Genomic DNA, 121,896 nt, shown 5'->3' with positions numbered 1-121,896 from the left:
ATTTATTATTCCAATTGGACTCTTAATATTTCACCCGGCACAGCCAGAAGAGGACTGGTCACCCCTCTGAGCCTGGGTCCTAAAATTCGACCTTCTTAGGGGGTTTTTCCTAGCCACTGAAATTCAACACTACTGTTGTTTGCTCCTTGGGATTTAAGGCCGGGTGTCTCTGTAAAGCACTTTGTGACAACTGCTGTTGTAAAAAGGGCTTTATAAATAAATTTGATACATTTGATTGAAGATACTCAAAAAGCAATTTAGGTGGCGGGAATGGGCTTCCATAAAAACACTTCCGAAAGAAGTGACGTGACACAATAATTTGACACCCCTTTAGGTTGAGCACGCGCAGGCGTAAAAAGTTACTGTTGCTACTTGCTCCAGGAAGAGAAGAGGCATTTAAAAAAAAAAAAACTGTCTGCGAAAGATAAAAGAGGTTTGATATTGCCTTTTGCGTTAAAATAAGGTTTTTAAATCCGAACAATACCATATTACGTGGTCGCAAGCGCGTGGAAGTGTGTATATGTTAGCCAGTTAGCTAACGTTAGCTGTCTCGCGCAACAACGACTGGAAGTGTGCGACTTAGCAAACCAGATAATGTGAGCTCGCTAGCAAGTTTCTTGTTTGGTTACGAATCTAGTTAGCAGGTTGCATTTTATATAGGACTATTGATGAGGTATTGTGATTGGCATTACGTTAGGTTGTATTTATTTAGTTTAGACTTCTAGATAGTCTCACGCGACTATGCGCTTTGGAATGTTGGATCGTCTCAAACAAAAATAAAGCAGTAGAAGCTAACTCTTCTGTGCTTGCTAGCTAGTTGTGACCAGCGTGTTTTCCTGTACATTTATTTTGAGTTTATATAATGGATGCTGCTATCAAGAGAAGAACCTTGACCTAGTTATTTTTGAACAGCGGACCTAGCTATTTGGATGTACAGTGTGTATTTGTTTTGGAACTAGCAAACGTTAGCGGTTGGCTAATGATGGGGGCCCCAACATAGTTAGCCAACTGATAATAATCATGGGAGGATGTGTTGGGAGAGAACGCGAGGAAACACAGGGCCACGGTTCATCAAGGAACGGTGGAAGGGCACACCGAAAACGTGGAGGTAAGTACAGTATTCATGTTCTTTTACGTGGCTTGGTTGTCTTGAGTTAATTTAATATTAATGTATGGTACGTGTATCGCTTTAACGCACTAAGCATACCAGTCTCTCACATTACTGAAAAACTTAAATCGATAGGAATTGCTTTGCCTTGATTATGGCACCACAGCATTGCACTCGTTGCCCCATTTGGTCATTCGTAAAAGTTAACTACTCAAGTTGTCTTGTCACGATAGTATTTACTGGACATGTGAGTTCTGAGTAAGGAAGCAATACTATTACATTGTGCCTGGGAATTCTGTGAAGAATGTCGTTAAAGGGGGTGAGTATAACTGGTGCGAAATGGCTAGGCAGTTTGCAGTGTGTACCGGTTTCAATCGGTGACGTTTACTCAACAAAATGGGCGAATTTCTAGTTCAGTCGTGGGTGTTGTTGGCCTGGAATGCGTTCTCCTAGTGCGTATGTCCCGGAAAATGTTTGAGTAAACTCTACATATGGGATAATTTTGTGTTGTCGCCTGCTTGTTTAAAAAGTTAATCTGCCAACACAACTACTACACAATTTAACCAGGGAAAGCTGACGTGACACCTAATACTCTATGTCGTTACAGGTTTTGCTGCTGGAATGTAGCTTCTTGCTAAATGTAAATTTAGAATGTAAATACATGTAAATGTAGAATGTACATTTGTAGATGGGACAGAGACTGCAGGGTTCAAATGGACTCCAGGTATTCATGGATTTCATGTTTTGGAACTTCCTTTTTGGGCTGTATTCTAATCCCAATACGTCCACAGTGGGAGCTGATGAACATTTGGTCTAAAGTGCATTACTAATGCTTGGAAACGTGAAACAAACTTCAAAGAAGGCTACTAATTAATAGCTAAATCTTTTATCACATTTGTCATAACATTGATTACTGAAAATGCATGTACAATATATTTTATTGTGTTCATGAATTGTGTTTTTAATTGAGCATTTATTTTATTAATAAATGAACAAACAATACAATACCAGCAACATATGGAAACATGGGAAAATACAGGAAATCACCATGTTACAGAATGATTATGAGGAAACAATACAGGAAATGTTTATCATTGTAATTAAGATATAGGCCTCTTAGCTCAATTCAGGTCTTATGAAAACGGTGTCAGTGAGTTTATAGGGTTACGTTTTTCTTGTTGCATTTAAGTCTTAAAGAATTCAGTAACATTTAAAATCAGCTAAGAATACATGCCTTCTGTTTATGGGTATAAAATATGACAGCAAGGGTGATTAGAATTTAGTCAATTAATTTGTTTTAACTGGAGTAATAGCAGATTACATAATTTAAAACAAAGGTATGGAGCTTGTTAATTGTTTTTAAAATGATGTCACCAAGTTTCCCCGACTTGAGTATGCAGTCAAAAAATTGATTAATGCGATTTACATTGTTGTTACTATAGAACGTACAAATATTATATAGATATATATAGATGGATAGAGATCAGAATAAGCAGATGAATACTCTGTGTGTTACAAGAGTATATTTTATGTAATATATAGTGTACTTTATTTTGGGAGACAACTTCTAAGGTCTCATCCTGGCTTCAACGCAGTTAATATCAGATATGACAATGTTCTAGTAGAATTTCCTTCTTGGAGGGAACTTATTTGTTGAGTGGAGAACCAGTTCTATAATAATCAAAAGTTATTGCGCTTTATAGAATGTTCGTTACCATGTCCGTGACGGGGGCGCAGTGTGTGAATAATGAAAGACAATGGGGGACTTCCAAAGAACACCGGTCCTGTGGCACCTTCCTGCTTCCTGTCAGCACCTCTAACCTGTTGAACATTCAGATATGCCCAGGACCATGGGAACAACACAGTGGGCAGTTGCACACTGGTCATGTAGTGCACTAGATCTGAGGACCTAGTTTATAATGCTCATTGAGGAATTACGAGTCACCAATGACTTGAGGGAGTTCAAAGGTTTATTTGTCAAATTCTGAAGAGAAGGGAAGGAAGACATGTCTGAAAATGTATGCACTCACTACTGACTTTGTTTAAAAGAAAAAGACAAAGTGATGTCCTCAACAGTCATATGATCTCAGGGCCAGCATGTAGTGTTTCCTGTGAAAACAAGGAGAAGTCACATGTTCCCAGGGTGTTAAGTTGTAGACAATCTGCTGACTTTGTGGATGGAAGTATTGTTTAGTTTCCTGGTGTAGGGTTAATGTTAATTTGGGTGAAAGTACTTATTTAATTATAGCACAGGCCTAGTTTTGTTGTCCATTGTCTTGCAGTGGGGTTAGGCCTATTTTTGGAATGTTATGTCTGTTGATATGAAACCATGAATCAACTGAACTTTTTCCCATCAAAGTAGTGTAGCCACCAAGACAGGGGTTAACTGATATCTTTTTTCAAGAATATCTTTTTAGGTCTTTCACATAGGTTTGGCAGGGTTGGAGTTTTATCTGTGAGTTCCTCCATGCTTTATCTATAGCACCAGAATGTAGAAAAGTGTCAGGTCAGGCACAACTGTTGTCAGTTACAGGGGTGACTTGTTTCACAGTAGATTACTGTTGTAGATTTGAATTCCATAGAAATGATTCCTACATTACTACTTTAGGGATATTCTGTTTACGCAGGGGCTAGATTAGAAAAATTATTACCGGACATTTTCTACATGGCATAACATAATTATAATCGTATAAAGCGCTTATCAAATGAAGTGCTGCTAAAGGTCCTTTAAGGCCTTTCATAGCTAATGGGCTGAAATGTTTTGCATGTTTTATTTCTCCATATTTAAAGAAATGTATTTTATCATAGGACACAACTGCATGGCATAGGTTTTTTTACTGTACTTTATTCAGTTAACTTGATTAAGAACCCATTCTTATTGACCTGGGTGGAATGTTAGCAATTAGAGTTAATTGTCTATCCATCACCTTGGCTATGGGAAATTTGAACCAGGGACCTTCCAGACACTAGTCCGATGCACTATCCATTCTCCCGGCACATTCAGTTGTTTTACACATGGGGGGATGTTTAATGCGTGGGATCTCTCAGTTGACTGTCTTTTGCCGAAGGGAAGTTTCCCCCCTTTGCCTCATAGAAGAGAATGAGTTTGTTGGGTACCCAATCAAACTCAATGTTTCAAAAATATGTTCAGTTCATCACTACTCAGAAATTACTGAAGTGATATTTGTGGATGGTGACTGAATATTATTTACTCCAAGTAAAACTCTATGTCTGAATATACCTAGCTAATAAATGTGATTCTGACATTGTAAACAAACTATCTAGTTTATTGTGAATTGCAGTCTTTTTTTATTTTATAAAGTTATTGTGTATTCCCCATGCATTGCCAAATTAAGTCAGTTCAAGCGATTGAAGATGACACTCCAAACACATCTCATGAATTCCTTATAAAGCTTTTTGCTAGATATGTTTTGGGTTCACTGTGTTCATTGCAGATAAAGAGAAACAGCCAGGCCCACCAGTCTGTCCTACACAGATTGGCTCTTAATTGCATTGTCATGGCTTAGCCACTGAAGATCACGTAAAATGTCTTCCAGAGGACACCTTCCTCAAGAAACAAGACGTTACAAACTAGATTTAGATGGGAATTTAAAATATTATTTTACTTTTTAGATCAAACGCTATTCTAAACAGATGAATAAACCGAATTGGTCAGCAGTGAACTGGCTCTGTTGTAAGTTTTCAAAAAGATAAAGGCCTACTTAGCTTTGTGGAAAAAAATACTATACAGCTCAATTGTTGGTTCAACACAAATAGCTGTATGTTGAGATTGCTTCTTCATGTCCCGTAACATTATGAAACGTGTGAAGCAGTCATGTCTGTTAAGTGGATTCTGGCAACACCCTGTCATGGCTTAATCGTCCCCTTGAAAACCTCAAGACATTTAACAAGCCCTGCATGAGACGCACGCCCTGCTAATGGTCATGTCACTTTTGTTTCTCCACTGCATTGCCAGCATTCATTGGCCACGAACGTAGAGATGCTTGCTGGCCTCTGTGCTATATCTGTATACCTACAAATAGGCCTGCTTAGTTCCAAACAGTTTTGCTAGATTCTGTTGTGAAATCTAATTATAAAAAAAAACAAAAAAACATTGTAATCATGTTCTGCTTAAGTCTAGTTTGTCTTGATGCCTAGTCTTGGCAATGTGATTACTGGAAGGTCTACCAATGTTTTTTCCCCCTAATATTTACCAGGGTCATTCACCCAAATCACACATTCCCAGGGTATAAGTATTGTGTATGTTTTATTTTTTCCCCCCTTGTGACATTGAGATTCTGTATAATAGAAATTATAGACAATTATAATATTTTTGTTATTATAGAACATTCTTACAGGAGGCTGGGCAGAAGTGAACTGCATTCCACAATATTGGCCTTGTCCTGGGGTCAGAAACCTTGTTCATGGGAACCTGCTGGGCATGCTGACTTGATTTAACCGACCTCGAAAACAAGGTTTCTTAAATTTAGTCAATCACTGAACTGGTCACTTAGCTCAGTCGTAGTGATGTGCAGTTGCCTCAAGATTTGAGTAACTCATTACTTTCTGTTTTATACACACACACAACTCATCCAGTTCAGCAGCTCTGGAGACAAGCTGGAACCAAAATCTGTGTGAGATAGAAACATATTGCTGCAGGCAACATAGAAAAGAAAAACACATTCTAAACAAATAATTAATTTCATGCTACAAAGATTAATGGAATGAATTGGTTATTGTTAGACATGTTAGTAGAACGAAATGCAGGATGTCTTCCTCCACTCAACATGCTTCAACTCATGCTTCAACTCATGCTTCAACCACTGCAGTTTTGTGATTCAAAATGATAGTGCTTTTTCCCAGTGGGGGTCAAGTAACTACATTCCGTAAAAGAGCTTCTTGGCCTATAGATCTTATCTGTATGCCCAATGAACTTGCATTGTTTGGCGCACACATTTTATAAGTCTCTGTCACAAATTACAAGCTTCAGTAAGCTCTGTGTACTGAACAATGGTTATTAATCTTTTAATAATTTAATCGTTTGCAGATTGTAATATTCAGAGCCTACTATCAGAATAACTGGTTGTAACTGTGTGACACATCGTTTGACAGAACATGTTGAAATGGGTCCTGCCGGTTCCCTGCAGCTAACCAGGAACGGGGTGCTTGACCCCTTGCCTAGACAATGTCCTGACCTAATCCCCTTTTGAGACTGATGATCAACAATTACAGGAAGTGTTTGGTTGCAGTCTTTGCCCCAACAACATGTTACTGATTCTAAGCTGAGGCTGATTACTTTTCTTCTTAATAAATAAAATGTGTTCGCTCATGTTCCCTTTACCTAATATTAGGTAGTGCTTTAAGACCTGTTAATGTTTCCTGTCAACAATGTTGAGCCACAAGTGAGGGAAATACTTGAATCCAGTTCCTGAGGGTTGATAGAAGACCCAATGTTAAGACTGTACTCCCTGCCAATCCTACACTTTGTCCTGATTAGGAAGCTCCTCATAAGCTGCCTGTACTATAAATAATTTATTTGGATGAAAGGTGACCTTTTAGATACTTGGCAACTGTCTTTGTTGCCCCTCCTCGCTGCTGTGGGTTAGTCTGGTTGTCAATGGAGAGCCAGAGAAACTTCTACCTCAGCAGTCTTTCTAATTCCTCGACCCTTCAAATGCCCCCATTTCTTGGTGGATAACTGGAATCAGGCCTGTTTAGTACCTCGGACAGGAAGTCTCATTCCAGTACTGACCGTAAACCTCAGCTTCTCAGCCGGATGTCATGTCCTGGGTGGCAAGGACCCTTCTATCCGTGGTGTTTTTAGAGCTGCTTGTCCGCTGTCTGCCTGCATCTAATCCAGCCCGCGTGTTCATGTCATGCAGTGGAAACTGAACTAGAATTTGTAGCCCTGTGTGGCGGTCTGCCTGACTGGTTTAACAAATGCTAAATGGTGGTTTCTGGACAATGTTGTCAGTGCTAAGCATGGATAATATTTCAGATATACACGTGCAATACTAGATGCTCTAATTATAAATCCTGACAGGGGATCTTGGAGCGTGCGTCATGTTTGTGTGCTTGTTTCTTCACTGGCAATTTAAAGCACTCCTCCAGACTGGCCGACCTGAACAATTTGTTAATATCTTGTTGACTGGAGTAAAGGAATTAGCATTGTATGTGACGCACTGTGATTGCCCCACTTCCACCCTGTCTGGAATGTGAATGGCTCAGGGGATATTCTGACCGGCTGTTACTTTTCAAACCACACACTGTATGACTGGAATGCCTGGTTTATGTAATGCAGATGAGCTGAGTCAAGACTGGTCTTGCTGTGTTTTGTTTTACCATGCTGCCCTGTGTCTGACGGAGGGGGGGACTTTATTACCCTCTAAGGACTGTGGCGCCTTGCAAGCGCTCTGGTTACGACACAGCTGTACATCTGTAAGGGCACACTAACGCTTTTCAAATGCTGACGTGAAACCTCAGGAGATGGTTTTGAACCGCTACTCTCCCATCATTTCCATAGTTTCATAATTTTAGCAGCAGGATATTATGCTGGCAGCACTCTGATTTTCTTTATCACAATAAAAGCCTTAATTAAAATGTATAAGGCAATATAGTTAATCTAGTCTGTAAAAAGCTAACTATATTGCCTTATACAGTGGGGAGAACAAATATTTAATACACTGCTGATTTTGCAGGTTTTCCCCACTTACAAAGCATGTAGAAGTATGTAATCATAGGTACTCTTCAACTGTGAGTGACAGAATCTAAAACAAAAATCCAGAAAATCACATGATTTTTTTAAGTAATTTGCGTTTTATTGCATGACATAAGTATTTGAAACATCAGAAAAGCAGAACTTAATATTTGGTACAGAAACCTTTGTTTGCAATTAGAGATAATGTTTCCTGTAGTTCTTGACCAGGTTTGCACACACTGCAGCAGGGATTTTGGCCCACTCCTCCATACAGACCTTCTCTAGATCCTTCAGGTTTCGGGGCTGTCGCTGGGCAGTACAGACTTTCAGCTCCCTCCAAAGATGTTCTATTGGGTTCAGGTCTGGAGACTGGCTAGGCCATTCCAGGACCTTGAGATGCTTCTTACGGAGCCACTCCTTAGTTGCCCTGGCTGTGTGTTTTGGGTCGTTGTCATGCTGGGAGACCTAGCCACGACCCATCTTCAATGTTCTTACTGAGGGAAGGAGGTTGTTGGCCAGGATCTCGCGATACATGGCCCCATCCATCCTCCCCTCAATACGGTGCAGTCTTCCTGTCCCCTTTGCAGAAAAGCATCCCCAAAGAATGATGTTTCCACCTCCATGCTTCACGGTTGGTATGGTGTTCTTGGGGTTGTACTCATCCTCCTTTTTCCTCCAAACACAGCGAGTGGAGTTTAGACCAAAAAGCTCTATTCTTGTCTCATCAGACCACACGACCATCTCCCATTCCTCCTCTGGATCATCCAGATGGTCTTTGGCAAACTTCAGAAGGGCCTGGACATGCGCTGGCTTGAGCAGGGGGACCTTGCGTGCGCTGCAGGTTTTTAATCCATGACGGCTTAGTGGTTACTAATGGTTTTCTTTGAGACTGAATTCTTACTGGTTGGTAGGTGATCAAATACTTATGTCATGCAATAAAATGGAAATTAATTATTTAAAAATGATACAATGTGATTTTCTGGATTTTTGTTTTAGATTCCGTGTCTCACAGTTGAAGTGTACCTATGATAAAAAATTACAGACCTCCTACATGCTTTGTAAGTAGGAAACACTGCTGATTTTGCAGGTTATCAAATACTTGTTCTCCCCACTGTATATTTCAATGATGGCTTTTGATTAGAAAAATTAATTCTGCTGGCATAATATCCTGCTGCTAGACGAACAGTAATGAAGCCTGGTATGGCCATCAGTATGTCTTGATCGTTTACCCATTAATGGCCAATCGGTTTTGATGCCGAAGGCGGGATGGCGGTGCACCTGTCGTAATTACCGAATGCACTTGTTTTGCGTCTGGTTATGAGTAGGCATACTTTTTATATTCTAAATCACTTTAGAAATCTAGAATTGAGCCATCTTTGCTGTAAAAATACCTGAAAATATATTTAAAGGGAAATGTGTACGATTTGTACTGTACTACTCGCAGACATTCAAGAAGAAATGACGAGTACACGTCTGCAATTAATGTTATGTTAAACCACCTTGGGGAAGTGCATTGGAGTATAACGAGTTTACATTGAAATCAACTACTCCCTTCTCTTCAATTTCACTTTTTTGTGACACGAGCTCGTGGTTCTCTGCTTAGTACCACGTGAACGCCTAAAAGTTTGAGCTAATACAAAAGATACCTCTCTATATAGCTCAAGGTAGTGGGGGGGGCGTGAACTCGCGGCCTTCCGCATCACAACAAACGTGAGCGCCCTTAGCACTGCTCCAACCCGTTGAGCTATACAGAAGGCACAGTTATTCATGAAATCGGCGTAAACTTAAAGCTAACATTCCATTCACAAAGAGCGTTCCATATACAGTATGGATTCCACGTGACGTCACACCGTGGTGGGGGCTTGGTCCACTATGTCCGTTGCTTAACACTGGCTGAAACTACATTTTCAACGATAAATCTGTAAATAATAGAATTTTAACATTCTCAGATACGACAAAGCTTATTTTCACATCTAGTTATTAAGGAGTTTATTTATTTATTTTATTTATTTTTTTGCGCCAGTGGTGTGTTTTCACTCAGTTTAACTTTAACAAAAGCTGGCATGATTTGCTAAGCTTGCTAACGTTACATTAATTTAGCCAGCAACTCTTAAAGCGATTGAGCTAGCAATGCAGCACATACACAGTTAAGTATATTACGCCGGTTAGATCTGCTACTAGCTACTGATAAGTTTGGTTGGTAGCTGCTAGCTAACTATTATAAGTTCTCATTTTGCCACCTGACCGATGCTGCAATGTGTGTCATGTCAGACTGCCATGCAGTCTCCTCGTGGATTGGTATCATTTTAATACGCCCCCGTACGTAATCTGCCAGGGATTTTACAGCTGGGCATGCTAGTCCTGAGGGAATAATGCTACAACAGAAACACAACGTTTATGAGCTACCTGGGTAGATTTGTAGGGTTGTTCTTAATTAAGAGCTACATTCTTTTCTGTGTCTGGTACACCCAGCCTGTATAATGTAATTAAATTCTAATTACGTTTTGGTGTTACTTTGTATTGGTTTTATAGTGCTTGCGCCTGACCGTTAATTGTTAGAATTCTCAGTGCAAGGTTTCTGGTTTGGAGCGTCACTATAATGTCTTTAAGGCCAATGTCTTTAAAGACAATTACAGTTGTCTGTTGGGCCAGACTATTGCAGAAGGCGCATCGTGTGCAAGATTATATGGCTAGCAACATGCAAAGTACACCATTCCTCCATTACTGGATAGTAACCTAGTGTTGACATGTATATCATATGTCCACACCCATGGGGTTGAAAACAATTGTGATACTTGCTTGGCGTCAACTTGGATGGATTCCGTTCTTACAGAGGCCTGTGTGGGCTGCCTATATTACCAATAGACTGTACTGAAGCATATACGCCAGTTTTAGCACTGCAATGAAGCTTGTATTATTTTACAACACAGCCTTATAGGTGACTCATGGAGAAATGGATGTGCATTCCAGTAGAGTGTCAACCTCTTAACTCTATGTCCCGCCCTGCAGCCCGCAATGAGCCCCTGAAGAAGGACAAGCCCAAGTGGAAAAGTGACTATCCCATGACGGAGGGCCAACTCCGCAGTAAGAGGGACGAGTTCTGGGACACAGCCCCGGCATTCGAGGGCCGCAAAGAGATCTGGGATGCCCTGAAGGCAGCCGCTGTGGCCCTGGAGTGCAATGACCATGAGCTGGCCCAGGCCATAGTGGACGGAGCCAGCATCACACTGCCACATGGTAACATATTGAGAAGTCATTGTGGTTTCAGATCACCATCACAAAACAATCTATAATTTTTTTTTTTAAACAGTGATTACCCTTGACAATCTGTTTTGATGTTTTTCACTTTGTGCCTGAGCCAATATGACTTTCCATGCACGTTGAACCAACCAAACCTTGTCTTTTCCAGGATCCCTGACAGAGTGTTATGATGAGCTGGGGAACCGCTACCAGCTACCTGTTTACTGCCTGGCCCCACCAGTCAACCTGATCTCAGAGCGCAGTGACGAGGACCCCAGCGACAGCCCAGAGCCCACTGCCGCTCCGAAGAAGGAGTTCCAGCTGAAGGTGCGACTCTCCACAGGCAAGGACCTGCGCCTCAGTGCCAGCATGGCTGACCCCATCGGGCTGCTGAAGAAGCAGCTGCAGGCTCAGGAGGACATCGACACGGCCCACCAGCGCTGGTTCTTCTCGGGCAAGCTGCTCACGGACAAGACCCGCCTGCAGGACACCAAGATCCAGAAGGACTTTGTCATCCAGGTCATCGTCAACCCTCAGGCCCCCATTAACTAGGTCTTGTGTGAGAGGAGGAGGAGCAATGGAGAGACCCGACTACATAGGAGGGACTTGGGATAATGGCTTTACCGCTGCTCTTTAAGACATTAGATGAAATTATTATTTTTTTAAATACAATAAGGGAGAGACTCTGAAGTGCTGCTTTTCAGTGTTTTCATTGTCCACTATTAAAGAGTGTGATTCCTGTTCAGTGTGTGCGACTTCTCTGTAAGAGGGTTGGTCGGTCAGTTGGTAGGTGGGTCCAGCGGGTCCCGGCCACTCGCTCTGACGGGTCTTCTCTGTGTCCCTCCCGGCACCGACTTTCAGAGTCACACTGTCCGGTGAGCCCTCCACCCTCCCAGTGCGAATCATGGTAGATCTGTCCCTTAGATGAGACACTGCAGGTGTTCACCGCATGATGCGGGCACATGATCTGTCGGTGACCGTCGGCCTGGATTCAAATGCACCTGTATTTTCGTTGTTTTATACTTTTGTATTTGAGTATTTTCAAATACACAGCCCTAAACCAATTTATTTTTGGAGTATTACTATTTAAGTATTTGAATAGTGTCCATGTTATTTTTCAATTTTAAATGCATGATTGCATTTGAGTCAGTGCATTGGATTATTTTCAAATACTTTCCCAATGTAATTCCAAACACTTAAACGTATTTTCTGTAACTCAATAAATCTAAATACTTTCAGATGTACATGACAGTAATGGTTGAAATAGTATTTGAATCCAGGTCTGCTAGCATTAACCAAGTGCCAATAGAAAACGCAGTCATTTGGATTGGTTGTAAAGCACATCTTTTTCCCTACCTGGACTCTGCTCTGCAAAGCCTTTAGACCATAAGGACCAGGGGAAGGGACTGAGAGGAAAAAACCCTAATAATCGGTCATGGATGCCTACCCACCATCACCTTCACTCAAATACAAACTATTTTTCTTTCTTTTTTTAAGAAGTTAATCTCAAACAGAGCTTTTTTGCACACTTAATTATACTTGCGTGTTAGTTTGTGTGCCTTTAAGGAAGAAAATGGAACAGAATCCTGGAGAAAAACACTAGTTTTACTGCTAAAGCCTTCTGTCTCTAGATTCAGGTCTGATCTTTTCATAGAGCTATAAAAATCCTATATATACTGCTGCCTTTTTCAATCATCTGTCTTTATCTGTTATTGAATTTAAGATTTAATGCTGGCGTTCGAATGGATGTTGGCAACATGTTGTTCCTACAGTGGTTGTTTGCCCCTCCCCCCGTTTTTATGTACTTTAAAGTTGCTGTAATTGAAGAGCCACGCCATTGTAAGTTGTGCTACATCACAATCCTGAGCTAAACACACTAACAGTTTAATGGTCAATATGGTAGACCAATGTAGTCATAGAGGAGGAACAGTGCTTTCGTCTATCTGTCTCTGAGGGCCCTTAACTGTGTCTGAAGGACTCTTTTATCCTTCTTGTCTTTGCTTTGGCAATTTTCTTTCCTTCTACAAATCTTTCGCCCTCAGGCTTAACTAGCAGGGTGGTCAGATGCATTTCAATCCCTCTGTATCTGCCTGGCGAAAAGCCTGTGCCCGTAGCCAACCAGCCCAGTGTGAAGTTGGCTCACCAGGGTTTTGTCCATTCAGCACACAGCGTAATCATCACCTTGCTTCACCCAAAGGACAGGTCAAGCTGAGTATCTCTGCCCCTGTGTGCCTATGAGGCCGTGCTGCCATGGAGATGGCAAGAGGTAGGCGTTGTTTCCCGTAACCACGTACATAGGGTCAGGTCTGTTCCTAATCTAGACTGTTCAGGGGAGGGCTTGCGTCGGACCCTTTCAGTGGTGAGGGGGATGATAGAGGACTGAGACTGTCTTTGCTGTGGTCATCCCAACTAATTGCTGCTTCTCATTTACTGACCGCAGACTGGGTAGGGAAGAATCAAACGAAGAAGCACTCCGACTGCAATCAAATTATATTCCCCTCTAGCCTTAATGTGGAACATCAGAAACCCCATAATACACCTTGGCAGATGGTAAAGCTGGAGATGGGGAAGACCTGTACCTGTAACCCTGTGTTCTCTTCATGGTTATGTTGGACTTTCAGGATTTAGTTTTATTTGTTTTTGTCCAAATAGGCGTCATTTGAACTTCATCAGTGTAGCTTAAACAGTTTATAACTGTGCTGGGAATATATTAAACATTTATGCAAACTTGAATATGTTTTTCCTTCATCTTACATTGTATGTGCAATAAGGAATAGACCTCCTACCCCTTGATTCTCCATATATTATGTCTATACGGTTGCATTAGCTATGACTATTGTAAAGGTTTTTAGAGACATAGAACTTTACGTAGAAGCCTGCTCTGTTCGTATTGCTTTGTCTTTGGACAATCATGTTTTTTGATCTAGTCCCATGTTTCTTATTGCATTTGCCTCAGTTTTAAATGTTCTCAGTCAATAAAGCATTCTAATGTCCTCTTAATGGAATGTCCCAGCTGTACAAATGTACCTTTTGTGATCTCTGTGTTGCCCTTCGAACTCTGAATGTTTACAGATCAGTTGGGCTTAAACGATTTACCTTTGGCATAGACCCCCTTAAAATTGTCCTCCTGCTGCCTAAAGCGGCAAGTGTTCTGTTAGCTGGATCTCGCTTCATTTTGTCTCCTCATTGCTCTTTGAATATGGCTCGTGTTAGCTTAAATGATGGTGGTTTGTCATATGAGATACGTCAGCCTTTTGTCGAGGTACTATCCCTACATGAAACGGCACAAATGTGGAAACCTCACTGCAGTCAGTATGTGGGGTCTGCACTAAACTGCCTGTAACCACAAATCTGATTCACAAGGCAATGGCCTCTTGCTGGGGTTTGTACCAGGCCATGGGAGCAGGAGGGGACTCTGATGATTATCCTCCTGTCAGTAACGTCGTAGGAATGATCACTGACGCGTACAATTCATGAAACACTTTTTCCCCCTGTTTTGGTAAGAATGTGGGTTTACGCACATGTGGGGTCATTTTGTGGGTGAGGTCAGGGGTTCATTTTGTAACTTTCGGCAGTGTCCTCCGCGATGTGAGGCCTGGTACTCAAGTGGACTCAATCCCACTGTGGATTATAGCTGGTACAAAGCCATATGGCTATGGATATTTATTTTAGTTATTGTGGATTAAAAAAGGACAATGTAGACTGCTTTACTTTTCTCTTGAACCTCCGATACCAAGAAGCCATTGCATTATAATGAAGCGTTTTCCTTGGGGTGTCTGGAGGCCCTGACCCTTTGCTCTGTTGCTTAAATCAAGAACATGCCTATTGTGTTTTTGATTAAGTCCATGAGGATATAAATGTATAAAGATCTGTATAGACATTTAGGACAATATACATTATAATAGAGATTTCTGAAAATGTTGTCTTCAACTTATTTTACAAGTAAGTGTACATGTGTACATTTATAAGCTAATCTCATTTTCAACCTTGTTTTTATCTGTCAAATAAAAGAAATTACTGGAAAAGGAAAGCTGTCTTTATTCATACAATCCTGTATCTGATTCTGTGGTCTTGTGGACTAGACTGTCCTAACCAGCCAAAGTAAATTTGCCTATGTATTTTGTTCTTTTGCTTTGGTGTTCATTTTACTGTTCAGAACATTGAGTGAAAGACATTGCACCTACCCCACACATTACAAGTTCAAGTCATAGGTTTGAGTGCCATCTTGTGGATATAAATTCTACATGCTTTTATTCACAATTCAATGACACTCTTTTTGTGTAGTGTTAAATTAATTTATTCTAAAGAAGATGAGTGGACCAAAATCAAGGGGGCGTGATACCAAACAAAGGGGCGTGACACCAAAACAGGATGAGAAGATAGGCTTAACCTGGAATCAAATGGAGAAGGATGCTCGAATTCCAGTTCGATAGAGAGGTTGGAGTATTTCTAGTCATTGTGCTCAGAGGCACCTATCAGCTGTATGAACACTGGAAGACCATGCTGTTACCCTAAAGATGAGGCTCAGTGAGTCTTTCATTCTTATTTTTCGGACATCCAAATTCGCTTAAACTTTGGTTCTGTATGAACGTTTGAACAAAAGATAATCTGATGTTGAAAATAATTATGTTCTGACAGCTAAAACATACTTCTTTGACAATGTGAATACATATTGTACATTGAAAACTGTAATAACTGACAGACCTTCAAAATTGTCATTGTACGGTCATTGATTTTCTGGGCCAAATATATTTTCGCAAAGCTTAAAAAAACCACAAAATGGAAATCTTCAGTATTATTTTCTTAGAATTTGCCTCTGACATGTTGTTTGTCTTAGGCGAATACACTAAAATTCAGTGATGACAAAAGTCTTTTGAATAGCAAAAATATAAATGTGGTGAGTAATTGCAAAGCATTGCTAGGTGTTGTTCTGATGAGCTCTGTTAACGAGTACATATTTGGTTAGTCTGAAACTGACTAAATCAGAACAGAGTGGAGTATATTACAGAAGAATGTAATTCAGTAAAATAGAGTACAGGCCAGATTGGTCTGCACACATAAAACTCCCCAAAAAAACACTGGTCGGGCAGGACCAAAAAATGGCGGCATCAAAAAGGAGCTTATTAGGTATTAGGTATGAAAGCAACTTATACTGTACTTCATCTTTTTCTGATTTCGTAAACTTTTCAAACCAGTTTAAAGAATTTCATTAAAAAGTGATGTTTTCTAACATTTTGTCAGGCATTTGTTTATTTTGGAATTCAAGTTCGTCCCCTGAACCAGATTTGTTATCATATCTTCAAAAAGTGGACCAAAAAGACTAAAGGTGTTGGTGAACTAGCTGGACTGTCTGGATCTAACAAGATATGTTGGCCCTGATGTCTGCCGTTAAATCAGTCCTCACTTGAACCAGGGAGATGCAATGAGCCTTGACCATAGAGATGGAAATGGGTCTCATGTGTTTTACAGCTATTATCAGTGCCAGCATGGGCCGTGCCATTGATGCATCTCCGTCTGTGTTGAAGTCAGTTTCAGTGAAAATGATTGGCTGATGCCTCCTGAGGACTGTTGGAGTCTCTCATCTAATCTTCAGGAGAAATGTGCCAGTGGCTGCCAATTAAGCCATTTTAATGCAGCACTGGTAGTTTATGATTACATTAAAATGTCTGATAATTTTGACGCTGGTTGCCTTTAATGCTCGCGGTGTCCATGTCGGAACACGTTTTCTCCGGGGTAGGTCCTCTAACCATCTCTATGGCCTTGACCACCAAGGGGATGAGACTGCTGAGCAGGCACCGGGATGGTCTGGTTTAATCTGCCTGACTGGGCTTGCAGGAAGGAACTTCCACCCACATTAGTTTACCTTTTCCCTGATCTTCCACTACGCTCCCAGACTGAGGTGTCTAAGCCTGGCTTATGGTAGTCTGATCCACATCCCTGGGTGCCGTGTTCCAAGATCTGATGCATGAGTTAGTTTGAAGCACACACACACACTGCTACACACCTACACATCACGACCTGATGCACATACTGTCACTGGTTTGTCATCACCGCTAGATGGTGCTAAGCTCCAGCTTCATACGGACACCCTACGTAAGTCTGCTGGCCTCTTTTAGCTGAGGATGTTTGCTTTTGAAACATTCACGGGAGATGAAGCATGTGTGGAATCTGTTACGTGGACCTATTGTCATCTATTTGTTACAATGTTTGGATTTTTCATGACCATTTTCACAATTCTGTAACGTGATCATGGCTGATGGAAAAATGAATGAACTTATTGCCAGTAGTACTGTGAGGAGAATGGTGGAGCTATCATCAGTGGTCTGCAGAGTTCAGAACGTTAGACCCCTTCACCTAGTTAATCCATTTGCTAGTGGCTCGATTTTAGAGAACTGTACTGAGGGCGAGCCCAGAAGTGGTTAACCAGTGATGTCTGTGCTATCTGCAGGCCCCAGATCTGCCTCTTGATTCCATCCACTCATCCTACTGTCACAAATAACATCATGATGTTTCGACAATACCCCTCAGTTCTCCAACGAACAGAATTTGAGAGAAAGGTAATTATGAGATCTTTGAGACGCACTTAAGTAGTACTGGGCCCACTTTATAGTCAACAGTAATTTTCCTCACAAATCATCAAGTTCTTTGAGGTTTTCTTTGACCTTTTTCCCCAGTGTACGACGCCCATGCGCATGTACCCGCAAAGACTAAGGATGGCTGGTGTCAACTGCAAGGCCACTCCCTCCAGCAACTTCAGACCTCTCTGGAGCCTAAGGATGTGTGTACTGCTCTGGAGATTGACAAACCGTTCAGTGCTGCATACACACACACACACACACACACACACAGTGTATTATACACAGTCCACTATACTAACCTTTTCTCACTCCCTCTACATCTGAAAGTAAATACAGTTTGCAGGGCAGCTGAAAATCCCTGGAAAAAGCCCCTATTGATGGAATTTCATAAGACGAGTTTGTGGTTGTCTGCCCTGCCAGAGCCCGAGTGGTGTTAGCCCATTCAGCTCTGTGTGCCATTGCAGACCTAGTATGACTCTATTAGCTTGGCACAAATGGGCTCAACGCAGTTTTTGATACATTGAGGTGCTCAGCTGAGCAATCTGGAGCCTACATGGGCTTAACACCAGATTATTATGACTGCAATTTCCCCTTATTATCCCATAATGAATGACGTATTTATCAGAACAAACTGTGAGCAGTATCAACATACGTTGCTAAGGGAGGGGGATACACATCTAGCTAGTTTACAAGAAATATCTCCTTCTGCCTGTAACCAGTGCGTCTGAACCCAGCGACACTAAACCCAGTGACTCAGAACCCAGCGACACTGAACCCAGTGACTCAGAACCCAATGACTCAGAATCCAGTGACACTGAACCTGCCGACTCAGAACCCAGTGACACTGAATCCAGTGACTCAGAACCCAGACACTCAGAACCCAGTGACACTGAACCCAGTGACTCAGAACCCAGCGACACTGAACCCAGTGACTCAGAACCCAGTGACACTGAACCCAGTGACTCAGAACCCAGCGACACTGAACCCAGTGACTCAGAACCCAGCGACACTGAACCCAGTGACTCAGAACCCAGCGACACTGAACCCAGTATGAACCTAGTAAGTTTTAACCCAGCAACTCTGAACCCAGTGACATTAAACCCAGTGACTCAGAACCCAGCGACACTGAACCCAGCAAAACTGAACCCAGTGACTCAGAACCCAGTGACTCAGAATACGGTGACACTGAACCCAGTGACTCAGAACCCAGCGACAGTGAACCCTGTGACTCAGAACCCAGTGACACTGAACCCGGTGACTCAGAACCCAGTGACACTGAACCCAGTGACTCAGAACCTGGTGACACTGAATCCAGTGACTCAGAACCCAGACACTCAGAACCCAGTGACACTGAACCCAGTGACTCAGAACCCAGTGACACTGAACCCAGTGACTCAGAGCCCAGTGACTCAGAACCCAGTGACACTGAACCCAGTGACTCAGAACCCAGCGACACTGAACCCAGTGACTCAGAACCCAGCGACACTGAACCCAGTGACTCAGAACCCAGCGACACTGAACCCAGTATGAACCTAGTAAGTTTTAACCCAGCAACTCTGAACCCAGTGACATTGAACCCAGTGACTCAGAACCCAGCGACACTGAACCCAGCAAAACTGAACCCAGTGACTCAGAACCCAGTGACTCAGAATACGGTGACACTGAACCCAGTGACTCAGAACCCAGCGACAGTGAACCCTGTGACTCAGAACCCAGTGACACTGAACCCAGTGACTCAGAACCTGGTGACACTGAATCCAGTGACTCAGAACCCAGCGACAGTGAACCCTGTGACTCAGAACCCAGTGACACTGAACCCGGTGACTCAGAACCCAGTGACACTGAACCCGGTGACTCAGAACCCAGTGACACTAAACCCGGTGACTCAGAACCCAGTGACACTGAACCCAGTGAGATTGATCCCAGTGAATCAGGACCCAGTAAGGGTAAACCCAATGATATTAAACACATCGGGATTGCTAAAAGTTGTGTCGAACAACATTCAAAGTGACAACGGATTATCACAGACAGGTTCGGTTCAGTTAGCCTACAACCAATTTTAGTTTCACTCCTTGTGTAATTGTCTTCTACTCCTCGGGCAAGTCTATGTCCTATGCCATTCGTAAGCATCTTCAATGGGGAATATGATTTTAAGGTCAGGACTGTTAGTGGTGGCGGGCAGTGGGGCAGGGTGGGAATGAGGGCTCTAAAGAAACAGGATCTTAAGCAAACTGGGCAGCTTTGTGAGGAATAACATAAATCCCTGACCAGAATAGAAGAAGAAATCCTCTCAGGGCAGCAGAGCTTGCAGAACACAATCATTGTGTGGGTGTTAGTCAGAGTGTGTGTGGGCTTGAAGGGTTGGAGGGCAGGTGAGTTAGGGGGACAAACGCTAATCTGCTGCCGTCTACCCGTGGCTATCCGCCTGAAGAGCTCACCTAACTCTCACCTAATACTTCCCGAGTACTACTCACCTAATAATGCTGTTCGCCTAAACACAACATTCATGAACCGGATCAACCCGCAGCCTGGGCTGAAGGGACGTCATGTGGCCTCATTGTCACAAGGGGCTGACTGCAAGGGTTAGACACCTCTCCAGGAGCCTTACACAATGATGCAACACTGGTCCGAAACAGGTTTAAACTCCTCTAATCTCCCTACACGGGTCTGGATGAATTAACAGGAGTTCAAGGGAGTTAAGGGAGTTAACATATTGGCGTTTAAGCAAGACTATCGACACTTACTGTGCAACAAAGACAGTATCATACTATGAAAAGTGTGATCGACCAGTCCCTAGCCAGTTACAAGAACTAACACTTAGACAGACACCACATCCTGTCCCTTTGTTGGGACCGAACAACAGGGATTGGAGCCAGAATAGGGTGTCCACCTCACTACTCATTACTGTAGCAAGCTGTGAGCTAGTTCAATCTGAGAATCAGACATATTTTCCTCCTCAGGTCATAATACGTAACACGAAGCATCTCACTCTCCTGCCCTACAATACGGACCAATGAAGCAGTTCTGGTGACCAACGCAACAAACCCAAACACCTGAGCTATTGACAGCCAGAGGCGTCATTTAATCAACAACTGCAAGAAAATCTTATGACATGGTTGTTTTTAACAGGAACCCAGTGTATTCCTCTGTAAAACCTAGTCGGTTCTGGGGCCCAAAATCGCAGCTTGTTACCTATATACGGCACTACTTTTAACCAAAGATTGGTCAAATGTTTTACAGCGTGTCAGGAGACTGGGGCTATTTGGGGTGCGTCTGGGTTCTTCTCCACTGCTGTGTTTGGAGATGTGCTGCTGTTTCCAGGATACTGGGGGACTGTTGGGTAAGATGGGCCCGTAGAGGCTTGCATTCTTGAGGGAAAAACAACATAATTACAACTGGCCTAAATATTTTCCCTCAGACCGCATCACGGGGTATAGTGGAAACTGTAGGTATTGTATCATCAATGGATCAAATTATTTTCGAGCCAATTCTGTGTTTTCACGCTGCAATGCTTATAGAGATTTCTTTTGTAACCTTTTTCAAAATGTTAGTTCATACAATCTTTTACATTCATTTCTACAGGACGAGAGGTAGAGGCCCTCTTCACTTGCTACGGGCAGTAGGTTATCCACATTCGTGAACAGGATGTGATTCACTGTGTGTTAGTGTGTTTGCATTAGCTTGTATGTGTTTTAGTGTAGGTTTTAAAAGTGTGTTTATTCAGTGCAGTCATACCGCGCCTAAATTCTTACTGCAGTCTGTGGTTGTTTTTCTCAGAGAAAAAAAAAAAGTCCCAGTCTCACTGAGCATAACCCTGTCGTCCGTGTCCGTTTGACAAAACGTTGGATGACAGTTTGAGTCAACACCCTCAGAGTTCCAAGGGCTCCAAGGAAGGATGCTGTTCTTACTTCCAATTAGTCTTCCCATCGGGTGTCCCTACACTGTCCATATCTATTTTCCGTCTTTGCTGGCCCTTCACAAACCAAGGGAGAAGGAGGGGGGAACAGAGGGTGTGTTTTTGTCTGTCTGTTTGTTTTCACAGATTTCCACCAGCAGGAGTCAGCGCTCTATCTCTCTCAGTTTCTGTGACGTGAGGGGAATAAACCCCTCTGCCACACAAGTTGCCCTTGGGGCCTGAGTGAGCAGTGTGTTCTGGTTTTGGCAGAGAGGAGGAGGAAGTGAGGGGTGGAGAGGGTAGAGGGGACGGAGCTGGGGCAGAGGAGGGGGCTGGGGGTAAAGGAGGGGCTGGGGGCAGAGGAGGGGCTGGGGGTAGAGGAGGGGCTGGGGGCAGAGGAGGGTCTGGGGGTAGAGGACGGGACTGGGGGTAGAGGAGGGGGCTGGAGGTAGAGGAGGGGCTGGGGCAGAGGAGTGGGCTGGGGGCAGAGGAGTGGCAGGGAAAGGGGAGGGGGCTGGGGGCAGAGGATGGTGCCACGTTTGCATCACAGTACTATAATTCTATTCACAGCCGAGCTGGCATTTTTGCTGCTCAACCTTTAAGCTAAAAAATCCTGCTGGTTTCTAAATACTTCAAATCTCACTAACCTGAAATACTCTTATTATAAACACACCACGTGTTTGATTTTGATTAAACAAACCATAAAAATGATATTCTGAGAAAAGGTGCCAGTAATGAATTCTGAGAATTCTGTGAGTATTCCAAACCCAAAGATTCTGCTCATTACTGTATTAAAATGAAATTCACCTTCTATTCACAATCTATTTTCTTTTCATTACAGCATCATATCTGCACTAAAAAGACAGACACAAACAAAAACAGTTGTAATTCCACATATATTGAACTCTTTTAAGTTGAATTGCTTTGGAATTAAATCAGATAAATTCAATAAGTATTTGAGAACCTTTCCATCTTATCTGAACGATGATGTATTGAGTTCAAAGCCAAACTGGTTTAGATCCGACATGTTAAAGTCCATCAATATCATATTGATATTAGAATATAATTTCCATATAAGCCCTTGGCCCAGATAAAATCAGCAATCATATATTACTGTCACTTGGAATTATCCGGTGTGTTCTGTGAGCTGTTCAATCACCCACTAAGGGAGCACACTGTTCCATCACTGCCCAGTGCCCAACAAGAGCCACACTGATTGTGTTGCATGAATGCTTTTTTCTTCCTCTGCATTAAAGTGACACTAGATCATTCAGACCATTTTCAACTTCCAAGCAACGGAGAGGGATGAAGGATGCTCTCGTACTACACAGGGCTTGTTTGCAGATGTGATGAAATGCTAAATGCTTGCATAATCAATTCCGTAGCCTTCAAATTTACACCGGCATGTTCGAGACGCGCCACACAGGATTGTGGCCATCGACTGTGGGAAATTCGACTAGCGTGCATGTTAGCGTGCATGTTAGTGTGCATGTTAGCATGCATGCTTGGAAATCTGCAAAATGTTGACAAGCCCTTAGTCCCAATTTGAGAAGACTCTAGGGGTTAAGTTCAACAGTATTTACACCACAAAGAAGATAATCTCATCTGGACCCTCACAGGGGTCAGTTCTGTCCCGTTACACTGTTATACAGATGAGTGGAAGAAGACCTGTCTCGAGATAACATACTTTCTTTTAGAAGTTGTTGTAAGTGCACACATTTATTAACTTTTTTGTCTTGGCCCTCTAAAGGATACAAATCCACAACTACATTCAACAAAATTATGAACGCAACACTTTGGTTTTTGCCCCCATTTATTATGAGCTGAGCTCAAAGAGCTAAGACTTTCTCTATGTACACAAAAGGCCTATTTCTCTCAAATATTCTTCACAAATCTGTCTAAATCTGTGTTAGTGAGCACTTCTCCTTTGCCAAGATAATCCATCCACCTCACAGGTGTAGCATATCAAGATGCTGATTAGACAGCATGAATTTTGCACAGGTGTGCTTTAGGCTGGCCACAATAAAAGGCCACTCTAAAATGTGCAGTTTTACTGTATTGGGGGGTCCAGGGGGGTCCAAAAAACAGTCAGTATCTGGTGTGACCACCATTTGCCTCACACAGTGCAACACATCTCCTTCGCATAGAGTTGGTCAGGTTGTTGATTGTGGCCTGTGGAATGTTGGTCCACTCCTCTTCAATGGCTGTGTGAAGTTGCTAGATATTGGCAGGACCTGAAACATGCTTTCATATACGCCTATCCAGAGCATCCCAAACATGCTCAGTGGGTGACATGTCCGGTGAGTATGCTGGCCATGCAAGAACTGGGATATTTTTAGCTTCCAGGAATTGTGTACAGATCTTTGCAACATGGGGCTGTGCATTATCATGCTGCAACATGAGGTGATGGTCATGGATGAATGGCACAACAATGGGCCTCAGGATTTCGTCACGGTATCTCTGTGTATTCAAAATGCCATCAATAAAATGCACCGGTGTTCGTTGTCCATAACGCAAGCCTGCCCATACCATAACCCCACCGCCACCATGGGCCAATCGATCCACAACGTTGACATCAGCAAACCGATCACCCACATGACGCCATATACGCTGCCATCTGCCCTGTACAATGAAAACCGGGATTCATCCGTGAAGAGAACACGTCTCCAAAGTGCCAGACGCCATCGAATATGAGCATTTGCCCACTCAAGTCGGTTACGAGGACGAACTGCAGTCAGGTCAAGACCCTGATGAGGACGACGAGCATGCAAATAAACTTCCCTGAGTCTCTCCAAAACATTCACTACCCTTGGACTTTTCCAGAATTTTTTGTTTTACAACATGATATCAAATTGGATTTAATTAGAAGGTTTTGCCACTAATCAACACAAAAACTCTATAATTTCAAAATTCCCACAATTGGTATTCTTATCGTGAAGCTTGGTGGTGGTAGCATCATGCTATAGGGATGCTTCTCTACATCAGGGCCTGTGATCTGTGAATGCAAAATGGATGCGGCAAAGTGCTGCAAAAGAAAACCTGCTGACGTCTGCAAGAGACGTGGGACATGGGAGAAGATCTTAGCAGGACAACGATCTCAAACATGCAGCCAAACCACACTGGAATTGTTTATATGCAAAAAGGTTAATGCCCTTGAGTGGCCCAGTTTTTGACCGGACCTCAATCCTATTAAGAATATGTGGAAAGAGTTGAAAATGTATGTTCACCAAAAGGTCCCCATCCAACTTGATGCGGCTTGAGCAATTCTGCAAAGAATGGACAACACTTGTTGTATCCAGATATGCACTGCTGGTAGAGACTTGAAATCATGGCTGTAATTGCTGCCAAGAGTAACCCAAACATTGACTAAAGGGGGTGAAAACTTATGCATCAATTATAATTAATTTAGAACAATTTGTAGATTTTACTTTTCATTCTAACATTAAGGATTGTTTTTGTGTTGATCAGTGCATCAGTCCTCATTAAATGATTTTTTATTTCATGTTGTAACACTATATAATCTGTAGAAGTCCAGTCCCTTTGTGCCTTATTGCTTATGTCTTTCTATAAATAGGTTTTTATGACTTCTATGATCTTGTATACATGTGTATCTTGTAAGCATTTTTATCTGTCATATGTTGCTGTTTACATGTCTAGAATGTTTGTATCTCGCCACATCTGAAGTTCTTTCTGGCAAAATAAAGTAGTTCCATTTTCATGGCTCAGGTCACTGCAATCTGTATCTGGTAGAAGTAACACATTCAGTGGTCAACATGACATGTCTCACAGCTTTATTCATTTTCAGTGAGGCTACAACATTTTGGAGAAAATGTTTTGAAGGAAGATTAATTTGTTCATTTGTTGAGAATAACAACTTCACACCTTCTGTCCTACCATCTTCATAATGGTAAACATGGAAATTGCAAAGCACACAGTCCTCTACAGACCGCTCTCTGTTGTCTGTTTGCACTCTGTAGTTGCCCTGGATACAAGGGCATCCAAATAAAAGGAAAATGACAATACTAGCAGAAGGAAAGAGGGAAGGAGAAGACAGAGTAAGGATTGGGTCAGGGAGGTTGAGTCTTCAGTCTGGGCTGTAATGTGACTCCGAAGGAAAAGAAGAACCATCAGCACATTCCTCTATCTCCGCCTGGGTTTTAGACTGAAAAGAATACCACTGACTGTTCATGTACGTGGTTTCTCAGCCTGGTCTCGATGCATTAACAAAAAGCCAGGGAATTTACTGGTCCAACTGTTCTGCAACCACAGAGTGGTTTGGGTCGGAGGAGGTTGCAATCTCCAACCCCCAGTGTAATTTCCCACAATTTCATCACTATGTCAGGTCATTCCAGTATAATGCCATGTAATAATATAAAAATGGTCATTGTTTTTTGGATGCAGTTTTTATCCTATGACAAATGTCAATTTCATTGTTGAAAGGTTTTTTTAAATGCCAAAAAGTACGACTGAGCCCTCATGGACTAGTAGGATATGAAACCATAGTTTGAGCATTCAATCACATCGTCCTCTGATGTTTTGAAACATTCCATGGTTTGTGAGAAATCACCACTTAACCAGGACCTGGGGTCACTGCAGGATAATGTAGATAACAATATATTGATGTTTGGAGTTCTGTTTTGTGCAGCGTCCGATGAATCATTGGTTCATGCATCTGCTCATTGGGTTAGTTTACCAACTTTGGTGTATTTGTTAAAGCACAGTGATCAATCCACTACACTACATTAATTATACCTAATCAGAATCAACTTTAGAGTACATTTATACAAACTTATGTGTGTCAGTTTTTCATGATTGATAATGGTAGACAACATATATGGACAGAACACAAAAAAAAAAAAACACCAAGTTGACATGCAATTATGCACAATTGAGCATAATATAATGGCATTTTGAAATAAATTAATTTACAGTTGAAATTGATTGATTTACTGTGCCAGTGTATGTTGTGCTATCGACACAACAGTACTGGATGTGCAGGGAGATGAGCAGAGTTTTGAGTGCCGGATTGGTGCCGCTGTTTAGTTAAGATGACTTGATGTGGTGAGCATTCCCCTGTTAGTCTCTGTGAGACAGATGTCTGGTTTTTGAGGGCAACAGCACAGGGACAGAAATTGTTTAAATAATCCTGCCTGTGTGTTTCCTTGCCTTGGAGACTTCAATGGAGGGGAGGTGTCAGTCAGCAAATTACCCTTTCTGTAGGTAGTGGTTTACTTCAGCAGAGGGCACACAAAGTCTGAAACCGAACTTTGATGGACTTTGGTGCAGAAAGCCAAATCGACTGTGAGATGTATATGTTTTTTTTTCACCTGCAGCAAAATGTCTGTCTACTAGGGTGACTTTTCTGTAACCTCTAGGATTTTGTACACCCACCTGAGACTGTGGGACATGATGATCCATAGGAACTGAAAGATTCAGCTGACGGCTGAAGCCTTAACCACAAAGGGGAGAGTCAACCACCACCTCCATGGTTTTATTTGTCTCTAGTTATTTTGTGCCAGAGTCTGGTGTGGTAGTCTGAGCCAACTGTCTGAGCCCTTCCTCTCCATCTACTTTGACTTGCCTGTCTCACTGTCAGTGATGAGACCGACCAGAGTGGTATTAAACTTGAATAGCTTGACAGATGCACGGTTGAAGGTAGCGTAGTTGGTTTTGAGTTGAGGAGGGTTCAGAGCATGCGTCCTTTCAAAGCTCTAATGCTGAGGGATAACGTCAGAAAAGTGCATACCCATCTTTATGTGCTGCGCAGCCCCCATCATGTGCACACCACACACATTCTAGTTTTTGACAATGACGAGCCCAAGATTGATATGTGTCACCTCATATTTATTTCCCTGTGAAACGGGCTGGCTGACCACATAAGAGTTCCTAATGATTAATTTTGATTTAAAAATACATACCTCTGTATCAATTGGAAGATGTTTTCTAAAATAATTTACATTTTTGGCATATTTTTCTGTTTTGAACAGCAAGTGTATCATGCACATTAAAGAGAGTCTTGTTGACAGGTGCCCAAATAGAACCTGGTTCTATGAAGGACGCTGGACAAGCTGCAGGTCCCAACAGTAACTCAAAGTTTGGGAATGTTTTATATGTTTTGGCCATGAATTAATATAGTTGACTCACCTTTCATTTTGCTGATGGTCTTGCATGTCACATCCCTTCTCATGGAGATGGACACAATTGATTTGTATTCACATTGTAACAAATGTTGCACATGTAAGACTCACTGCTGACCATTGTTCACAACACAAACCTGGGCGGGGAAGAGAAGCGTTATTCTCTGACCCGACTAATAGTCCATAGCCACCACCTATTCAGCACAGTTTTTAATAAACATGTATATATAAACAGGTTTTTTAATACCATTCTTTTTGTTATGAATTCTATACTTTTAATTTGTTCTCATCTCTTTTCCTTTTGCATGAAAATATTCTGACATTTCAGCTATATTTTTCAATTTTACCATACATTTTTATTATTTTGATTTAAAACAGATGGCATGAATTTGACCCCGTAGTTTTGAGTCTTTCCGGTTATACAGTATTTGACAGAAACCTCTCTGGAAAATGAAGCAGCTATTTGAAGATATTTTACCAAGAGAAAACATGTGATAGTTAAACAGGATATTTTTATTTAATACACATCCTAACTGTCTGTATAAATCATATCTCTCTCACAGTGCAGGCTGCCCACTCCTGTAATGTGTTGACTTGGGTTGTGAGGACAGCTTCACCACAGTCCGTGGGGCTAGGCTGTGATTTATGCTGATAAAGGCCTGGGAGTTGTTGATGGTATCTGGAGATGTGCTGCTGGCCAAAACCTCTGCTCTTATCGACCATGTGTTCTCTCTCCCCCAGGAGAGGCCCTGGCCTGCACTCTCTCCCACATCCCCTCCAGTTCTGCAAGCACAGGGGAAAAATTGAGAATTGGCAATTATACAGCTGCAACTGCTCATGCCACAGTATTAAAGTAATTTCAACAACATTATACTTCTGATGTGCTAGATGCCTCACTTAATAAGCAAAAGCATACTGATGTAAAAACAAATCTTCTGTGGTAGATTTACTTGACCCTTTCTTGCAGCAGTTCTCTGCTAAGCTGGTAGAATCCTTAACACGTACATTTAAAAATGATTTCGGGTATCACCAGGGTCAAGGAAGGGAGTCTTCTCCCTTCAACCTTCAAAACTCTTGCTTTGCTAACATTTCAGAATCCTGTGTACATACATAGGTTTTTCAAACTACAAAATGTATTTTGAATTATTAACATCGATCGTGTTTGAGACCTGGTTATAGTCCAATCTCTGCTGCTTCTATAGACATAACTTGGGGTTTTGGTTCAGCTCACTTTTTCACTATTTATTTAGTGCTGTCAATTCAAAATTCTGCTAACTTTGATCATTTCTTGAATCAAGATCAAATAAGAGTATTAAATTCTATTAATTACCAAAATATGTAGTTGCGAAGAGTTGCAGATACTGTCTCTAAGGTCAGGTATTGAGGCACACAATATCTTACTTCTCTGTTGACATACAGAACCTCAAGCTACCAGATTAAGTCTAAGAGATAGCTCTGGAGTTTCCTGAAATCTCCAACAAGTTAATTAAATCAAATATAGGTTGTTTATTATGCTAACAGCACTAATGAAAGTTTCCACAGCTATAGCCAAGCATAAACGATATGGCTTATGGTCAGAGAGGTCTTCTGATCTCGTGATGAATAATTGTGTAATTAGCTGGAAGTACATAAAGTTAGAAAGTAATTTCACATAATTATGACACATGTAGACAATTTTACATAATACATTCCTGCCTTATGTTGGATGGAATTTATAATTATTTTTGGTCGTAAACAGGATTCCATCATCTTAATGACCAAGTGGATCATAGAGAAGCTATTGAAAGAGTACATCTGTGTGTGAAAAACATATTTTTTAAATTTTAAATGAACATTGTAGACTCAGAGAATGCATTTAAACGTTGTGTGTTTCTGCATGTCTTTGTGTTTGTAGCGGAAATAGGGGGTGGGTCATTCTCTGGGGAGGCAGGCCTCTTCTTGTAGTTGTTTCCTATCCAGGCACCCTGGGTGGAGCAGCAGAGACTGAAACACATGCGAAAAAGGGGTCAGTCACTGGCCCTTCTACAACCCGTCTTGCTGCATTGAATTCTTTTGTACTTAAAGTCCGACAATCACCAAGGTGTGTCATTGTTTTGAGTAAGGCTCATTGCTTGCGACCGTGAAATAAAAACCATGTACCAACACTCACCTCAGAAGATGACTGTGTTAAATCTGTGTTAATGGCATGTTAGTAACACAGTTATAACTCTGTGTTAATGGTATGTTAGTAACACAGTTATAACTGTGTGTTAATGGGATGTTAGTAACAGTTATAACTCTGTGTTAATTGTATGTTAGTAACACAGTTATAACTGCGTGTTAGTGGTATATTAGTAACACAGCTAACTGTGTCTTCCCTTCATAGTGGTGCTCTCCCTGCTGGCCTGTCTGAGCTCCCCGGTCCGTGAGGTGAGGAGGGCAGCCACATCCACCCTACAGACCCTGGTCCAGGTGGACAGCTCTCCCTTCCACCCGATCATTCACAGACTACTGAATAGAGCACCAATCGAAAACGTACACATATCATGGTCATTGTTCCAGGCAACAGCCCGTATCGTTCATAATGGTATATTTCTTATAGGACCCTACCTTAGAAAATGCTAGGGTAATTATGTTCATTTGAAAATTAAGTGAAGTTTGAAATGTAATAATTGAGCAAATATCAATGGACAGAGGGTAACATTGATAGCTACAACATTGCTATAACTTTGAAAGGAGTATTTGTGAGGGTAATATTGAAGAAAAAAAACAACTTTGGTGCAGATTATTGTAATAAAATGATGCCTGGAATGATGCCCGGTTTTGCCCAGAGCAAGCAGGCCATAGTGGAGGCAGAATCAGGCCTTTCTCTCTCACACGCACTTGCAGAAAAAACACCCATCAGTCTCATATAAAAGCTTGGAAGTCAACCTTTATTAATACTGTTAAAAACAAGTAAAAAAGTGAAATCTTTGTCTTTCCATATTTATTTCAGCACTCCCATTAATACATGAAATACTATGGCTAACATGTAAAACCCCTTTCAGTGTCTCAGAGCATCTTCTCAGGAAAACACATCACCAACAGAGTCCTGTGGGTCATAGAGAAGCATTGAGATAGAAACACTACATAATGACCTCTGTAATATCGTTGTTGATCGCTCCTCTAACCAGGACATTGCTTGGGTGGGGTGATGTTCTAATTACAATCCATATATCCAGTCATACAAATGGAGAACGTTCATCGTTTTCAAAAAGCAGAACATGTATATTACATTTGGGTGCGATTGCGCTTTATTTATGTTGTTGTACCGATAAAAAGGAACTAAATGCATGCACCTCTCTTAATCTTTATCCGGAACAGCTATCAGCAGTGCTACAAAAAAACAAAAGAATATAGGAACACAATTCCTTATTAAGGAATATAGTAACACAATGGTATTATAGGACATAATGGAACGAAGTATACTATAAAACAGAGTACAAAAATCTTAGTAGAAAATTCCAGAAAGGTACCGTGAGTATATAATAGTGTTCCTCAACCTTTGTGTGTACTCCTTAGAGGGTTTGATTCAATCAGTGTTGGATCTTGGGGAAAAAATCACTGAAATGATGCTGCTATATAATGCTATACAGCCTTTTGACCATTGCGGTTAAGAAGGCAATATATCAAAACTGAATGCCATGGGGTTGAGAAACACTGTCATATCAAATTATGTGACTAGATGTTTGTTTACATGCACAGTGTCCGTCTTTGACAGCAGACACCTTTGTCATATTCAAGTACCCTCCTCTAGGTCTGGGGTTTAATAAATTAGAGATGCGGTGAACTGCCCTGCAGTTTCAATGAGATTGTGGTTTAATTGTAAAAATAAAACAAAAAGATACAAAAACAATAGATCAATACAGTACAGTTTTGGAAAGTAAAAACTTGACGAGAGGCCGACTTGAGTTGTTCTATTTTGAGAGGTTCATGGTTTATAAAACAAAAATAAAAGAATAATGCTTTAGCTGAACTGCATTCCATGTACACAAATACCGATATCAACTTCATTAAACCTGGGCTCAACCTTGGGGATATTGATCAACAAAGTGTTTAAAAATTCCAGGGACCTGCTTGTTCCGGGGATATCAAAATATATCACGGTGTTTGTATGCCTCATTTTCAACACAGCATGTGCTCCTATCCTGAGAGAGTATACTTATTAAACAGAAATGTTACGTGTTCAGTTCATTTTAAAAGTGTCTCAGTGTCAACTTATACATGCTTATGGCTTCGGGCAAAACTATAAAATGCACGTAATGAAAATGCTTTTCTCAATGGCTAATATATGGACTAACCACATGTGCTTGAACTTAAACTAATTTAGACAAGAAAAAATTACTACAATCAAAATCTATGCCATGTTCTGTTTACCCTCTATAAAATATGCCCTTATAAAGTCTTCCAATTTACAAAAGAGATGTTAAAAGCTATTTGTAAAAATTTACAAAAGAGAGATGCAAAAAGCTATTCTAGACAGGTTTAACAGCAGGTTTGTCATCCTAGCCTTGGAGAAAATCCAATCCTTTTGGTTGAAAGTAAATCCACTTAGAGATTACTAAATCCACACAACTCCACACTGTCTACTCTACTGTCACCTTGACACTTACCATCATGGAATACTCAGTAGTTGAAAACATATTTCATCCATTGCAGTATTTTTCCTGTTATTACTACATATTTTGCTGTCCAGCAACAAACCATAGCATCTCCTTGCTAATTTCACCCAACTCCAATAAATAGCATGTTTCTTTTTTGGTTAAGGGAGCATCTGGCAGCGTGGATTATTGCTTTATTGGAGTGGGGCAACTTTACTGGTTTCATGGTCGGTTGTTGGGGCAGGGTGGGGGGCGTGAGGGTGGGGGGCAGGGGGGTCCTGGGGGAGTGCGAGAGGGGGGTGGCCCCGGGGGTAACTGGTTGATGGGAGGCGCCCGCAGCGGGGGGCTGGTCTGTGGCGGCGGCGGTGTAGTGGGACGGATCAGGGGGTGGTAGTCCGGAGCCGGGGGAGGAGGGCTGGAGGCCCGGGCCGGGGCCTTGGCTGCTGCCGCCGCCGCCGCCTCGTCTTTCACACGGGTGAAGTTGATGCACCGACCCTGGGAGGGATAGACATCTCCATTAGACTGCACTGTGATCGATGGCCTAAATGTTAGGATGTACAGATAAATACACAACTCAGGATTCCATTTCATCCTCCTCCCCGGTGGATCCAGCCCGCCACCAAGGTGTCTACCCCCAGTCTGGGGTAACGCCTCTTTCCCACGCCGACCACTTGGTGAGGGGATGGCCATTACCCATGACTGTCTGTTCCAACCAAGGCCAGCATGGTAGACAGATTACCCATGAGCCCCTGCTGTGACCCTACTCCGCCCCCCTCCACGGGGCCCAATGTTCAGTTCCAAAGAACCATAACCAGTGCGACTGTGGCTGCTTTTCAAAACCTCTGTGTTGTTTATAGCACCATAAAGCGAGACAGAGATGCATGTAGAGACAAAAGAGAAAAAGAGAAACCCGAGGGGAGTCTTGGAGTTACTCTGAGTTCCTGAAGAATATTTGGGGCATACATTTTTGCTCCCTTTTCTGGTCCAGCAAAGCTACCTCTCCACCTTTGCAGTGGCCTCTTACTGGACACTGGAGACTTGAGGGCCTACCTCAGACTTCTGTCCTTAAGTGACAGAAAACCCAGAGAGCCGTTGTCCACCCCCACGCAGACAGGCAGACGTGGTCATACTGGAGCCATTAAGCAAATTTGAAGAAACACTCTGCAGCAGTACTGGCAAGAAATCAGTGAAGAGAATCCAAGGATGCATTCCATAAAAAAAAACCAAAAAAAACAGAGCAAATATCTGGTAGCCGAACTTGAGTTCCTCAAATCCACTCGGTGTCTCAGACGTCAATGACAGGACGATAAATACATTTTCATGCTCTGTGTACATTCTCTGCAGACACTAAGAGAAATTCATTTCCGTAACCTTTCCGTGAGTGCATATCATTGAACCAGTGTGGTTTGAGATTTGATACAACTCAAAGGACAAAGACAAAGGCTTCAGACCTCACTCTCCTCCAATGCCTACTATTAAAACTCGGGGGTCATAAAACGACTAGCCCGTGCTGCTTCAGTATGGTTCTTATGTGGCCCTGCTGGTTGAGACGACTCTCGCGGTTGTCTCCGCGGGTTATTACCTCATGTCCTTCGCAGTGCAAACCCTCTGTCAGGGGGGAGACATGAAATAAAAGCCTCTAATTTAACCTCAGCAGTCGATCTCCTCGAGCACATGATCTTTTATGTAGGAGCTGGATGAGTCTGAGAGTTGTTGGAGACACATAGCTGAGGTCCTGCGTAGCGGTGTGAGCCGTGGCTTTAGGACTGGGGAGATGAATAAAGCAGACTGAGCACAGATCATCAGACCCTGTAGAGCTGCGTCCACCATAATGCACTACACCTCACTCAACCTAAAATTAGGCAAACAGGAACAGGGTCTGTGGATCCAAAACCAGCACAAAGAATGCAGACACATGGGTGGAAGAGAAAACAAGCCAGAAAAAAAGCTACAGATTAAAACCTCCAGGGTTTCGGCAGTCACACAGCCACATGAAATGTATTCAGGGAGTATGCATTGACTGTGCTACGCAACAGCTCCATTGTGGACTGATTACATCAAACGGAACTAAGCTTGATAGATCAGCCCTTTTACTGTGCATAATAGGACCATTCAGTCATGTTTTATGGCAGAGGCATCTCTCAATGGTGTTGTCATAGCAATCTGCATGGTGACAAAATGCAACACACCAACAAACTGAAAAAAGGCTGTCAGAAATCCAAATCTGACTTTGGCCAAATGTGCCTAATAAAACACAAGGCCAATTTGGCTGTGTGTGTCTATTTGTGTGTGTGTGTGTGTGTGTGTGAATGATAAAGGCCATGTTTGCAGCTAGCAAGGCCCAGGGGACAGACAGACATGGTGAAAAGCCAGAGTCAGGTTATTATGGGTCTCCTCAGGTAACACTACACAGCAAAGGAAAGAACTCCCCTGCCTTGTATGTTGTTTTTTTCCCAATTACCCCTGAAGAAAGGACTACACCAGTACCACCAGTAAGCCTGCCTGGGAATTTTTCTGGTCCTTCGTAGCAGACCGCAAATTACTTGAATAGGCGACACCATTACAAGAGGAGAAGGAAACGATTTCTGGAACAAGCCTTGCGTCATGTAACCTTTTGCATGTGCTGATTGTTTAAAGCTTTCTTGGGACAAACCCTTTGAGAGTATCGACATCTATTTGACTGGGAAAAATCTCCAATTAGAAGAACGCCAGTATTAAGCAACAGCATAACTGTTCCTCTGTGGCTGAAGGTTGATTTTCTGTGTGGTTGTTGAGAGTTCTCCTAGCAGTGCTTCACTTTGAATAATTTAATTCATTTACACAAAGAGAACCCTCTTTAAATATGGATGTCACGGTAAGGTGAGACCTAGCACCATTGTGCCGTGCAATTCCGGTTCCTGTCCTTCACGAACACATCCCGGACTTGTTAATTGTGTCTTGTCATTACATACTCGCACCTGATTCCCCATGTCTCATTATGTGTCTCTGCTAGTCCTGTGTTGTCGCTCTATGTAGTGCATGTACGTGGTGTGTTTTCACTTATACTGCAGCCCTTTGTTTTACTCCAGTTTATCTGTGTATTCGGTGTGGTTTTTGATTAAATACCAACTATCAGAAACGCAAGTCAGGCTGCGCCTGGTTCCTCCTCTACTCTCCTCTTCGTTACAATGGAGTTCCGGTTAAAAGGGGTGATTTAAGATTTTCTGCTAAGAAGGTGTGGTTTTATCTAGCAGTTGGTGGTGTGCCAACCCAGCAGGTTCGATGCAGCTCTAGAAGGAAAGAAATGAGAGGGCTATAGCGCACAGCCTCTCAGCTAGGCCATCACTTAGATCCATGTAAGGAGCAAAAACCACCTTCAATGACTCCAGGAGAAACTTAAACATTCGTCGTGATACGACAAAGTCCAAATAGGCACAATCAGAAAGCAGTTTTTAAAACATCAAGAGGATCTGCCTGGAGTGCATCCACAGTCCTTGTTCATATCTCTGTAATGACAGTGACTGATCTGAACCAGGTGCTGGGCGCTGCCTTGTGAATCCTGGCACTGGTGAGGTGTCGGTCCCTTACAGGATTGCCTGGCTATCCAAACTCTTTGCTCCGGCCAAACGCTTTGCCACGGATGTTAGCGAATGATGGAACGGCGGAAGTATTCCGTCTGAGTCATCAGGAAAGTTTACTGGGGAACGAAAGAGCTGTTTGAGGAGGGGGGGTGTGGGGGGCTATGTCTGGGCTCCCGGGGTGTTTTAAGGCTTTACTCACATGATCTCCCGGCTGAGGCCGCATGAGAGAAACCTGGTCGTAACCGCGACGAAATAGGGCCCAAATGGCGTCCAGCTTGCCCTGCAGATGAGAGAGGGAGAGAGACATACAGAGAATACTGTCATAAATAAATGCTAGCAAGCCTGTTTGTATGGTCAATAGGTATCCATGGGCAGTATGTTCTTTCATACTACACAACAGCCTCTTTTAAATGTTTTGGTGTACAGGAAAAGTGTACATAATAATACAAATAAAAGAGAAGACAAAAATTTTATTTTCACCTGTATGGGTGTGTACCACTTCCTGTCCGCTGCTGGCTTCCTGTTGTGGGCCTTTTTGGGTTTGGGCTCAAAAGGCTCAAACTCCTGCTCGGGCATTTTCACCACTGCATTCTTGGGCTTCTCCAGTTTAGCCCCCTCCTCAGTTGAACCTTTCCCTCCCCAGCGCACCTGTTGAGGTGAAACAGAAGGGTTATGATGCCATTTATGTACTGTCAAGGACATCATTCCTTCCAGCTTGTGGGTGCAAGGAAATATAGGATAAAGATTGAAATTTGAATTGGGTGTGTAGCTCATAGAAATGGCTAGAGGACTCAACTAGTAGAAAATACACTTTTTTGTAGTTGGGAGATAAAACTTACAAGTATGTGTAGATAGTTGGGCATTATAAGTTTTGAACATAGTAATATTGAAAGGTTTTTCACAATATATATATCTTTTTATTTCTATTTTAACAAATTGCACTGAAATTATGATTTTACTCCTTGGTAAACAGGCCAGACCAGACTATTCATGTTGAAAAAAACTAAACACTCCCTATTTCAGTGTTCTTTTAGTTGTTCTGTTTACTGGTTTTGTGAACCCCTGCTTTGGAAAAAGCTAATATGGATCCTAAAAACCTAAAAACATTTCTCTGTAATTCCTCTTAAACTCTAAACAATTCACAAAATGTCTGTTTATGTGACAAAACAAGCACTGAATAGAGTAGGGCAGGGGTATTCAACTATGGACCTCGAAGCCAGTTCTTAAAAAAAATGTCATTGCAACCCTCTAATCAGGGACTCATTTAGACCTGGTTGGACACCAGCTGGGTACAATTAATGATGAGATAGAACAGAGAACCAGGAAGCTTCAGGCCTCATAGAGTAAGAGTTGAATACCCCCGGTGCAGGGAATCATTGACCATCTAATCATCTATATATACACATCTTCTGAAGCTGGTGGACAAAATGAAGGACTAGTGGGAGGAATAAGTGGTGAGAGTTGTTGAATGTGAACTGATATCGCTGTAATCCATTGAGCGTTCACAAAAGAAATACATTGATGAGTGGTCATGTGATCACACCTCCAAACGGGTCCACGCTGGCACAGATGCCATTTTGCCCCGGAAACCCAGATGAAACCTCTTTCCATCTCTGTGGCATAACTAACATTAGGTGCGAATTAGATCCACCTCACCTCCATTCTTTTGATTCCTCCGACACCTCTTCCTCCGTAATAAGAGGCATCCACGGTAGGCCACTTCTTCTTGGGCATGCCATCTTCGTCATCTGATTCCTGACAGAGAGAAAAGCGTGAGCTTGATAGTCTTACACAAAACAAAAAGTTAATGTGTAATAAAATATGTATCTTCCCCCATCTCCAAAATGCAATACATTCTTATTATCTCTGAAATATTTTTCAATTCACAGTTTGTGGCTTCACAGAAAGAAAATATATACAGTTGTGCTCATAGGTTTGCATACCCTGGCAGAAATTGGGACATTTTGGCATTGATTTAGGAAATACATTTTTTTCCTTTATTCAAGTAGTTTACATAGTTGTTTGGCTCCTTTTTAAATCATAATGATGACAGAAACCACCCAAATGGCCCTGAGTTTACATACACTTTAATGTTTGGCCTTGTTACAGACACACAAGGTGACACACACAGGTGAATGTCCCGCATCTGTGGCTTTTTAAATTGCAAGTAGTGTCTGTGTATAAATAGTAAATGAGTTTGTTAGCTCTCACTTGGATGCACTGAGCAGGCTAGATACTGAGCTATGGGGAGCAAAAAAGAACTGTCAAAAGACCTGCGAAACAAGGTAATGGAACTTTATAAAGATGGAAAAGGATATAAAAAGGTGTCCAAAGCCTTACAAGAAGTGGAACATTTGGTGGATCTCTTGGCACCAAGCCAAAATCAGGTAGACCAAGAAAGATTTCAGCCAAATCTGCCAGAAGAATTGTTCGGGATACAAAGAAAAACCCACAGGTAACCTCAGGAGAACTACAGGCTGCTCTGGAAAAAGACGGTGTGTTTGTTTCAAGGAGCACAATACGACAATACTTAGCTGCATGGTCGAGTTGCCTGAAAGAAGCCTTTACTGCACCAATGCTACAAAAAACCCTGGTTACAATATGCCCAACAACAACTTGACACACCTCACAACTTCTGGCACACTGTAATTTGGAGTGATGAGACCAAAATAGAGCTTTACGGTCACAACCATAAGTACTATGTTTGGAGAGGGGTCAACAAGGCCTATAGTGAACAGAACACCATCCCCACTGTGAAGCATGGTGGTGGCTCACTGATGTTTTGGTTGTGTGTAAGCTCTAAAGACTTGTGAAAATTGATGGCAAGATGAATGCAGCATGTTATGAGAAAATACTGGCAGACAATTTACATTCTTCTGCACAAAAGCTGCACATGGGATGCTCTTGGACTTTCCAGCACGACAATGACCCTAAGCACAAGGCCAAGTTGACCCTCCAGTGGTTACAGGAGAAAAAGGTGAAGGTGCTGGAGTGGCCATCACAGTCTCCTGACCTTAATATCACCGAGCCACTCTGGGGAGTTCTCAAACGTGCAGTTCATGCAAGATGAACAAAGACTTTGCATGACCTAGAGGCATTTTGCCAAGACGAATGGGCAGCTATACCACCTGCAAGAATTAGACAACTATTACAAAAGACTGCACGCTGTCAGTGATGCTAAAGGGGGTTATACACAGTATTAAGAACCTAGTGTATGCAGACTTTTGAACAGGGGTCAGTTCCTTTTTTCTTTATTGCCATGTTTTGTTTTATGATTGTGCCATTCTGTTATGACCTACATTTGAATGTGAATCCCATAAGAAATAAAAGACATGTTTTGCCTGCTCACTTATGTATTCTTTACAGATGGCACATATATTACCAATTCTCCAAGGATATTCAAACTTTTGAGCAGAACTGTAATTGCTCCAAAATTACTCCACTACTTAACGAAATGAATACAAAGACACGGTGGGTAAATTTGAAAACAAAACAGAATCCCCTAGAAACACAACACTACTACTAACCATGGATCTGCAGCCATCACTTTCAAAACATGCTGAATGGGCATAATGACATGGAACATAAACGAACATGCAGAGAAGTACGTTTAGCTTACCATGTATCAGAAATCCATAGAATACCTCTCAAACCAGCTGTATCACATCATGGAAAATGTGACAAAACACATTTTTGGGGATCGGCTTGAGGCATCACGCCTTCTCTATGCTCTGAAAGGTGCTTTACGCAGGCAGACGCTGCCCAGCACTGATCTTTGATCCACGAATTGGTCCAATCGTAACACAATTTTTCACTTTGTTTTGTGTTTCAGAGCTAATCTGATTGGCAAACAAACTATTTAAAGAAACGTTCTGAATCGGTGGGCCTGTGTAAACACAGTCTAAGAGCTCTTTGTGATGATTGATTTCCTGTGTGTGTCTCGGGGTGTAGTCTGTGGTGCATGTGTGTGCTGTCACAGGAGATTTAAAGGCTGACTTACTGGCTCTGGAGGGGGTGGAGGAGGAGGCTCTTTGATCACCTAGAGAGCAAGTTCAGGGGGATAAGTCACGTTAATATCCCTTGTCTACAGTGGCTAGTGGAAACATCACGTGTTCAAGTTCAGGGGGATAAGTCATGTTAATATCCCTTGTCTACAGAGGATAGTGGAAACATCACATGTTCAAGTTCAGGGGGATAAGTCATGTTAATATCCCTTGTCTACAGTGGCTAGTGGAAACATCACATGTTCAAGTTCAGGGGGATAAGTCATGTTAATATCCCTTGTCTACAGTGGCTAGTGGAAACATCACATGTTCAAGTTCAGGGGGATAAGTCATGTTAATATTCCTTGTCTACAGTGGCTAGTGGAAACATCACATGTTCAAGTTCAGGGGGATAAGTCATGTTAATATCCCTTGTCTATAGTGGCTAGTGGAAACATCACATTCTTATCTCCCAGTGAACTGATCATTTATCATCTGATTAAACATCAACATTGTAAAACGAACTCAACTATTAATGTAATATAAAGCTCTGGAAAAAATTAAGAGACCACTTTCTTTCCTTTCCAAAAAAATGTAAGAGGAAGGTTTTGAGTGAGGAACAGAAGCCTTCAATTTGCAGTGGTCTATTAATTTTAACCCTTCTGTTCCTCACCCAAAACCTTCCTTTTTGACTTTTTTGGAAAGGGTAGAAAAAGGTGCAGTGGTCTCTTAATTATTTCCCGGAACTGTATATCGTATTCTGGTAACAACCCACACATAACCTTAACATAACCCGGTTGCTTATAAGGGGACATTGCATAAGTCACTCCAACTGTAGTAACTGTTAAATGTCTAACATTTGGGACATAATTTCCATCACATGAAACCAACTTTTAATTTAGGGTACACTTACAACAGTGCAACAAAGGGGCCAGAACCACCACATGAACAGCATGGCCATCAGCAGGAAGAGAACCAGAAGAGTGATGAGGAGGATGGTGCCATCGAACTGCCAGGGAAGATGAAGACAGAGTTAACTGGGTCAAGACCCTTAGATGTACAGACCAGTTTGACTGAAGACCGAGTTAACACTGTTAGATAGAAAGACTGAAGACAGAGTTAACACTGTTAAATAGGAAGACTGAAGACAGGGCTTAAACTGTTAGATAGAAAGACTGAAGACTGAGTTAACTGTTAGATAGAAAGACTGAAGACAGAATTTACACTGTTAGACCAGGAAGACTAAAGACAGATCAAAGGGGTTGATGAGGGGTTTTTAAGATATTAAAATGGGTACAAGCTGGTTCCTATTAGAGCCTATTGATTGTAGATAAGATCTGCCGGTGTTTCCTTCTCTGTGGTTGAGTGGAGTGTTGGTTATAATCTGCCTCTGACGTGGATGTGTTCAGGGGGGAGGTCTTTGCTGAAGCCTCAGTGGTTTGGCTTCAGATTAAAAAAGAACAAAAGGAGGAAACTACCTAGTGAGTCCTGAGAAGTAGCTGTAATGGGATTGGAAGAGAGTACTTACACATTCTGTGGTGGTGATGTGCACAGAACTGGTGATGAACGACAGGCCTTCATTCATGCTCACTTGTAGATAAACTACCCTGAAACACAAAAACACACAGCCTCTCATTGCAGCAAATACCAAATGGATGCAAATCAGGTAAGACTTGCTCAGGCAACATTGGCAAATGGCCAAATGGCATAGCTGGCCACTGCCAAAACGCCACACCAAGAAGGCTCTGGGCCTGTCCAACAGAGCAATTATTCCTGACATGTTATTGAGTAGGTAGGGCATCATATCCTCACTTCCAAAATGACAGCAAATCCTATTTCTGTTTTCTGGGTGCAAAACAATTCTACGCATGTGACCTCAGATAAGCAGCGAAAACCTTGACGACAAAGACACATTTCAAATTCCCACATTTTCTTCTAGGGTCTCATGCATGTAGACCGGTCACGAATGGATGTGAAGTAAATGATTGTGACTGATAAAGCTTAGCATTTTTTTAGTGAGACAGTCTGCAGTGAGACAGTCTGGTATGAGGTTGAAGTTAATGTGGACGCATAACTCAGCGCCAGTGAACAGCTGTGTAGACTACTGTACAGCCCAGTCCCCGGAGGAATATGGGCTTGGACTCCGGCCACTGTTCGCATTTTCTGGAGATGTTAGTGTTTGTGTGTGAAGGACGGAAGGAGGTCGACAGATTTAAGCGTGGGGCGCTAAAGGCTCCATGACTCTATGGAGGAAAGGAGTGACAGACAAGGAGGGAGCATAGCAGCATTAGAGAGGGTTTGGGGAGAGGAGGGTTATCTAAGGAAACGGTCTCCTGTTAACTTGAGGATGTTCAGGGAAAAATGTCAGACAATGAGAAGAGGAAACCCCAAGTCAGGGCTGTGTGTCAGACATCTGTTAAGCAGCCAGATGAAAGGGTAATCACAAGGCAGACGTTCTGCTGCTTTGATCAGAGCTGCTTTCGAGGGTGAGGGTGAGAGAGCGGCGCCTGGTGGGACTGGAGCCAGAGTGGGGGAGCATGAAGAGTGTGCTATGAACCAGGAAGAGAAACTGGAAGGACTGGGTAGGGGAGAGGTGGGGGGAAAGTAGGGGTGGAAGAGATTAGGGGAATAAGGGCTGGAGAAAAGAGGGGAAAGTGGTGGAGGAACATGGGAAAGAAGAGTAGTGAAGACTTTGGAGTGTGGGGAAAAGGTGAGGAAAAAAACCACGATGAGGAAACCAATAAGAGTGTGTGGGAAGCCGAGGTAAGTACACGGAGTACTTTCGTTTAATGTCTCTGTATCGATTCCAGGTTTGAAATTTCAGCCAATTACTGACACACTGTGACCCAGGTCAAAAAGAACCCAGTGTCTAATTTCTTAACTCTGCCATATAATTCTTCCATTTATTACTTGATGATCTACATAAACACTCTAAAAGAGGTTTGTTGACATTGGAGCTCCAAATTTTGAAACGGTGCTGGCTGATCTGTTCCTAGGACTATTATCTGTTCTAACGTAACACTGTCTTTATTATGAACAGATCCGCCAGCCTTGTTGCAAAATCAGAGTCCAGGGTTCCAACTGAGTGATCTCATTGCCCTGTTGAGCATATAGAGGAGGAGTGAAATGTGGCCAGACATGGATCATAAAGACACCATAATGCATAGCAGCCTTGTTTTAGTTCTCTCTCTCTCTGTTGCTCTGTGCGTGTGTGTGTGTGTGTGTGTGTGTGTCTGCGAGGTATGAGGGGATGATCTTCAAAACAACACACCTACTACGACAGACGCTGACAGAGTGGAGAATATTAAAACTGATTGACAGAATGGTACTCACTGCCCAACTTCTTCTATCACTGGGGCCGTGCACAGCAGGAACGTGTCTTCTATAGCGACTGGCTTCTCATCTAGGGACATAAATAGGTTTAGTTTATTCAATCAGTCGCCGCCATCCTGCAACCCACCCTTCGACCTTTGGCTTACGCGCTCGCAGTTTCTGGTACGTGTTTGTCTGTTCCTTGGAGCACTGACATTGCTGAATCCTACGTCCCTGAGTTAAGGTGTACATACTATTACTGGGTTGAGTGGTTGTCCCACCCACTGTACCTTAGGATGAACACACTAATGGTAGGTTGAATAAACATTCGCAGTTGTAAATACACGCTGTACTCACGGTAAACACATGGAAAGTCTACAGTGAACTAAATGTACATTTTAGGAAGGTACTCACTAATGGTGACGGAGTCATTGACTTTAAAGCTGCACAACACCTGGTCTATGTTCCTGGCATGGAGGAAACCGTTCCCTCTCACCACCACCTGGAAACTCACTGGAAATAAGACACAGGTCCTTCAGGACGGAGTACATCCATGCAGTGATGTAAGCATAGTCTACAATCAAACAATGCATGGACATTTTTGTTAGCTAGATTGGATTTGTAACACTGGTAAAATGAAACCCAGATCAGATCACATTCAAACAACAGTTGGTTTCGTGGAACCTGATTGGGAAATAAGTAATTCATCAAATGGAATTCCATTTGGCAGGCCAGCGTAAGTTAAACATGGAGATTCCATTTAGAGACACTAACAACACTCATTCCCTATGGGATTCCTGTCTGTTGTGGCCATTAGAGGGATTGGGTTGTATTCATCAGGCACCAAATGGAAAACAACTGACTGAAACAGCAAGGGACTACTTACATGAGTCTAAAAACAACCGGTCATTTTAGCTCTCCCTACCAACACGTTTTGCTACAGTGTGCTCTAATGAATATGAGCCAGCTGAGCCCCAGGCCCAGTCATTGGCCCCAGCTTGGCATCTTAATGGAATAAACACAGCACTTAAGCAATAACAGGGAACTAGCATTGGCTGGAATTGATCTGCTTTGTTCCTAAAATGACCCCACCTCCTGCACAAACACTGGAGGGCTCTGCAGCTAGGATCTCAATACAGGACTTCTTAATGATCTGAAGGAGGAGAAGGAGAACATTAATTGAGTTAACTACATTAATATTGGCTAAACGTGACTCACAGTTTCTTATTCTGTGTTGAAATAAGAGGCAGGTTACTACAGTTTGAGATCTACAGTAGCCGTTGGCTACACTGCTGACAACAGCTGTGTCTATTTAGTATTTTCATCTTTTCTCTTTCTTCAAAGGTAGGTTTCCCGTGCTGAGTTTATTTACCGAGTCGATCACTCCACGCAGGGCCACGAACCCGCCCATCACAGGAAACACATGCTCGATGGTGTCGGCTATGGTGGCCAGCTACAGGGGGAGGAGAGGACAGCACGTGTTATTTACACAGACCGGTGCTCCCTCCTGGCTCCCATCTCAGGGATCAGAGACAAACACACACAAATACCAATCTCCTACCACGAAAAGGATATAGCATCTCTACGCCTCCATCCCTCCGTGGGTGACCAGTTTTGGGGGAAACAGTACATGGGTAGACACACTTAGATCCACCAGGTACAGTAAAACACGACACAACTTGGAATTATCCTTCCCTTAATACGGTAATTGTTTGCCGGGTCCAGAATGCCCAATTCTTCTACCCCTACAGCTCAGCCTGGCAGATGAGTATCCTCCTCAGACGTACAGGTTCAGGATGTGTGTCAGCGGCCTGGCACCCTGTACACCACTGTCATCTTGCCCCTGAAGCCGAGCAGGGGTTGGTCCCGGTCAGGGTTCTGTCTCTAAATGGAAGACCAGATCCTGCCGAGAGTGCTGTTGGAGGGCCGGCAGCGGGACAACCTTCTGTCTGGTCTAAAGATTAAATCTGAATGCCCCAGGGCAATGAGGGGGGAGATTGCCCTGCATTACTCTACAGTCACAAGTAAGTCCTTGGGTCCTTGGGAGTCCCAAAACTGTGCCTGTAGATGCTCTACATATTGTCTACTGACCATCTGTAACATTTTAACGAATGACCTACTAACCCTAACCCTTGTCTATATCCTAAACCAAACCTTTATTCTATACCTAAGCTTAGCCCTTGCCCTAAACCAAATTCTAAAACTGACCCTAACCTTAACCTTAGCAAACAGTTTGTTTAAAGTTTGTTTAAAGTTTGTGGATAGTATTATTATCCATAAAATATCTACAGAAGAAACAGAAAATTGGGACTCTCAAAACAATGTGTAACCAGTCCATGGCTCTTACTGAATGAGTAACTCTAATTTCCTTTCTAAATTCCTAACCTGGCCACATTTCCATCATGGCAGCCTAACTGCCCCATCTAAGTTCTAATTTGCATACAACATTCCTCAACGCTCTAACAGCTGATGCTATTAGATTTCTGGCAGAAATTGGTTCAGTTTAATCGCTATTATTTTGAATTAGGTAGATAAAATTATATGATATATTGTCTACAAACAGTTTACCAAATAGTCATATCATATATTGTAGTAATTGGAGAGAAATAAGATTTAGTAGTATACTGCATGCAATTGTAATTTTCTACTTTGAACCTACGTGGGAGCCAAACATGACTCTGTTTCAGTGCTAAACCCTGACCTGTGTCTCGTTGAAGTCCTTCACTCCAACACAGTACACCATGGCTCCCAAGGACCGGCTTCTCTCTGCCTGTTTGGGACAAAGCAGGAATCAGAGAATGCTTCCTTACTTCAGCTAACGGGGGTAACGGGTGAATGTGGTGGTCCTTTACGCGTACCTCCTGTTGTGCCGTGACAAGCTGGTATTCATTCAGCTCTCCATCCGTCAGGGCAATGATAACACTAGCTTGCCCTGAAACAGAGAACCCAATAAATGTTGTGATTCAACCTTGCAATTTCCAAGAACATTTTAGCGATTTTTTTTTTTAATAGGTGTATATCTAATGAAGCATGTCAGAGGATGTTTACCAAAGTTTCCCTGGTGTATCTGCTCATTTGCCTGAAAAGAGATGATCATTGTGATGTTGTGGTTCAATATAGTAAACTGGCGTATAATGGCTGATAAAGTAAGAACCACATAAGGAAGAGATACATACCCTTTCCAAGCCCAGGTGCATGAAGGTGTCTCCCCCAGGTATCTCCCTTCTCAACACATTCAATCCTTTTCTAATCTCCACCCTGACAAACATAACATTACATCAGGGAACATGTCCTTGTAGCCTGCCAGAAGGTCATCACAAACTGAAACAGATAAAAGCTTAGAGGGCTTCATCTCTTCTAATTCACTCCATTTACATCTGTTCCCTACATTTACAATACATTTTCACAGTCCCCTATATGGAGATCACGTACTTTATGTCATTTGGCATGCAACCAATATTAACGCTAACCTGTTTTCCGTCAGTTTCATGAGAGTGGTTCCTCTCGATGAGAACACAATGAAGGACATTCTCAACATGGGGCTGTAAAACAACACACAAACACAATGGTTAGAAATGTTGAGACATTATACATTCCATTTGACAAATTTGTAAGTGGCCATACTATGTTTGAACTCAACCATTAAACATACAAACACAAATCATTAATTTCAGTAAGTTATCGTGTTTTGGCATCAAAATGTACCTAGCACAGGTATTTTAACATAACAGAGGTACATAAACATGAATCTGGGGTTCGGGTGTTGTTTTTGAGACTGATGAGATGGGGAAAACCAAACCACATACTGAGGTAGCTTATTGGCAATTGACATGATGGGTATAGCTAACTAGATGACAAATAATGGTTAAATCTCTCGACCTGCTGTTATGTTCACGATACATGCCATTTCCACTATATAAGTGATGGGGCAAAGTGATGTATTTTTATTAGGCCAAGGAGCAATAAAGATGTTTGTTTTTGTTGCTATTTTGCTATTACCAAATACCGCAGCATGATATAAAATAATTTTTCTTTTCTGTTTTCTTACCTGGTAAACTTTTCAGCTAGATGCTCCACAAAGGAGTAAATTTCCACCCAGTGGTGTTTCACACTGCCAGATCTAAGAAAAATAAAACAGAGGAATACTTACACACTAACTACAAATTCCTACTATGGTATTTGAAACCTCACATGAAACATTTAATAATTGCATTTCCAAAACTCCGAAAGCATGTACTATTTCAAAAAATACAAACACACAAAATCATAACCGAGATTATTTAATAAGTTGATTGGCCAAACAATGTGTCATGGAAGAAATACAATGACTCTACAAGCCATTTGAACATATTCACTAGAATCTTCACTGACACTTAATCAACTACATTCATTAGAGGCAAAGAGGAAAGTGGGTTGGGACACATCTGAGGACCAAGTCTGTCACTAAGCAACCTGCTCAGCTAGCTCCCTGGGGGCTGAGGAAACGATTCTCCCTGAGGAACAGTTCTCCCTGAGGAACCATAGCAATATTATACCGCATGTTCTCCACAGAGAATAATTTAATTTCCTCTCTACACCGTGGGTGAACAGCCGGAAGTAACCTCACCGGGGCAGAATGGGGGCGGTTGTAACTGAGGTATGAAACATTGGAAATTAGCTCATTTAAAACATGGAACTAAACCAGTCCTGTTAGCCAATGAATAAATCAGTAGCCTAAAATAGGATGCTGTAGCTGACAGAGCTTTACATAGATGATCATAGTCAAAGTTATAATCTAGGGCCAGGCATAACAGTAACATGTTTTCCCAGTTTAGATTCAGTACTGATTTCCTTGTGTATATTTATGTTGTTGTTGTAAAGGATATACAGAAATGATTTATTGATTATGTTGAGTATATTCTTATATTCTTTTTTATTCTTATAAGCTATTTCCCTCAGATTGCAATGTTTATTAATCAAACTAACTTGAGATCCTAGCACTTTAAGGCATTTCAAACTAAACAAAGTTTGTGGCAGAGACCAGTGAGACTCATATAGATGTTGGACAAATGTGCTGAATAACAGTAATCAACTAACCAAACGTTTGGAGTGTCCTGAACTGAAGGAAGAACCAATCTGTAAGGCATGCAGTTTCTGTCATTACAAGCTCAAAATGTCTTATTCTATGTGCTGTACAGGAATACATGGATAGTGTTTCTGTATTTTTCTAAGACCGGGGTTAAGCTAAGGACTCATGCCTTGGAGATTTTTTGCATCACAATGGATATTATTTGTGTTGGACAAGACTGTTTTCTGAGGTAACAGGCAGTCGCGGGATTGTGGGGCCAGCTTGCAGTTTCCTCACCTGTATAAACACCATTAGGAAAGGAAGTGGCTATTTTCTTGTGAGATCCTTGATGAAATTTCTTGAGTTTTTTTTCCTTTGATCTAATTTTAATCGACTGAGTCAAACCATAACAGTTCAAAGGTTTGGGTTCTGTCCAGATAAAAGGTTTTGGAAGTTGTTAACACGAGCCTGAACAGCTTTGTTGACCAAATTAACTGAGCCCTTCGTGACAGAATTTTAAGGTTACGTCATACGAAAAGATAACTCTGTTTCCTTTTTCCTAGTGTTATAGAATTGATAGATGCTCTGACTGTACGTACATGATATGCACGTTTGTTCATTACAAAACTTATTTTGGAAGTCATGGAAACTTAGAGATGGATAGAGTTTGGTGGGATGAACTGTTCTATGTAGAAAGAGAGTGTGAGAGAGAAAGAGTGTGGAAGTCATGAGCATGCAGGGTATGACTGGGATAATTAAAACAACGTGTTGGCTTTTTAGTGCCTCATCTGCTGGGTGAAGCTGAAAAGACCTACCGATGATCACCAACCACAAGTCCAGTTTCTTGTCCGTCAGCCCACACAGATGACAAAGAAACTAAAATAGTTCAGCAACACAGAACTTGAGGGACCTGTGAGGTCAGTTCCTTAGAAATCTGTCCTGGGGAATAACAGACTGGAGACATAACAGGAAGACTATAGGCTATGGTCTCAAGACTATGAGCAATGGCCAGGCTATGTGTCTGGTTCACCAAAGCATTGAATTTGATTACTGTTTCCAAACATCTTAGGACACTCAGGCAGCTAACATGCACCATTACCGCCTAGCACGTAAAGCAGACGTTGCCAAGACTTTGCTGGATGTCAGAGTGACGGCTGGAGTGTAAAGAAGTTTAAAAAAATAATAATTTATTAAGCCTCTCTTTCTGCTGACTGTGCTAAACTGCACAGCTAAAATCAGAAAAATGAAGTGAGTCAGTGGGAGAGGAAGAGTGAGGAAAATAGAGTGAGAGGGGAGCCCAGTCGTTCTGGCCCAGGGTTCTGGTCTGTGACATGTGGGAAAAAGCTCTGTCAGACCAAGCACTCAGTAAAAGATGATGGGCTCTGCTCTCACGCTTCTATAAGTGTTGAGAGGAAAATCCAACACCATGAAGTTACAATGTCCCATTCCAGCTGCATGGTGAGAACCACCCCAGTCTGCAACCAATGATCTTACTCCTATTTAACTGACTATGCACAGGGATTTGTACGGTGAAACCACTAACCTACTTTTGCTTCAGGCCTACTTGCTGTATCAAGGCCCAATCTTCACATCATTCTCTCCTTCCCTTGCATATTTCTTTGCTCTCTTGCTCTTTTTCACATAATTCTCTAGTTGTCTTTAGGTGCAATCTTTTTTCTCTCAAAATAACTAGCTGCATTTTAACCTTCGAAATGACTGTCTGGCTCTGGCCTCCAACACACCAGGGATTCTAGGCAGTATGATCACTTTTAACAAGGCATTCATTCCTGCAAAGAACATCTGCCAAAGGCGACTTGATTCGCTATGGAGGCCAACACAACACTATGGTCCTGAAGAGAGAAAAAACACATTCCACAGTGAGAAGGCTTTGACATGTTTAAATTATTTATAGAATCCAGCTGTAGTCCGCTTGGCTTGAATTTACAACGATCATGACTTGATGCCGAAATTCAATGTTGGCTTTTGAGAAAAAAAATAACATTACGCAAATTCTTCTTGAGAAGAATGATGAAGATTTAAAAAGGAACAACAAGTGACAAATGTCTGCAGCTCCTACCGAGAAAACGCACGTGCCAAACATTACTGCTTCCATTGGTTCTTAGAAAACAATGTTTTTAAGTAGGTTAATTGATACCATACAGCTGAAGAGATCTCCGGGAGCATCAGGCCTTCTGGCATCATGAGCTTGTGTCATATAAACAGTGAATGTCTCGTGGGCCAGAGATGCACTTCCGCTGCAAGTGGTCCATGCGGATGCGGAAGCGATAGGTTGGGCAAGGAAGTGATATCAGCAGACCAAAAGTAGAACTAAAATGTCCATCTGAAGAGCATCAGCTACAGTCTTAGGGAGGGAACGTGTTTTTAAGGATCTTTATTGTGCGGAACATTAGGCATCAGAACTGGTTGGAGGTGATTGAAACCTGACTAAAACAACCCCTCTGTGTTGAGTTCCCAATAAAACAGCAGGTTAGGGCTTACCAGTCTGATTAGGTACAACATCATAACTCAGTAGACCAACGCACAGGGACGTTCTCTTTGATCCAGCATCTTTTTGGAGCCTAGCAGTAATAATTAAGGATCCCCATTTGGTCTATTTTCCTTTATTCATTGACCACTTGGCTGTGGAAGATATTTACCATAAGCTAGTTGTGGAGCCCACAGGAGTCATATTCACATAACATGAGACAAAGTTGTTGTAGCCTAATTAAGCATGAGAGGGGCCAGGAGTTTTCCCCTACCTGACCCAAAGGAAAAAAACAATGGGATCTAACAGTTTTACCTGGTCATGGACCTGTAGAAAAGGTATGTGCTCTAAACTTAAACCAGGAAATGGTCTGGGCATCTCATAAACAGCTTAGGCCTGAGGGATGAGGGGATGTCACTAATGAGCATCCGGTTGTTTGAAGTCAGGAACCTCAGTTAGTGGCACAGACATCATCCACATCCATCGCCACAAGTTTGCATAAGTAATGTGGAATTCTATAGCATTTTAAGCCTAAAACGTCCTTGAGATGTGTATGAACACATGAGAGCTTATCTAAAACATAATAAAATCGTATCTATTACGTAAAGGGTAGGCTATAGCAGGATATAAAGCTGTAAATTGTCTACATTTCTCATCTTTGATCGTGAGATGCCTGCTATAGGTCTTCAAGATGTTGTAACAACAAAGAATTCTTCAACAAAGAATGTAAAGGACTTACATTCACATAGGAAGAATCCAGTGTTTTACCTTAAGTCTTAAAGTTAAAAAAGATGTGGACATGGCAAAGCACAGGCAGGCATGAACATACATGCTTCCTCTTTTATTCCAAATTTTTTAAAAAATCCCCAGAGAATTAGATGATCATTCATACTGCCTATTCAGCAAACTTTACCTAGAGTCAGCTTCCTACTGCGTCACCACACAAACATATACCCAGGCACCCACGCCCGGACACACAAACACACACAGACAAACACACTATTTCCTTTTTTAGCAACAATGTGAAAATAAGTTAATCAAGTTTTTGGGAAGTGCACAATAGATTTCTATGCATGGAAACATACGGGACAGAATATTGGCTACATACACATCTGGAACAGCTGGAATAACAGATTTGAATGATATAAGTTCAAATGCACTAACTTTGTTCTTACAACTTTTCCTTTATTTAACCAGATTGGCTTATACATCTCAGTACAAAGGTACCTCGGATGGTTTTATTTATGTAGTAGCCTATCATAAATGGCATGCAGTACTTACTTGTCAAGCACAAAATACAAGTCGAAAGCGCCTTGACATGTACTTTCCTCTTCTTCTTCTACTTCTTGTTCCAGTTCATCATTTGCAGATGCTAAAGTGAACATCAAATATCCAAGAACAAGTAGGGCAATATACATTTTCCCCCGAAACCTCGCCATCTTTCCCCTCAAGAAAGTAAATTCCTCCAAATGTTCAATGAGAAGAAATAAATGCCGTCCCCAAAGAAAGGACTTCTCTTAGCAAAGATGCCAAAAACCGACAAAACAACAGACGGTCAAAGCCGCCTCGTTTTGTTGCGCTCAGTTTCCAAACATTCCCGACCGTCTATCCAGGGAAATATTTGATGGGTGATCTGTTGCAAAAATACAACACAATTAAGATTTCGGCACTTTGTTCTCCAGGAAAAAGTATTACTTGGTGCTCCGAAATTCGTTTATATTGCTATCATAAAAATATCGCCGTTTTAGAAACACTTCCAAATGTTTCAATGGGTAGCCTATAGATAATTCATTAAAAAATATTTGCTGTCAAATTCTCGAAACAACATTTTATTTAAAAAAAAGGAAATGGAGTAGAGAGATGTTAATAAGAACGACGAGCTTGGGACAAACTTGGCTGAAATGAACCAGGTTTCATATTTCTGCCTAGAGAAAAAAAAAAGTCAGGATTCCATCTTGCGCCTCCCTCTCCAGCTAACTTTGGGAAAACAGGCCGATGCATAGACAAAGAAGTGATGAGCTCAATTCTACTGATGTGGTAACATCAAGATCCATTCTGTCCATAATATTATTGTATCCTAACTCAACTCGATTGGAAATATAAGTCATCAAATATTTGCTACTATAATTACTTATAGCCTACTTTGTATTTGTTCGATGAACCAGTTAACTCATTGTTAGGCCTGTCAATTTCGCGCAAAAACCACAAAGCCATGAAAACACTCGAAACAACACCATAGTCGTGGATACAACGTAACGCTGACAAGGTTGTTGGCGGACCACGCACAGGTGTATGCGCTAAGTTGACACACCTGTACGTTGCCACGGCCTAGACAAGCAAAACGACAGCTGTTGCAAAAAATGATAAAAACACTACTACTAAGCAAAAAACATGATCAAGCGACGCAATTACTTGTTGTCTCACTCCTCAACCTGAGTCATATCATACAAACCACCTAAGTCGTTTTAGCTGTGGAGAAAGTTTAAACGCTGTAACCACTTTGTTAATTGTATTACAGCATGTGTCTACATTGCAAGGTCATAGGCAAAATGGCTCAGTTACCTTATGCAATCCAAATGCATGTGTCTAGGTAGAATAAAAACCTTACTCCCTTGGTTAGTCTAATTATGCTGTAGACCAAAACAAGCATTAGTAAGTCTTAACTCTTGTTTACTGGTTCAACCAGCTATTTGCCATCCTGTGGTGAGGTGCCTGCAGTATGCAATTAACATGTAATTACACATTTATAACGCTATTCAATTACTGGGATTGACACACGCTGTCATATTTTCATCTCTCAATTGCCTACTGAGGGTTCTTACTGTAAACAGAGAAGAGCCAAGCATGTAAAAGGTGCATGTCCACAGTATTTAGAGCCTAAGCCATAGCCAGCCAGCTGTTGCTAGTACCACACGAGTCAGCTCTAAAGCAAAGTTACGCCTCCAGAGATGGGCAAAGCAAGCATTACACAATTAAAGGGATGACTGCTGGAATAGTGGACCCACGGCTCAACATGTTTTTTGCTATTGATTACTTTCCCCATTTCTGTAATCTGATAATTGTAAGACGGGTATACTTTTTCCTAGCGTGTGTTCTATAAAAAAGAATGCATGCAGTACATATACACACGCCCACACATGCACACACACACTGGTATGGATGCACACACATGCACAGGCATACACACAGGACCAGCCTCTCGTACCGTTGATGTAGCTCCATTGTGACACAGTGAATACGTTGTTTTGCATAGTGACACTATTTGGCATGACTGGCCCTGGGCGAAGAGTTTGTATTTCATTAAAACCTAATAGTGAATGAGGGCCTGGTATGATCCATATAGATGCTTTGCCATCTAGATGCTAGGAGTTGAGCAGTGTATGAGTGCAGCATAGTGTCGGTGCTGTGTTTAGTTGACAGTTTGGAGGTAACTTGGTGAAGAGTCTCGATAGTCTCTCCGCATCCAGATTGATGTCTGAATGCGGACAGCCATAGCAATGGGAAACGAACTGGTCATGTGACTGTACTGCCTGCCTGCCCTCTGCCTACAGCAGGAGAACGTTATGGGGGAAGTGGGTGACTGGATCATGCCTGCACGACTTCCTAAACCTGGATTAATGTAGGACTTGAAAGGACGGCGGGTGGCAGGTGATGGTCCGTCCCACGGATGGTACTGTGTGTTGCGGTTTATCTCAGCGAAGGGACGACGCTGGGATAAACCAGATGAAAATGGAGGAGGTGAGGATGGGCGTAATGGTTGATGTGTGGAAGTGGATCAGGACATACAGAGACGTTTGTTGTGTTTTCAACAGCCTCAAGTGGTGCATCCGTTTATGACCCCTGTTTGGCAGTCCTCCCAACTGGGTTTGTGGGAATAATTGTCCCTAGGAATTTGTATGATTCAGTTGAACAAACACCTGTGCTCTCAGACTCAAGAGGGAGGTGATGTCCAGAGTGGGTTTATCTGCAAACGTAAGTAGTTTGACTGATGCATTGTTGGAGGTACATTTGTTTTTGTCCTTAGTAACAAGATTTAACCTGGAGAGCGGGGGAGAAGATAGTTGTGGGAACATACAAACAACCACTAGCTGGCAATTAAAAAAAAATTATGGGCTTGAGATAATCAATGGTGAGATATGTGTCTTTCAAAGCATATCCAGTGAAGTTTTGTTTTTTATGCTGATAGCTCAAGCAGGAAGTCTATACCAGAAACCTTACCCGCTGGAACAAAATTTGATTAAGATTACAGGTGCCCAAACCCCCAGAAGTGGTTACTAGAACTCAAAAAGGAAAAGCAACCAGATTTGATTCCCCAAACTCTGACCATGGGTACCACCCTCTGAGGTACCCCTGGGCTAATCCACATGCAGAATCTAAACCCTGGCCTTGTGATGACACAGCTACAGGGCCTTTGACAAGTATTAATTCCCCTTTCTCCACAATTTGTTTTGTTATAGACTTCAAAAATAATTTATCAAATACACTTTTTGGGACATCTATCTACAATGGCTCTCGAAAGTATTCACTTTTACACATTTTATTTTGTTATAGCATGGATTTTATTTAGGTTTTTCTTTGCCACTGATCGACACAAACATTTGCATAATGTAAAAATGAAAAATAAAATATAATCTTTTATATTTACATAACATAACAGAAAATAATTAATTGCATACGTTTTCACCCCATTTAGTCACTATTAAGTAGAGACACCTTTGGCAGCAATAACGGCTATGACTATATTTGAATAAGTCTCTACCAGCTTTGCGCATCTGGACACAACAATTGTTGCCCGTTTTTCTTTGCAAAATTGCTTAAGCGCCATCAGGTTGGATTTCCACATATTTTCAATATTCAGTTGAGATCCTGTCTTTGATCCCATATGACCACACATCACTTTTTGTTGGTGTTATATAGATGTCCAGTGATGTCTAATTTGGAATTATTGTAGATAAACCTTAACTTTCTCCACAGATGAAATTAACCATTTAATTATCGATAATAAGCTACATGAACGTTGTTCAATACCCTTTGCTAGCTATCAGGACAAGCATTAAATGGCAATGATGGCAAGCTACTTCATCTGCATCTTCATCTAGCTCGTGTACATGACCAATAATATTGACGATTGCATTACATTAGCTAGTAGATGGTATCAGACATGTCTAAACTATAATAAATGGCTGCTGCTAATGCAAGATTATAAGATGACATTTTGTATCGTATATTTCATAAACATGTGTGGCAGTACCTTCTTTCATTACTGCTAGGCTAGTCTTGTGCGATCCTGACTGCTCAGTTGCATAGAACACCATGAACCGACGCCCGGGGTGTTTTCACTGGAAGGGAGGTGGAGCAGCAAGGTGACAGGAGCAGGCAGACTCTGGGACTCAAACATTTTACGGGGGAGGGGGGACTCAAATTTATTTGAACGGGTTAAAATAGAGATTAACGACAAAAGTTGAAAAAATTGACTCAATAAAATTAAATAGGAATATATTATAGCAGACTCTCTTGACAACTGGGGTGGCGAGTGGCGTGGAAAGACATTTGTGTCCTGGTGGTTTCGCCACCTTTTGGTTTTTAAGCCATTTCATAGGGCTTTGGATGTATGTTTGTGGTCAGTGTCCTGCTAGAAAAGAAATCTCCCAATTCCCAGGTCTTTTGCAGACTTCAGGAGGTTCACTACCAGGATTTCTCTGTATTTTGCTGTATCCATTTTGCCCTCAATCTTCACAAGCTATCCAGGCACTGATGTAGAGAAGCATCCCCATAGCATGATGCTGAAATCATGTTAAACACTTTGATTGCACACAGGTGGACACTATTCAACTAGTTACGTGACTTCTAAAGACATTTGGTTGCATCAAAGCTCATTCAGGCATATCATATTGAGTGTCGTCGGACTGGGGGAAAAAGAGGAACTAAATATATAGGGCCCTAACATGTAGAGGGGCCCTCGAAAATGTTTTCATCTTGAATCAGAGACTGCCTATGTACAGGACCCAGAATTTTGTGCTACACCACAAGGAGGAGACCCCGGGGAAGACCTAGGACACGCTGGAGGGACTATGTCTCCCGGCTGGCCTGGGAACGCCTCGGTGTCCCCCCGGAAGAGCTGGAGGAAGTGTCTGGGGAGAGGGAAGTCTGGGCATCTCTGCTTAGATGGCTGCCCCCGCGACCTGGCCCCGGATGAAGCGGAAGAAGATGTGACGATGTGATGTGACCACTGATCATATCCAAGTGAACACTTAAGCAATTAAATATTTCCTGTTTCAAATGTGTAAATTAATTTACAACTATTTGCAGATGTTATTTTTCACATGGATGTTATGTACTGTTTTGTATCTCCTAATTAAATCTATTTTGATTTCATGTTGTAAAACAGTCAAATGTGGAAAAATCCAGAGCTTACTGTACAAACAGAACCCAATATTGACATAGCAAAAACATGTTTTTTGAAATGTGTGCATTTTTTTTAACTAACACAACGTGGTCCTCACAAGTAATTTGTCTTCACACACGTACACGTACACGTACACACACACACACATACAAGTTTGTACAATAGAAATTGCATGCTCCCTTGCCCTAAACTTAACCCTAAACCTAAACCTAACCCTAACCTTTACCCTAACCATAACCTTAACCTAACCCTAATCTAACCCTAAACCTAACCCTAACCTTAACCTCAATAAAGTAACATTAATGCCTAAACTTTACCAAGATGTAATGCCTAACCTTAACCCTAAACTTAACCAACAACGCCTGGACCTTAAAGAAACCCCAATTCTAACTATAAAATAAATTGTAAGTTTGACCCTAAACCTAAACCCTGAGCCGGAAATTGACTTTTGCCTCACGGGGACCGGCAAAAGGTCCCAATGAGGTCAATTTTTTCTGGTTTTACTATACTCATTGGGACATTTGGTCCCCATTCGTTCAGTAAGACCTAACCCCCCCCCCCCCCCACACACACACACACACACACATACACACTATAAACTTAAGCTAGTGAATACAGTATGTGATCGGACTGTTTATCATTTCCTCATGAGATACTATCAAACAAGTACTGTAGCAATTTATAACCTTGCAAGGTTGTATGTAGAATATTAGTTCTAAATTTCAGCATGCAATCTTATTTATTCTGTTACACCTCAGCTATACTGCCATCTTCTGGATGTAACAGATATGCATCTCACTGGTTGAATAAAACTATTGTAGATTGGAAAGAGACAAAGGATTCATTGTACCACTACCAACAGAATGACAATAAAATCTGTTTATTACAGGCCAAATTAAAGGAAGCAGCCAGAATGGATAGATGTTCCTTAAACTGACAGATTTAATACATTGATAATTGCTCTGGGAATGTATAAACTGATCGCAGTGAATAGTTCCAGTGAAATAAAGAGAAATCCAATTCCATCGACTACACTCCTTGTTGGGATGGATTATAACCAGACGATGTAACTCAAAGTTAAGTAACAACGTCTGGGATTGATTGCATATTTTTTTTTGTTGTTAGTGTGTTTGCCATTTTCTGAACAAATGCACTATTCTTTGTAGTTGTTCCATTTTGAGACAAAAATGTGTTTGGTGTTACATCATTTTAAAACAATGCTTGGTTTTCATGCTCCCGTCCTAACCTCTGTTATGAAAACACACACATGTTCCAATTGCCTTTATCGTATCCCACCCATTGGAATTGATAGAACCAAAATGATCAAATCCTCACATGGAAACTCAATATATATGGACACAAAACCTTCTCCCATAAACAACAAAAAGACACTGCATGATATTTAAGAGCGCTCCCCATCAGACAGAACAATTTTTTTGTAAAGATCCACCCGCCACTTGACATTATATTACAATATTTAAAGAAATGCAGATATGTCATTAATACATTTTTAGCATTTGATTCAATGCACCTTTTTGAAATTTAATGTTCCTACGCAATTCACAATTCACATTGATTTTGATAGGCAAACAACTAAGTTGTTTTGACATTGGTCATAGCCACAAGGCCACGAGTCACATTTCAATATACCGTCTCAATTACTTGCACTTTCTTAAATCCTTCTACAATCACGGTAGTTTCCAGAAGTAAAGCCTATAAGTAAAAAAACAACCACAATCCTGTTCAGAATCTCTCACATTTTCTAGCGAAACACTACCAACAGGCTACATAAACCAGGCTTAGGTGAAAGGGCTGGGTCAGACTGGGTCAGCGAAGTGCGTTTAACGGTGCCCTACGTACTTTACTCGACTGGGAACGCAAGATCCCCCAGCCCCTTTCGCCCGTCAACGCCCCCCGGTCAGCCGGTTCACTTCTTTGCGCCGGCGAAGTGCTTGCTGAGGATGCCCTTGGCAGTGTCCAGAGCTGCCGCGGCTGGCACGGGGATGTGAGGTGTGACCCCGGCCCCCTCCCAGACTGGACCCTGGGCTGTGTCAGAATGGGTGGTGGGGATGCTCAGGAACGCATCACTCTCCCCCACGCGGAAGGTCTCGGCGGGGTGGCAGGCGCCGTTGCTGGTCTCGCCGATGATCATGGCGCGGCCATTCTTCTTCATGATGTAGACAAACTCCTCGGCGGCGCCGGCCGTGGCCCCACTGATCAGGATGATGAGGCTCTTCTTGGTGCCGTATCTCACACCTGAGAGAGAAGGCACAAGTCATTCACAGTGACTCGCAGTGTTATTTTCTACTGAGAGCCCACAATTGTATTCTGCCAAATCGATGGACTTCACCAGTGAGCTCAGGCAGAGTCCATAGCTCCTTAATGGTGCCAGAAGGTCTGTCATACAGTTTGTCCAGCAGGACCTGCTTGTCTGCATCAAAGAAGTAGGAGCAGAACCCAGCTATGGCAGTAGTGGGACCACCCACGTTGTTCCTGAAAAAACAATCATAAAAACATATTTGATATAAGTGGTGAATGCGTAGAAATAAAAGTGTTGCTACGGCCCAACATTTTCATTTACCCAAATAAATGGTAAGACATTCTCTCTGCTATGTTCATAGTTTGAGCTGCCTCTCTAGGCTTGTGAAAGTCCTACCTGAGGTCGACAATCAGAGCGTCTGTGTTAACAACTTTGTTCCACACATGCTCCACTATGATCTGGGCAATGGCCTGGACCTCCTCGAAGTCACCAAACATGTCAAATCGCAAGTAGCCGATGTTGTTCTCAAACACATCCGTGTGGAAGGAGACCTTAATTAGCTCGATTAACATCTCAGGTGTTGGGTTCTGAAATCAACATAAAGTTGAAAAAAAAAAGAAATGGTGCAAATGTTATGTGTCTAAAACTTACACTGAAATGCATGAGAGTGTTATTTCAGGGCAGGCAAATACATGCTGTCAGTAGCAAAATGCAAATGTTAATCTGAAATGTGACAACCATCCTTTACCATTGGTGGCAGGGCTGGGATGTTGTGGGTGGTCTTCAGGCATTTGTCTCCGGACAGTCTTAAGAGGTCAGCAGAGAGTTTAGTCTCCAGTTCCTCCTTGGAAGAGATGAAGGCGTAGTCATCGCTTGCTGCTGCCAGCTTCTCTGCCACATCCGCGCCGACATTCTCAAAGGCATAGTTGTTGGCCACCAGAGCACCAGTTGCCGCAAGAAAGGCAGGGATCTCAGCGCGGAGGTTCACGATCTTAACAGCAGCCGCCAAAGCATCTTCAGCATCAACCTCAACATTGGGTGTCACGCCAGTGACCTCCCAGGACTTCTTTGTGATGGGGTTGATGGACTTGGCTGAGGGCACTGTGACATAAAAGTCTGTATCCCCAATCTTGATCTTGTCAATTTTAACGGACCCGCCTGCGGTTTTCTCACCAACGATGGTGGCCCTCTTGAGGTTCTTCAGACAGTAGGCGACATCCTCTGCTATACCCTTGGTGTTTCCACTGGTCAGGATGAGGAGGGGCTTCTTGGTTCCATACCTCTGGCCAAGCAGTGTGGGCATGGACCACAGCTCGGTGGTGGTGTTAGAGGGACGGTCATACACACTGTCGATGTGAATCAGAGGCTCGGCGTCAGTAAAATATGACACAATGTACGGGATGCCCGACAGGTCCCCACTGCCTGTGTAGCGGAGGTCAAAGATCAGCGCGGACGTGGGCAGGATTTTGTTCCAGACTAGCTCCAGGAGGAGGTTGCCAATCTTGACAGCCAACTCGTCGCCGATGATGTGATCGATTCTCAGGTAGCCGATGTTACCTTCCAGGACCTCCAGCTTAATGGAGCTCTGAAGCACTTCGACGAGCTGGTTTGGGGGCAGGGGTGGCAGGGAAGGTGGCGCCGCAGGGACGTATTTTGGATCATAGGAGACAGTTAGGCGGGGGTCGTTGATGGTGCTCTGCACCCCACCGGTTAGGACTGAGGCTAAAGTTTCCGGGTCAGGAATGCTGAGAATCTCCGTGTTGCTGCTCGCTGCATCGATAGCCTCTTGCATGCCGGCCAGCTTCTCCGGGGAGCAGTAGTTGTCCAGGAGAATTTTAGCCATGGCTACAATCAGGTCCGGAGCAAAAGCACTGTCGACGACAACATTCCCAAGGACCAGCAATGATACAAACAAGATGAGAGCCCTTGCCATCTTGGCGGGTTTCTGGTTCGCAGTAAAACCACAGTAGTTGCTGTTTTATGGTTGGATGTCTGTCCGCAAAGAGGTCCTTGGTCAAATTAGACTGTTTCTCCTGAAAGGTTTCTGTTAACACATACATAAGAGGATTTTCCTCACAATAAACCTTTAATCGTATTACCTTGAGTGCTTTGGCAAGGGAATAACAAGCTAATAATGTAGTTGCAACATGTTGCCTAAGATATAGATTTTATTTTGCTGTTTTATGTTTTGTTTCATTTTATGTTTGCTTCAATGCCTGTGATGTAATGTTTCACTAGACAAAAAAGTCAGCTGAGATTGTTTACATATATATATATATATATATATATATATATATATGTATATATGTATGTATTTGTTATACATTTGCGAATAAGACTTAAGATCAGTGGTACTATATATATATTATTTGCAAAAGGCTATCATTATTTATTTTCAAACTTAAATTTTGGCCTTCTGTTGGTTAGTTAAATTAAAAATGTCCTGTAAGTGTATGCACTTTGACATTAGATACATACGATACCAAAGCTGATAACTAAAACCTTACAAATAATCTGAAAATTTCTGAACAAATGATACACATTGTGCTCTGTCAGCTCATCTCACCAAGCATTATGCTTATGTGTCTTCATGTCCAGTTGGCTGACCCTAAACATGTAACTCTGTAAACATCGCATAGAGCTCTCAATTGGTAATAAGGACTCACTGGTTTAGTCAACAGTTTTATTCAAGAAGTGTTTATTAGAATTTATAATATTCAGCAAGCCACTGCATTTTCCCTATAATCATACTACCAGCGTACATTTGTAAATGGGAGTTTCTTCATATAAAACTGTATGGTGTCTGTTTGGTCACTGTTCACAATAAGTGATGCTTTTACCCAGTAGGGAAAAATAACGTAGGTCAGAAAAGGTTTGTAAGGAAAATGCTCCCTCTACTGACCGCCTGAAGGCTTCTACATGAGGACAAGATTATGTCTCGTTTACAACACGACGAAGTACAAAGGATGATGATATCAGGCTCCAATCAAAGGAAATACGAGCTCTCTCTCCTCACAGTAAACATATATAGGCCAACACAATGGTGTCTTGATGAGTTACATCGAAAACAATAATAAATACGTATTGATATTCATGGAATATTAACAAGAGCATTTATTTTTTAAATCAAATACCTAATAAACAATCACACACAAATGTGTAGATTAAATTTATCAAAGGCAACTCATTACGTCCCAGTCTGGGATCTGTGTATGTGAGTGTTTCATGCATGTGCAAAATAAAGCTTTAATATAGGCTCAAAGAATTAATGTGCTATTTACTTTTAAAATACTTCCTAAGATTGCTAAAAGTGTTGTCTTGTTCTCTGAATACCTTATTCTTTTTGTTTTAACAAGCTTTTAAGTAGTTATATTTCACCACAGATATATTCTTTTTTTTAATCGATTCTTTGTTAGACATTTTACAGAAATAAATCATAATTCACAAATACAGGACACACAGATATAACACCAAGGAGATACAACAGTGCAATTGCTATTTTTCTTGATCCCTCTTTAAAAGCCTGGCTGAAATGATTCTCTGGGAAACCCCCAGAGCCTCATTGGCCTGAACAGCAACGTGTGGCTCAACCCCTGAGACACTCCACACCTTGCCAGTAACAGCACTCAGGACCACTTGGTTGGGTATAGAGGCATACAGGATACTTTTCCCCATCTGGTAGGTGCCACTGGAGAGTGACCCTCCAATGGTTGGCTCTCCGATCACCGTGGCCCTGTTCAGATCCTTCATGGTCCGTGTGAACGCCTCGGCAGCTGACCCTGTCATGTGACTAGTGAGGATATAGACATCCTTGGTGGTGCCATACCTCTCGCCCTGTATCTCGGGTAAGGTCATGACCTCAGTCATGGTGCTGGTGGAGCGGTCGAAGACGGTGTAGAGGTGCCTCAGGGGCTTGGCGTCGAAGAAGTAGGTGCAGAAAAGTGGTATAGCAGTGGAATAACCACCTGTGTTGTATCTCATGTCGATAATCATTGTGTCCGTGTTCACCAGCTTGCTCCACACCAGTTTGATCAGCTGAGGGCTGATGGCTCTCATCACTTCTATGTCAGCCATCATGTCGAACCTCAGGTAGCCCACATTGCCGGGCATCACCTCGAGCTTGAACAGAGCGTCAATGATGTAATCCACTTCCTCGTTTGTTGGAATTTTGGGCATCTCATGTAGAGACTCAGGCTCAACGTCACAGTAAAATATGTGCAACCGATGGTCACCGGACGTTTCCTGGAGGTCAGCCGTCAGTTGGGATGCTAAAGACTCATAGTCGACCACCGATCGATACAGTCCCTCGGCCCATTTGGCAAGCAACACTCTGCTGACTTTGTTGGCCACCTCAGGGATTGCGTAGTGTACTTCCAGGAGCTCCCCCGTCTCCTTTACAAGTGAGTGAACCTCTCTATGAAACTCTATAATCTCATGGGCATGATCCACAGCCTCCTCAGCAAGCACTATGGCATCTGGGACCACGCCTCCACCTAGCCAACACTCCCCATTATTGTCTATGAAGTTTATGAAAGGGACAGTGACGACAATGTCTGTGTCTTCCACCTGGATGGACTTGGAGTGCATCAGGGTCCCAGATGTGATTTCTCCAATGAGGGTGCCACGGTGTAGTGTCTGCATGAGATAAGCAAATTCCTCCCCAGAACTTGCAGTGAAGTAACTAGTCAGGATGTACACCCCCCGTTTAGACCCATAGGGTGGGCCTGGGAGCCCGGAAAGACTATTGAACTCAGTGGTGGTGTTTTGGATCCTGTCGTATATGGTGAAAAAGTGGAGCTGTTGTGAAGGGTCCTGGAGGAAAGAGAGCAGAATGGCCAGGGAAGCTGAGGAACCGCCTGTGTTGTATCGCAGATCGATGATAAGGTTTTCTGTGTTTTTGAGGGGCTCCCAGATTTTTTGGGCAATCAGCTCTTCTAATTTGGTCATTACAGACACATCTCCAAACTTGTCAAAGCGAAGATAACCTGTGTTTTCAGCTAGAATGCGTACTTTGAAGACTGTATCCACCAGGTTGCTAAGAAATATTGTATCATCTGGTATACTCTCAGGTGCAAAGTCTTCCTCAATAATAACTGGGTGATCTTGGGACAGTTTGATCATCAGACGAGGGTCTTCTGCCACAGACTGCAGTTCATTGTTGAGTTTATTTGCCAGGTCCTCCTCTGAAATAACAGAGAAGAAATCAGTGGATTCCAGATGTTGAAGGAGAGCGGGTACTCGGTCTGTGAATGAGTAATACTGCCTGATAATTTCAGAGACACTCTGGACAGCCTTTGGAATTGAACTCCTGATAGCCAGTAGATTTTTGGCACTGGCAACAGCCTCTTTAGCATTGATAATTACAGAGGGAGATACCCCACTCACTTCCCAGCTTTGGCCTGTTATTGGGTTCACTGACCTGGCCACTGGAACTGTGATGTAGAAACCAGAATCCTCTATTCTAATCTTCTGCACTTTCACTGAGCCCCCAGCGGACCTCTCCCCAACAATGATAGCCCTCTTCAAATTTTTTAGAGTATAGGCTACTGCCTCAGCTGCTCCCAAAGTACGCTTACTGGTTAATATGATGAGGTCTTTTTGTTTCCCGTACCTCTCTCCGATGATAGATGACACCGTCCATAGCTCCTTAGTGGTGTTAGAGGGTCGATCAAACACAGTGTCAATGTGAATGAGAGGTTCTGGGTCGGAGAAGTATGAGATGATGAAAGGGACTCCGGACAGTTCCCCAGCTGTGTTGTAGCGCAGATCAAAGATTAATGAGGAGGTCTGGGCGACCTTGTTCCAGACGTTGTCCCGGAGCAGCGGGCCGAGCTTGTTAGCAGTCTCCTCCCCTATGATCCGGTCGATCCTCAGGTAGCCCACGTTGTTCTCAAGGACTTCCAGCTTCACAGAGTTCCTGACCAGACGGATGAGCTGTTCCATGGGGAGGGATGGGAGGGTGGGCGGCATTATTGGAACAAAATTTGGCTCAAAGGACACAATCAGCCGAGGGTCATTGAGTGCACTCTGCACGCCAACTGTCAGCACAGAAGCCAGGGTCTTGCGGTCAGATATTTTCAGGATTTCTCCACTGTTGATGGCTTGCTGAATGGCCTCTTGCATACCGACCAGATTCTCAGGGAAGCAGTAGTTGTCAAGTAGAATTTTCGCCATATCCAGTACCAGAGCTGGTTGGAAGGAAGAGCCAATGGAAAGAACATGGCAAAAAAGCACTAGGAGCACTGGTGAGGTCCGACCACTTGCCATTATTGCAGAAATTGTAAATTGTTATTTGCGTTATCCTGCTTTTTGGTCCATTCATTCGGAGGGACAGTCCTTTGTTAGGAGGCTGTTTTCACTGTCGACAACAACGATGACATAAGAAGCTTTTGTTCCCAATAAACCCTTAATCCCATTATTATCTAAAGTGCATCCGCCACACAATAATACAATACCAAAAATTGGGAATTGGAGATGTTACTTGGAAAGATGTTACATGATAGGGTCTTACATAGGCGGTATTATAATGCACTACATACATCTTTTTATTTGTTATTAAGCTGATATGAAATACCACATTATACTTATGTACTTATAAATGTGCTTGTTTTATAAAAAATCACAAAATCACATTACAGAGGGAAAAGAGTTGAATAATATACAATCCCATGTGAAATGTATAATCACTTCTGAAGGGATTTTGGTACGGCCAGATATAAACAAGGTTCAGGGACTTTGTGAGGTCACGTCTGGGGCGAACAGATGAAAGGATTACACCGTTTGTGTACCGGTGGTAACCTGCCTTTAGCACGATTCGGCAGCATTGATTATGATTTTAAGGTGAACTGTTCAATATAAGTATATGCTTACCATTTACATTGCATGTTGACACACTGTACAGATTTTCAGTTGCTTTCGTGGCATGTCCACTGTGTTCATGTATCTATGTCGAACGCAATTAAGTGTTGAGTGAGTTAAAAACTGAAGTTTCATGGTAACTATTTCAAACCTTTTTCTAAAATTCTTTCAACACTGGTTATTTTTACATCCCAGAATTATGCAAGTACATACCGTCTAATGCTTTAGCATGGTGTGTACCGTTAATCTCGCCTTAACTTCTAATACATTCTTACATAAGCCCGTCTGGCGATTCCTCATGACCAATCACGGCCTGGAGTCTTATTTTAAGACTCCACTTCCAGTGTTCAAACGCATCATTTGGGAAGGCATGCTTGGCGCTAATATGGACACAGGTAATCAGTGGGAGGAACTCATTCAGGCAATCGCTGTCTCTCTTAATTAGGACAATATCTGATGTCACTTCCTAATTTAATGCAAAGATGATATATTGAAACTGGATTATATTTGTTTTTGCTGTAAAGCCGTGATGTTTCAACGTCTGTGCTTTTAATCACCTGACAAATATTTTCTTCAATCAGCAGGGAACTGTCAACTATGACTAGAGTACATGGATGTGTATTGATTAAAGTATGGTACTACACAGCTGAAGTAAGGTTTGTGGTGGTATTTGTTATACATCACATGGTTTTAATATGTTGTGATCAACCTGAGCTTAATATTAATGTTCGTGCACTGCCGCATCTGAACTGAAACTTTACAAAGATAGCCAAAGGAAAATAATTACTTTATAAGCAATGTAGAAAGAAAATGATGAAATCCATTCTTTACTTCATGGATAAATCTTGTACATTCAAATGAATACACAATGATAGTCTCACGTTGTAATAATATGTTGCCAACCCTAGTACCATCCCACCAATAAACAGAAGTACTAATTGTCCACCTGTAGTGTGTGCCCTTTTCACATTATTGAAAGAAGAACTTTGTTCCCAAAGTTGAACTTAATGAATTCACATAAAAAATTCAAACAGTAGTCTGTCATACAGAAATACAATTATGTTATACAGCAACCTTTACTTCTAATCCACAGTTTGTGACAGATGTAAAACTAATGAGAACACTCCTTCATTCAAAGCAATAATTTAAAGTCATAATAAGAAATGCCCTGTTATTAAAAAAATACTTTCAAAATCGAATAATACCATTATACATGTAAAGCAAGATAGGCCTCATAGCCAAATGATAAATAAACAAAACTATTTACAAACATTTTAGGTATAGTCATTATCATTTGGTTGGTGATATCAAACAATTCATGCATAGACTTCATAATAAATGCAAATTCATGATGTCTTTTATTGTCTAAAATCACTATCACAATGAGAATGGTCATAAAAATGCATTAATATTGTATTATAGGATTTATTGTTATTCTATACTGTCTGTGTGTTTGCTGAGCACACTAAATAAAATAATTGAAATGCATCTTATAAGAGAAATTTACAGATTTACAGTAAGGGTTAAGGACCGTTTGTTATTTATTTGGGAAGAGGGGCTGGTCAAACTAGGTAACAATAAAAAAAAGTCTCATGGCTGGATTTCAAAAAACACTCTCCCTTCTAAAAATCATTACTGTAAAAATGTTAATCTCATGAAACTGATGTCAGTGTGGTAATGCTAACAGAATAGCTTTCTCCACTGACAATCTGCCTGGCCAAACAGGGCACGAACCACTGAGCTTCTGCTCTGTAACACACACAACCCCTTTTTTTGACAACTTTTTAAGTTGTAGGTGGAGTATAGTTATTTACAGATTTAAATTGAAAATAAACCCATGTTTCCAACCCAAACAGATATGCATAGAAATCTGTTCATTCAAAACATAAAGTAGAAAGAGAAAGAAACCTCAACATGTTGCAGCCAGTCGCATAAATAGGCTAAACTGGCAATAAGCTCAATGAGCCGCACAGTTAAACCACTTACGGCCATGTCTTCAAAAATAACGTAACTTTACCAAGCATAAAACTATTTATTGTTATAGTCATGAAAAAGTAGATAGCAAGTGGGAGGATATCATTTGGTTTAGATACTTTCCCCCATCCCAAATAGTTTTGGTGGCTACTGTACGTTTAGATATGCAGGGGCCTTTACCTTGGGAAATCTCCCAGAACATAGAAAGTGGATAAGAAAGATCTATTTAGTTTGCCAGCTAACAAGAAATGGTTATCAAGTTACTAGCTAGCTGAACTGAACTTAACAAATGTTATCCAAAGTTAGTGTATTATTATCATATGGACACTGTCTAATAATTTGTATACAGGTCATATTGCAGTGGTGCAATGTAGACAAATTTCAACAAAAGATTGTTGAAAAATAAATGTTAGCTACAGTACCTTTAAGATGGCAAAATCAAAGGTAGCTACAGTACCTTTAAGATGGCAAAATCATGCTTAAAAGTAGCATGATGTTTAAAAATGTTGCAATACGTTCCAAGAATAAAGCAGACATGATTCCTGTTCTACTTGTTAGAACGGTATGTTTCTTCTACATATTTCTACCTGGACATTCATAAAAATGTAGGCTATTCAACGCAGCTCAGATTTTTCAAACACTGCTCCATTATCGGGAAGTACCATAAAACCAGGCAGGGATAGATGGAATTAATTAAATTAAAGAAAACCTGCAAAACCACTGTTATCCCCTTAAAGAAATCACACTGCCCTCCGCTTTGCCCTCCCAAAAAAGCACACAGATCTTCCCGAAACCCCAAAATAAGTTCCCCACTGTCCCCAATTTTTGACCAACCCACACACCCAAAAAAAAACGACGTACTGCTCTGAGGAAACACCACTGTGGTTACCTCTCATTACCTACATCCACACGCCACCACCTTCATTTCCTCATACACCTGTCTTACTGTGATGACACCATTCTCCTGGTACATGACTGTGATGGGGTCCAATTTTGTGGGAACACAACATGCCATGTTTGCTTTTTTGGGGTTCTTGAGATTGACTAGGGTTTGGATGAGAGCATGTTTGGAGGGGGTCATGTCGTTGGTCAGTGGGTAGTAGCAAACACCCCTACACTCAAAGGCATCATACTCAGGGGGCGCTACGATCCACTTGTCCCAGCCGATATCTTTGAAGTTGACCCGCATGGAGGTCCGTCTGCAGTAGTTAGTGTCAGCCTGCCTCTTCCGTCTGGGGTGTAAGTCCACGGGAATCTCATTGTAGTCGGTCCCTTGCCATGCACTTCCTGAGAAGACAGTCTCTTCCTCATGAACTATCATCTCCCTAAGCTCCTTCTTGGCCTCTCTCTTTCTGCTTCCCAAGTCGTCAGAGAATACAATCAAAGCAGCTGATGTGTTGTCCCCCACACCCACGCTCACGTCCAAACCTCCGCCTTTGAAAGGCCCACAGTCCCACTGGTCGACCACCACTTCAAACTCACTGACCCAACAGCCAGATTTGACCCATCTCTGGATGGCATTCGTCACATCAAAGGCTTCCCATGTGTGATGGGTCCCAATGACCTCTTTACCATCCACAAGTTGGAATGTGGCCTTTTGTCCTTTATGCTCCACTTCGTAGACCTTTATGGAAGCCCCAATCCCATGGGTAGAAGCTGAGGTTGTCCCATTATCCAACAGGGTGAACAGCCTGAGTTCCGCCATGGTGACCTCTTCGTGATTTGGGACAGTTACATTGAACAGCATTCTGTGTTTTGACTTGGTGCCATTTTTCTCAGAGTGTCTGACATCTGCGAAAGTAGGTAAAAAAAAACATCTGTAGTTCTATATTTGATATCACTTATTTGTATTAATTGCTTTAGAAGCACTACCACTTAACATAAGCACAAAGCAATAATGTAATGCTGTATTTCTGTGTGTACAGTAAATAGTGTAATAACGGTCTTTTAATAATGGTGTAAAAACCTGTAACAACAGTCTTGCTCCTAGCAATTCTGTTTGACTTGCCTATGTACAAACCTTGAATAGTGAAGCTGCGAATTACATCAGAACGAGGCATTGCGGACTGGTCGGAGGCATATTTGTTGTACAGGTCAATCATGAACGGCGGTGGGAATATCTTGCTGTGCTCTTGTGGGACATCGGATAAGTTGAGTTTCTTCAGAAACTCTTCTTTCATGTTTCCCAGAAAGCTCTGCAATCTGAAGTCCATGTCCTCGTCTTCGAACAGGTCTTTCTCAGAAGTCTCAAAAACGTCCTCAGGATCTTCACTTTGGAGGACATCATTCAGTGGCTTGCATCTACAGGACCCTATGGACACCAGCAAACATAGACACATCTGGAAGAGGAAACACCTTGAGCATTGCATCTTTAGATCAGATCCTTCCAAATCAACACGCTTTACCTTCTCGGTCCAACTATGTATCTAAAGGAGACTTTCGGCGACAATCTGTTGAAATTGAGATTTTTCCATGCTGGGTCTATAGTCTTGGGGTCCGCTCCCATGCTCTAGAGTAAACAGTAGCCTCTTGTTAACCAAAATAGTAGCATGGCCATTCTTATCTTGACCATTGATGTCTTCTTTTAGGCTTTGTTATCATTAGGGGGCTTGCAGTTAATGAAGATTCTGTAAACACTGCGATAATGAAGAGGCGCTGGAAATTGCGAAGCTACTGACTAACACATTACCAAATTCTTCCCACTTGTAGGTCAAAGCAGTGGCCAACGGATATCAACATTTTAGGAAGTATTTGGAAACTAGTATTCTGAAAGAATGTGTTTAATATTACAATCCAGATGTATTTAAAATGACATCAAATACATACAGTTATAAGATAGTTTAAATATATGTTTAAATACATATTTAAATACTCATTTTAATCACATAAAGCAATTGGAGTTAACTGTCATTAAAATTACATTAAAATTACATTAAGGCTTATATTGATAACAGGAAAATGAGGGGTAGAGATGAAGTTGAGACACAGAAGTGAAAGGAGGAGGCAGGTATTGAACCTTGGTCCCCAGTTGGGACACGTACATACGTATGTTCATGGAGTCAAGAGGATTATGACTCTACCATGGCTCCACAGAGTTAGTTGCCTTGATCATGAACGGAAAGCCTGCCCAAGGACAGAACAATCATGCAGACGGGGATTTGATCAAGCAAACTTTTGTTTTCTGGTCAGATCAAGTTTTGATAGTCATATCCATCAACTGCAAAGCTGCACAACAAAGTTCTTACTTGCAGGTACTTGACAGTGCAAAATAATAGGTAAAATTAACAATGATAGCATCAGTGATGTAATAATGATTATAGTAGGAGAAAGACATGGAATTGCCAGTAATCTTAAAATATACAGTTGTGCTCAAAAATTTGCTTACCCTTGGAGAATTGACAATATATGTACCATTTGTAAAGAAAACATGAGTGAACAGGCAAAACACGTCTTTTCTTTGTAGGTCAACTGTAGGTCATAACAGAATGGCACAATCATAAAACAAAACATGGCAACAAAGAAAAAAGTCTGCATACTCTTAGTTCTTAATACTGTGTATTGCCCCCTTTAGCATCAATGACAGCGTGCAGTCTTTGTAATAGTTGTCTATTAGGCAGGTTGGTATAGCTACCCATTCGTCTTGGCAAAATGCCTCCAGGTCATGCAAAGTCTTTGTTCATCTTGCATGAACCGCACGTTTGAGATCTCCCCAGAGTGGCTTGATGATATTAAGGTCAGGAGACTGTGATGGCCACTCCAGAACCTTCACCTTTTTCTGCTGTAACCACTGGAGGGTCAACTTGGCCTTATGCTTATGATCATTGTCATGCTGGAAATTCCAAGAGTGTCTCATGCGCAGCTTTCGTGCAGAAGAATGCAAATTGTCTGCCAGTATTTTCTGATAACATGCTGCATTCATCTTGTCATACATTTTCACAAGATTCCCCGTGCCTTTAGTGCTCACACACTCCCAAAACATCATTGAGCCACCACCATGCTTCACAGTGGGGATGGTATTCTGTTCTCTATAGGCCTTGTTGACCCCTCTCCAAACATAGATTGTGACCATAAAGCTCTATGTTGGTCTTGTCACTCCAAAGTAACCATACAATCATTGACAATTTATACACAGACACTAATTGCAATTTAAAAAGATACAGGTGTGGGAAATTCACCTTAAAATGCAATTTTCCCCTGTGTGTCACTTTGTGTGTCTGTAACAAGGCCAAACATTCAAGGGTATGTACACTTTTGATCAGGGCCATTTGGGTGATTTCTGTTTTCATGATTTAAAAAGGAGCCAAACAACAATTTGATAATAAATGGCTTCATATGATCACTTTCCTAAAATAAAATGTTCAGTCATATTTTCAAAATCAATGCCATAATTTCACAATTTCTGCCAGGGTATGCAAACTTATGAGCACAACTGTGCATACTTAAATTAAAGAAGCATGCCTGTTTGGTTGGTTGACTGAGGATGTGTGTGAGTTCATGTGTGACCAGTTGAACAGAGTCTGTGTAGGTCGTCAGCTGTTTAGCAGTCCGATGGCTTTTCGGTAGAAACTTTCCACCCTGCTTTTTCATGTCAATCGTTTCGTGGCATCTGTCCACCAGGACTCTGCAGGACCTTTCAGGTATCTTTTTAAAGGCCAGTAATCTGTTTTTGAGGCTTACTAGTTGTTTGCATGTAATGCAGCTGTAGTTTTTATGGTAGTGGCTACCTACCATAAAAACACTCTCACCTCCTTGAGAGTGTTTCTGATCTGTTGGATAGTTTTACTTTTTTTGCTCTGTAGAGGTCTTCTTTGTCATTACAGGTTTTTTTTCCGATTGAGGAGCTCAAGAGTGCATTACTTTATTTCATTTATATTTTTCAAATGTTTTAGGTTGTGTTGTTCAGAGTTTTCAGCCAAGGCTGTGGTGTTAAGATACTTTTTTTTTTTTTTATAATTGGATTGTCACATTCTGATCTTCTAAAAGTTGTATCAGGACAACAGAATCCTGATGTTCAGATTTGTGTATTTCTCTATATTGCCATCTGTTGGGAGATTTTTGTCACAACATTTTGTTTAGCCAATAAGAAAACCAGGGTTTTTACAGTTTTTTACGATTGCTTACACACTAAAATTAAACTTTTCCCACAATTAGCAAAACCTTACACTCAAGGAGCAAAACACAAGGCTAGATTTGCAACTGTAAGCACATTGTCAGCTTCACACTATTTGCAAAACATTACAACACAGTGATTTGCAAAACACAAAACACACTTGTATACATCAGACACAATTCCAAAGCACTGACTGTCAAATTACCACACCTATGAGCCAATCTGTTAAAGACGGCCATCAGGTGCACAAACACATGATTGCTAAATTGTAGACACACCAATCAGGTTTAAGCACTATAAAAATGCAGCAGGTAGGTTCACCTGCCTTCAACCAACATGGAAGGAGTCAGAAGAAGAGTGAGGGTGAGAGGAGGAGTACACAGATGAGGAGAAGGAGGTTGAGGAAAAGCAGGAGGTAGAGGAAGAGCCAGAGGTCGAGGAAGACTTGAATCAGGAGGAGAATGTGCACAAAGAGGACCAAACTTATCAAATGACATTCGTGCAACACTAGTGGACCATGTTGTGAACCACGGATTGGCGCTGAGGGAGGCTGGACTGAGAGTTCAACCAAATCTTAGCAGATATACAGTGGTATCTGTCATAAGGACTTTTCGACAGGAAAACAGGTAAAAGAAGATCTGTCTACAGTTACAGTAATCAGTCGCTTATTGAATGCACCATATCAGCACTTGTGATACCCCTTCCTGTGACATTGTACAGTAAATGTAATTTATTATTCTCTACATAGGATTGAGGGTCGGGAACGGCAAGGAGGAAGGGGGCCCATATTCACGCAAGAACAAGAGAGACAGAGATAATAAATATGGTTTTGGCCCATAATGCTATCAGGCTCAGAGAACTACAAGCAAACATTATCGGTGACCATGCCATTTTCAATAATGTCCAACGGGTCTCTCAGTCTACACTGGCACGCATCCTGAAAAGACATCAGGTTCAAATGAAACAACTTTATCGAGTGCCTTTCCAGCGGAATTCAGAGAGGGTCAAACGGCTGCGGCATGAGTATGTGTTTGTATTGTTCACTTTAGCACTGTGATGTTGCATACTGCACACATGACTTTTTTACATTACATATACTAGACCTATCCTGAACTACACAATATTGTCTTTCACTGTATTTCAGAGTTTTGCAGATGGATGCTTAGGAAATCCAGCATGAATTCATATATATTGATGAGGCAGGGTTCAACCTCACAAAAGCAAGAAGGAGAGGCAGAAATATAATTGGCCACAGGGCTATAATCCATGTCCCAGGGCAACGTGGGGGTAACATCACCCTTTGCGCTGCCATTTCACAGCATGGGGTTCTCCTCCGTCATGCCAAAATGTGCCCTTACAACACACCTTACATTCTCGCATTTTTGAACCTATTGCACCACATTGTCACAGCAGGTAATGAAATACACCAGAAACAATACACTGTCATCTGGGACAATGTGTCATTCCACCGCTCTGCTTTGGTCCAGAACTGGTTTCAACACCATCCACAGTTGACAGTACTATACCCTCCATCATACTCGAAGAGTTTTTCTCTGCATGGCGGTGGAAGGTTTACAATCTCCAGCCCCAGGCTCAGGTACCCCTCATTCAGGCCATGGACACCGCAGCTGTGCAAGAATGGATTCGACATTCAAGACGGTTCTTCCCACGTTGTCTTGCTAATGAGGATATTGCTTGTGATGTTGATGAAATTTCCTGGCCAGATCCAGCTAGGCGAAGAGATAATGTATAGTATGTTTACTGTTGTATTTTCTGTACAATATTGTCATTTTTTTCAGATTATTTATTTATGGTTGTTGTTATTTACTGCAATTGAAACCTCTACTGGATACCGTATTTTACGTTTGTCTGTTTGCAGAGCTAACAGTGTTATGCACAGTACTGTAGTAGCATGACAACTGGGACATGTTTTGTTGTGATTCTCCATGTTGACTGATTTGAGTATATGGAGAGAAATAAATGAGATTTTCCTCAGTCTGCAGCATTGGTCTTGTGTAGTGTTTGGTGAACTATTGTATAGTTGCACTATCTGTGTACTTCATTTACAGTACTCTAATCACTGAGAATTAGACTTGCTAAAAGTGTTTTAGGTTAGCAACAGCATGTGTAACTGGTTCAAAAAGATTGAAGTCATATGAAATGTGTGTTTCGTATAGTAACAAAATATGGTTTTTATGAAGTTGTGTATAGTGTTGCATTTTGCAAATGATCTGAAGTGTTGTGCCACTTTGGTGTAGGGTTGGGCTAATTGTGTGTAGTGTTTTGACAAACCGGGCCCAGTTTTCAAAATTGTGCTTAAGCAATTGAAAAAAAACTGTAACAACAAACAAGTGATCAGAATTAGTTGCATTTGGTAATCCTACTTTCTTCTTTTTGGAATCAGATTTTTACATCCCTTCATTTACATCCCTGTCAGTGGGGATTTCTCCCTAACTGCTCGACCTGACAGGTGTGGTATGCCTACAATACAATACAATGATCATTGCATAGGTGTACCTCGTGCAGAGGACAATAAAAGGGCATTGTTACATGCCCTGCCCATGGGTTTATCACACAGCACAATCCCACAGGCGTCTCAAAGGGAGGATGCAGGACCCCCAAGATATCCACCAGAGCTGTTACCAAAGAACTGAATGTTAATTTCTCTATCGTATGCTGCCTTCAATGTGAAGGGATTTGGCAGTACATCCACAAACACAGATAACGTGTAACCACGCCAGCTCAGGTCATTTTTTCACCTTATTGGTTCATAGATTAAAACTAGCAACATTTCATTCACTGGCCCAACGCACTTGATCACTACCCTGCTGCCCTCGTTGTTGATTGTTGTGTTTATATTTTAAATTTATATAATTTACAGACCGTCGATAAAGTCTTGAATGGAATCCTCATCCCTATCCAGAAGTTCGGAATACCGATGAGACAACTGACACAATCCTTATTCGGAAGACCAGAATCAAGTGTTAAAAAACATTTCATGGCATTGGGGTGCATACAATCAGACAACCTTTGACTGTCCCTGCATTATTACAACTCCACCCAATCTCCAAAGCTTTTATTATACACGTGGAGTTCTCCACTTTAAGTACCTTCAAGTTTATTTCCATTTATGTTCACAGTCTATCTAGGCAATAATTGGGCAATTAAATACAAATCAAAACCATAAAAATCTTGAACCAAGGATAAATGTTACATAGAACAGTTTTATTGTAAATGCCCATAAAATTTGATGGAATACCTGTGCACTGGGGTCTATTAAATAAACAGGAATCCCAGCTAAGAAACATTCAGTTTAATAAACCTCAGTTCACAAAGTCTTTAAATAGCAATTGTTAAAATGTTCCTACTTCAAAACATTAGGTGGCAGCAATGTGCCACTTATCTTCTGCTTCCTAACTGAGAATGAGAGGATCCCTAATTCAAACAAATGCAATTATTCTGCTGGATCACTCACAGGGGGTCCCTGTTCGATGACCACAATATGCATACAGTCAGAAAAATATATTGAATTATTTATTAAAATGGTACATTCTCTCATGCATTTATCATTTATCTTAACATATTAATTCTATTACACAACATAGTTAAAGATGCCATCAAATATTTACAAAAAAAGTCCAATTTAGTATTAGTTACAGTATTATTTACAGAGTTTGAACTTTCGATTCAGGTGTGGTATGAAGACTTATCAAACCTAAAGCCCACTTGGGTCCAGTGGTCTAAGCGCAGCTTGGCAATAGGGTTCATTATTTGAGTTACTCTTGGTTTAGATCAGGAGCCAGCTCTGGATGGCTGAAGTCTTGAAACCTGCAGTTACACAGGCCCTTATTCGCCTACAGTCGGGCTGCTGGATAACAAAACCTCCCTGTGAATCACATACTCAAAAATCTGACATTGCATTTTCATAGCATTCTCTGCATCTCGTCACTCAAAAGGATTATCTATAATCCATTTTTCCCTCTGTAGTGAGTTCATCCATCCCAGTCTCATCCAAAGACGTCTGTCTTTTTTACTGTATTGACTACATGGCTGTCCTGCTCCACTCTGATTCACTCTGTCTCATGCATTATGCACTGAGGCTTCTTCCTGGTGGGTCTACCGGCAGGCACAGGTCTCCACGGACATGTTTGGGTAAACCTTCAGCACCATGTTCCGGCTGGGGTCCAGGAAGAGAACACTCAGTGAGCGCATCCTGTCCGGAACACAGCAGGGTTCCGGGATGCCAGGAACAATTCCCACTGCCCTTACAATACTCTGGATGGTGGCATGGTTAGACGGTCGGACTACCTGGGAGTCAGAGGGGCCAGCGAAGCTGGAGTTAAGCAGGTTTCTCTTTCACAAGGAACTATAATGATTACATCATATTTCTCTGGCATGTAAAAAATCCAGAATACCATGTTTATAGCTTCATTTTATCAAGACAACAAAAGTATTTATTGACTAAATAAATAGCACATGATACACTGAACTAAAACACTACACTAACTTACCTTTGGAATAGGAAACCCGCACGTTCCTGCACAATAATAGGCGTCAAATGCTTTTGGGGCTAACACCCACTCGCTCCAGCCAATGTCTGCAAAGTCCACTCTCAGGTAACGTTGGGCACAGGCCCTGGGCTCACTCCACTGTCTCCTGCGAGCCTTCTTCATGGTCCTCTCGTCAAAGCTCAGCACCTGAGGTTTATTCAACCCCTCACTGCTATCCTGGCCCTGCTTCCGCCCATCTTTCATTGAGGGCTTTATCTTGGGGGCAAAATATGTGCTCTCCCATAGCTCATGATTCTTCATGGTGTTGAACTGGACCTCAGGCAGGTCATTATTCTGTATTTGGTCCAAGGGGGACACTGCTGCTCTTTTCAGCCTAGAGGCTAGAGGAGATGCACTAGGCAAGCGGGTGGGGTCCTCGCCCGAAGGAAAAGGCCCGTACCTCTGTAGGGTCATGGCCACGCTGTTGGGCTCGGATATAGCCACGTCATTGGCATACACCAGGACATATGGTAGGCTGGCTGGAGAGAGGTGCTCCTGGTTCCTCTGGTAACCTACTCCAAAGTCAAACTGTATGCTGAGGAGGAGCTTTCCCAGAGCACGGGCCTCTTTAACCACAGCAGAGATGTCCCTTGTTTGCCAGGACCCTCTTCTGGGAGGAGGCAGGGTGACGTTGCCCAGCGGGGAGGTAAATGCAGAGTTAGGAGACGTTCCTCGGAAGAGGAGGTGGGATGAGGTAAGCTGCTGAAGGTGCTGGATGAGACAGGAAGCGTTCCGGGAGCGCCTGCAGATCCAAGGTCGGTGACGAGGACGCTGATCCAGGAAGTGAAATGTGGCAGACAGTACGACCTCGGACTCCTGAATGGATGACATATTAAACTGGAACCACACACTGTTCTTGGAGAAATCTACAAAGGAAATAAATACATGAAGGACATACATAATGACAATCAAAACACATGATCACGTGTGTAACCAACATTTTCAATGTAGCCTACTTTCAACTGTTTGATGTAATAACAATTTGAAAACAACATGAAGGATTAGGTCTTGACTTCTCCTAAAACAGTGCAGCTATGGCTGAAAAACACTGATGACAATACACAATATTTTGATTACAATAAACAATATTCTTAATATACAATATTCAGAATTCAATCTCCAAAAATTGAAACTCACGATTTCCAGTACTGTTTGAAAGATAAAAATGTCCCCATATGGAAAAGCTTAGCATACATTGACTCTTGGAATAGCTGCTGCATCCAGGGTAGTAGTTTATCTACGAAGCCCATCACGGTTACGTAGGGTAATGTGTTATTGGTGTCATGCAGTCAATATATAGCAACAAAACTCACCTGGAATAGAATTAAAACTTCTAACGGTATTTCCGTCGCGGTGACGGTGGTGGTCCTTACTGTACTTTTCATAGACTTTGAACATACTGATGGAGACCATGTTTCGCGGTGCGGTCTCGCGCGCAGAGGTGTGATCGGTAGCCTGCTGCTTCATTTCGGATGGCTCCCGTGAAGAAACTTCCACAAAAACGTAATATAAAAGTAATAACAAATGCACCAGATGTAATAATATATTCGCCATATTTTTGATAGAAAAATCGGTTATTCCATCCAAGTACGTTCTTTCAATAGTATTTGAATGAGATTAAATGTGAGAAAAGTCCTCCACAGGTGCGTGTGATTCTTTGTTTTTCTTTTTTAAATGTAGATTCGAGTTCCGCTTTTAAAAAGGTATGACAGTAGCACTTCCCAGCTTAGCTCCACACTTGCGTCTTACTACGAAAGAGGCCAGGGGGTAGCCGTGCTGTGGCAGTGACAGATGGTGACGCTTTAGAGCGTTCAGCCAACGAGAGTAAAGCCCGCAAATCTCCTTTATTGTAGAATAACTGTGCTGGCTGCTGTGCAATTTGAAGTGTTAGACACCTTGCAAGTATGAGGCAGGATGCTGTTTTTTGCATGTTGCATGTGTTTTATACATGAGGGGGCTTTTACTGCAATTACACTCTAACACATGGCTGTCCAACCACGTTCCTGGAGAGCTACCTTCCTCTAGATTTTCTCTCCTACAAAAGTGTTTAATCTGATTTAGCTTTGCATCCTGCTAATTATCAGAATCAGGTGTCCTAAATTAGGATTGGAGAGAAAACATGCAAGATGGTAACTCTCCCGACACAGGGTTGTGTAGCCTAGGCCTAAACATAGTCTTCAATATGAACAATTACTTTGTGTTTCCTTATTATTTAGAAAAACATGAAGATTACATAATATGAAACACTGTATCATACATAATATGATGCATCCCATTTTGAGCAGAGTCACATGAAAAAAAATGTTTGGCAGGTATGCTAAAATGTCGCCTTTCCTGGTCTCTCTAGCCAACCATGTGATTTTAAGACCCTTTTGTGAGGTGCTCTTGTTTTTCTTCCGTGTCATTCTTTCACGGCCCCCCGGCCGAGTATCCCGCCGGAGCCTCCTGGGTTTCTGGGGTCTTGATGTCTAGTTAACAGCAGCACAATGCAAGCCCTGTGAGAGAGGTGGTGACAGCCTGGCTACTGGGGTCAGTGAGCCATTAAAATACCTTCTACTAGCCTGACGGGAATCAGTGGGGCCTTTTACACCACACTTTACATGTCCTACAACAGCACTAAAGGCCCCTGCTCCCAGAGCCCTCGCTAAAGCCAGGATTGTCTTAAGGTTATCGCTACATAGCCTAAGGGAGATGTTATCACCCTCAGCCTTCATCATCTAAGGAGACCAGAGTACACCTTCCCATTGCGAGAGAACAGCCAGCCCTTAATGAATCTTTACAACTCCCAGTGTCAATTGATTATTATTTTCTCCATCAAACCTCATGTAATACTTAACTGTTCGTCATTTCAGAAAAAGTTTATCCTTGGAGGCAGAAAATATTTAAATAGGTACCGCAGCCTCTGGCCAAGTCTCTGACCCCTCACACTCAAGACCTTTTTAAAAATGTAATTCCGTATGACATCATGCGTACATGAATCACCTTTAGTGAGAGAGTTGTAGAAGAAAAAGAGAGAAGAAACATGCTCTCATTCACAGTGTATCTGCCTGGGGCACTCATCAAGTAGTGAAAGACAGTCAGTCCGCCATGTTGCTTTTGGCCTGACACCAATCTCCCCCCGACTTGTTTTCTTACTGCTGGCTCAGACTAAATGACCACTCTGACTGATTTGGTCATTGATGTCCGAGGGCCATGAAAACCCTTCCATTACCCATCTGATCCCTGCCAAGATATCCATGTGTGATCAGACAGACCCTCACCAGACTGGTTCCTCTGCCATATCTCCCTCACTGAGTCTCAGAGAGAGAATAGTTTGCATCACTGTCCGCCTTCTGAGAAAAACAAACATGAAGAAAGATGGCCCTCTATCCCAGAGATATCCGGAATGTCGCCTGCATTTGCAGAGCAGTGCGTATAGCAATCATTGCCAACAGGAAATGGACAGTCTCCTGGAAAGGAACTGTTATGACAAATGTAGGGCCAAAATCACAGTGAGTTGCAGGATTCACGGGGGTAGATGTGACATTCAAGTGGGATATAGTTTGTCCTCCCCATACACCACCTGGGCTGCTCGCTGACAGAATCATCACATCGGGGTGTAATCCTACAGGCCTTGTCACGTCCAAGCGGTCCTCTCAGCCGTCTGTGTTCTGAATAGAGACATGACCCAATGCCATGGCCTGTTGAAGCTCAGTGAGTCATTTATCATCTGGGTTCTGACATTTGGGTGGAGTAACAAAGGTAATGAGCTGCTCCGAGCTGTGCGAGCAGTGCTTGCCGAGTGGTGCAGCTCTTCACCCGAGACCCACTGCATCTGCAGAAACACACCCCACAGACTTAGCCAGCAATCAGCTTAATGAGGTTCACCTCAGATGTTCACCTCAAGTGACCAGAATATTATTCATTGTAATTACAGCCGAAATTCCTGCTATTTTTGTCTCCAAGATACAAAAGCAGATATGAAATACAGTATATTCTCTGACTACTTTTTAACATTAGCAAAAACATTTTTGCCTCAGTAAGAAGCGCTAAAATATTTTCGGAAATTCCTTAACACTAAGTCAGAAGAAGAACCCAAAGGCCCACTCCTCAATAATAGTTACATCTACTCATTAGATGGTTTTACTTCTTCAGCTCCTTTTTCAAGTCCCCAAATAATCTATAAGCCCTGATATAAAGTCTACAGCAGGGTTACATTTTTTCTAGTCAGAAAATACTGTAATGTATTTTCAACAAATGCTTAGTTGGGCATAGTTGCACATTTGCATTTTCAACCATATGATCTGACCAAAATCAAATCACCCCCAGTCTACAGTACATCTGCCAATACATGTGCAACAAGAAAACCAACACATGCCCTAATTAACTTTTGCCATTGCATATGTAAAAATATTGTTATTCGTATAGTTTTGTATTTATTCCTTGTATTTGTAATAGTTTTTGACTATGTATTCTATGTGTTATTTCATCTTTCATGTACTTCATTCTGCATTTGTTTTTATTATTTCACTGTTTGTCTACACCTGCTAATGAACCATATGGCAAATGCAATATATCACACAATCAACTGAGATGTATCATTCTCTATTATGACAATATGTCAAGTTATCATCAAGTGATGATCAGTTTCCTGAAAATGAACTCAGCAGGTTTTTAGTGACTTGATGGTAATTCCTCATATAAGATGCCAATCTGAAAACAAGCAAGCCTGATGTGTTTGGGCACTTTTGAAAAATGGACAATGGTATTGAATTACAACCATTATTCACGTTTGGATGCTTCTGTGCAAAAGACAGGCTGAGTATGGTTAAGGAACAGCTGCATTTTAAAATCCGTCTGTATCAGCTTCTGCCAGGCAGAGTGGGACACGGCAACGGCTCGGTCACACTGACCCCTCTTTTGTTTATAACCATGATGAGTTGAGGAAAGCGTAATTGCTCATAGAGCGTTGTATTCTATCCACATGGTTATCAATCACTTCAAGGGCTCCCGAACAGGAAGGCCATTTTCCCGTCATCATTCAGTCAGCGAGAACATTACACTCCATGTTAATGCCCCAAATGGACGACTGGCACAGCTTTCTCCCCTCCTGTCTGCACCATTTCGTTCGACTGTCTATAAATCACACCGTAATTCTGTGACTTTGGCATTGCGTGACTTTGTTGAGATTTGCACATCTACAGTACGTGCGATACGTATGTATCAGACAAAACAACGTTCAGATGAACTGGATCAGTAACTAGCCCGTTTTCAACTTGTGCACCTCTTCTTTCTATCCAACTTTTTATAAGAAAGAATGGAATTAGCTTGGTGTATTTCAGACAGAGCTTTCTGGCCACGCATATTGTTTTCCTTGGCCTGGCACAGTAAGTCTGGCATTATGGGCCTTATTTCATGTCTATAAATGGAATTTTTTCATGGATTTGTACCGGAATACTTTATTTTAACCAGGATTTATGAGAATACCTGTATTCTCATCTTGCTTTACTATGATGAAATATGCAGTAAGATCGATTATCACAGCATTTGCCAAATTGTTCAGTATGGCAAACCCCAGAGCTCTACACAATAAAAAGAAACAGTTCTTGCAGTATCCTTTACTTTGAAAGTCTGGGGAAATCCCATAAGTTCCTTAAGGAAAACTGTGAAAGGGTATTGTAAAAAAAAAACTATTTATACTTGTTACTCAAAGAACCATTTGAACAACCTACCTGCTCAAAAACCTTCACCAAAAGGTGATTCTCTTTGAGAAACCATAACAAAAGGGGTTCTTTGAAGAGAAATTGAAAGCAAGATTTAGATGTACTTGAAGTCTGGTGACCTCTAGGCCTGGATTCAATCCAAAAGTGCTTTACAAAGTCAATTTCCAATTGAACCGACATATGCTGTGCTGACAGTGAATGGGATCTCCGTGAACATTTAAGGAGCTGCAGCACTGTAGCCCACTTTCAGACTGAACCCCAGCCTTGGCGTAGATCACCTGTTTCTCCAGGAGAGGCGAGAAAGAGACAGGAAGAGGGAGTGAAAAGAAAGAAAGAGCATGGCGAGAAATAGGGAAAGTATGCATGTGAGAGAGAATGGATCTGAGGGAAAGAAGGAAAGAGAACACACCGGTCTGTCACTGACCCGTCCAGCTGCAATCCAGGCTCGGCTCTGTGGGACCATCACTGACGTGATGTCGCTTCTGACAGCTCCGAGTGGTGGGCCTTCTACGCCAGGGCAGCTTTGATCTCTGCCTCTCTGTCACTCAACATTAGTTACCCCTAATGATGGAGACGCTCTCTCTCTCTCTCCTGCTCTTTTCCTCTGCTTCAAACTCACACACTAAGCATGCTGTAACCAGACAGGGCTACTGCTCCAGGTCAGTGTTGTTCATACCACTGACATTGTTCTTTGTGTTGTAGTGTTAGGCTACTGGTTCATTGGTTCTTTGTGTTGTAGTATTGAGGCTACTGGTTCATTGGTTCTTTTTATTGTAGTATTGAGGCTACTGGTTCATTGGTTCTTTGTGTGGTTGTGTTAGGCTACTGGTTTATTGGTTCTTTGTGTTGTTCATACCACTGACATTGTTCTTTGTGTTGTAGTATTAAGGCTACTGGTTCATTGGTTCTTTGTGTTGTAGTATTGAGGCTACTGGTTCATTGGTTCTTTGTGTTGTAGTATTAAGGCTACTGGTTCATTGGTTCTTTGTGTTGTAGTATTTAGGCTACTGGTTCATTGGTTCTTTGTGTTGTAGTATTTAGGCTACTGGTTCATTGGTTCTTTGTGTTGTAGTATTAGTCTACTGGTTCATTGGTTCTTTGTGTTGTAGTATTAAGCAACTGGTTCATTGGTTTTTTGTGTTGTAGTATTAGGTTACTGGTTCATTGGTTCTTTTTATTGTAGTATTGAGACTACTGGTTCATTGGTTCTTTGTGTGGTTGTGTTAGGCTACTGGTTTATTGGTTCTTTGTGTTGTTCATACCACTGACATTTTTCTTTGTGTTGTAGTATTAAGGCTACTGGTTCATTGGTTCTTTGTGTTGTAGTATTGAGGCTACTGGTTCATTGCTTCTTTGTGTTGTAGTATTGAGGCTACTGGTTTATTGGTTCTTTGTGTTGCAGTATTAAGGCTACTGGTTCATTGGTTCTTTGTGTGGTTGTATTAAGGCTACTGGTTCATTGGTTATTTGTGTTGTGGTATTAAAGCTACTGGTTCTTTGTGTTGTAGTATTTAGCCTACTGGTTCATTGGTTCTTTGTGTTGTGGTATTAAGGCTACTGGTTCATTGGTTCTTTGTGTTGTGGTATTAAAGCTACTGGTTCATTGGTTCTTTGTGTTGTAGTATTGAGGCTACTGGTTCATTGGTTCTTTGTGTGGTTGTATTAAGGCTACTGGTTCATTGGTTGTGAAGTTTTAAATTAATTCCATTATGACCTAGTTGGTGGCTCTTTGCCATATGTTTTTTAAATGTGTGGTGAAGGTCACATTGTCAGTCAGGAACCTCATATCTGGGTGCAAATCTGTGAGTGGGTTGTCATAATAGCAGAATTTGGTAAAATATGTACTAAAAAGCTACTGAGGCTCTCCACCCTGCCAAATCTTTCTCTCTTTCTATACATTATCTTCAACAATGTGAACCATCAGATACTTCTAGCTACACATTCAGGGCCTGGTGATTCCTGAGCACACTGAATTGACTCCTACACATACTGAATTGCCTCCTTCAACCTCCTGATGTTTGAAGTATCATTGTCTGCACAATGTGCTCAAACTGCTGGTGTCTTTTGAAGTTTGATTGCAGGCATTATCTCCTTTTGTCTAATTACAAAGTCTGTTGACATTGTCATGTCAATTGACTTTGTGACATTGTCTTTCTGAAAGCCACAACATGTCTCTTGCCCAGCAGATGTGTCATCCCAGATGTGGATGGCACATCCCTCATCTTAAAACTTTGACCAGTATGGACTAAGGAAGTTAGGTTAACAAGTGTTTAGCCAGGTAATGCTAGACTTGTCTGGGACAACTAACTCTAAATGACATTCACACCTTTAAAGGAAGAAGCAACATGAAGAGGTGTAGTGTTTAATGTATTGGCTTTTTACTAGTAGGGTGATTCAAAAAATGTATTGTACATGTGCAACGCACTAGTTAAAAAATGTATGTGTTAACCTGTTTGGCCATGATGTATAGATGTAAAATACCATCAAATATTCATTATGAATTTCACCACCCAGATTTGCCCTTAGGTAAGTGACGGTTTGTTGTTTCTGGCTAATGGTGGCATAGACTATGAATAACAACTTACAGAGCAAACAACATAGTCATCACAACACAGGTTGTAATGTGACTTTTGCCCTAGCTTGGCTTCCCCAGCGATTTTACTCACTCAATGCCATTGGCTGCTTTTCCACCTGGACTCAGCTTGCTCCCTGTAAGACCTCTCCATTACAGTTAATTTCTCCACGGCGTATGCCTGGACAACAAATCATCCAAATTGCAAAATAGGTTATTACCGGCAAACGCCAAATCATTGACTTGCTTCTGCAAGTTCATCCTTCAAACTATAGCCGGAGTACGCAAATGCCATCAAACACCTTCATATTATCTATGATGCTGCATCTGTCTGGGATTCAACCTTCCAAAAGTTCTTCCATGTCACACCTCTATGTATTCCACATGCTACACTGGCTTCTATTCAGAGCATGCAATGCACTACAAGAACATGGTTCTTGCCTATGGAGCACTTAGGGGGACTGCCCCTCCATGCCTTTTAGGCTATACTCAAAACACCTCACAGAGTCCAACTGCTTTCTTTCAAGTTTGCTGTCTTTCTCTTGGTCTATGTTTAAGAGTCTGTAGAAAAGAGTGAGCCAAACACTGTTCACTCAGATATTTGATACGGCTTCAAATTGCCTTGGGAGATAAAATTTGAATGTGTAATTTCAATACATCTTCATGTTCTTCACGAAAAAAACAGGAAAAGCTAGTGAAACAGTTGGCTTCCATTTAAAATATTCCACTGGGCTACAATATATGGTTTAACCATCAACATGTGTTTACCTTCTCCAATGCGGTGCCCCCGCCGCAACTGAAGAATGTGTTATTCAGATCAAATCTAACCCTGTTGGTGTGAAAAGCACCTCACAATAGCGCAGAGTGATTTGCCAGTATTGGGGTGGGCAGTTGGGCGTCTGAGGGGGCTGTAGATGGTATGGGCGTCAGTAATCCCATTGGCTCTGCGACTCAGCAGGGGAAGCCTGGTTTTAAAACGCTGTGGATAAAGTAAGAAAAGGTCACCTACAAAAAATATTGTTAGACAAGGCCCGGTCTGAGACAATAGGCCTTCATTGTGTGGCTCCTCCCACCCATGTCACACTTCTGGAATGACATCACTGAGTGTGGGCGGTCCCTTTGTTCCAGGCTCAGACAAAAGATGACAGATTTAGTTATGAATCTATTGAATATACATATATATATATATATATATATATATATATATATATATGAGAGAGAGAGAGAGAGAGAGAGAGATTTTGATTGCTTTCATTTAGTTAATTAATCTGTGACACCTTTTTTTTGTTCTGTGTTAGCACTGAAAAACTTTCACTTCCAAGTGGTGGGGGTTACTGAAGACAGCAGCAGGTTTTAATCAGAGGAAAGTTAAGTAAGATAAAGAATTCTGACAATAAATGAACAAATTAATACTGCCCCATATTTACATACAGTTTTAGTTATTTACTTATGTTATTATAAACAGTACGTATAGTCCAATTATTATGTCACCATAGAGACAATATGGTCCTGATTCAAAGCCCAGCCGCAGAGCTTAGTAGCGAAAGAGATTACACAGACTGGCATACATCAGTAGACTGGCCCATGACACAAGCTGTGCGACTTCCACAGCACATCCTTCAACGTCGGTCACCTCCAGTGTCTAGACACATTCAACACATTCTCTTTCTACCTGCCTGCAGTTCAATGAGGCCTTTTGAATCTGGGGCCAATAATAGCACACAGCTAAGTTGGGGAGAGGGGATGAAGGGGAGGTTGAGGGATCTGGAACAGGGGCGAGTGGGGGTTGAACTTTGCAGCCTTCGGCTATTTAGATCCAGATTCATTTGGTCAGTAAAATACAGTCCTCTGCAGGATAAGTGGAGCCTCAACCATCGACAGTTGATATGTTTGAATATCACTACCGAGGGGATTCAGCAAGACGATGGGGTTCAATTTCCCATTGTCAACATCTGTAATTCAAACTCCTTGACTGCGTATGTCTGGGCTATTTCCAAATGAATTATATCTCTATTTCTTTCTGTTGGTAAATTTGATGTTGATTTTGGATATTCATATCCTTTTCTTGTAAAAACATTTTTTGTCTTTTTGTCCTTTCGAGCGTGAGTCGGTTTCGGACAACAATAGATGATGGTTTTAGCAGCATCGTTTTATCACTGAGATTAACGTGAGCGACTGGACTGCATGTGTCTGCAGCCAGTCAAGTTCAATGAAGATAAGAGCCAAGCAAATCGTCCTTCTGCAGAATGAACCATGCACTGCTTTATTTCATCATGAAAGTTTTACTCATGGAAAAATAACATGCTGGAACCCTAAGTGCTTAATGTAGAAAAAAGCTAAACAAAGGCTTCTGTTGTTACTAAATCAACATTAATTTGCGACTTGGCAGACTCTGCTATAAGGAAGTCTGTGGTAATAGGGTATTTCTTCCACCTTGATATCTCATTTCTTGGATGAATTTTTTGTGATCATCTAGTATGACCTTGTAGATCTGAAATTAAGCTGGATAAAAAAAAGATGCCGTCGCATATTTCTAACTGGAGATTTCTGTATATCCAATTGTAAAAATCACAGTAAAGCATACTGAAACCTTTGCCCAGGGGTTACAACATCCGATATTCCCCCTCTATATCTAAATCTAAAGCATAGTTGAACAGGTCAGAGAGAGAGAGAAAGAGTGAGAGAGAGTGATGGCAAGAGAATGCACTCTTCAAAAGAAAGGCAGGTTTATAAAGGGCGGAGAACACTCCTGCATATTCTCCTGCTTTTAAAATGAAATGAAACATTCCATCCTTCTGTGTTGATAAAGACAATGTTATTCTTTGACTTGCAGTGTTGAGCTGCTTTATGTTTTTCTCTGTGGCAACAGGCCCACTTTGAGGGTAAGATATTAGAAACAGGTGAAGACTCAGAAAGCAGGCCTGTTTGGGGCTTGGAGTGATACAGTACATCATGCAGAAATGTCTGACACAGTGCTGAGGACTCATTCACCGCTCCTGAACGTCACATGAGCACCATTAGAGGCCGTTTCTGTAACTGTGGGTACGTGTGTGTACATGAAACAAGGCCTCAACTTGATACCATGAGTAATGTGAGAGGCAACGCATTTGTCATCATTTGGTCAGAGATTAATGTGTCTAGATGCATCACTGACATGCTCCATGCCTGAACCCTGACCTTGCCTGTGTAGTGTACACTTACTTTATGTTTTGTGTTTGTATGTAGATGGAGGTTTTGTGAAGGAGCAACAACAACCCAGTATAATATTAGTTTACTCTCCACTTCAGAGAGCAGTCAAGTATTATTTTCTTATATGGATCAACATAATACTGAGGTATGTCACACGTGTTTGGCATGCATGCATGTACTTATGTATGTATGTAGTTATTACAAAAATAACTACATGCACAAATATTAGAGGGACCTGTGTTTAATCACCCAGCAGGATTGACGCAAACACAAGGTCAAGGTGAGGATAAAAATGCTCTCTAAATAAGTTGAAACCTGAACATGATAAGGTAAAATGATATGTATATTCTGTCAGACTAGGAGCTGAACAAAAAGCACTCTTGGCTCTGGCAAAATGACATCTGAATGATTACAGTAGCTTGATGTTTTTTGGCAATCAGAAATGGAAGATTATTTCTCTTTTGGTTGGAGTGAAGCTCTGTCTAATGGAACGCGCACACTCTTGAGGTAATTGACTAATAGAAAGACTAAACAGTGTTGATTGGCTGTGCGGCAGTGAGTGTTTGGTATAGTGCGTGGCTGTATTTGGAACAGTGGCTCTTTGTTTGCAGACAGAATGGAGCTCCCTATGGTCTCACCACAGGATCCCAGCTCTCGCAGGCACAGGGAAACTATACGTTGGAATTCTTGCCCTCCTATGAATGTTTTATTAGCTAGGGGAGTGAGTAAAAAAAAAAAAAACACCCGCCCCCAACACACCCACCCACACACACACACACACATACATACACACAAAACCCTTTCCGACTTAATGAGTGGCGCCTGACTGCAGCATCTAATGCTTTAGTTGACATGAGAGACTGAGGAAAGGGGTGCAGGGGTGGGGTGGGGAGCTGTGTAAATCAAGCATACCTTATGCCCGCTCTTCATTCATTGACTACTGTATGTCATTATGTTAATGCAGGACATAATTTGCTCTTACCACAGAAATGCGTTGTACTCTTGCGGCTAAAACCGAAGGACAAAGAGGTCTCAAATCCAAGTAGAATTCCAAATATAAGGTTACGAACTGGGATCTCTTCAGGCATTGGCTTGTGTGCCATTAAATTGAGGATGGCTATTGATCTGTATCGCTTTATGACTTGAAATATTAATAATAGGAGGAATTACTTTCTCAAGTGCTCATTAAAATAAAACAGTGCTCCCTTTTCTGGTTTGAAATGGAGCTCATTCGTGCACAGGGGATGTGTTTGAAGAGCTTAGCAGATTTCACTTTGAAAGCCTGCACATCAATGTGAGGGGGGACTTTTCCACTGTCTGTCCTTGCAGCATGCAGATCTTAGCGGGATTTCGGGCTCCACTTTGAGGTGGCATGTTGTTTGTTTGTGGGGCGAAATGTTGAGTTCTACTGAAGCTCCAGTGGAGGATTCACTTACGACGGCCCATTTATCCAAGGCTGTCATAGTTTGGACCACCACGCTGAGATACAGACCAAGCCAACTTCCTTCCCCCCGCGATGAGATTACTCTAGGAACCCTTCCAAAATATTCTCTGCTCATTTCTCATTACACCACCTACATCTGTTCCACACAAACAGACCTACAAAATTTCCTCCAAAATGATGGAAATCCTCATAGAGACATCTGGATGTCTTTGTGACAAACGGATGCTAATAGAGAGCCTTTTCAGACTATACAGATAATAAACAAGAGGCAAAAAGGAGAGTAATGTTGCTTATTTTACATATTTACATAACAGTTTACATTTGCATGTAACAGGAAACAAGCTGAGAGAGGGAGAGAGGGAAAAGAGAGAAGGAAAGATGGAGAGAGGGTCAGGGCTTGAAATGCACACAGAGCAACTTGACCAGGCCTTGGTCATCAGTGTCCAGTTATCCCTTCAGAAGATATATAAGGTATAGCAGATATATAAGGTATAACAGATATATAAGGTATAACAGATATATAAGGTATAGCAGATATATAAGGTATAACAGATATATAAGGTATAACAGATATATAAGGTATAACAGATATATAAGGTATAGCAGATATATAAGGTATAACAGATATATAAGGTATAACAGATATATAAGGTATAGCAGATATATAAGGTATAGCAGATATTTAAGGTATAACAGATATATAAGGTATAGCAGATATTTAAGGTATAACAGATATATAAGGTATAACAGATATATAAGGTATAACAGATATATAAGGTATAGCAGATATATAAGGTATAACAGATATATAAGGTATAACAGATATATAAGGTATAGCAGATATATAAGGTATAGCAGATATTTAAGGTATAACAGATATATAAGGTATAGCAGATATATAAGGTATAGCAGATATATAAGGTATTGCAGATATATAAGGTATAGCAGATATATAAGGTATAGTAGATATATAAGGTATAGCAGATATATAAGGTATAGCAGATATATAAGGTATAACAGATATATAAGGTATAACAGATATATAAAGTATAGCAGATATATAAGGTACTGGATTTTCAACCACGATTGGCCACACGAAGCAAAATAATAACAGCACACGCCAGTTTCTTGATCTTCTCCACCTCAATCCCCCTTGAATCTAACATGCAGTGGTATTGAGATGAGTAATGTGCAGAGAACCTCAGCCCACATGACACAATGCACTTCACGCTGCAATCTTCAGAAGGTAGAGGCTGGATACCAAAAATGCTTCAATACATTTTCGGAACTGAACTCAAGTCTAAAACCTGCAGTCTGCAAAAGTAGCAAATCCTCTGCCTCACACGTTTCATCTCGGAGAAGCTCCACAGACAGAGTTGACAATGCATAACCCAAGGTCTCGCTCAGTGGTCAGATGTTCCAACACCTGTTAGTGATCTGCATCCATCATGGTTTTGCCATGGATCTGTTTGACTCGTTCATGAGTCTGAGTTACGTTCATCACAATCACCTTAATAAGCTGCACACTCAAAAACGAATACTTCCACAGGCAATGGCGAGATGGATAAGGCCGGTGTGTAGACGGTCCGTGTGTTCTGTATTTGTATGTTTTTAATTCACATTTTTTGTACTGGGTGTGTGTACTCTATTTACACCGATCAGTCATAACATTATGACCACCTGCCTAATATTGTGTAGTACTCTCTTTTACCACCAAAACAGCCCTGACCCGTCGAGGCATGGACTCCACTAGACCTCTGAAGGTGTGCTGTGTTATCTGGCACCAAGACATTAGCAGCAGATCCTTTAAGTCCTATAAGTTGCGAGGTGGGGCCTCCATGGATGGGACCTGTTTGTCCAGCACATCCCATGAGATGCTCGATTGGATTGAGATCTCTGGAAATTGGAGGCCAGTTCAACACCTTGAACTCGTTGTTGTGTTCCTCAAACCATTCCTGAACCATTTTTGGCAGGGCGCATTATCCTGCTGAAAGAGGCCAATGCCATCAGGAAATACTGTTGCCATGAAAGGGTGCACATGGTCTGCAACAATGCTTTGGTAGGTGGTACGTGTCAAAGTAACATCCACATGAATGGCAGGAGCCAATGTTTCCCAGCAGAACATTGCCCAAAGCATCACACTGCATCCGCCGGCTTGCCTCCTTACCATAGTGCATCCTGGTGCCATGTAATGTAAAAGAAAACGTGATTCATCAGACCAGGCCACCTTCTTCCATTGCTCCGTGGTCCAGTTCTGATGCTCACGAACCCATTGTATGCGCTTTCGGCAGTGGACAGGGATCAACATGGTCACCCTGACTGGTCTGCGTCTACGCAGCCCCATACGCAACAAACTCTGATGCACTTTGTGTTCTGACACCTTTCTATCAGTACCAGCATTCACTTTTTCAGCAATTTGAGCTACAGTAGCTTGTCTGTTGGATTGGACCAAACTTGCCAGCCTTCGCTCCCCATGTGCATCAATGAGCCTTGGCCTCCCATGACCCTTCCTTGCACCACTTTTGATAGGTACAGTCCAAGAACACCCCACAAGGGCTGCAACTTTGGAGATGCTCTGACCCAGTCATCTAGCCATCACATTTTGGCCCATGTCAAAGTCACTCAGATCCTTATGCTTGCCCATTTCTCCTGCTTCTAACACATCAACTTTGAGGACAGAATGTTCACTTGCTGCCTAATATATCCCACCCACTGACAGGTGCCACGATAACGAAATTATCAGTGTTATTCACATCACCTGTCAGTGGTCATAATGTTTTGGCTGATCAGTGTATGTGTGTGTAAGGGTGAAGAAGTAGTTCTCTGTGCAGTGCAGTCTGGACTGGGAGATCTCTGTTGCTCAGACAAAAGCACATCCTGCCTGCTGAGGAGTTGTCTAGGCAAGAGAAGGAATTTGTCCTGAATCACTCTGTCATGCTGTCACAATTTAACCCCAAAACAACTGTACTCTTTAAGGGTTGATAAAGATTATACCCCTTCAATTGAGTCCAACTTTTTAACAGAGAAAGAAATACATGTAGTATGTTATTAAGGAAAGTATGTTATTAAAATGTATGGAAAGTACGTAGTACTGATTACATTAGGGCAAAAGTAAGACACTGAAAATGTTGTATTGAAACAGAAGATAGCAGAGCCACGTTTTACATCCTTACGTTAATTTGAAATAAGTCCACATACACACGTATGCACGCACGCAGGCACGCACATACCACAAGCTCTTATTTTACAACCTTCAACTGAACAGGTTCACAGGTTGCTCTGACTGGGAAGCATGGTATTTCAACAAATAGTACTTTTATTCTGCCGTTTTCTGACTTCATAATGCTGAAAGATGTGGAACTGAAAGCGGATGCCCTACCACTGAATGTTTCTGCCCTTCTCTTCACTGTCCCCGTTTGTCAGGAGGACAGACCGGCACACATACCAGTAGAATGGTGCTGTGAAGTCAGGTAACACTGACGCCCTGTACATCTTCATTACTTTTCAGGATGTAGTTACACAGCTGTCCTATAAAACCAGCCTCTTCCTCACCTTGCATTGTTTGTTCACTTGTCTGTCTGGAGGGGCTATAAAGACGTTCTGTAGCCGGATGCCTCCTCTTCACCTTTTAATTGTCCCTGTGTAATGGTGGACCTCTTTGCTACAGGAACACTTCAAGCTTGGCTGAGCACCAACTCAACAGGGGTGGGTGTGTACCTAAGGCACTGAGTGCTCTCAAACCAAATTGTTTTGACTTTGGCAACGCTAACCATGTAAAATGGAGCCATTACACTATAGCAGAAGCATTTTGATATTATTGACAAATGGAAGAATGCTTAAGATGTCTGATATTCTGTCCAGATCGAACGTGGTTTTCCGCTACTGCCCATAGCTTTCTCACTGTGTGTAGACAGCATCGGGTTGCCTTTTTTTTTAACCATTAATAGGTGTCCAGGAATACTGGCTACTGTTGATCAATGCACCAAACAGCATCCAATGGGCCAAATTCCTCAGTGTGGGGTTTCCACTCAAATGCAATATTGCTGTAAAAAAAAGAGTGGTTCTTATAATTCTGCTCTTTCCTGTTTTGGGGCCAGCCATTAGGGCGGATGGGTGGTTAGCATTGGGGCCTTTAAATATGGCTGTATGGAACTGGCTGTGTATAAAGCCTTCCTTCATAATGGATTCTACAGTACACCCAAACAAATGTCCCCAATCAATATGACATTTGTTTCCAAGCCACCAAAGCACAGCTTGTGGAATGGGAGTATGTAATCGCAAGACAAAAACGATATGGAGCCGTTTGTTTTTGCTGAGCAGCAGGGGTGTGTCTGTGTCGTAGGAGTGCCAAGGACCAGGGTGTTAGTTAGGGCTGTAGTAGGCCCATGACCACCCATGCTCTGGGAGAGAAAGAAAATGTGTGTGTATATGTGTGTGTGCATGTGTGTGTGTGTGTGTGTTGCCTGGATAACAACAGCACACAAAGCCCGGTCCTCTCCTACTGGGCCTTCTGTGAGCCGCTGTTAATGGCCCCACATTGTAAATATAAATACCATTTCATAATGTTATCCACACCAGCTAATAAATGCCTGTGACCTCCTGCCTAGGAGTACGGTGTAGCCAAACAATAAACAATATGGTGTTTTATGAACATTCCCCTGTTGAATAATTAATACATCATCAAAACAACATGTATTTTCTTTCTTTTTGTTTAACTAAATGGATGAAAACATATACTGTAACTAACTCTCTTTGTACCTTCTTCACCCTCTATCTCTGACTCCATCAACCTCACACACACACACACACACACACACACAGACAAACACAAAACTCTTCATGTACTTCACACACACACAAACACACACAGACAAACACAAAACACAAAACTCTCCATCTACCTCACACACACAGACAAACATGCAAGCAAACACAAAAAACAAAACTCTTCATGCTGAATGAGTTTAAAAACGTTGCTTGGAACCGCAAAAAATTATTATTCAAACCAATGTGAAAAGAGTTCAGCCAAATAGACAACAATAGTGACCATAACTGCTGGAAACCCAAAATGCCTTGGAAACCCTTCAGATCATAATGGCCTATCTGTGGTGAATATATTACTGTTGAACTTTAGGTTGGCCTTCCTAGAGAAATGTCTATTCAGTATTTATCCTCCAACATTTTCACAGTAAAACACAGTAAGACTATGAATTATTTTATTTTCTAGAAAACAATGAAGGCCAATCCTTTGAGAAAAATGTATACTGTATCTCTTTTCTATAGCAAACATTTTGTATATCTTCACTGGTTAGTGGTTTGGGAGCAAAGTCTTAGAATGGAATCCAAATATTCCTCAAGGTGTTCATTCTGTGGAAACAAAAGATTATAAACCATGTCCAGACAACAGGAAAAATGAATTTGTCGGAGGTCTGATTAATGAAATTATGATGAAAGTCCACACAATGGCACCTGGAAAAGGCACGAAATTCATCATCATGAGAAAGGACTTGACACATTTCTCCTGAAACGTTAGCAGACCGCATGTCCAGAGGCATTTTTTATCTTGGCAGGGACATCACCTAAAAAGTGAAGCTGCAACTGTCATCAAAGCCTCAGGATGGAATCTTAGTTAGTGAGAATAATGGTGTTATTATTACAGTGAGGTAATGGCAGATGGAAGAGAGGGACTGGCCAATGGAAGTAACACTCATATCCTCAACTCCACGCTCGTTGTCACAAGAGCAGTCATGGAAATATAATATTTTACTACCGCTCGCAATTTTGGGAACTTCACACGAGGTTCAGAAGACAGAAAGAGTGGTTAATAATTCTGAGCAGTGGAGCCAAGCCCTTTGCTCTTTAAAGTAGGAAAAATGTTACATACTAGCAGGCGTTACTGTAAAACGGATAGACATGTCTTTCTCCCAGCACTGTCTCCCCTTGAGGCTATTATTTGTGTTGTTTTTGGACTTCTTTAATCCACTTGAGGCTCAGGAATAAAACACCAATAACATCAGAACTGGAGTCTTTGGATAGACGCGTGACATTGGCATCTACTTATTTATCAACATTTTTCTCTCTTTAGTTGACAAGGTTGGATACATTCTCTTAAACTAATTCCTGTAAAAGACTTAAAAAGAGTTGTTCACAGTTTCACTACAAGGGCTGCAGTTTATACAAAAGTTTTTAAAAAATTACACAAACGTGACTTTAAAATGGGAAAGAGTTGCCCTCATCGACCTACACGTTGTTACGGTGCAGGGCTTTCTGCTCATGATTCAATATGTCTTACCACAGTGTCCAGGCCCAGGAGAACTGAGAAAAAAATCCTAGTTTTACTGTTCTTTGTGCACTTGCCCTTAATTAACCATTTCAACTATCTGATGGTCTGTCTGCTGCCGTAATGATTCAGGGTGCCTTGTGCCAGTGTGACTGACTATTTGGTAGTGTACTGGTATTCAAATCTGGCCCTTGACGCCAGTTCCACTCCATGTTTTCATTGCACCCCCATAATCAGGGACTTAGCCTTCTGTTCTACCTCATCATTAATTTCCCCCACCTGGTGTCCCAGGTCGCAATAAGTCCCTGATTAAGGAGTTGCAATGAAAAAATGGAGTGGAACTGGCATCAAGGGCCAGATTTGAATACCACTGCTGTGTTGTATTATATCTATTGTGGAACCAGCAGAAAAGGCTCACCAACACCATCTACTGGTTCTTTCACAGTGACACTGGATTCGTTGTTTTGAATTATCGTTGATTGTAAAAAAGTAGTATACACAAACTAAAGCATATTTTGGTAAAAATCTTTCGTCAAAGACATGTTTTTGCTTTCATTTGCGGTGAGAGGTGATATGTCAGTAATTTTGGAGTCACATTTTGGTTTAATTCTTTATGTGCCGTTTAATTAATCATTTTTCATGCTGTGTTCGTGTAAATAATATGAAGACCTGTTCATTTAGCCAATGGAAAAAGCATGGTTCTGAGGCCTGGAAAAGAATATACTGTAGACCAATCCCAGATTGTGTCTGTGTGCTGGGTATTTGGGCCGAGTCAGGAGTTATAAGTGTTGTGAAAAAAACCCAGACAAATGGCAGCATTTGATGAAGGTTTGGAATGTTTCAGTGTTGGAGTTGGTTGGTTATGTAGGCCAGTAGAGTGTGAGCACTGACATGATGCGGAGATGTGCAAGTTGTTAGCTCTTTGTGTGAACATCTACTTATCAAAGCTGAACTTCTGTGTTAGGGACTAGCAATTTACAGGCTGGCAGCACATTCTTCAGGCAACAATTAGATAGTTAAAGAGTTAAAGCATATTTCATTGTTTTCTGCAGATTGTAACATAAATTGGAAATAGTTGTAAGCAGCAGACTGGCTGACGTAGTAAAGAGAAAACAGGGACTTTTTCGGCTCATTAGCACAGCCTTCACAACTAATGTCTGAAATCATATGACCACTTTGGAATGCATTGTGAATATTCTCATTCAGTTGTAGGCTACTGTTGTCATCTGTATGCATTTTTGTGTATCACACAGGTACTTTGATAATCCATCTGTATATGTACCGTATCTCTCCCTTGGGTTGGTTTTCCCCTACAGTGAGTCCAATATTTTACTGAGAAGTTTCTTTTCACCATATTTATCAAGTTCCTTCATCTGAGCCTTTGGTGAAGGGGTTACACACTTTGGTGAAGAGGTTACACATTTTGGTGAAGGGGTTACACACTTTGGTGAAGGGGTTACACACTTTGGTGAAGAGGTTACACATTTTGGTGAAGGGGTTACACACTTTGGTGAAGGGGTTACACACTTTGGTGCAGAGGTTACACACTGGTGAAGGGGTTACACACTTTGGTGAAGGGGTTACACACTTTGGTGAAGAGGTTACACACTTTGGTGAAGGGGTTACACACTTTGGTGAAGGGGTTACACACTTTGGTGAAGAGGTTACACACTTTGGTGAAGGGGTTACATACTTTGGTGAAGGGGTTACACACTGTAGTATATTTAAACACCCTGAGACTGCTGAGGGAATTAAAAATATCTCCACTGTAAGCCAGGTAGAGACAGTGTTACAATATATAACCACACGGCAAGAACCGAGATGGCTCTGGGTTTCAATCGCACACCGTGCACATGCACTCCCACGCATGGACACAAAAACGCACATCATCATCAAGAACCGGGACAATTCTCGACCTTATAATAACCTATACTGTACTCTGTTTTCCAGAATGTTACCATGCCAGGTGGCTGTCAGCCCCCAAGCCTCCAGATTCATTCTCAGTTGATGGCCACCCAGTTTTTGGTGAAGCATTCTGCCAGTGCAACAGTAACTGGTTTAATTAAATGTACCCAATTATGGATACATTATTTTAAACATACAAGCTTGAGGATTTGAAACGTACAGTAATGCTGTTTAAGAATCTCATACATATATTATTTTCATCTATACAGGCCTGGCACAACGTGTCCTGTCAGACGATGGCTACCTTGGTACTTGCCCATTCTTCTGCCTGTTCGGAGGCTGTCACAGTCCAGGTACTCAAATACTGTTACAAATACAGTGTTAGACATTCACTCCTACAAAATGGCTCGAACTCTAGGGGCACCAGGCGGCTTCCTTCCTGGATCACCTCAGGAACAGAGGAACATTCTTGGTCTTTGTTTGTTACAGTTTTTTCCAATTGCTAAAACACAATTTAGCAAACTAGGCTGATTTTATCAACATACTTAACACAAAACCACACACCCAAACAACAAAATAACTAATATATCCGGCAAAATGAAGCACTGCAACCAAAACTACATATAGCATTATCAAAATCAGACTTTTGCATGAAATGGCATACACATTCACATTATCATATTTTTGTCTAACCAACTACACACTTGGGCATAATGAAAAGCACTCTCATCTTTAGTATACTTTGCCATAATACTAAAATAGTTCAAATTGTAGAAAATTCTTCAGATTGTTCACATGAACAGAAATATTTGCGGATACAAAACATTGTATTTTTGTGATTGCAACATATGCACAGCAGATATATTTACACTGGACTGAACAAAAATATGCTCACAAAAAACAGTAAACTGAAAAAGAAAATTGCAGAACATATGCGCCGAAGAAATAAGAAAAATAATTAGGCAGCTTCTTGCCGCACAGCTGGGTCTGACCACAAAGCCTCGTCCACATCACAGGCAATATGTTACCCTTGCCAGAAATCGAGGGAAGAAGCGCCTTGAGTGCCTTATCCATCTCTGAATCGCACCCACATCAATCTCATCACATTCCTCTTCCATGGCCTGCACAAGAGACATGCGCACAAAGGGCTGCCATTTTGACTGAACAAAAATCTATCAATATGGGAAGCTCAGGGATGCTCATCTGCATGCTCGTCATCCTCATTGGGTCTCTACCTGACTGCAGTTCGTTGTTGTAACCGACTTGAGTGGGCAAATGCTCACATTCAATGGCGTCTGGCACTTTGGAGAGGTGTTCTCTTCATGGATGAATCCGGGTTTTCACTGTACAGGGCAGATGGCAGTGTGTATGGCATCGGGTGGATCAGTGGTTTTCTGATATCAACATTGTGGATCGAGTGGCCCATGGTGGTGGTTGGGTTATGGTATGGGCAGGCGTGTGTTATGGACAATGAACACAGGTGTATTTTATTGATGGCATTTTGAATGCACAGAGATACCGTGACGAAATCCTGAGGCCCAGTCTTGTGCCATTTATCATGTGCAGCATGATAATGCACGGCCCCATGTTGCAAGGATCTGTTCACAATTCCTGGAAGCTGAAAACATCCCAGTTCTTGCATGGCCAGCATACTCACCGGACATGTCACCCATTGAAAATGTTTGGAATGCTCTGGATCGATGTATACGACAGCGTGTTCCAGGTCCTGCCAATATCCAGCAGCTTCGCATAGCCATTGAAGAGGAGTGGACCAACATTCCACAGGCCACAATCAACAACCAGATCAACTCTATGCGAAGGAGATGTGTTGCACTGCGTGAGGCAAATCGTGGTCACACCAGATCTTGACTGGTTTTCGGACCCCCCCAATACAGTGAAACTGCACATTTTAGAGTGGCCTTTTATTGTAGCCAGCCTAAGGCACACCTGGGCAATAATCATGCTGTCTAATCAGCATCTTGATATGCCACACCTGTGATGTGGATGGATTATCTCTGCAAAGGAGAAGTGCTTACAAACACAGATTTAGATAGATTTGTGAACAATATTTGAGAGAGATAGGCCTTTTGTGTACATAGAGAAAGTCTTAGATCTTTGAGTTCAGCTCATGATATATGACGTTATGGCATGGGCATTCCCTACCCGGAGGAGGCACTCCATCGGTTTCCTGCTGAGAACCATGGCCCCAGATTTAGAGGTGCTAATCCTCATTCCAACCGCTTCGCACTCGGCTGCAAACCGGTCCAGTGAGTGCTGAAGGTCACAAACCGATGATGCTATCAGGACCACATCATCCGCAAAAAGCAGCAATGAGATCCCCAGCCCACCGAACTGCAACCCCTCCCCACCCCGACTACACTTCGAAATCCTGTCCATGAACATTACAAACAGAATTGGTGACAAAGCGCAGCCCTGGCGGAGGCCAACCCTCACCTGGAACGAGTCCGACTTAGTACCGAGAACCCGAACACAGCTCTCACTTTGGACGTACAGGGATTGTATAGCCCTCAGAAGGGACCTCCTCCCCCATACTCCTGCAGCACCTCCCACAGTATCTCATGGGGGACCCGGTATTACCCCTTCTCCAGATCCACAAAACACATGTAGACTGGATGGGCATATTCCCAGGCACCCTCCAGGATCCGTGGGAGAGTAAAGAGCTGGTCAGTTGTTCTGTGATCAGGAGGGAATCCGCATGGTTCCTCTTCAATCTGAGGTTCGACTATCTGGCAAACCCTCTTTTCCAGTACCTTTGAGTAGACTTTCCCAGGGAGGCTGAGAAGTGTGATACCCCTGTAATTGGCACACACCCTCTGGTCCCCCTTTTTGAACAGGGGATCCACCACTCCGGTCCGCCACTCCTTTGGCACTTTCCCTGACTTCCACGCAATGTTGAAGAGGCGTGTCATCCAAGACATCCCCTCCACACCCAAAGCTTTCAACATTTCTGGATGGATCTCGTCAGTCCCCGGAGCTTTGCCACTGTGGAGTTGTTTGACTACCTCAGTGACTTCTGCCATGGAGATTGACGATGCTTCCCCATCAGCCTCCAGCTCTGCCTCCACTATAGAGGGCGTGTTAGTGGGATTTAGGAGTTCCTCAAAGTGTTCCTTCCATCCTTGGGACGTTACCCCAAGTAAAGGAGTTCAACATCTCAGGGTCTTGTTCGCGAGTGAGGGGACAATGGAGCGGGAGATTGGCCGGGGAATCGTAGCAGCGGGGGTGTTATTGCACTCGCTTTACCGCACCGTTGTGACAAAAAGAGAGCTGAGCCGGAAGGCGTTAATTTTTGTTCCTACCCTCACCTATGGTCATAAAGGCTGGGTCATGACAGAAAGAACTAAATCGTGAGTACAAGCGGCTGAAATGTGTTTTCTCAGAAGGGTGGCAGGCTTCTCCCTTAGAGGGTGAGAAGCTCAGTCATCCGTGAGGAACTCGGACTAGAGCCGCTGCTTCTTTGCATTGAAAGGAGCCAGTTGAAGTGGTTTGGGCATCTGGTAAGGATGCCCCCTGGACGTCTCCCTAGGGAGGTGTTCCAGGCATGTCCAGCTGGGAGGAGATCTCAGAGTAGACCCAGGACTAGGTGGAGAGATTATATTTCGAACACTGGCCTGGGGACGCCTCAGGATCCCCCAGTCAGAGCTGGCAAATGTGGCTCGGGAAAGGAAGTTTGGGGTCCCCTGCTGGAGCTGCTGCCCCCGCGACCCGATACTGGATAAGCGGATGAAGATGAATGAAGATGAATAAATGGGGGCAAAAACAAAAGCATTTTGAAACCTATTTGGATTTGAAAAAGCAGGCTGCAGTGTAATGAACATTTTTAAAAATGCAATCGAATTCAGCTATAATTATAAAATTAACCTGATTCTTACTCTAACCTTAACACTTGACTTAATCCTAAATCCTAACCTGTGCTGACTCCTGACTGACTATGTAGTAATTATTCTGTAATGTTGAATTCGATCTGTTACATTACCAGCCGAAGGCTGTGATGTTTGTGATGTCAAGACATTTAAAATAATCAAGCATGTCAAAACCAAATTGTAATTTAGTCAAAATTATACGGATGAGTCATTATTATGCCATTTGCCTAGATTCACAAGTAACTAATCAAAATATGTTGCAAGATACAAGATATATATTTCTCAAAACACCAGTCCAGCTTGCACTTTAAGATGTATTACATAGATTGGATTGTCTAAAGTCCAAACTCCTAAAACAGTCAGGAATACTTCAAGAATATATAGAGATCAGGTTGTTAATATCAACACCCCAAAGTAGTCCTAGGCCCTGTGCTGTTAAAGTCAAAATACGCTTTTTGAAGGGAACGATTTCCAGTTTTTACCAGAGTTTGGGAAAAATTTGGGAAAACCTATTCATACACACACTAACACACACACCATAGTCAGCCAAGGAATTATTAACTCTGTGAGACCTAACCAGTTTATCACACGGACTGTCCAGCAATATGTTACTGTACTGTACGCCTTAGTTACCAAGTGGTTCGTTCAGTTCTGCATGATGAATGAGAGCACTGCTGACATATGGTGGATCAAAACACGTTGTCTGTCTCCTTTCCAATAAGACTCATAATTTTATTTGCATGACTAGATCTAGATGGAGAAAATGTAATCCCATAGGTCAAGTCAATTGTCCCTCTCATCTGTCACAGGACAGCCCAATGATTTTATATACAGTGGGGAGAACAAGTATTTGATACACTGCCGATTTTGCAGGTTTTCCTACTTACAAAGCATGTAGAGGTCTGTCATTTTTATCATAGGTACACTTGAACTGTGAGAGACGAAATCTAAAACAAAAATCCAGAAAATCACATTGTATGATTTTTAAATAATTTATTTGCATTTTATTGCATGACATAAGTATTTGATACATCGGAAAAGCAGAACTTAATATTTGGCACAGAAACCTTTGTTTGCAATTACAGAGATCATACGTTTCCTGTAGTTCTTGACCAATACTTGTTCTCCCCACTGTATACATTGTTGAGCTGATGTTCTCTGCGATGTTATGCTTTATTGGATAGAGACATAGGGGAAAGACTGAGGACAGAGAGTTCTGGCTGAAACAACAGTGAGCTGGATTTGAAAGCATGCTGCAGTGGTACTTTAACAAATAAAAACCGTCCAGGATACGATCCACTCAAACACAGCCCCAACTGAAACCAGCATGAATATTTATTGGTACAAGTACACAGTACATTTATTAGGAGAGATGGACAAATACGGAGGAAGAATTTATAGTACTGCCCTGCCTGATGTCCAGTGGGAAGGATTAGAGGAGAAAAGGATTGCTGGAGGAAGGATATAAAGGATTCTTTGAGCTCGATGCCTTTATCTTCCACACTAACAGGGACCCGGACAAAAGCTCTGAGGCATTGTTAAATTCCTCCAGTGCCTGCTTCTCTTCTCTCTGAACCTGTCTCAGGCTCTCATGTTTCAGATTGGAGCAAAAACAATGTCTTCAATTTGGTTCTGTTTGTTTGGATTTGGGCTCTCAGGGATTGTTGTAGAGGGAAGGCAAAAAAAGAGGGCCAGGAAGAAAAAGAGAGAGGTCTTGTAAAAGTGGTGTTGGAGCGCTAGATTCTTGAGGCGTTTCACGCAGCCTAACTTTAATGGCTCCGATTGGAGGCCCATGGTTTGTCTTCACCCCAGTCTTGGCCCTATTTCACATCCTAGCCATTTAAGAGAAGCTCTTATGCAGAGCAACTTCCATAAACATGGGTGGTCTAACTTCCAGGGAGTGGGAGCCATGGGTGGAAGAGGTGGGTTTGTGAGGCGTATATGGGTTCTCACAGTGGTAAGTTTTCCCCCAAAAGATTTGATCTGTACCTATTTAGGTCATTACTGTATTATTGTATTATGTTTTCAGAAGCCGAAAAACCCCCAACAGAAAGCAATGTGTGGTTCTTTGTTCTTTGGGAAAAAAAACAGGGCAAAAAAAGACATACGTAACCAAACACAAAATAAAGGATCAGATCATCAGGAATATTGAGAGGGTTTTGCAAAATTGTACGTCTCAGGACTATTAAACTTTAATCAAAGACATTTTCTTCATTTCAAAACCACAAGGTCCACAGAAGATAACCTCTGAAAGTTGCTTTCCATTGAGGATGAAGCCAATCTGATCTGTGCGAGCTAACCTGCACGCTAATGTACTAAACCAGTCTTTTCATCTCTATGTCCCTAACTCTTTCAGATACTTACACATTTACCGAATAATTAAAATAACCGCCTCATTCAGAACAGGTCACAGTGCCCCTCATAACTTGATTGAGCAAAGATTTTATGCAGCGATGCGTAAGCTTAATTTTTTTTTAAATCACAGGGAAAACCATCTGCATTGCCTTTAAGTTTTGAATTATGTGTAGAAATTTCACATGAGAGATTTCCACAAATCAGAACCCTGTGGGTTAACGGAGGGAGAACCCATTTCTCCAGAATGTTCTGCATGTTTAAAGGGTTAAGGTTGGCTTAAGACATATACAGATGTAAAATAGTAATGTGTCTTTGGGAGAAGAGAATAATTCTCCATTTAAAGATTTACACAGGGTTGCTGTGGATTCTCTATTCACATATGGCTGTTCTTGATTTTACGCAATTGTCTGGCCAGGATTTTATGTGGGTTGTCTCCAAACTCAGTATATTTTTGTTTTATATAGACTCCCCAAAGCAAATCTGATTGCAATGTAATGTCGAAGCAGTTATTTCTTTGTTTCTCCTTATCTAGTGAATTTTTTATTCCAGCTTCACTAACACTGCAGTTTATTTGCTGGTGCCTGGAATGCAGTAACGCAGCACTTAAGATAAGCCTTAAGAGGAAAGATGGGGACGTCCCTGTATTATTCGTAACTTCAATAAGTATAAAAAAAAATAAAATAAAAAAAAATTGTGAAGAATTTTGATATTCACAGAACACTTGTGTGATGAATTAACCCTATATAGCATCGGTTCCATAGACACCATGTTATCACATTTTGGGGAGAAATGTATTGGACTGTGATCTGAGAAAACAATTGATTTCCTATTTTCCATAAAAGGAGTGGTGGTGAATTGGCATTGACCAGAAAGTTCGGGTGTTAACATGACTGGATATGAGTGTTAAAGGAACAGCATAATATAAAACATAGAAGGTGTTAACTTAGTGTTAGCTGGTGTACATCAAGGCTAGATCTAAAACCAAAACAAAAAAACGAAACACATTCAGGTAGCATTCTGCTGCAGCAAAGAAAACAGAGACATGTGCATGTAAAATAGTTTATGTACACACATACAGTACGCACCCAGATCTAAGACACGTGTATGCATGCCAGCACGCAGACACGCGGAAACAATCAAACACCTCCAGCACACTCCCAACCAGCCGGAACACGGTGGTTAACACGCCGTCCAACATTGCAGCCAAACGTGGACACATGCTGCAACCAGATAAAGCGAAATCAGTCGGCCAAGGCTACTCCTTCAGCGAGGCGGGGACGTCAAGTAGCCGAACTCTCACCTGGATGTTGTCGCAAATCCTGACCCAAAATCGAACCATAATGCCAATTCTAATTTGTCCCTAAACCTAACACTTAAATACATTTTTCATTGTAACATCAAATGTCCATATATTTGCAGTAAAAGCGGATTCAAATGAATTAATTTGGATGGATACGAAAGCACATTTTTTAAACTTGCTGGTGTCTGCTCAACTTGTGTTTTTAAATGGAAAGGTTGCACCCTCCCAGTAAACGAATGACAACATCATCTATATAGCTCAATGACACTAATGTCCTCCAGTAACACAAACCCAAGAGAAAATAAAAAGTTGATCAACCCAAGCAAAGCACTGTTATGATATCAAGACAACCTACAGTTTTAGTAGACTAATTTTACAAACTGTATTATTACACATTTTGGACCGGTTTTGCATTGTCATTTTGTTCAACTGAGTTCTCATCATGTCCCATCCTCCTTTTCTCTCTCATTCCCACCCATTTCTCTAGTTAATGAAAACAGCCACCTTGATTTACATCCTTTGCACTTTTTCTCATGTAAACCCGTACCGATGTGTGAGGTTACACACCATATGGCATCAATGGATCGTGTTATATATAACTGAGAGATCGCCCCATTAACCCAGTGTTTTAAGGTCCCTGTGCAATGCTCTACTGTACTTGGCTTCCTGTGTTGGAATGAGAGTCAACACTCAACTCTTAACATCTGATTGCAAATCCATCATTGTGACTATGGAAACTAGGCTATACTGGGGCCCTAGAAGGACATAATTGCGGGGGAGGAAAAGAGAGAGGCCCAGTTAAACACTGATTGTGCACTTTGGATGAGTTTTGAGTTACTAGAAGGATGGTTTCCAGGAGATGCCCATCATTGGAGAGGACAGAAACTGCCCCAGGCCACTGATACAGGGTCAAATGTAATAACAGAAAAATAACATAATGTTTTAAAGTTAGATGAAGGAAATGTGATCCTAGATCTGTGGTAAAGGTCAACTTCTATATCAAGCTCTTTCTCCATATACCAATGGCTGTTTTAAGTAAAGTTGTTAAAGAAATATGACTGAGGCCCACATTTCAAGGCTTTGGCCTCACCTCCAACATGTCTAGTGTAAGGGGAATAACTTCCATCCCCTATAGCTCTTTGATCCATTCTGCAGATGTGGAGCCGAGTGAAAATGAAAATGTTGATGTACAGTATCCAAAGGTCTTCTACGATTCCAATGAGATGAGAATCAAAGGCAAGACTGTTGTGATGATGTGGGACACTGAAAAGGTCTTTAGGTTAAAACAAACGTGTGAATTACGATTATAAGCATATTTCCAAGTTGAAAACCCATGCCACAACATCAGCGCAACACCATGACTACATGATTCTAAGCTGTCGTCCTCCTCACTCCCTGAAAGCACACCCCAACCCCCCCGAACCGACCGCCACAGAGCGAATGGGGGTCTGCTCTGTATGAAACAACCCCGCGTTTCTAGACTTTTGTTTTTCTTTCTTAAAGTGGAGAGACTTTATGATGTGGATTTCCGCTATGGGCTGTATTGAATGGTTCTCCTGTGTGTTACCAGGCTGTCACTACAGGGACCTCACAAGGAGAACACTGTCAACAAGTTAAACCCCCAACCCCCCCCCCCCCAATTTACCCAGAAATCCATCGAACGTACTGCATTTGACACTCTTTTCCTGTTCCACTCTTTCATTGACAGAACTCTCTTTTATCTGTTTACTTTAGGCAATTTTCTGACTCCATCAAAGTTGGAATGCTCGAGAAACATTACGAAGTTGGAATGCCCTGAAGACGCTGCGAGTTGACTGGTTACCACGCGTAATGTTCACTTACAAATGTTTTGACCGTCAAGTATGCTTGTCAGGATATAATCACAATTAGGATTTCCTGTTCTACTCGATTAATAACTCCATCTAATGTGGTTTCTCCCGCACACTCTCTGGAGTGTGGATTTTTCCATGTCACTTGCATTGGTAGGTGATGAATTAGAAGCCCTCTCAAAAATAATAGTGTTCACCTTTAGTCGTGGCACACCACTTAACACATTAGCACAGCCACTGTAATTGGGGGGATAGCTGTGTGAGAGGCACATCAAAGACACAAGCAGAACACTAAACACGTGCAATCTCGGATGGCAGGCTGGCTGGACTGTGCGTCAGAGCTGTGGAAAAAGTGACTCTTCCACAATCTCTCATAATAGAGGGAGAAGGTTTCAGAGCCGCCAGACTGCTGCTCCATGTCCATTTACTTGGCTAGGAGTTCTTCTGGAGGAGCAGTGAAGCTGACGGCCCCCGTTCATCTGACTGCAGATACATTGTTAAAACTTGGATCGAGGGACTACAAAGAATCAATGTCAGACACTGAATATATATATTCCCATGATCTTGGTTGGAGTCACGATTGGAACCATCTCTTACATGACTTTACCACTTCATTTCACCAAACCCTTGAGGAATCCTACTGCTTTCTTATGAGCTTGCAAGACTTACTATTAAATTGCCTTTCACTGGCAGTAGCTGTGGATATGACATCAATGAGGGGCCAGTGTGTTGGATTAATCTAACCACGAAGAAAATCCCCAAAACGCACAGATCTCCTTTTCCTGTGCTCTGGTTCAATGTAAATGGGAAGACAGGATGAACTCAGTGTCCGCAGTTAGCAGAGAGTGAGAAAAACAGGGAGTAAAAAAAAAAAGCCAAAAAGCAAGTGAGAGAGGAAAAAGGGCCAGTGGAGAAATGAGTGCCCCCTCCACTCAGCAATCAGAGAGAGCCAGCGACCTGTTAGAGCTGCTAACATGACCACAGCATGGACAGTTGTGACAGTTACACTGTTCACAAGACGGAACAACAGATACTCTTGTTGGGCATGATGCTCAGAAGAGATGTTCACCGAACGTTGTACATGTTGTACAAGTCCAAATTCACTAGTCGAAATCACTGGGGTCCCATAGCGGGCAGGTTTATGACTACATAAGGAAGCAGGAGTTCATTAAAAGATAAAGGTATGAGCGTGTCCTCTGTGAAATGTACATTTTATTTCTGAGCACTTGCCATTGGACCACTGTAATGAGAAACATTTGGGATAATTTGCAAGGGAACACGAGCCCAAATGGGATCCAGACGGATCAACCAACAGCGGTTTCACTCCAAATACAGGGACCCTTATTTACGAGCAGAGGTGAAGGGTTTCTATTGGGGGGGGGGTCATTCCTTACATCCAAACTACCAGAGGAGGACGCCACCCCGCTTTAAATTGTCTCGTCTCTAGAGGGCTACAAGTCGTTCGGCCCCCTACGGAGGTCAAAGCCAGTCTGACTGGTGGTCGGTGAGGAACACTGTATTTCAACCATATTGTACCATGTACATGTTAAAGTCATTAATGTACCTCCCTGGGTGCTGTATGGGAGTTCTTTGGTTATGAAAAACACTGACACACGACAGCAAGACCACGGACGACGTTCAGTCTTCTTTAATGCTGTAGAATTCAGAAACAAAGACCAGAATCACAGAATGTTGTTCACGCTGAGTCAAATTTCTCGTGTGAGAATCACTGGGATGCCATGTTGTCTGGGTTTATGAATAAACGGAGTTGGGAGTATGTTAAAAGATACAGGTATAAGCGTGTGGTCAGTGAAATGTACATTTTATTAAAGATGATGTAATGTGCTTTCTGGTATATCACAGCACCAAAAGACATTATGTAGCTCCATCTGTGAAGAGAAGAAATATAAATGTATTTTATAATTTTAAGAATCCCTAACAATCACTGATAGGCTGACATATTTTTACTGAGAAATATTTTGTAGGACTTCTACTTAAGCCTAAACTGCCCCCTAGTGGACAATACCTTTCCAGCTTAAATAATAATTTCTCTACCTTTTCTGACATCAGTCCAATCTCCATTTCTACTTCAGGGATTTACAAAGTAGAAACTTTCCCAGTCGGATCCACTCGTCTGAACCCAGCTGCTCAAAATTATCTATAGGAAAACAAATGCACAAACATTGCCTGGATCTACACGGGTAAATTTAAAACATTAATGTTACTAGACTCATCTAACGTCTACCTGAATAACAGGAGATTGGCTTTTATCCAGGTCATTGCAGTGTGGGAGTTGCCTGGAGCATGGCGTCCAAACTGAGGTAGATAAGCGTGACAGGTCCTTCTGGCCGTCGGGGCACTCGTCCAACACAGCTGACTCACAGAATCTGGTGATGCTGAAATAAAATGTATTTCTGCGCATTCAGGTCACTCCGTTTTCAGCCGTGAAAGCACACTGGCAATGAAGCACCGCGTCACCTGTTATACTAATACTGACCATCCAAGAGGACTGGAGGATGCTGACCGGTCTTTCAGCCTCGTCCTCTGAGGCTCCACCATGAAAGCATGTCTGTCGGTCTGCCAGGAAGGATGCCTCTGAACTCCCATCAGTGCCTGACGGTTGTGGTCTCACATCATTCAGGTGCCAAGCAACGTTTCAATAGGAGGCAGAATTCCTTGGAAGAAAGAAGAATGCAGGATGTAGGGAAATATTATCAGATTCTTTTACACTGACATTTTGGTAAAAACGCACTTTAAAGGTATACTCTGTGAACTGACGTTAAGGTCCGCTACAGCTAACAGCGTTAATCTACCTCTGCATAACCTGGCCTTTATTTTGGTCATGCAGCCACTCTGTTACAATGTGAAGCAAACCTGGATAACATGCCCAGACCCTGTGTGACTATATGAGACGGATGTCTGGCATCTCACCCATCACAATGTCTGCTTCGCTGCTAATATCAATGTAATTTTCCTTGAGTCTACCTATAATGACATATGGCCATTAAAAGGGGCAGTCTGCAGTTTCTACATCCATATTAAGACTAAATCATTGATATGTACCTGTTGATTCTATAACCAACACCTCAGGCACTGTTGTACCCCATTTGAACCCAAAATAAAATCACTCCAATATTTGTTACTGTTTCAATTGTGAATGTCCATTGTAATGTAATGTGTTTAATCCTTGCCATGTCTGCCGGATGTGTAGACATGCTTATACCTGGAGCAGGGCGGCACAAAGACAGCCGGACCTCACAAGGAGAGTTTTTCAGCAGCGTGAGCACCTTCTACAGGCCAGAGAGAGAAGTGACACTTAGCTGACATACGCCGCAGTGGCTAACAAACAGGCGACCCCCCCCCCCCCCCCCCCCCAAAAATCACATTCAGTGCATGTTCTTAGATCTTAACTAAAAATATACAGCATATATAGTCTGAATGTGAAAATCCTCTTTGGTCACCAGTTTACCCAATTAGAACTGCATGTAACAGCATTATTGCCTCCCTATTTGCTTGGCAGTGATATATTGTCCTCCTATGCTGGCGCATCCCACTCTCTCAAACATTATGCTGCAAGTTGCAGTAGTAGCTGCAGAACTCAGTCACCCTGGTCTGCGTCTATATTTACCTGATGGGACAATCCCTTCAGTGGTTCTCCATTGACTGCCAGGATGACGTCTCCCTCTTGAATCTGCCCACTCTCTTCCGCTGGCTGGCCGGGGAAAAGCTTCTTGATCCGAACAAGGCTACTTCCTGAGTTTCCTTTTAAGGGGTCAAGCTCAGGCACCAGAAAGCTGAAGCCCAAACCGTTTGGGTTCTTCTTCAAGGTGACTTCCAGAGTGTTCGCTGCAGGGTGGAGGGGTAAAGGGATTTAAGAGTGTCATGGGTTCACCTGGAGGCTTGGGCGTGGAGATCCAGACTGCGTAGCTATCAAAAGCAGCCACCTCACGCCAGCCTAATTGCCCTACTCAACTCACTCACACTATAGTGAAACAGCTAAGTTTAAGTGGCTGTTTTTGCCCAATCTGCTGAGATATTTTCACTTTCATTAGATTTTCAGTCTGTTAGTGATCACGCAACTTTATATAAGTATCAGCCTCCTGAGCGGTTCCCTTCACACTCCAGATCCAGTGTGGGCAACGTATCCCTTACCAGCAGACACAAAGCTGTAGTCTCTGGGCCTGACAGAAAAGGGGGTGAGGATGGCAGGACAGCTGTGGTTCCTCGTGGGGGCGATCTCCATGTGGGCACTCTGGGGAGAGAGGCTGCTACCCACAAGCCTGCGGCCCGCGTCTGGGCTCTGAGACACCCGGGGCAAGGTCAAGTTCTCCCTCTCCAAGACCAGGTTCACCACCTAGTTCCGGAAAGGGTTCAATGGGCAGCGATTGAAAGACAAAGAGAAACAGCAGACACTAAGGCATCGGTGGAATGAGCTTGTTTTGGAAACCATTCCATGACTTGGACAGGGCCCTGATGTCGCTGACATGATGTGAGGCTGTGGCCAAGGTCATGATGTTCCTTTACCTCTCCGGTCTTTTCCAGACACTCTATAGCCTGCTGATGAGTTAACCCTTGAAACCTGACGCCATCTACTTCCAGCAGTCTGTCACCTGCCAGACACACACCCACACACACACACACACACACACACACACACACACTGATTTACCAACTTACTTTGAATTCAATTCATGCAGTGTAACGCAACTTTAATGCCATCATTTCTGGTGGTTCACCGTGAAAGAGTAGAGCAGGCTCAGAGTTATAATATACCTGACTGAATGCGTCCATCTTGCTCAGCGGCCCCACCACAGACTAGGCTTTTGATGTAGACACCACCCTGACATAAACCTGTGATCACACCACCCTGACAAACCGGAACAACAGATCCTTCATATAACATCATCACAGTCTCAGTTGAAATATAACAGCAGACACCAGACCAATAACATTTGTATGCTAGACTATGTGTTGTAGCAGCAACATTAGTGACATTGCATGATCATAAGGGATTAACTCTTCATATTTTTACATGCCACTATAGTAAATCCCTGAATATCTTAAAGCGGTTCACACATTAAGGGGCTGGACAATACTCTGTCTGCCAGCAGACACACCAGGCACCAGCTGTGCTATACAATCCCCTGTGATCCCACTTCAAATAATTTGATTCCTAGCCAGCCCAAATGACTACAAAAAGGCATTTTAATGATGGCACCATATGCTGACTTTCTTTGTCACTCCTCCTTCCCTACTGCTCATTCTACATCTCTCTGTCTGTGTGTCTCTCTCTCTGTTTCTTTCTCTCTCTCTATGTCTCTCTCTCTATGCTTCTCTGTCTGTCTGTCTCTCTCTCTCTGTCTGTCTCTCTCTGTTTCTTTCTTTCTCTCTGTCTGTCGCTCTCTCTCTGCTTTTCTGTCTGTCTCTGCTTCTCTCTGTTTCTCTCTGTCTCTTTCTTTTTTCTCTCTCTCTTTTTCTCTCTCTGTTTCTCTCTGTCTCAGGCACTTGCCTGTGTCATTACTGATGCAGGACACATTCTCTGGGGCCCCAACCACCTGGGCACCCCAAGCCAAATGTCTCTTTGGCACTATAGCAAACCTTTATTCATACAGTGCCAGGCTATAGGTTTGGACACCCTATACTAGGTATATATTTGTTCATCATCCATGTGGTCTATATTGAAGTTCACTTAAATAATCTCAGCCTACCTACCTCTCTTAATAAATGCAATATAACTGCATAATGATTTCTAATTAAACATCAAACGGGACAGCTTTCGTGGAACTACCTAGTAATCTCTGAAACTGTCCTCGTAATCTCTGGGAGTTAGGTGTGAAACAGCAGGGTTGGTGTGTGAACTCACAGAAATACTGATCCCTAAGCCTCCCCCAGCCTTCTTCCTCAGCTCCACAGAGAACTCATCACCCCTGAAGTAGTTCAAAGAAGTAGGTGTGGAGCAGCCATCCTGGAAAACGAAATAGCAAAATGAACATGAATGCTGGAATCCATAAGAAAGACTGAATTGCATTGTATTTTATATATTATTTTATCAGCATGAATGTACATTATGTTTTGGCTGTCTAAACATTAAGTTGTTGTTGGCTTGTTAGCTTGTTGGCTTGCGTTGTTGGCTAAAGAAGGCCATGTTGATTTAAAGTGTTCCACCAGACCTTCCAAGAATTTTGTGGGAAAGACAATAGTCACCTGGAGAAGTTAAAGGTCAACATCATTACATACCTGAGCGTTGAGGATGCGTACGTCTGGGAGTTGTAGTCTACTGCCAGTCTTTGGGGTCAACATAACAGACACAATTTCATCCAGGTCATCCTCCCCAGGGCGCTTATATTCCTCCAGGGACTCATCGTTCTTCAAGAGTGGAGATCTCACATTGTTGGGTGTCAAGGAAACTGTAAAGATTTTGAAATAAAATCACAACACAAAAAGCTTTAACAAAAGCTGAAATCAACAAAGTAACGAAATGAACGCAAACGTTGACATTGTACGTACTTGACTACATAAAAGTATGCACTTCTGTAAAGTCCTACAGAGGAAGCACAAGTAAAGTGACAGTAACCTGAGAAATATGAGGTCTAAATAAAGCTTCAAGCCAAAAGTCTGAACCTTTCACATCTACTTAAAAAAGACAGTTTGTCGCCATAACAGCAGCACAAGTTTCCTGAGCAGAGACATGCACGTATCTGAAACCTTTTGGCTGGGACACGATCAGTGTGACTTCTTCTGGACTGCTCTGCATGATGTCTGCAGCCTCGCTGAAGGTCACGCCCTCCAGACTAGAGTGATTCAGCGAGATCAGACGCCCACCTGACGGAAGAACGTCACAACAGCATTTCATACGTGTTCTCATTACACGACACAATGACATCTGGTCAAGGCAGCAGAAGACACGCTCCACATTTGATATAGCCAATATTTTCTTAATTATTCATTCTAAACAGAAAGACGTTTCTTTTCATTCTCATATTAAATTTTTTTTTTTTGGGGGTGGGGGGGGTGTTATAAGTTCAAAATGCTGTTTTAATTATTGCTTTAGCTCTAACCTGTGATTGTCATCTTTGACATGTACCGTACTTGGCAGTTCGTAGCTGGACTATTAAAGGTCACTGACACAGTGCCTTACTGACATAATCCTCTTTGTTCCTAGAGACATTGGCCTGCTTTCTTTGCCTCAGGCCATGACAAGTGGATCTTCTTTATCCCGAGATCTGTTCAGGTTACCACAGGTTAAGGGCAAATGCACAGGAACTTGTCTTCCAGGGTGCCGGTCTGTCTCTGCGTCAAGGTACCGACATTGTTGATGAATTTTTTCTTTGGTGAGATGTTTTTATTTTTCCAAATTGCCTTTAGAATGGTGCTTTTGCTATTATTACCCTTGTCTGCTGTTGCTTTTAGTTATAATACTGCCAAGGCACATTATATTGTAGACCTCTTATATAACCTTCCCCTTCCATATGTCTTAGGGCGACTGGAGATGTGTTAAACGTCACCCGTGTGATTTTTATCTCCAGGCCTGTACTCTGGGCCATGGGTGCAGTGCCTACCTATTCTTGTCTGCCTGTGCTGGGACACGTGTGACAAAAGGGCTCTGTTATTTGCATAGTCGAGTTACTCCACCGTGGGAAGGCCACTGGAACCCCAGTGGTTGGCTGGAGGTGGTTCCCATTGGCCAGGCCATGACCAGGGAGAATATGATTGGAGAGAGAACACAGCCTCGCCTTACACCTCTGAATCCACTGAGAATGATGCGGTGAGGTTTACACTGTGTTGTAACATGGCATGTTTTGACGTTGAACAGGCTCTGAATGATGTGAACAGTGTTGGCTGGGAAGCTGTGGTGTTTCAGTTCTTGTCATGTGGTTGTGCTGTGCATATATCTTTACAGTCCAGGTTGTTACTGTATAGTGGGGTCTGCCATTCGTGGGACTGACATCTGCTGGTCTGCACGTTTGCATTGTGTTTTATTTCACCTGAGGACATTTTCTGCTAATGGCTCTGCGTAATCTCATTTTAATAGAGGGTTAATGAATAACTTGCAGATTTTAATTGTACACTTTTAATGATAATCACTAGCATGTTAATGGGCAGTACATTACTGAGTTGATGATGCTTTCACATGGTACATGCGTGTGGTCCAGACTGGCAAAAAGAAACAAATCACTCACTGAGCTAATTCATTATCTGGAAAGTTATTCACAAGATATCCCATCACAATGTCCTGAATGGTACATTATTGATGATGCATTGGCAGGCGTGTGGTCTGAACTAACAAAAAAAAAAAAAATAGCAATCCACTCACTGAGATAATTTATTATTGGGATAGTGAACAGTAAACAGTAGCAACAGTAAACAGTAGCAAATTAGCAATAGGTCGTTGATTGAGTTAATCGAGACCAACATTTCACTTTTGTTCCCTTAGAAAGTTATGTCAGAGTCTGTTCGAAATCCAAAAGAGGGAGAAGGACGCTAGGCAAGTGAAGCAGTGAAGCAGTAATGAATCGGTAGACAGATGAGCAACATGCCCAACCGATTCCATCCAATCTGTATGAAGGGTGGGAATAAGTAAAGGTAATGGAGTCTTTACAGAGGTCCCCTTTCTTAGTGACCAGCAAAGTGTCAAGGGGAAATGCTCACATGAGAGCTTAGAAAGCCTAGAAGGTCTAGAAACCTGGCAAGGCTATTGTTCACTAGTATCGTGTAGCTAGGTGCCATAATCCGTGCTAAGCTTCATGAGGATCAGCGTGGAAAATCCCGGTCACCTACCTGGTCTGATGCGGCCATCTTTATCCGCTGGTCCTCCTGGCACCAGGGATGCTATGAAGATACCAAGGTCGTATTTCCCCACTGTGTCTTCACCGACTATAACAATTCCTGTACAGATTAAAATAATTACCTTCTTACTATGTCTTCTCAATTGAATTCTACTCTAAAGCGTGTCATTTCAATTGATATATGACTCACCGGCGCCTAGCTTTGGGTCTTTCTTTAAGGACACACAAATAACTTCTCTCTCTGGTAAGACACGCTTTGTTGGGGTATCTATCAAACCAAACAAAAACATCTATTGACCACAGCTACCTTTTAACCCACAGCACCTCATACAAAACACGTATGCTACATGTTTGGAAAATAACGACAGCCTGCTACAGTGGTTGCCAGGAGGTCTTCCGCAATCTGCACTGCTTTTGACTTTGGATCGCTTCAAGAATGCAGACACCCGATCCTGTCCCTGGTAACCCATTGTTAAGAGGTTCATTTTGTTAGGAGCTGATAATCTATCCGTAAACAACGTAATTTAAACCGTAAATACCTCGAGGTGCTGAAGAAATGGAGGGGGCCTCAGACCCACGCTTCCCGGACCCACGAGACAGGGCCGGGGAAAGGTTCCCAGACAACGGCCTTGCTTTTCTGGAAACGACACGACGAGAAAATAACTGATGAAGGGAAACAGAGAAAGACACTGAAAAGGCCTTCACAGAGTGTACGCAGGTGCAAAAGTGGGAAGGAGACCTGACGCTCTCCATATTTCCTACCCCTGCTCATGGAGGACACGTTGGTGTTTTATCCGTGCCTCGATCTTGGCTGCGATGTCATCACACAGTTTGGTCATGGAGTCGTCCTGGGGTGTTGTCTGACCACTGTCCGTTAGAGCAGGATCAGAGGCAGAGAAACTCTTCAGCTGGCTGTCCATCTGGCTGTGGCTGTTCTGGGCCCGACACATTGACACCATGCTCTCCTCTACAAAGAAATAGGGCTCCCTAGGTCAAATGATGCTTTGAGGTTGAAACAGGATATAGCCTGGAATAGCAAACCTTTGTGTAGCCTGGTATTAACCCTCCAGCAATTTGGTTAGAGACTCTGGCAGAAAGTCAGGCTAAGAAGCTTCGCAAAGAACAGGATACAAACTAAGTATAAAATCCGAATCAGGTCATGGAAGCTGGCTGGATGACAGAATTAACAGAAACCTAAAAGGGTAATCCACACATAGAAATGAAAGTAATGAAACTCCTGCCCATTGGTGAAAGCCTATGTTCAATCAGTATGTAAAATACATAATTTCTTCTAAGAGGTCAGTCTATGAAATTGGAAATTGTCATGTAACACGTCATAGCTATATGATCTGTTATTCTGATCAGTGGAGATGTGGGATAACACACTGTCACATTTCATAACGCTTTTAAAATAATTACCTGCCCTACAGATGGCCAAATCCGAAACAATTGATGGTTTTGGCGTACTTCCATTCATCTACATTTTCATTTTAGTCACTAATGCAGAGAAACTAACAGGAGCAAATAGAGTTAAGTGCCTTGCTCAATCACACAACATCATTCATCACCTTGTCAGCTCAGGGATTAGAACAAGCAAACTTTTAGTTACTGGCCCAATTCTACTGACCACCAGGCTATCTCCTGTTATGGAAAGTAAATATTTTGAATAATTTCCTAAAAGTATACATTTTACTGTCAGATTAATGTCCTTTCTTCCTTCGTCTTAAACAACACATAGCAGTTAATTTAGTCTGACTTTGGTTTTATTATACTGGCACATTTTCTAGCTACATAACCAGTGACATACAAGCTTACCCACAAAGCCAGCCGGTCTAGAGAGATCACTGCACTGTGAGTTTACATACTTTACATACCTCTTCAACATATCTCACATGTTGCTTGCTAACTTATAACCATAAAATGCTGAAACATTTTACAATATACACTGCTGTCACATGCTTGCATGTGTGGTTTTGTCTAGATTACCCCATTAAGTAACCTAATCAGTAATGGTTATGACCAGCAGCTATTCCTGGCTGTGTGACCAGGCAGATGCCCGGCTCCAGGCCGGTTATGACGGTACCCTGTAAAAGGTCCTCACCGGAGGCCAGATTGAGGCTGAGCTGGCGAGAGTTCATCTCATTGTGGAACTTGTGCTGGGCAGAACAGAGGTTGCACAGATACGTGGCCGTCTTCGATCTCTCCGTGATTAAGGTGTGCTTCTTATTGCTCCCTCGGCTCTCCACGACAAATTTGCGGTTCTGCGGTGGGACAGAGACACAGGGAGGGGTTAGGGCTTCTACAGCACCAACAAAACAGCAACAACCTTCTGCAAAACGACACCTACAAAACAGAGCCGAACTCACTCCGTAAACACGTCATTCTCAAAGTAGGAGAAACGTTTGAGTCTGAGGGATACAATTCAACGCACAACAAAAGCATGTTGTCCGACAACACTGTGGACCCCCCCGTTATTTTACCAGATAGACTTAAAACACATTCTTATTTTAAGCAATGACCTGGGAGCCTGTTAGGTTAACTCTCTTGCTCAGGAACCGAACACCACCTTGTTGGCTCAGGCATTTGATCCAGCAAACCTTTGGTCACTGGTCAGATGCTGCAGCCACCAAGCAACACCAAATTCTGAAATCTCTTGTATCCAGGATGGTGTTGCATCCCAGCAATAGCTCCAGGCACGCGTTTAATCTCTGCTAAGGCCCATATAAGCTGTTCTAGTTAATCGTGGTGGCTTACATTTTGTGTATAATGGTGCTTCTGATTAATTATTGCACAAGTCCTGTTTATGACGTTTTTACTTTAAGCCGTGTTTTCTTTATTATGGATGTTACGTGCATGTTCACTTTCAGTAGTCCTTTAATCCTCCCATTAAAGTGCCACTGATTATAATGTGAATGTTTGGATATGTGAGCCTTCAAACTATATTTTTTAAACCATAATACTCACTGAGGAGGAGATACTGGTCGTATCTCGCCAGTGGAATGTATGACTGGTGGAGCGGGAGCTATCTTTAACCTCGTACAGTATGACTCCTTTGGCACACACTCCCAGGATCAGCTCTCCGATGACTGCTCTCTTCTCACGTCCCACACGGTAGAACAGAACGCCATACTCAGGAAGCTGCTGGGCAGCCTGGGAGGGAGTTACAGGTAAGACAATGGCAACCGCAAACGGGCAAGCATCCCGCACAAGTTTAGAACGTGACACAAATGTGTTCAGCTTTAACGGTATAGGTGACCCAGTAACCCACTGAGGCCGGAACTATTGACAGTAATAAAACTGTATTTATGAACTGGATCATTCGGATTCTCAAAGCTTATTGGGTGAAAGCCATGGTATGTGTAAGCAACGAGGTGGGTTGGTATATGGCCAACATACTGCACCACGGCTAAGAGCTTTTCTTTAGATGATGCGCATTGCAGACCCAGTGCTTAGCTGTAGTGTAGTGGTATAGTGCATACCTCAGGTTTGGGGTGTATGGACAAGACATCACAGCTAAAAGCTGTATCCATGCACTCTGTTGTGATGGTATATGACTAACATACATTTATTAGTCATATCCCACACCACCGCTAGCCTTGTTTCAATATAGCTGTAAATGGAGTGTTCTGATTGACTCATGTTACCTTAAGGAACTCCAGTTCAGAATCGTCTGTACCCATGGTGGCGTTATTGGCATGTAATCGTAACAACTCCTCCTTTATGTAAGGCAAGGCTCTTTTCTCCATGATGCTCTTGGCAACATACTGGTCTGGTCGATAGTAGTTTCTTCCATAAACCTTAAGATTAGACCAAATTACTCATCACTCGATTACTATGTTCCCAGAGTTAATATATATACATATATAGATGTACACAATATAAGTTATCTTCTATTTAAGTATACAATACAGTCCTTGTCTTTGGCAACAAAGAGAGTGACCCAAAATCCAACTACACCATGACAATCATGTTTGGAGTACAGTATACATCATAAGAAAGATAATGTATAACTACATAGCTCAAATAAAAGAGACCAAAGACCTCAGGCATGCAATCTCCATACTCCGCTTGGAGAGCCAAGGCACCCAGATACAGGCATGTCTCTTCATGGCAGGACAACCTGTCTTCCAGTATGTCCTTCCTCAGCTGCAGGTAATACTGGTGACGAGTCAGTTTGTGCCTGCCAAGAACGCCAGTCACACACCAGTATGCTTACAGTCACACACCAGTATGCTTACATTTACACACCAGTATGCTTACAGTCACACACCAGTATGCTTACAGTCACACACCAGTATGCTTACATAGAGAAATCAGTAGACTATCTACAATAATGCCTAGTCTCTATATACAGTATATTACAAAGGTCAACCTTGAATACATTACACTGTAAGCATGAGAAGATGTGTTGTATTCTACTTACAAAAGAAGAGAGATGTCGTGGACAAAGAATTTAACCCTAAAGAAAAGGACAAACGGGGATGTAGGCACTTTCTTCCAACTGTCGGGGGCAACCTTGGATATTTTTGTTGCATTTTCCAGGAAGAAAAACTCATCATCTATAACCAAGGCAAAATTAGCAAATGTTTTAAGACAATTCATTTTCACAATATCCATTCCAGAATAAACAGAAGTATAAACAGGACAATGGCCTATTTACAAAATGTGTTCTTTACCTTCAATGTAAGCAAGGCCAAAGTAGAAGTGTTCCACCAGGTTAGAGTGGGCAACAATCATATCAAAGACATCTCCTCCTCTGGACTTGACATCACACTTGACCAGGATGCTTTGTCCGTTTGGCATGACCACGCTGAGCTCCCTCATAGAAGAA

At 42.1% G+C, this 121,896-nt stretch overlaps 6 protein-coding genes across 9 annotated transcripts in view; 1 reads left to right on the top strand and 5 right to left on the bottom strand.

Moving 5' to 3' along the window:
* Positions 1-329: 329 nt before the first annotated feature.
* ubtd1b (ubiquitin domain containing 1b) lies at positions 330-14,045 on the top strand. Of its 2 annotated transcripts, XM_010865140.4 has the most exons (4): positions 330-433; positions 960-1,108; positions 10,815-11,042; positions 11,215-14,045. In XM_010865140.4, the coding sequence occupies exons 2-4, from the start codon at positions 1,021-1,023 to the stop codon at positions 11,595-11,597; spliced, it is 699 nt and encodes a 232-aa protein (XP_010863442.1). In that variant the 5' UTR covers positions 330-433; positions 960-1,020; the 3' UTR covers positions 11,598-14,045. The 2 variants fall into 2 exon arrangements, with proteins under 2 accessions (XP_010863442.1, XP_010863435.1); XM_010865133.4 differs by having other exon boundaries at positions 330-1,108.
* Positions 14,046-30,546: 16,501 nt separating this feature from the next.
* antxr1c (ANTXR cell adhesion molecule 1c) lies at positions 30,547-52,568 on the bottom strand. Its single transcript, XM_013133948.4, has 18 exons — positions 51,943-52,568; positions 47,178-47,249; positions 46,600-46,671; positions 46,306-46,387; positions 46,178-46,208; positions 45,988-46,061; positions 45,831-45,899; positions 44,502-44,582; positions 44,222-44,282; positions 43,544-43,642; positions 43,151-43,220; positions 41,346-41,424; positions 40,731-40,826; positions 39,835-39,873; positions 37,491-37,589; positions 36,315-36,482; positions 36,034-36,114; positions 30,547-32,769 (listed from the first exon to the last, which is right to left on the bottom strand). The coding sequence occupies exons 1-18, from the start codon at positions 52,098-52,100 to the stop codon at positions 32,497-32,499; spliced, it is 1,704 nt and encodes a 567-aa protein (XP_012989402.3). The 5' UTR covers positions 52,101-52,568; the 3' UTR covers positions 30,547-32,496.
* Positions 52,569-57,931: 5,363 nt separating this feature from the next.
* Positions 57,932-65,694, bottom strand: rbp3 (retinol binding protein 3). Its single transcript, XM_034292390.1, has 5 exons — positions 62,824-65,694; positions 60,076-61,300; positions 59,724-59,914; positions 59,418-59,560; positions 57,932-59,323 (listed from the first exon to the last, which is right to left on the bottom strand). Exons 1-5 carry the CDS (start codon positions 65,592-65,594, stop codon positions 58,995-58,997), a joined length of 4,659 nt encoding a protein of 1,552 aa, XP_034148281.1. The 5' UTR covers positions 65,595-65,694; the 3' UTR covers positions 57,932-58,994.
* Positions 65,695-68,915: 3,221 nt separating this feature from the next.
* gdf2 (growth differentiation factor 2) lies at positions 68,916-70,528 on the bottom strand. Its single transcript, XM_010865178.3, has 2 exons — positions 70,180-70,528; positions 68,916-69,950 (listed from the first exon to the last, which is right to left on the bottom strand). The coding sequence occupies exons 1-2, from the start codon at positions 70,526-70,528 to the stop codon at positions 69,055-69,057; spliced, it is 1,245 nt and encodes a 414-aa protein (XP_010863480.1). The 3' UTR covers positions 68,916-69,054.
* Positions 70,529-76,388: 5,860 nt separating this feature from the next.
* On the bottom strand, positions 76,389-79,676 carry gdf10b (growth differentiation factor 10b). Its single transcript, XM_010865191.3, has 3 exons — positions 79,133-79,676; positions 77,781-78,685; positions 76,389-77,577 (listed from the first exon to the last, which is right to left on the bottom strand). Exons 1-3 carry the CDS (start codon positions 79,371-79,373, stop codon positions 77,386-77,388), a joined length of 1,338 nt encoding a protein of 445 aa, XP_010863493.1. The 5' UTR covers positions 79,374-79,676; the 3' UTR covers positions 76,389-77,385.
* A 30,229-nt stretch (positions 79,677-109,905) lies between these two features.
* frmpd2 (FERM and PDZ domain containing 2) overlaps positions 109,906-121,896 on the bottom strand; it is a 21,385-nt gene continuing 9,394 nt past the window's right edge. For all 3 annotated transcript variants that reach the window (XM_020046408.2, XM_034292068.1, XM_034292067.1), the window contains exons 8-29: positions 121,742-121,896; positions 121,489-121,624; positions 121,107-121,245; positions 120,710-120,862; positions 120,030-120,215; positions 119,167-119,326; positions 117,828-118,032; positions 117,605-117,702; positions 117,256-117,333; positions 117,058-117,165; positions 114,985-115,101; positions 114,517-114,686; positions 114,143-114,244; positions 113,053-113,146; positions 112,804-112,889; positions 112,432-112,633; positions 111,908-112,125; positions 111,503-111,569; positions 110,777-110,954; positions 110,525-110,675; positions 110,335-110,437; positions 109,906-110,168 (exon numbers count right to left, since the gene is read on the bottom strand). The exon at positions 121,742-121,896 is cut by the window's right edge and continues 20 nt beyond it. In XM_020046408.2, coding sequence (XP_019901967.2) covers positions 110,917-110,954; positions 111,503-111,569; positions 111,908-112,125; positions 112,432-112,633; positions 112,804-112,889; positions 113,053-113,146; positions 114,143-114,244; positions 114,517-114,686; positions 114,985-115,101; positions 117,058-117,165; positions 117,256-117,333; positions 117,605-117,702; positions 117,828-118,032; positions 119,167-119,326; positions 120,030-120,215; positions 120,710-120,862; positions 121,107-121,245; positions 121,489-121,624; positions 121,742-121,896 — 2,512 coding nt within the window. In that variant the 3' untranslated portion in view covers positions 109,906-110,168; positions 110,335-110,437; positions 110,525-110,675; positions 110,777-110,916. The remainder of the gene's footprint in view (positions 110,169-110,334; positions 110,438-110,524; positions 110,676-110,776; positions 110,955-111,502; positions 111,570-111,907; positions 112,126-112,431; positions 112,634-112,803; positions 112,890-113,052; positions 113,147-114,142; positions 114,245-114,516; positions 114,687-114,984; positions 115,102-117,057; positions 117,166-117,255; positions 117,334-117,604; positions 117,703-117,827; positions 118,033-119,166; positions 119,327-120,029; positions 120,216-120,709; positions 120,863-121,106; positions 121,246-121,488; positions 121,625-121,741) is intronic.

This window comes from Esox lucius, chromosome 5, assembly GCF_011004845.1.
Source record: "Esox lucius isolate fEsoLuc1 chromosome 5, fEsoLuc1.pri, whole genome shotgun sequence".
NCBI classification, from domain to species: Eukaryota; Metazoa; Chordata; class Actinopteri; order Esociformes; family Esocidae; genus Esox; species Esox lucius.
Note: the sequence above shows the minus strand (reverse complement) of the source record. Positions and strands in the feature narration are given on the sequence as shown.

Excerpts from the sequence above, each read along its gene's own strand:
- ubtd1b (XM_010865140.4), top strand. The coding sequence starts at position 1,021 with ATGGGAGGATGTGTTGGGAGAGAACGCGAGGAAACACAGGGCCACGGT. Across the intron at positions 1,109-10,814 it reads GGCACACCGAAAACGTGGAG|CCCGCAATGAGCCCCTGAAG; the intron begins GTAAGTACAGTA and ends CCCGCCCTGCAG. Across the intron at positions 11,043-11,214 it reads CAGCATCACACTGCCACATG|GATCCCTGACAGAGTGTTAT; the intron begins GTAACATATTGA and ends TGTCTTTTCCAG.
- antxr1c (XM_013133948.4), bottom strand. The coding sequence starts at position 52,100 with ATGGCGAGGTTTCGGGGGAAAATGTATATTGCCCTACTTGTTCTTGGA. Across the intron at positions 47,250-51,942 it reads TTGTATTTTGTGCTTGACAA|ATCTGGCAGTGTGAAACACC; the intron begins GTAAGTACTGCA and ends TATTTTTCTTAG. Across the intron at positions 43,643-44,221 it reads CTCCAGTGTTTGTGCAGGAG|TGAGTTTCCAGGTGGTGGTG; the intron begins GTGGGGTCATTT and ends TCTTATTTCCAG.
- rbp3 (XM_034292390.1), bottom strand. The coding sequence starts at position 65,594 with ATGGCAAGTGGTCGGACCTCACCAGTGCTCCTAGTGCTTTTTTGCCAT. Across the intron at positions 61,301-62,823 it reads AAGAGGGATCAAGAAAAATA|CAACTACTGTGGTTTTACTG; the intron begins GCAATTGCACTG and ends ACCATAAAACAG. Across the intron at positions 59,915-60,075 it reads TCCCAGCCCTGCCACCAATG|AACCCAACACCTGAGATGTT; the intron begins GTAAAGGATGGT and ends TGTTGATTTCAG.
- gdf2 (XM_010865178.3), bottom strand. The coding sequence starts at position 70,528 with ATGCAATGCTCAAGGTGTTTCCTCTTCCAGATGTGTCTATGTTTGCTG. Across the intron at positions 69,951-70,179 it reads TCGCAGCTTCACTATTCAAG|ATGTCAGACACTCTGAGAAA; the intron begins GTTTGTACATAG and ends CTACTTTCGCAG.
- gdf10b (XM_010865191.3), bottom strand. The coding sequence starts at position 79,373 with ATGGCGAATATATTATTACATCTGGTGCATTTGTTATTACTTTTATAT. Across the intron at positions 78,686-79,132 it reads AAGTTTTAATTCTATTCCAG|ATTTCTCCAAGAACAGTGTG; the intron begins GTGAGTTTTGTT and ends TTTCCTTTGTAG. Across the intron at positions 77,578-77,780 it reads GCGGGTTTCCTATTCCAAAG|GTAGTCCGACCGTCTAACCA; the intron begins GTAAGTTAGTGT and ends TCTGACTCCCAG.